The sequence below is a fragment of the Pipistrellus kuhlii genome, unplaced genomic scaffold (assembly GCF_014108245.1).
Source record: "Pipistrellus kuhlii isolate mPipKuh1 unplaced genomic scaffold, mPipKuh1.p scaffold_m20_p_3, whole genome shotgun sequence".
Taxonomy (NCBI): domain Eukaryota; kingdom Metazoa; phylum Chordata; class Mammalia; order Chiroptera; family Vespertilionidae; genus Pipistrellus; species Pipistrellus kuhlii.
This window is the reverse complement of record NW_023425529.1, coordinates 32355577-32499755: the sequence shown is the minus strand read 5'-3', so window position 1 is coordinate 32499755 and position 144179 is coordinate 32355577. Positions and strand designations below refer to the sequence as shown.

At 41.6% G+C, this 144179-nt stretch overlaps 2 protein-coding genes, 1 long non-coding RNA gene and 2 pseudogenes across 9 annotated transcripts; 3 read left to right on the top strand and 2 right to left on the bottom strand.

The window, feature by feature from the left end:
- Window positions 1–43998: 43998 nt before the first annotated feature.
- On the top strand, window positions 43999–44583 carry LOC118728732 (annotated as a pseudogene).
- Window positions 44584–74886: 30303 nt separating this feature from the next.
- Window positions 74887–126358, top strand: AMN1 (antagonist of mitotic exit network 1 homolog). 5 transcript variants are annotated; one of them, XM_045587891.1, is made up of 7 exons: window positions 74887–74925; window positions 82794–82926; window positions 95726–95870; window positions 97379–97596; window positions 97906–97962; window positions 102479–102590; window positions 125941–126358. In XM_045587891.1, exons 1-7 carry the CDS (start codon window positions 74903–74905, stop codon window positions 126012–126014), a joined length of 762 nt encoding a protein of 253 aa, XP_045443847.1. In that variant the 5' UTR covers window positions 74887–74902; the 3' UTR covers window positions 126015–126358. The 5 variants fall into 5 exon arrangements, with proteins under 5 accessions (XP_045443847.1, XP_036312598.1, XP_036312596.1 ...); XM_036456703.2 differs by lacking the exon at window positions 74887–74925 and adding an exon at window positions 79803–79940; XM_036456704.2 differs by lacking the exon at window positions 74887–74925 and adding an exon at window positions 79808–79960.
- Window positions 126359–128381: 2023 nt separating this feature from the next.
- On the bottom strand, window positions 128382–137984 carry ETFBKMT (electron transfer flavoprotein subunit beta lysine methyltransferase). Of its 3 annotated transcripts, XM_036456707.2 has the most exons (5): window positions 135553–135572; window positions 134710–134776; window positions 133100–133524; window positions 130612–130742; window positions 128382–129218 (listed from the first exon to the last, which is right to left on the bottom strand). In XM_036456707.2, the coding sequence occupies exons 3-5, from the start codon at window positions 133414–133416 to the stop codon at window positions 128875–128877; spliced, it is 792 nt and encodes a 263-aa protein (XP_036312600.1). In that variant the 5' UTR covers window positions 133417–133524; window positions 134710–134776; window positions 135553–135572; the 3' UTR covers window positions 128382–128874. The 3 variants fall into 3 exon arrangements, with proteins under 3 accessions (XP_036312600.1, XP_045443845.1, XP_045443846.1); XM_045587889.1 differs by lacking the exons at window positions 134710–134776; window positions 135553–135572 and adding an exon at window positions 137723–137984; XM_045587890.1 differs by lacking the exons at window positions 134710–134776; window positions 135553–135572 and adding an exon at window positions 136890–136939.
- Window positions 135242–135926, top strand: LOC123653170. The gene is made up of 2 exons (XR_006742815.1): window positions 135242–135619; window positions 135834–135926. It is a non-coding gene; the product is annotated as an uncharacterized LOC123653170 (long non-coding RNA).
- LOC118729284 lies at window positions 136113–136534 on the bottom strand (annotated as a pseudogene).
- Window positions 137985–144179: the final 6195 nt, after the last annotated feature.

Genomic DNA, 144179 nt, shown 5'->3' with positions numbered 1-144179 from the left:
GATTGCTGACCACTGGTTTAGGAAATTAATTGCAGCAGCTTCCTCTTTCTCCTCCTTTGCATTTTCAGAATCACAAGTCGTCAAAAGTGTTGGAGTTTAAAGAATGCACTAGGTTTGCAGAGGGAAGAAGAGAGGGAAAGGAGGGACAAGAGTGAGAAGAATGACATTTTGCCTGAAGAGGGTATTGATAGGAAAGACCTTCCCTCTACCCGTCTAGGTACAATAGTTGTGCCCATGACATAAACTGACAACCGGCAGATGAATAAGAGAAAAGGTATACACATCTATCACTTTCTAATATTAGGAGCATGGGGGCATCACAGGAAGAAAAAGCAGTACTCCCAAAAGCAGTGAAATGTGAGAATTTACCATCATCTCAAGAGAGGAGTGGGAGGGAGATTTAGGCCCTTCATATGAGAGTAAATGACTTTTTTTAGAGTTTAAAGTGGAAGAGTTTATCAGTGAAGCAGAGAAAAGACTACTCCACTCCACAGACAGAACAGCCGAGAGTAAATGATTCTGGGGGGAAAAATGAATGAGCCCTCAGAAAAACAGATGGAGAGATGATGGTTTGCAACAAGGTGTACCAAGATGCGGGTGTGTTCTGGACTTCCCGTCTCCTCCCCATTTGCATGTTTGAAACAAGATTACGGCTACATCCACATTCCAGCCAGAAGGAAACAGTAAAATGGGCACACATGGTCTATTAAGGGAAGGACATTGCATTTATTGATTTCAGAGAGGAAGGGAGAGGGTGAGAGAGAGAGACAGAAACATCAATGATGAGAGAGAATCATTGGTCGGCTGCCTCCTTCACACCCCCCCCTGGGGATGGAGTCTGCCCCTGGGGCATGTGCCCTTGACTGGAATTGAATCTGGGGCTCTTCAGTCCATAGGCCAATGCTCTATCCACTGAGCCAGACGAGCTAGAGTGACATTGCACTTTTAATGTCTGCTCACATTCACTTGGGGAGAACCTACTCATATAGCCATAGCTAACGACAATAGAGGGAGAAACAGTCTGGCCGCTAGGAGCCTGCTGTAGCCTTCTCCCCTGGGAGATGGATTTTAAATATATACAGTAGTTGACAACTTCTCCACAGGAAGCTTTCACTCTTTTTCTATTATTGGAAAGAGTTCATATGGCTGCAGATCTCTCCTCCTTAAAGGTTAATACAACTCACATGCAAAATCTTAAGGGTCTAGTATTGTTTTCCATGGGAAATACTTTTTTTATTTAGTTTTAAAAATATACATGTATTTTAATGATTTTTTATAGAGAGGAAGGGAGAGGGATAGAGTGTTACAAACATCAATCAGCCGCCTCCTGCAAACCCCTCCTACTGGGATTGTGCCCACAACCAAAGTACATGCTCTTGACCGGAATCGAACCTGAGACCTTTCAGTTCGCAGGCCGATGCTCTATCCACTGAGCCAAACCAGTTTTGTCCATGGGAGGTATTTTATTTATTTATTTATTTATTTATTTATTTATTTATTTTAAATATATTTTTAAATTAAATTATTATTTTTGTACGTTTATCATTGCGCCCCCTCCCACCCCCTGTACATACCCTCCATGGGAGGTATTTTAAATGTATGATTGAAGCACTTCACTGTGATAGAACTATTTAAGCTTTTCATTATTTCTTGAGTAAGTTTTGGTAGATTACATTTTTTTTCTTAAAAATTTGGCAGTTTTGCCAAAACCGGTTTGGCTCAGTGGATAGAACGTCGGCCTGTAGACTGAAGGGTCCCGGGTTCGATTCCGGTCAAGGGCATGTACCTTGGTTGCTGGCACATCCCCAGTAGGGGGTGTGCAAGAGGCAGCTGATCAATGATTCTTTCTCATCGATGTTTCTAACTCTCTATCCCTCTCTCTTCCTCTCTGTAAAAAAATCAATAAAATATATTTTAAAAAATTGGCAGCTTGATTTAAATTTTAAATTCATTAACATAAAGTTCTTTGTATAATTACTATTTAATTATAATTTAAATATTTGCCAAATCTGCTATTATATTCCCCCATTTTTTATTCTACTGTTAATTATTTGTGGCTTTCTTCTTTTTGTTTTCATTATTTTCACCAGAAGTTTATCAGTCTTCTCAAATAAACATCTTTTAGTTTTGTACACACTCTTAATTATGTCTTTGTTTTCTAGTTTATTATTTTTTGCTCTTATCTCATTTTCTTTCCTCTACTTTTTTTACTTATTCTCTTTTTTAATTTCATGAACTTACAAATTTCCAGCTTTTCTTATTTCCTACTATAAATGTTTAAAACTAAATTTTTTTTTTCTTTTCTACATGCTGCTTTACATGCATTCTAAAAGTTTTGATATTTAGTATTTTCATTATCACTCAGTTTAAGATTTCTTAACATTTATTATAATTTCCATAACTAACCTGGTCTCCCAGGTTAGTTAATGGTACACTTTTATGTTACAAATAAATTTTAAGTTACCTTTTCTGGTTGTTGTTTGTTTCGTTAATCCTCACCTGAGGATATTTTTTCCATTGATTTTTAGAGAAAGTGGAAGGGAGGAGTAAGGAGAAAGAGAAAGAGAGAGAGAAAGAGAGAGAGAGAGAAGAGAAACATTGATGTGCTTGGCTGGTGTGACTCAGCGGTTGAGTGCCCACCTATGAAACAGGAGGTCACAGTTTTATTTCTGGGTCAGATTTGATACCCAGAAAGCTGCCCATAACTCTCTCTCATCATTGATGTTTCTATCTCTCTCCCTTTTCCTTCCTCTTGTGAGGCCAAGAAAAACCCCCCTCAGCTTCTTATGAGAAAAACAGAAACCAGGGTCAGAGTTAGTTGGGCAAATATCCTGTTTGTGCAACCCTGACCTTTTAAAAATTAAAATAAGAAACTAAGTGATTAATGCCCCAGCAACACCCTAACCACAAGAATGTAACAATAGCTTTAATCTGTTAAAGCTTAACCTGTTAACGTATGGAAAATTCTTTGGCCACCTGCGTGTGGTTTTTGCCTTTAAAAGCTGTACCCTTCCCCTCGCTCGGGGCTCCAGCTAGCACTCACCCTTGGTGACTGCGGGCTGTGAGACCGAGCGCTCGAATAAAGCCTCTTGCGTTTGCATCAATTTGGTCTCCTGGCTCTCTCTCTCGGGGTCGCCACCGGTCAGGACCAGAGACCAGGGGGGGTCTTTGGCCCAACACTCTCTGAAATCAATAGCAATATATTTTTTAAAAAAAAGAGAAACATCAATGTGAGGGAGACGCATCAATTGGTTGCCTCTCCTGGGGGCTGGGGATTGAACCTGCAGCTCAAGTACATGCCCTTGTCGCCTCTCCTCTCACCCCGGCCGGGGTCTGAGCTGGCCCCGCCTGTCTGCCCGGTGAAGAGAGCAGGTGATGCTGCAGGAGAGTCGAGTGCATCTTCATTGGCCCCTGGTTGCAGACCTTAATGTGCATTGTAAGTTTTAAGTTGTATTCCGTGTTCACATGCATGAGTGTTTAGGTTTCAGTTACTTAGGGGTGTGTTTTTTTCCTGTTCTGTTGGATTCTTTTACTAATCTAATTAAATTAAGGGAAGGAACTTTAAAAAAAATTTTTACTCGAGGATATATTTTTATTGATTATTTTATTTATTTATTTATTATATTTTTTATTGATTTTTTACAGAGAGGAAGAGAGAGGGATAGAGAGTTAGAAACATCGATGAGAGAGAATCATCGACAAGTTGCCTCTTGCACACCCCCTACTTGGGATGTGCCCGCAACCAGCATACATGCTCTTGACCGGAATCGAACCTGGGGCCCTCCAGTCCGCAAGCCAACGCTCTATCCACTGAGCCAAACCAGTGGATAAAGTTTTGGCTTTTATTGATTATTTTAGAGAGAGAGTGAGACATCTGCTGAAACTGGTTTGGCTCAGTTGGATGGAGCGTCGGCCTGAGGACTGAAAGGTCCGGGGTTCGATTCCGGTCAAAGGTACGTACCTTGGTTGCGGGCACATCCCCAGTGGGGGTTGTGCAGGAGGCAGCTGATGGATGCTTCTCTCTCATCGGTGTTTCTAACTCTGTCCCTCTCCCTTTCTCTCTGTAAAAAAAAATAAAAAAAAAATAAAAAAAAAATATATATGTATGTATGTATGTATGTATGTATGTAACATTCTTTGGTTGCCTTGCATTCCCCAAACCGGGAATGGAACCCAAGTACATGCCCTTGACTGGGAATCAAACCCGCAACCCTTTGGTTCATGGCAGGCACTCCAACTGATGGGGAAAAGAAGATATTTTTGGGGGGCTGGCAATCTGAATCTGTGTCAGTAACTTAATGTATATTTTTGATAGCCTATAATAAGTCACTGTCTCTCTCTCCACAATTTGGTCTAGCAAGACCGTTTTCCTAATTACTCCCAATGTACAAAGGGGCCATCAACAAAGACTGTAACAGCTTAGCTACAGGAGAGGTCACTGACACCAACCTACCCAGGCATTTAGATATACTCTAACTTCCCCTTCTAACTGGCTCAGGAAGCCCACCACAAAGCCTGGTAGTTAGAAACAGAAAACAAAGAAACCGAAAGGTATAAAAGGAAAGCTCCCTCTATACTCACTCACTCAGTATTCGGAGAACTGACCCCTGAGTCACTATACTAGTACCTGTGAAACATCTGAAAATAAATGGGTTTATCCTGAATATCCAAATACCCCTGTGTATTTTTCAGTCACCTAGTAATTTCTGTAACACAACCACTGAGCAACACTGGCTAGGGCTTTAAGTTACCTTTTCACTTAACTGGATTCAAGTCAGAGACCATGGCCAGTAGAGTATTCTGAATAGTAGGCATTGTTACCCCTTTTTTTCTTATTCTAGCCCCTGTTCCTTGAACAAAACCTGTCCTTAACTCTTTCTTCCTCTTGAAAGAGGTTCCTATTTTCCTCTTACACCCAGCCACTACCCCAACTGACATGCAGCATTTGTCTGAATTTAGAGTGAGTGGAGCATAGATTCAAACTGAAACTCATGCATATAGCTAATATTTAGCTCCCTATATAGTATATTGCTCCTAGCACTAGTAGACAGCATTTACTACAGCCTACCACGTGCCAAGCACAATACTAAGAATCTTATATATATTCCTAGAGGCCTGGTGCATGAATTCATGCACAGGTAGGGTCCCTCGGCCTGGCTGGCAATCAGGGATCAGAGCTGTCTCATCCAGTCCTGATTGGGACTAATGGGGCCCAGTCCACCAGGGAGGGACCAAGGAAGGACTGCAGGGCATGTCTGGCCCTCTCACCCAGTCCCCAGCAGCAGGACCCCAGCAGCAAGCAAACCTGGTCGGAGTGTCTGCCCCTGGTGATCAGTGCACATCATAGCAACTGGTCAAGTGGTTAAATGAATGGTCAACTGGTCAGACACTTAGCATATTAAGCTTTTATTACATATGATCTTATTTAATCGTCTCAACAAGACCATTATTATTTTTTTTTTCAATTTTTATTTTTAAAATATATTTTATTGATTTTGTATAGAGAGGAAGGGAGAGAGACAGAGAGCTAGAAACACTGATGAGAGAGAGTCATCGATCAATTGCCTCCTGCACATCCCCCACTGGGGATATGCCCGCAACCAAGATACATGCCCTTGACCGGAATTGAACCCAGGACCCTTCAGTCCCCAAGCTGATGCTCTATCCATTGAGCCAAACTGGTCTCGGCAACAAGACCATTATTCACCCCCATTTTGCAGAGAAGGAAATTGAGGGACCAAATATTGAAGTAGCTTTTCCTAAGACCCCATCTGCAAGTGGTAGCACCAAGAGAAGAAGCCAGTGTTTGTCAGCCCCACAGCCTATGCTGTGTGAGCACTCACATGAGGTTTATTGAACAAAGAATTTTCCCTTTTGGTAATCAACGGCCTAAATGCCATTTATTGCCACTGGGTCACACATTCACTTAATACTCTATTATCATTTTACATAAAACGTTTAGCACTTGTTGAAAACAGGCATTTGAAATTATCTTCCTTTTGAACTATTTCAAGTCATCACTGAAGCAACATTATAAAAATGATAAAACTGCTGCTACCTATCTTTTAATATCAGATGTTTTGAGGTTACATGTTTTTCTGATACCCAACAGACACCCTCTAACCACATCCTCTGCTTACGGGTCCCTGGTAAAGCTCAGTGAATGTTCTAAATTAATTAAGATGATTTTCAATCTTTACACAACAGTTACTTTTTGTTGTTTCTTCTTTCACATAACTTTTCTTTTTCCTCGTGGAAGATGGCATTTTCCACAATCAATTACATGTATATTTAAGTTTTTTATAGCAAAGTTATGTACATGACTGTAAAAAAATGAAAAATAAGAAATGCTGAATACATATTATGGAGTATATTTTATTACTCATCTAAGAATATTTTTATTTTTATTGCCAAAACCGGTTTGGCTCAGTGGTAGAGTGTCTGTCTGCGGACTGAAAGGTCCCGGGTTCAATTCCGCACAAGGGCATGTACCTTGGTTGCGGGCACATCCCGGGTAGGGGTTGTGCAAGAGGCAGCTGGTTGATGTTTCTCTCTCATCAACGTTTCTAGCTCTCTATCTCTCTCCCTTCCTCTCTGTAAAAAATCAATAAAATATATTTTAAAAAAAGAGAAAATAATATTTTTATTGATTTCAGAGAGAGAGTAACATCAATGATTAGAGAGAATCATTGATTGGCCGCCTCTTGCAAGTCCCCCACTGGGGATCAAGCCCACAATCTGGGCATGTGCCCTGGCTGGAAATTGAACCCTGACTTCTTGGTTCATGGGTCAATGCTAAACCACTTAGCCACACCAGCCAGGGTTTATTACTCATTTTTAAAAGTTTGTGAGTTTTATTTATTTATTTTTTTATTTTGGTGTTCCCTTCTTGAATTTAATGACAGCGAGAAATATTTTAAATTATCTTTTGATTTTATTATCTACTACGGCTACCATAAAATAACAGAAAAGCTTACACTTATGTGTAAGTTAAAACGATAGAGCTAGCCCTGTGCTGGTGTGGCTCAGTTGGTTGGGGTTTGTCCCCTGCATGGAAATATTGCCGGTTCAGGGCTTCCGGGGTTGTGGGCTCCACCCTCAATACCAGGGGCATGCAGGAGGCAGCCAATCGGTGTTTCCCACTCCTCGCATCTCTCCGCTCTTTCTTCTCCCTTCCTCTGGCTCTAACAAATAAGTAAAAATAATAGGGCTAAAATGTTAATCATCTACATTTCTTATTGTGGTAATATAAGGAGGCCAACAGGTGAAAAGTGACTGCTTTCCTTCCACTCTCGGGGAAATGCAGTTAGAAGCTTCCGAGATGTAAAGGAAAAGGGCTAGAGCTGGATTTCCAAATGTGGAAGGACAGTACTTCTCTTTCTTTCCCTTCCTTCCTTCCTTCCTTCCTTCCTTCCTTCCTTCCTTCCTTCCTTCCTTCCTTCCATTCCTTCTTTCTTCTTTTGTGTGTGTGTGTGTGTGTGTGTGTGTGTGTGTGTGTGAGAGAGAGAGAGAGAGAGAGAGAGAGAGAGAGAGAGAGAGAGAGAGAGAGGAGAGAGGCTACAGCATTGGCACAGGATCAAGCATCAAGCCTCGGACTGACTGTGGCAAAGCCACACACATGTCCCAGCTTGGAGGGCAAAGCCCTCCCAGCACAATTACAGCCAGATGGCGATGGTTGTAAGCTTGACCCTGCAGTTCTAGGTAGCTAAGGGATGTGCGCTGCAGGGGGTGCAGCAAGTGCTGCCAAAACAAGGCTTGACAGAGTTCAGAGAATGGCAACAACAGGAAACAACAGGAAAGAAGCAGATTTGAAATTCACAAGAACATCGTAAACATCTTGCCCTTGTTTTGCTTTGTATGATCTGACTATGAACTAAAGCTTAGGCTTGCAGGCTGTGTGACTGTTTCCTCATCCTGATGCCAACTGTATTCTCTTGTCTTTTTCTTTAATCCCTCGCCGCCCCTACTCTCAGGTTCACCCCTGGCCGTGCTGGATGCCGTTCAATATACACATATATGTATATGTGACATAAAATTTACCATGGTAAGCATTTTTAAGCATAAGATTCGGTGGCACTTACTTCCCTCATAGTGTTGTACAACTGATACTGGACACAACGAGCACAGCGTATGAGCGTTTATTTCAGTAATGCCAGCAGTATGGGGAGAGCAGTGGGTCAAGCTGGAAATTCTGCTCTCACTCCCCTCTACACAGGAGGGAGAAGATAAGTGTAGCAGCTGCGAGGGAGAAGATAAGTGTAGCCAGGAAAGGGGAGGGGAGTCCCGCCTTTAGGAGCTCCAAGTTCAGAAATAAGGTGGCTCATCCTGTGTGATGTTACAAACAGCTCAGCCTGTTCCTGGGACCAAAGAATAGTCGGCATTCCTGAGGCAAACTCCCGGAGGAGGTCAGCATGGGGCACAGCAACCAAATCAGAGTGTGTCCTGCCCTTGGTCTATTCTCAAAATGTATTTCTTTCCTGAGTAATTGACTATGGAGGCATCTTATCTTTTTACAGCCTCGTTTCCTCCTCCAGTTTCCCAGGGTCTGTCAGAAAACCTCTTATCTATAGTTAGTAAAGTGAATAGTTATTCAACAATGGTGGCTCTACTCTTATTACATGCCCTTTCCCTCTATCACAACTATCGCCACTGTCCATTTGTAGAACGTACTCATCATTCCACATTGAAACTCTTTACCTATTAAACAATAGCCCCTCATACACTCCTCATTTATCTTCTGATAATCTCTATTATATTTTCTTTTTTTAAAAAATATTTTATTGATTTTTTACAGAGAGGAAGGGAGAGAGATAGAGAGCTAGAAATGTCGATGAGAGAGAAACATTGACCAGCTGCCTCTTGCACATCCCCAACCGGGGATGTGCCCGCAACCAATGTACATGCCCTTGACCAGAATCGAATCTGGGACCTTTCAGTCCGCAGACCAACGCTCTACCACTGAGCCAAACAGGTTTTGGCCTCTATTATATTTTCTATTATACTTTCTGTCTCTATGAATTTCCCCATTCACTACATATAAGTGGTTTTAAGTTTTATCCATGTTATAGCATGTGTCAGAATTTCATTCCTTTTAGAGGTGCAATAATATTCCATTGGGTATATATAATATTTTATTTAACCATTCATCTATTGATAGATATTTGGGTTGTTTCTATCTAATATGGATAATGCTTCTATGAACATTGGTGTACAAGTTTCTATTTGAGTCCCTGCTTTCAATCCTCTTGAGTGTATTCCTAGGAGTAGAATTGCTGGGTCATGTGAGCATGCTATGTTTAGCTTTTTGAGGAGCCTCCAACTGTTTCCATACACTGCATCATGTTACATTCCCACCAGCAATGCACCAGGGTTTCGATTTCTCCCCATCCTTATTTTCTGTTTTGTTCTCTATGGTAAAACTGTCCTAGAGGGTATGATGTGCTATCTCATTGTGATAGCACATCACAATGATAATCGTCTACATTTGAACTCTTTTTAAAAAATATATATATATTTTATTGATTTTTTACAGAGAGGAACGGAGAGAGATAGAGAGCTAGAAACGTTGATGAGAGAGAAACATCGATCAGCTGCCTCTTGCACACCCCCTACTAGGGATGTGCCCACAACCAATGTGCATGCCCTTGATCAGAATCGAACCTGGGACCTTTCAGTCCGCAGACCAACGCTCTACCACTGAGCTAAACCGTCTTCGGCTACATTTGAACTCTTGAGAGGTAAGGGATTTGAAATTAGGATTTAGCCTGGCCGGTGTTGCTCAGTGGTTGGGCATCAACCTATGAACCAGGAGGTCAGGGTTAGATTTCCTGGTCAGGGCACATGCCTAAGTTTTGGGCCCGATCCCCAGTGTGGGGTGTGCAGGAGGTAGCTGATCAGTGATTCTCTTTCATCATTGATGAAAGCTTCTAATTTTGAGTAAAGCCCACAGTTAGAAGTTTTTTAGCAACTGTGCAAGTTTCTGAGGTATAGGGCAAGCATCCCTGTCACTTGTGCAGGCGACAGCAGTGCCAGTGGTGTTGGAAGTGTCTGTAGGAGCCAGAGATGCTGAATTCAACCTCCAGGAAGCCTCCATGGGAGTCCTAGCAGAGACTCTCGTAGTTTTGGAAGAAGGCTATACCCTCTTCTTCTGATAACTATGCTCCATTTGAAAAGTAACTCCTTACTTGCTACTGTGACCTAGTAGAAACTGAGCCCCTGATTGTAGAACACCAAGTATTTAGTACATTCAATCTGCCAATCTGAACTAAGTGTTATGATGATCAAACTAGAACATTACATTGTACAACAGCATTCTATTATTGACTGGCAATCCTATATAATAAAAGGGTAGTGTGCTCCTGTGGGGAGCGGGCCTACGCCATCAGTTGGACATCCCCCGAGGGCTCCTGGACTGTGAGAAGGGCACAGGCCAGGCTGAGGATTCCTCCCCCACCTTTCCTCAAATACACGAATCTCATGCACCAGGCCCCTAGTCTTACATAAACCACTGGGTCACCTAGCTGGTGTGGCTCAGTGGTTGAGCATTGACCAATGAACCAGACAGTTATGGTTCAATTCCCAGTCAAAGCACATGCCCGGGTTGTGGGCTCCATATTCAGTCAGGGGAGTGTAGGAGGCAATCAATCAATAATTTTCTGTCACCATTGATGTGTCTATCTCTCTCTCCCTCTATGAAATTAATAAAAATATATCAAAAAGTAAAACACTGGCCGAAACCGGTTTGGCTTAGTGGTAGAGCGTCGGTCTGCGGACTGAAGGGTCCCAGGTTCGATTCCGGTCAAGGGCATGTGCATTGGTTGCGGGCACATTCCTGGTAGGGGGTGTGCAAGAGGCAGCTGGTCGATGTTTCTCTCTCATCGACGTTTCTAGCTCTCTATCTCTCTCCCTTCCTCTCTGTAAAAAAAATCAATAAAATATATTTAAAAAAAAAAAAGTAAAACACTGGGTCCATGTAGGTTTAAGAGTCACAATTAAATTGCCCACATGAGTCAGAACTTCTTAGTAAAGGCATGTACTACTTTGCTGACTTCTCTTCATCTTACAAGGCTTTACATGGAGTTTTCTATGCCCAGAGTAGAAAAAAAATGCTATCCTGACACGGAGGGAAAAATGAAGGCCGCTGCTGGATAGGCCCACTTGGGGATAATTCTGAGAATGGTTGAGGGATACCCTCCCAAGGGCAGTAATCTGGAAGATATATTTGGTTGTGTACTTCATATAAAAAAAGAGATAACTTGAGATATGTATCTAAACTGACTCATGGATTTGTGGCTAATGGCTCATTAGTTATGCAGAGACTTGATAAGAAGATAATTAGAAGATTGAGAACAGAGGATAGGGGGAGAGCCAGTAGGATGGACTTCTCAGAATGGGTATAGAATGTGACAATAACACTGTTTCATGTAAGTGCCCACCAGAGGGCATCTACTCTGAGGGAAAGAGGTCAGATAGACAGATGGCCAAAGTGGGTTAAGACTCTGTTGTCATTGAAATAGGGGTTACTGTATTTTGTATATGAGAAAGACATGACTTTTGATTGTCTAGAAGGCATAGTATTATGGACTGAATAGTGTTCCATTAAAATCAAATGTTGAAGCCCTAACCCTCATAACTTTAGAATGCATATAATAAAAGCCTAATATGCAAATTGCTTGCTTGACCTGGAGTTTGACTGCTCACTATGACATGTTCTGATCACCAGGAGTGGCCCAGAAATGTGTGAGTGTTGATGACACAGTGCTGGTAGTGGGCTGCAGTGGAGGCACTGCTGACCCTAATGGGCCCAGACAAGAGCGGGACTTGTGGGGGGATGGTGGAGCCGGTGAGCGGGTGGTACCAGGCCAAGGTGGGTGCAAACAGGGGCCCCATTGCCCTGCAGATGGCGACGGGTTGGGGGGGGGGGGGAGAGGGGAGGTCGCTGCCTGGCTCCCAGGTGCTGAGGGAGCCAGGTGGTGGGCCCGGCCATGATCGATTGCCCTGCTGATAGTGATCAGTGGCTGCAGCAGGGGGGCAATCATTTTAGGTTGAATTGTGCCTTCCCAAAATTTCATTTGTTGAAGTCCTAATCCTCACTACCTCAGAAAGTTACCTCATTTAAAAATAGGGTCTTAATAGAGGTAATCAAGGCAAAATAAGATGATTAGTGTGGGCTCTAATAACATTTGTCTGATGTTCTTATGAAAAGGGAACATGGCCCTACCTGGTTTGGCTCAGTGGATAGAGCATCAGCCTGCAGACTCAAGGGCCCCAGGTTCGATTCCAGTCAAGGGCAGGTACCTTGGTTGCGGGTACATACCCAGTGGGAAGTGTGCAGGAAGCAGCTGATCAATGTATCTCTCTCATTGATGTTTCTAACTCTATCTTCCCTTCCTCTCTGTAAAGAATCAATAAAATATATTTTAAAAAAAAGAAAAAGAAAAGAAAAGGGAACAACACATGGGAGAACACCCTGTTAACATGAAGGCAGAAATCAGGGTTATATTTCTACAGGTCGAGGGATACCAAAGACTGCCAAAGAACAACCAAAAGCTTAGGTGAGAGGCATGGAAGAGATTGTTTCTCACAGTCATCAGAAGGAACCAACCCTGCCAATATCTTAAACTTGGACTTCTAGCCTCCAGAAATGTGAGGCAAGAAATTCTGTTGTTTGTGGCACCCAGTCTGTGGTTCTCTGTTACAACAGCGTGAACAAGCTAAGACATTTATGTTGGATCTAACTCTTCATTGTGGGACTAGAAAGAATGAAGGATGGTAGAGGGGGCTCAGAGAATTGTCATAATCTTGGGAGGCTACGGCATAAGGTACAGTCATTAAAAGAATTTTATGTGGGGAAGACTGTGTTTTTCTCCCCCCCCTCCCCCCCAAAACAGCCCTTGGTTAGGAAAAAAGGTTTGCGGGTAGGGGTAAGTGGTTATTTAGGATTTCGAAGTTCTTGACCTTATTTGTGTCTGCCAAAATGAGTCTTATCCTATCTCAGGGTCTACCTCTTACTCACACGTACTTTGACTTTCACAAAGGAGATCCTGAAAGGACTGGGTGTCAGTTTTGTTAGAACTCTGCTATCATCAAATTTAACCCCGGTGCTTGATGTCTCGCTCTATTGGCTCTGCAACGTCAAAGTGGCCGTGGAGGCTGTCTGATTTCACTAAGTTTCTGAATCACGCATGCAATTTATCCTTTGGGATACCAGAAATCACCAACTGGCCCCCAAATCTTTACCATTTATACTTCTGCACATGGGCCACGAAGTTTCAATCGCACTGTACATGCGTGCCTGCATGTGGTATTTTGTGGAAGAGCCACATTCAAGGGGGCAAAGAGCCGCAGTTTGCCAACCACTGTTCTAGGCTCCTACTTACATTGGAGTGATCATGAAGCCACTGTATGCGGTGGATTACCAGTGCTCACTGTCCTCCAAGAAGGGGGTTAGCCACTGCTCCTCAAATGTTAGCAACTTAATCCCAGAATTTCATCTTGAAGAAGCTTCCTGAGACGACCAGGATAGTCTGGTACCAGTTACTATCTCAATCCACATCTAGTTGGAAACATTGCACATTTAAATAGAGACATTAAAAACTTTAAGAAAATTATAGATCAATTGACCTTCCACAAGGGTGGTAAGACAATTCAGTGGGGGAATGAATAGTAGGGGGGCAATTAGATAGGCATGCAAAAAAAAGAAAAAAAAGAAAAAGATGTTGGACCCCCTACTTGGTCCTTCCTCCTCTGAACATTCCATTATCTTTACATAAAAATGGACTCAACAGGGGAAGTTGGGAGGGACTGGGGTAAAAAGAGATTAACCAAAGGACTTGTATGCATGAATATAAGCATAACTAATGAACACAGACTGTAAGGGGGATGAGGGCTTGTGCTGGGGGGTAGGAGAGGGTGGGGAAAAGTTAATGGGGGTGGGGGGAAGGAGATATATGTAATACTTTCAACAATGAAGAATTTTAAAAAATCAATAGAAAAATATCCTCAGGTGAGAATTAAAAAAACAAACAAAAATAAAATAAAATAAGAATATATGGATTCAAAATGGATCAAAGGCCTAACTTCTAAGAAGTAAACTTAAGTGTAAATCTTCAGAACCTTGAGGTAGGCAATGATTTTTTTAGATATGAAAAATACTTAGACTTGCCCTGACCGGGTTGGTTAGAGCACCAGCCTACAGATCAAAGGGTCTCAGGTTCGATTCCCAGCTAAAGGTACGAGTGGGAGGCAACCAATTGATGTGACTTGTGGACGAAAGGGGCCACGTGCTAACCTGACAAACTCAGGGAAGACCTACATGGCAGTCTTGCAAACTCAGAGACCTAAAGTAATCACAAAGGATGGTCTGAAAATTAAATATTTAACTATAAACAAGTTATAGTCCTAGGCCAATATTTTCCCTGACAAAGATCAACTTAGATATTTACTGTGCCCATTTATCATTTTGCCTCTAAGATAACATGTCTGTGAGATGTCTGGGTGACTTGTGCCTTCCCTTTTTTTCCGGACCCCTCATGGCACAACAAATGGCATCAGGACATTCCCTCATTGTTACTGTTATCAAGTTAATCCGTCAACTGTTAATTATGTTAAACCATCCAGTATCCATCTATGTAAAAGAAGCATAAGTCTATCACTTCACTTTTTATCCTATCCCAGAGTACCCCTCCACCTGCCCCCGTTTTGCTTTATCCCACCTCCTTAATCGATCACCAATGAATTTCATGTAACTCACCTATGTCCCTTTCCTTTGATTGCAATGTATACGTAAATACAGATCTATGTCGACAGTTTGGCTCAAATAAACTCACAAAAATTCTTTATAGGTTTCAATGATTTTTACGTTAATAGTCTTTCTCATAGTAATGTTTCTCTACCCACTCTCCCTCCCTTCTACTCTCTAAAAACCAATGGAAAAGATATCCTCTGGTGAGGATTAAAAAACAAACAACTTTTAGACTTACCACAAAGTTGCAAAAATAGTAGAGTTCCCATATATCTTTTACCCGGCTTCCTCTAATGTTAACATTCTACATACTATAACATAATGATCAAATCCTGGGAATTAACACCGATACAATACTATAATCTACTCTAAACCCATATTCCAATATCATCCACTTTCTTTTCTTTTCCAATTCAGGATCCCACATTTTATTTAGCTGTCTTCTTCTCCCCACCCCCCGCCACCCCTTCTTCCTTCTCCTCCTTTTCCCCTCCTCCTCTTTCTCCTCTCCCTCCTTCTCCACCCCTCCTACTTCTCCTACTTTGCTATTACTTTTTTCTTTTAATATGCCATTAGATATCTTGCTTGTATATTTTCCAAGTGCTTTTCCAGCCACATCTCCCAATTTTTCCAAAAGGTTTCATCAGTCTTTCCAATTCTATAAAAGATGCTGGATTACAGTTCTGCCCAATTTCTTTTTTAAAAAAACAATATAATCCTAATGACTTTAATGGTCATACATTCTTATCCAATAAAGAAAAACATTTACAAATATCAGAAATCCATTTTAGAAACATTCGCATTAATTTCATACCAAATCAGCATTTTGTGGGTTTTTATAAAAGGCAATTGTTTGAACTCATGACTTGTGGACACATTTCTGCTGAGGGAAGGGAGGGAGGGAAGGAGGGTACATGCTGCTCCACAGAGCTCATTTCACAAAGGGGTACCTCAAAACCAAACATGCAATGCAATTTTAAAACTTTTACTGCAACTCTGGGGAGGGAAGGTATGTACGGGGGCGGGGGGGATGGTAAAATATGTATACATATAATAATTAAAAATAAATAAATAAATAAGTAAATAAATAAATAAATAAAAAGTAGAAAATTCAACACAGTGGAAAAAAGAAAAAAAAGAAACAACTTTGATTGCAGTATCACAAGGAGGTAAATAGTAATTAGACATCTATCAATTTTCCCCTAAAACAACCCCCCCAAAGAGTAAACAGGCAAATAACTCTGCCTAGACTTACATAGCTTCTCAAATCACCTTAGAAGGGTCTCACATTCAATGATCAAGAGGTTTTAAAATAGCAGTAATTACTTTGATTTTAAGAAACGTTTCCCCTCTCCTCCTCCCCCACACCAAGTACTCAACTTGAAAGAGTGAGCTTTCTGGGCATTAATTTTATTACTGATTTGAAGCAGCAACAATAACCATCAGTGATTTGGCATTTCTGTTTATAGTTGTTCCAATTTTTTTTTTTTCTTCAGTTGCATAAAGCCATTATCCAGTGTTGCTTTGAAATAGAGACTGAAGATTCTAGGTAGCAAAGATTTTTCCTGAATAAGTCAAATAAATAAATAAATAAATAAATAAATAAATAAATAAATAAAACAGGGTATTACTCTAAATGTCTGGATCTAGTACACTAAAGAGAGCAAAACCTAGGAAGTCACCTACTGTTCTATACAAGAGATAAAGACCTGCAACAGCGGATTTGTGGTTGTATAATTTACATGCTGTGAGGATGTGCAGCCTATGCCAACTGCAGGCGGCATGCACTGTATTTCTCCCTGCCTTATATCCTAGATCCCTCCCTCCCCACCAACAACCTACTACCTTATACCAAGTATTGTGGACACGAGCCTCTCATCCCAGACAATCCGGTGAACAAAGTTAGTGTAACGTCTTAGGTGGGCTCTGATCGGTTTCTCAGTTTAAGCCGTGGGCTGTCAATGAATTCACAGGGAAGAGTAACTGAGCCAAACATTTATTCACTTGGCAGGGGAGAAAAGGTGCCGCGAGGGCTAACCATCCTAACTCTGCGAGGGACTGAGGTTTTTTGTTTGTTGTTTGTTTTTAATATTTTTTAAAAAAAATACATTTTATTGATTTTTTCACAGAGAGGAAGAGAGAGGGATAGAGAGAGTTAGAAACATCTGCCTCTTGCACACTTCCCACCGGGAATATGCCTGCAACCAAGGTACATGCCCTTGACCGGAATCGAACCTAGGACCTTTCAGTCCACAGGCCGATGCTCCATCCACTGAGCCAAACTGGTTTTGGCTGTTTTTAATATTTTTAAAATTGATTTCAGAAAGGAAGGGAGGGGGAGAAATAGAAACATCAATGATCAGAGAATCTTTGATTGGCTGCCTCCTGCACGCCCCCTACTGGGGGATCATAGGTCCATGCTCAACCACTGAGCCATACGGGGGCCACTTTGGACTTATTTTTACTTGACATTAATATCTTATAGCATAAACAAGTAGGTGGAATGGAAGGGGTTTTATGATAGTGTTATTATTCAATTATTTGAACTCTTTTTGAGGTACCTGCCGAAAATTACATAGTTATTAATCATCAAATGCTGTTTTTTTTAATGCAATTTTGACTGTCAACTTCTTTGAATCCTCCTTTAATTTTGTTGAAAGCAAAGAATTTGGAAACATCTAGCTTGCGAAGAATGTGTTACTCCACCATTTGAGGCATTTGGCTCCTTGATGGCTGTTTTCAAGTGTGTCCTTCCCCTGCCCAGGAGCCGTCCTGTCCCTCTAGCAATGCCCCATCGCATGTCCTGTCAGTGGGAGGAGAGTGGACTTAAAGGGGAGCTGGAAAGGTAAGACCTGTAAAGCATCTGAGAACCAGCACCATGCCTAGACTACAGCCATGTTCTCCGGCAGATCTAGTTTAAGAAAAAGTCTATACAGCCCTGGCTGGTGTGGCTCAGTTGGTTGGGGTTGTCCATGCATGGAAAGGCTGCCGGTTCGATTCCTGGTCAGGGCCCGTGCCCAAGTGCAGGCTCTATCCCTGGTAGGGGGCGTGCAGGAGGCAGCCTATCGATTTTTTTGCTGTTACATTAATGTTTCTCCTTTCCTCTTTCTCTAAAAATCAATAAACTTTTCTTTTAAGTCTACTGAGAGAGAGAGAAAGAGAGAGAGAGAGACAGAGAGAGAGAGAGAGACAGAGAGAGACAGAGAGAGACAGAGGGGGGGAGGGAGGGAGAGGGAGAGAGAGAAGAAAAAGCACATACAGAATTTGAGGATCTGGAAGTTCATTTTCTTCAAACTAGTTGTCTCCTTTCTCTATCTTCACCAAAGCAGCCATTTGCTCTTGCCTCCTGCTAGTGTTCACAGAACCCCCTGCTCCAGATGGACCAGCAACATGAATCATGAAAAGGTGGGCAGATTTCACGCTCAGCTCAGGAATGGAGACAGGAGTCCGCCTGACCTTACAGAAAGAAGGTGAGGCATACCGGAGTCACAGCAAATGACAAAAAAGAAGAACACACACACACACACACACACACAAAAAAAAAACCTCCCTCAGTTTTCTTTTTTAAAAATAGCTCTGATATTACTGGAGTGGAAGAAATAAACCTAATTAAAAGTGAAGGAGGCCGAAACCAGTTTGGCTCAGTGGATAGAGTGTTGGCCTGGGAACTGAAGGGTCCCAGGTTCGATTCCAGTCAAGGGCATGTGCCTTGGTTGTGGGTACATACCCAGTGGGGGGGTGCAAGAGGCAGCTGGTCAATGATTCTCTCTCATTGACATTTATAATTCTCTATCCCTCTCTCTTCCTCCCTGTAAAAATAAATAAAATCAATAAAAAATAAAATCAATAAAATATATATTTAAAAAAAAAAAAAAAGTGAAGGGGGCCAGCTGATGTGGCTCAGCTTTTGAGGGTCAACCTATGAACCAGGAGGTCACAGTGGCTTCCCAGTTAAGGCACATGCCTGGGTTTCAGGCTCAATTCCCAGTAGGGCATGTGTAGGAGGCAGCTAATCATTGATGTTTCTATCCCTCTCTTCCTCTCTGAAACTAATAAAAATATATTCAAATAATAAGAAAATAAAATTCTTTAAAAAAGTGAAGGGGGAGCTGAAACCAGTTTGGCTCAGTGGATAGAGCGTCTGCCTGCGGGCTGAAGGGTCCCAGGTTTGATTCCGGTCAAGGGCATGTGCCTTGGTTGTGGGCATATTCCCAGTGGGGGGTGTGCAGGAGGCAGCTGATCGATGTTTCTATCCCTCTCTCTTCCTCTCTGTAAAAAATCAATAAAATATATTTAAAAAATAAAAATAAAAGTAAAAAGTGAAGGGGGAATCCCAGGACCTAGGCTTTCCTCTAGGAAAAGCCAAAGGAGTCTCAGAAATGCTCCCTGGAAGATGGAGGCAGCTGGGCACTGAGTACTACATGGTCTAGGATGTTAGGGAAACGATCTTTCCCACAGCAAGTGTTGAATAGCAAAGAAGCAAAACTAGAAGATACTGACAGGGAAGATAATCAGGGTCTTGTGGAAATGCGCAAAGACTACCCAAAGGAGAACAAGTAAAGGCGATGCTATTTATTCTGAACTCACCGTAGCAGAGTCAGCCACATCACTTGTGTTTTGGAAGAGCGGGGAAGCTTTAATAGTGGAAAAAAGGGATGTGTTTTGGGTGTGCTGTGATTGGAGGACGTTGGCGTGGAGAAGATTTGGTTGGGCTAACTGATAGGGAGGGGGGGCACATAATAGAAACAGAATCATAGCTGCTTTATAACTATTGACATAGAAAAGAGATTTTTCTTACAGACCCTGGGCAACTGGAGGAGGTGTTGCAAAAAGAACAGGGCCTAAAGATAAGGCAGCCTTGAAGCCCAGATGAGCCTGTCACTCAAAAGAAACAAAATGTATCTTCTGGCTGGCCTGGCTCAGTGGTTGAGCACTGACACATGAACCAAGATGTCCCAGGTTCGATTCCTGCTCACACTGCCCAGGTTTTGGGCTTGATGCCCCCCATGTGGGACTTGATCCCCAGTGGGGAGGAAGAGGGTCATGTGATCGATGTGTCCCTCTCATCCATGTTTTTATCTCTTTATCCCTCTTCCCTCCCCTCCCTCTAAAATCAATAAAAGTAGAGAAGATAATTTTACATTTTAAGCCCAGATCAAGGATAGAATCTATATGAAGGCAGACAGTGTTCCAGGGCTAATCTTTACAGTGACAAAAATAGAAGGCAGACCCTAGGAACTCACTAGTTTTTAGGATTTTTTCCCATCCTCTAACCCTATATAAGTGCTGGTTTAAGATGAAATGTCAGAATGGTCTTTTCAGGGTACTATACCTGTTGCTCTCTCAGATCACTGACCATCCTATATAATAAAGAGGTGATATGCAAATTGACCATCACTCCAACACACAAGATGTCCAGCAGGGGAGAGCAGTTGGGAGGGACCAGGCCTGCAGGGGAGGGAAGTTGGGGGTGACCAGGTTGAAAGGGAGGGCAGTTAGGGGCAATCGGGCCAGCAGGGGAGCAGTTGGCATCAATCAGGCTGGCAGGGAGTGGTTAGGGGATGATTAGGCTGATAGACAGAGGTGGTTAGGGGCAATCAGGCAGGCAGGCAAACGAGCAGTTGGGAGCCAGCAGTCCTGGATTGTGAGAGGGGTCTCAGATTGGAGAGGGGGCAGGCTGGGCTTAGGGACACCCCCTCGCCCCCATGCACAAATTTTATGCACCGGGCATCTAGTCTGAATAATAAAAAGTAGCACAAAGATTCAACTGCTTCTCTAGTTATTTGACTCTGATAGTTAAAGGTAGTGGGACCCTTTTGTGTCTGGTTTATAGCTAGAAGGGAAATATCCTATGTGGCTAGTGAGGGATACATATTTGTCCATTTCTACTTGGTCTTAAGTTGGAGATATGGGCAAAAATAAGGAAAGCTATCAGATATTAATCAAGTCCTAGACATTTGGAGGCAATTGTTACAGTGTTATTTGGCTTCCTGGAATGTTTGCTAGAGATAGCAATCTGACTTCCTACAAATATAATTCCAACAAACATGACCTCCTGGCTGGTTGCTGTAGAATGTGGGTCAGAGTTCTATTTTCATGTGTAGTCTGGCTATTTTCAGCTTGTATACTTAATCTCTCAGTCTAGATACTCTAGTCATTAAAAAAATTATATATATATATATATATATATATATATATATATATATATATATATATATATATATAATTGATTTTCTACAGAGAGGAAGGGAGAGAGATAGAGAGTTAGAAACATTGATCAGCTGCCTCCTGCACACTCCTTACTGGGGATGTGCCCGCAACCAAGGTACATGCCCTTGACCGGAATTGAATCTGGGACCCCTGAGTCCGCAGGCCAATGTTCTATCTGCTGAGTCAAACAGATTTCAGTTCTAGCTATTTTTTATGTGACATCAAAGGATGACAGTAAAGTTTTTTCTGGTTCTTGAAGCACACATGGAGTTGATGTAACAATCCAGCTCTCTGGTTCCAAAGTTGTAGAGAACAGAGAACATCGTCTATAAATACTTATATAATAGGAATCTTTTCCGTATTAATAATGCTGTTTATTTATCATTTCCCCATCAATTAACTTTAAATTTTGTATTTACTCACAGGATCTCTGTTTAAATACAAAGTATAAATATGGCTTGAAGGATTATTTTGTTATTATTGTTTTTATTTGGGGAAAGAGTTTTTTGTTTTTGCCTTTTTTGTTTGTTAACGTAGTAAATGTGAGTTTGTGCAAGTGGTATGTGTGTATACGCAGTGAAGAATAAATTAGAAAATATTCCCCTTGATTGTTCTCTTTTCCCCTCCCAGAAGCAAAATTTATATTTGTTGTGTTTTTGAAGCATAGTAATCCCTCCTTTGGAAAACTGCTGTTTGAAACTGCTGTTTGAACTACTCTGTTATTCTTAGACAGTCTCTTATTGTGCAGGTCAACTCTGTTTTTTTAAACTGTAAAATAACTTTGTTTTTTGCTTGAATAGAAAAGATAAACTTAATTGTCTGACCTTGCAAGCTAGCTTTCTATCTGATACACTAATATTGATGCCAGGTGTCTGTATAGATATGATACTCAAGGTTACAGGTGTCTGTATAAATATGATATATACTCAAGGTTATAAAGATGACTCTTAACTAATTGGCTCATTAGTCTTGTCTGGGTCACTGATGCGCAGTACAACATCTTTGCCTAACTACGCAGAGGATTATTGAAAAGTGTCTTGCCCTAGCCAGTTTGGCTTTGTATATAGAGCATCAGCCTGCAGACTCAAGGGTTCCGGATTCGATTCTGTCAGGGGCACATGCCCTGGTTGTAGGCTCGGCCCCCAGTAGGGGGTGTACAGGAGGCAATCGATCAATGGTTCTCATCAATGATATTTCTATCTCTCTTCCTCTCCCTTCCCTTCTGAAATCAATAAAAATATATATTAAAAAAAGAAAAGAAAAGTTAGTGTCCTGTGTTTTAAATATGAAGACATTCAAGAATTGTGTTTGTTTCTTTTTTTGCAACTTAATTTTGTTTTCCCTCCCCAAATTCTTTACTGTTGAAAGTTTTACATATGTTTCCTTTCCCCCCCATTGACCTCTCCCCACCCACTCTTCCCCCCAGTACATGCCCCCCTCCCCCATGAGTCCATTAGTCATGCTCATATGCATAGATACAAGTCCTTTGGTTGATTTCTTATCCACTCTCCCCTGCATTCCCTCTGAGATTCAGAAGTTGGTTTTAATTTGCTATATTAATTTTAGTATTTAAAAAAACATTTTTCTTTATTACCTAAAACAGAAACTCTTTTTTAAATATGATTTTTGTTGATATTTTAGAGAGTGGGGAAAGGAGAGAGAAAGAAAGAAAGAAATCCATGTGAGAGAGAAACTTCGATTGGTTGTCTCCCACATGCACCTGATGGAATGGAACCTGAAATCTGGGTATGTGTCCTGACTGAAAATCAAATCTGTGACCTTTTGGTGCAAGGGAGGACAATCAACCAACTGATTGATTGATTGAGTCATACCCACCAGGACTCAAATAGAAACTCTTTTTTTTTTTTTCCTATGAATTTGTCCAATCTAGATATTTTATGTAAGTGGAATTATATAATATTTATCTTTTTGTGCCTGGTTTATTTCAATTAACATAATGTTTTCAAGGTTATCCATGTTGTAGCATGTGTCAGACTTCATTTCTTTTATGACTGATATATATATATATATCTCACATTTTGTTTCTCCATTTATCTGTTTTTCCATTTAGACTGTTTCCACATTTTGTCTCATGTGAATAATTCTGCAATGAGTATTGGCTTGCAAATATCTGGTTTCAGTTCCTTTGGTTTTATGCTTATTTAAAAAAAAAAAAAAAACTTAAAAAAAAATTTATTTCAGACCGGAAGGGAGAGGGAGAGAGAGATGAAAACATCAATGATGAGAAAAAATTATTGATTAGCTGCCTACTGCAACCCAGCACGTGGTATTGACCAGAATCAAAGCCAGGACCTTTCAGTTCGCAGGCTGACAACTATTCACTAAGCCAAACCAGCCATGGGTGGGTTTATGCTTATTAATGAAATTGTTGAGTCACGGTATAATTATATGTTTAGCTTTTTGAGGAACTGCCAAAATATATTGTTTTCACTGTACTATTTTATATGCCCATTAGCAACGTATAGCAAATTCTCCACATTTACACTAACACTTATTTTCCATTAAAAAAACATTATAGCCCTCCTAGTAAGTGTGAAGTGATGAATGTAATTTTAAAAAATATGTCTTTTAAAATTGATTTTTAGAGAGAGAGGAAGGGAGAGAGAAACCAAGTATATAAGGGCTGTGCTTAGGGATTGGAGATGGAAGTAATAAGATCCCAAGGACAAGCTGTGTAGAGAGGCAGGGGAAGGGGGGAAAAATCGATGATTCTCAAGTGGTTGGAAATCAGCCATGTGCAGGCATATCTAAGTGCTGGGCAGTCAATAGTTTTTAAAATATGCCCTATAGGTAGAACTGGATACATTTCATAGTGTGGACTATGTTGGATCTCCTCCTCTTCATATTCTACAATATGGTGTCCAGGATAACATGGAACATGGAATCTTGTTTTCTTCTGGGTGCTCATACAACTTCTAGGCTCATTATTGGGGCATCCTAAACCTGTTGTCACGTTTCCAGTGAATGGCTCCAAGTTGGTGAACTCTCTTCATTAATATGTAAAGGGGTTGCTTATGCTTCCCAGTTCACCTTCAGTTAACAAGATGATTTTAACATGCTTGGGGGTAGTTTTTAAGGACAGCACTTACAGTGAGAGGCGAATGGTGTGTCTCTTTCTCTAGCACACTGGTGGCTATGTACTTTGCAGTTAGCTTATCTAAAATACCTTGTAGAGACTAAGAAGAACCTATGATTTCAAGAAAAAGAGGCTTTAAGATTGGAATCACATTTCCTCCTCACAGAAACAGATTTTTGATAATTTTCACTTGAGAAAAGAATCAGGGCCTGCTAGTTAGGAATTTACTTGTTAAAAGAAAGTTAAATGCTTTACATCACATGTGTCAAACACAAGGCCCGCGGGCCAAATCCGTCCCGCCAGGCCTTGCAATGTGGCCCGCACCGCGCTGTCATCACTGCACTCCGCTGCGTTTCCATCACAATGACAGTTTATGACTGTTCAGTAAACCATTCGGCCCGCGATTTAGGCTGGATTTTAGATTTTGGCCCCTTCTCTGATTGAGTTCGACACCCCTACTTTACATCATTTGGGTCATAAAGGGTGCAGGAAATAAAAAGACAGGTGTTAGGTAGGACCCCAAATTAATCAATTAACATAAATATATATATATTTGAATATATTTTTATTGATTTCAGAAAGAAAGGGAGAGGGAGAAAGAGACAAACATCAACAATGAGAGAGAATCACTGATCAGCTGACTCCTGCATGCTCCCAGTGGGGATGGAGCCCACAACCCAGGCATGTGCCCTGACTGGGAATCCAACTGTTACTTCTTGGTTCATAGGTCAATGCTCAAGCTGTGAGCTACACCAGCTGGGCTTCAATATTTTCAAATGAATTTTAACATTTAAAAAAATGTATTTTATTGATTTTTTACAGAGAGGAAGGGAGAGGGAGAGTTAGAAACATCGATCAGCTGCCTCCTGCACACCCCCTACTGGGGATGGGCCTGCAACCAAGGTACATGCCCTTGACTGGAATTGAACCTGGGACCCTTGAGTCTGTAGGCCAACACTCTATCCACTGAGCCAAACCAGTCAGGGCAAATTTTAACATTTAAAAAAAATTTGATTTTAGAGAGAAAAAGACACACACACACACACACACACACACACACACACACGAGAGAGAAAAACATTGACTGGTTGCCTGCGGCACACACTCTGACCAAATCTAACCTGAAACCTGGTATGTGCCCAGCTAGGAATTGAAACTGCCACCTTTTGGGGCAAGAACAACACTCCAACCAACCGAGCCACACCAGCCAGGGCTGAATTTTAACATTTTTAAACACTTTTAACACTGATTTAGCTATAAAAAGTATATTATGTCTGTGAATTGTAAAAACCACTGTGAAATTTAAAAAATATTATAGGCATTTTCACTTACATTTATAAAGCAGTAAGACCAAGTTCTAAAGCTCTCCAAGCTTTCTTTATGCCAGGGATAATTTGAACTTTTCTCTTTAAACATCTGGAACATAAGAGAATGTTTATTCCAAAGCACTGGCTCAGGAAAACACTTCTTCCTATGCACGATTACCTTCCTTGTTCTTACTGGTAGACAGCCACATTTGTGGACAAATATAAACCCTTACGTTTTGCTCAGTATTACGAACCTTTACCTGACTATAAATGTATTGTTTAACTTGTATGTTGCTAAAATACTTTCAAGCTCACTTCAATGAACTTCCCACACAGTGTTAAACTGTATTTATTGGGATTTTTGTTGTTGTTGTTGTTGTTGTTGTTGTTGCAAATGACAGAAATCCAAGTCAAACTAGTTTAATTACAAGGGCAACGTATTGGTTTAGTACAAGCATGTCAACCTCAAAGGCTAACATGGGCCAAATAAACAAGGCTTAAGTTTATGTGGGCCACAAAAAAACAAAAGCTTCAATCTTCATAGAAACGTTGGTTTATTTCGATAGAGACATGCTGTATACAAAGGACTGAAATAAATTAGTAATTGTTAACATAAAATAATAGAACATTTTAATAAAAATTAATACTTTTTCTTGAACATTAACTTACCGGACACTGAATATCTGCATAAATTAATAAGTGTAATGCAAATAAACTTATTTTTCTTGTCCAAAAGCTAAATATTTCCTGTTGAGAACACCAAATGTTGTGGAGCGAACGTGAGTGAATGACCACTAGAGTCTGGACCAAATTAAAGTTTAGGGAGCCTTGAGGGAGAATCCAAGATGGCTGCTCGGGTAGGCACCTAGCTGCAGCCGCATGCAACAATTTCAATAAGATACAACTAAAATATAAAATGGACATTACCCAGAACTACAGGAAAGTCGACTGACTAAAAATTCTACAACGAGAAGCAAGGAGAAAACCAGAAGGAGGTGCGGAGGAGCTGGAAAAGCCCAAGGTACGGAGACGCGGTGCCCACGGAGAGGACAGAGCCGGAGAGGAGGGAGGCCGAGTGCCTGGCGGGCGTTCCCTAGCGGGAAGGAGATAAACACTCCAACTGTGCTGGATCTCCAACTGCTCTGAACCCCAGTTCTAAGCCAGACCCCGGGGACCCAGGCTCATCCACAGGGAGCTGGGCTGTAAGGCGGAACCCGGGGAGCGGCGAAAGGAGGTCCCAGAGGTGCGCACACTGCGCGCAGAGAAGGGACGGTCAGCTGTGCCACGGGATTGCCCTGACGGGAAGGAGACTGGGGTTCCAGACTGCTCTGAACGCCACCTCCAACTCCACTTCCAACTGAACTGAACCCCAGCTTCGGGCCCATTGCGGGAGAGCCTACACTGTTTGGTAGCAGGCGAAAATCAAGGGCACCTTTCTCTCAGAGGCGCTTGCAACAAGTACTGAAGGACCCTGAGTCTCAGGAGTCGCATAGGGCGGGGCTGACAGAAGCCAAAGCTGTAGGCTCCACCCTGAAACCCGCCCCATCAGGAAAGCTGCCTGCGAAAATGCCTAAACCAAATAGATCACAAACGAAAGAAATGGAGGACAAAAAGCGACTGGATATAGAGTTCAAAACCACACTTATAAGGTTTTTCAAGAGTTTCCTAGAAAAGGCCGATAAAATAAATGAGACCTATGAGGACATGAAAAGGGATCAACAAGAAATAAAGAATACATTGTCTGAAATATAAAATATTATACAGAGTCCTAAAAACAGAATAGAAGATCGCAAGAATCAAGTCAAAGATTTGGAACATAAAGAGCCAGAAGACACTCCTCTGCAGAAGCTAGAAGGCAAGAGAATCCAGAAAATTGAAGATAATGTAAGAAACCTCTGGGACAACTTCAAACGATCCAACATCAGAATCATGGGGGTCCCAGAAGATGAGAGAGAGCAAGATATCGAAAACATACTGAAAGAAATAGTGACAGAAAACTTCCCCCATCTACAAGTCCATGAAGCACACAGAACTCCAAATAAGAGGAATCCAAAGAGGACCACACCAAGACAAATCATAATTAAGATTCCAAGAGCAAAGAACAAAGAGAGAATATTAAAAGCAGCAAGAGCTAAGCAGGTGGTTACCTATAAAGGAGCACCTATAGGACTGTCAGCTGATTTCTCAACAGAAACCATGCAGGCCAGACGGGAATGGCAAGAAATATTCAAGGTGATGAATGGCAAGAACCTACAGCCAAAAATACTCTACCCAGCAAAGCTATCACTCAGAATCGAAGGTCAGATAAAGAGCTTCACTAATAAAAAAAAGCTAAAGGAGTTCATCACCACCAAACCAGAATTATATGAATTGCTGAAGGGGGTTCTCTCAGAAGAGAAAGTAAATAAAGATAAAAATTATGAACAACAAATATGTAACTATCAACAAGTGAATCTAAAAACCAAGGGAATTAAAAAAAAATCTGATGAACAATATTAACTGTTGAATATAATAGAATCAGAGGTACGGAAGGGGAGTGAACTAATGATTCTTGGGGAAAAGGGGAGAGGGGAATGTGGGAAGAGACTGAACATAAACTGTGCACCTATGGATGAGGACAATGGGGAGTGGGGAAAGGGCAGAGGGTGGGGTGGGAAGTGGGGGGAAAGGAACACTTGTAATAATATGAACAATAAAAATTTATTTAAAAATTTATTTAAAAATTTATTTTAAAAATTTATTTAAAAATTTATTAAAAAAAAACAATTAAAGAAAAGAAAATATTGATAATAATAAAGTTTAGGAAGCCTTTATTAGCAGGCCAGCGACTGCTTTGTCTTTCTCCACGCAGAAAATCCAGAGATCAGCCCCGACCCTTTGTGTCCAACCATATTTAAACACATTCACTACCTTCTGTTTTTGCAGAGCAAGCAATTTAAAACAAAGCAGTTTTTATTTTTATTTATTTATTTATTTTAAAAGATTTATTTTATTATTATTTTTTAAAGTTTCTTTTTCTTTTTTTCTTTTTTTTAAAATATATTTTTATTGACTTTGTACAGAGAGGAAGGGAGAGAGATAGAGAGTTAGAAACATCAATGAGAAACATCAAACATCGATCAGCTGCCTCTTGCACACCCCCTACTGGGGATATGCCCGCAACCAAGGTACATGCCCTTGACCGGAATCGAACCCGGGACCTTTCAGTCCCCAAGCTGACGCTCTATCCATTGAGCCAAACCGGTTTCGGCACAAAGCAGTTTTTAAGTAATGTCAGCATGTTATTTACTGGGTCCTGGCACCTGGTGGAGTAAGTAACTGCATCCTGTTCTCAAGAAAGCTGACAGTAATCTATCCTGTAAGGCTTACTGGCATCCTGTTTTGTAGGCTATTTTGTGAGGTGCAGCCAGGTTTCAAGGCCAAGTCAACTAGGAGGAAGCATGCTCAAAAATTTCCATTTTCTAACACAAACAAGTCAGCCCAAGACTTGGGCAATCGGCTGCTAAAATATTCTCTACTAGTATTAGTGGAGAGAAATGGTGTGCCTGCTGTGTAAGGTGTGTAAGGGAAATGAATGCAACACACTTATAGTCTTAATTAATCAGTCCTTAGTGAACATTGCAGTACATTATTAATAATAATGTATAACAGGATATTGTAAAAATTAAGTTACAAAATTTTTATTAAGATGTTTCTTACATATAGCTGGGCTATAAAAATATTCAGGTCACGAGTTTGACATGCTTAGTTTAGTACACTGGAAATTCCATTGGTAGATCTAGTTTCAGATACGTCATAACCCAAGAACTCAACAAGCATTACTATTTGCAATTGCTCTTGCAAACATCCTTCCTATTTCTTTTTCTTTCCATGCCTCCGTTCTGCTTTTCTCTATCAATAAGCGATGTTCTCTCTCACTACTGATGGGCTTCTTCATGGGGACAGATCTATCATCTAAATCATCCCAACTGTAGGAAAACAATGTCCATGCTAGCTCTGGTAGACATGTCAGATAGATATGTATGCTATACAAAAGTATTTGTTGATGTTTCTATATAATATTGACTAGAAATTTTGTTTTGTTCAAGAATTATCCTTAGAAAAGTAACTATGAGGAAACAACAATCAGAAACTAGATTCTCTTCATAGTGAGTTGTAGTAATGCCATTTCTGAAATGAAAGAAATATGTATCCAACAAATGTTGATTGAATATCTGCTGTGTTCTCTGAGGACATGTTTGTGAAAAAGTTATTTTAGAGAAAGAGAAAGGGAGAGGGAGAGAGAAAGAAACATTAATTGGCTGGCTCCTATATGCACCCCTACCAGGTATCAAACCTGCAACCTGGGTATGTGCCCTGACCAGAATCGAACCCACTACCTTTTGATGCATGGAATGACGCTCCAACCAACTGAGCCATACCAGCCAGGGCAAGAAATTATATTGTTTTTAAGTCACAAGTTGATATTTTGTCAGTACAAATTTACCATTATACTTTTATTTTATTTTGATATCTTACACTTTACTCTTATTTTTGTTCTAAAGGAAACAGATATTATTGCCCAGCAATTAAAAGTACTTAAACATGTATTTTCTACATAATTTATTGAGTTGGTCAATATTAATTTTCATCATTTGCTTCAATTCACGTCGTACAGATTGAGTCTTTGTTTACCTTCCAAAACAATGGATGCCACACCCCTGAGGCAATGGAGAGTTTATAAACACTACAGCTAAGAACTTAAACGTTCATCTGCAGCTACCTACGTGCTAGTGAAGCATAGTAATGATCCATCCTTTGGGAACACTGCTGTTTGAACTGCTGTTTTCAAGTTCTCTGCTATTTCTTTCTTTCTTTCTTAATATATTTTTATTGATTTTTTACAGAGAAGAAAGGAGAGGAACAGAGAGCTAGAAACATCGATGAGAGAGAGACATCAATCAGCTGCCTCCTGCACACCTTCTACTGGGGATGTGCCTGCAAACACGGTACATGCCCTCAACTGGAATCAAACCTGGGACCTTTCAGTCCGCAGGCTGACGCTCTATCCTAGGGGTGTCGAACTCAATCAGAGAAGGGGCCAAAATCTAAAATCCAGCCTAAATCGCGGGCCGAATGGTTTACTAAACAGTCATAAACTGTCATTGTGATGGAAACGCAGCGGAGTGCAGTGATGACAGCGCGGTGCGGGCCACATTGCAAGGCCTGGCGGGACGGATTTGGCCCGAGGGCCTTGTGTTTGACACATGTGCTCTATCCACTGAGCCAAACCAGTCTCGGCAAGTTCTCTGCTATTTCTTGCTAGTCCCTTGTTCTATAACTCAACTCTGTTATTTTTAGATGGTCTCTTATTCTGTAAAAATAACTGCTTTTTAGCTTAAATGATAGAAAAGATAAATTTAACTGTCTGACTTTACAAGCTAGCCATCTAAAGGGGCTTATACACTGATACCGATAATATTTTCATGCCATGTGTTTGTTAGATATGATATGTACTCAAGGTTACAAGTTGCCTCTATAGTAAGGTGACCAGAGGTCCCTCTTTTGGTGGGACAGTTCTGATTTTTAACAATTTGTTCCACGGCATTTTTAAAAAGTCCCGATTTTTGGAAAGATTCTTTTAAATCTTTTGGACTTTTTTGAAATGCCACGGGACGTGGGACAAATTGTTAAAAATCAGAACTGTCCCACCAAAAGCGGGACCTCTGGTCACCTTACTCTATAGATATGACAGGTGTTTGTTAGATATGATATATACTCAAGGTTACAAGCTGTCTGCTAAAATTATTTACACAAAGATCTAGAAGGATATAAAAAGGGAATACTCCTTCCTTTGTTTGTTCAGAATTTGACAGAAATATTCTGCTCTGAACCTGCGTGAAATAAAGATAATTCCTAACTAATTGGCTCATTAAGGTATCTCATATCTAGCTCACTGATTTACAATACAACACCAGAAAAGCCTGGCATCTGGCCCATCAATGCTGCCAGGTTGCATGATCTGCATAGATCAGGAACCAAGTGGGGAATAAAGCTCTTAAACTTTACTTGTACTGTATTCTCTTATATATTTTATCCTAGTGTGAGTGCGAGTGCACATGTGTATTGTTATGTGTAATCTTTAAAAGTCAATGTCACGAAGAACAAGTAAACAAAGATGGTGGGGTGGATGTTCTAGATTAAGTGACTAAAAAAGACCAAACAACACATGAACCTTGATTGGATTATGGTTAGGAGAAAAACAAAACAAAACAGCAATAAAAGGCTTTGGGGACACTTGAGAAAATTTGAATATGGACTAGATCAGCAATTTACAGACAGGATGGCCACAAGAATTTTTAAAACATGCAATACTTGACTATTTCATTAGGGGCACTGCTCTCTTTTCCCTCAGACAGAAGAAGGAGGAGGAGGAGGAAGTGGAAGAAGAGGAGGAGGAAGTGAAAAAGGAGAAGGAGATGCAAGAAGAGGAGGAAGAAGGAAGGAATGAAGGAAGGAAGGAAGGAAGGAAGAAAGAAAGGAAGGAAGGAAAAGAGGAAGAGAGGAAAAAAAGAGAAAAACAGTCAACTTGCCCTGACTTAGTGGATAGAGCTTCTGTCTGTGGATTTAAGATCCCAGGTTCAATTCCTCTCAAGGGCATGTACTTTGGTTGTGGGCATTTCCCCAGTAGAGGATGTTCAGGAGGCAGCTGATTGATGTTTTCCTCTTATTGATGTTTCTAACTCTCTATACCTCTCCCTTCCTCTCTATAAAAAAAATCAATTAAAATATATTTTTAAAAATAAAAGAAAGAAAAACAGCCAACACAACAACTATCTAGTATGAATGCCTTGTCTTGAATTATAAATATATGTATAATATAATAGAGTTGCATCTTATTTGCCACGTTGTATAATAAGATTGTGTCTGATTGGTTAATTCTTGGTTCCAAAAAATCCTTAAATACAAGTAGAGGCTCCTGATTTTTAATTTATTTTTATTCACAATTTAAAAAAATATATATATTTTATTGATATTTTACAGAGAGGAAGAGAGAGGGATAGAGAAGTTAGAAACATCGATGAGAGAGAATCATTGATCAGCTGCCTCTTGCACCCCCCCTCCCACTGGGGGATGTGCACGCAACCAAGGTACATGCCCCTGACTGGAATCGAACCTGGGACCCTTGAGTCCGCAGGCCGATGCTCTATTCACTGAGCCAAACCGGCTTCAGCTTATTCACAATTTTTTAATTGCAATTAACTTTTGTATCTTTAAAGTCTATTTGTCTTTTAAAAAATTAATACTTCTTTTTAAAAAAATATATATTTTATTGCTTTTTTACGGAGAGGAAGGGAGAAGGATAGAAAGTTAGAAACATCGATGAGAGAGAATCATCGATCAGCTGCCTCCTACACCCCCCCACTGGAGATGTGCCCGCAACCAATGTACATGCCCTTGACCGGAATTGAACCTGGGACCTTTCAGTCCACAGGCCAACGCTCTATCCACTGAGCCAAATCAGTTTCGGCAAAATTAATACTTCTTACTCATAATATAATACAATCCACCTCACCTCCACGTAAAGCAAACCCAGGGAAGGAGAAATTTAGGGGGCAGTTGAAATAGGTTCTCTAGGTTTGAAGCATCCATCTTGTATGAAAATTGCTGTTTGAAATTTTAACCCTGCTATGCTATTTGGCTTCTGTGGATTTAATCTTCCCCAGACAAGGTTATCAGTGCTGGCCCCAGGCCAGGCCTCTGGTTGAGGTCTCAAGGCCCCACCCAGTACATAGGGGCTCTTTAAGAACTTGCAAAAGGAGTCCAGAAACACTCCATATTTGGGAGACAAAGAAGGTAAAATCATATAAATAGGGAGAATTCTTGCATGTTGGGCCCCAGAATTTGAGATACAGAATCTGGACCCTCGCGTAATAAATGTAACTCCATCTCTCTAAGTATTGCTTTGTTCTTCTTCGGTTTTCTGTAACAGGTTCATGACAAAGGCTTCTCAGCCCACCATCTTAAACAGATACAACAAAATGACAGCACCTCAAGTTCACCTGAATGAATCATCCCAAATTCCAACCCTAGGCAAGTGATGCAAATAATTGCCATGGAAGTAACAAAAGCTTAGTCATTGGCTTCCATTACTTTCCATGGTAGCTAACAGACTCTTCAAACTGTCTTACCTGGGAAAGTCAAATGTAAGCAACACAAGAACAACATTTTTATCCAGCCAAGAGTAATTTAAAATGAAACCAGAAATAATTTACCTGGGTCACAGAAATGAATTTGTATTTTTCCTTAAGTGCCTAGTGTTAGTTCTGACCAAATAATTGAATCAATACCCCCTTGCCCCTGGGAAGTTATCTTTAGACCACACAACTTTACAACCAACACTCCCTTTTGCTTAGACCACATTCCACTAGCTAAGATCATTATCTTTCCCCTCAGGACCTTTCCCAGAGAATTATCTGCTCAGAAAATGCTTGCCCAGAGTCTTTTAAAATCTCTGCCTTTCCCTGGTGCTGGCGCATTTTGGAGCTCAGCCCATTTGGTTTTCCAGACGACCTAATAAATGTATAATTCTTTATCCCTTTTGGCCTTGTGCGTTCCCCCTTCAGTGACCCTAGCACCCAGTACCTGCATAGCAAGTTCTAATAATGGGCTTCTAAAGGCATGCAGTTTTTCACACATCTACTTCAAAGAATTTTTCCTACTCAAACAGCACAATTAAGGATAAAATACTTTTGAGGCATAGGAAGAGCACAGGAACAAGTATGTATATACTGAGACCTTATGTACAACCAAGATGGTACACTTCATATATAGGAAGCAGTGAAAGCTGTTCAAGTGCTGCTTACAAAGGGTAGTCTAATTATTACACACACAACTCAACTGCACTGCTAATTGTGGTGTCTTTATTGTCTTTTTCCTTGCTCAGCCCTATTTAGACAAAAAAACCAACAGGACTGAAATTGACAACCCATTATGAAAATGATAAAGCTTTTTAATAATAGGTAGTTAAATTATAGTATACAATTATAGTATACAAATATATTTATAGTATACAATCCAACAGCTAGGGGTAAAGGGTCTCCAATAAGTCTTCCTGGGGTAAGGGAGAGAAAAGACAACATGGGCGGGGCGGGGGGGGGGGTGTCAGGGAACTTGGGAATTTGAAAGACAAAGGGGACATGATGACATCAAAGTGCAGGCTGAATAACATTTCTGAGAATATTGATAAGAGCAACAGTAGCACCTGCACAGTGGGACTATGAGGAAGGAGAGAGACTGCCTGTAGGAAAACCGGAAGCAAATCTTCACATTAAAATGAGAAAAGTTTAGAACTTAACTATGTGTAGTATGAAAGTGTGTTCAATGTAGATATCAGGTGGTTAAAAACTGGTAAAAGTTAATGATTCTAAAAGAAAACAAAACCAGAATTGATCTTTTTTCTTTTTCTTTTAAAAAATATATTTTATTGATTTTTTATAGAGAGAAAGGGAGATAGTGAGTTAGAAACATCCATGAGAGAGAAACATTGATCAGCTGCCTCCTGCACACACCCTACTGGCGATGTGCCAGCAACCAAGGTATATGCCCTTGACCAGAATTGAACCTGGGACCCCTCAGTCTGCAGGCCAACACTCTATCAGAGCCAAATCAGCAGGATTGACCTTTTTTCTACCTATCCCAGACCTCATTCACTCTATGCACTGTAAAGAGTGAGGTGTTTTATCATAATCAAATGCTGCATCAAAATAGATGATTTCCCCCCACATGATTTTCCACTATAAAAGACATCTATGTTTTTATGGACAAGCTTCAGAAAGATGTCTTTGGTTAATGGGACCATGGAGGAAGCACAGGGCTGCAGGGCAGCAGAAAATATATTTCCATAGATTAGGGAAGCTGAAAAGCTGCAACAGGTACATTTCTATAGAATTAGGGAGCTGGGAACAGCAAAACATCTATATTTACAAAATAAAGGGAAGGAAGCCCTTCATCCAGAAGGAAAAGAAAGCCCAGGGGGAATAGGAAAACAAGAGGGAAGGAGGTGGAAAACCTTACACGTCCCATGTGAAGTTCAACCTTTGAGCCCAGGAGTTACTATAGTAACCAGTCCAAGGGAATAGTGACCAATCAGAGGGGATATCAAGCCACAAAGAAAAGGAACTCAGTGGGACTCTTCCCTCTCCCCACGTGGGAGTCTGTACTTGTTCTTCAATAAATCTCCACCTTTGCTATACTACCCTCTGTTCGTGGATTCATTCTTCAATTCTGGTGGACAAAGAATCCGGGTGCCAGTCCAAAAATTCCATTTCACAGTTATCAAAATTTGAAATAAAAATGCTGCCATGAAAGGGAACATATGTAATATTTTCAATAATAAAGATTAATAATAATAATGAAATGATGACACAAAAGTAAAAAAAAAGAAAGTGCTGCCTGGGCTCAGACCGTGGCCTGATTATCTTCCTGCAGAACTCCTCTGGCTCACGCAGATACAGACGCACAGGGACCTTTTCCCTTCTGGCCCCTCAATCCAAATCATAGGGCCTGGGTGACACCTGACTTTTTAAAAAGTCACTTTGGGTAAAAAAAGGTAGGTTATTACTATTATTATTATTATTATTATATATTTTTTAAAATATATTTTATTGATTTTTCACAGAGAGGAAGAGAGAGATAGAGAGTTAGAAACATCGATGAGAGAGAATCATCGATCAGCTGCCTCCTGCACACCCACTATTGGGGATGTGCCCGCAACCAAGGTACATGCCCTTGACCGGAATCGAACCCGGGACCTTTCAGTCCGCAGGCCGACGCTCTATCCACTGAGCCAAACTGGTCCCGGCATATTATTATTATTTTTTGATAAATCAATAAAAATTATACCTATTTTTTTTTGTCATGTTTTTGCCACTTACCTTTTTTGGGGTGCCTATTTTTTGTCAATATATCAGCAAAATATATTTTTGTGTTTGCCACAGAATTTTAGTAAATAGTTTGTGTGTCATGAGATGAAAAAGTCTGAAACTTGCTGGACTAGATATTAGGAGGCATAGGGTGGGGATAACAGATTGTGTTTATGAGTAGACTCTTCTAAAAGATACCTGTAATTGCTGAGATATTTAGAGGTGAAGTGTCATGATATCTGGGACTTACTCTCTAATGGTTAGATTTTTTTTTAAAAGCATACACACACACACACACACACACAAATACATAAATGGAATAATTTACTTTTTAAGAGGAAATGGCTGGTTCCAAGGGTGGGGCAGGTGAAGTATGGTAGCAATCACCTCAGGTAGAAATTGCTGTTTGGGTTCTGTACTTACTTGCTTACTAAAACAATAAAAAGTTATTTTGATTTTCTGAACTTATGTATGCTATGCCAAAAGTCCACTGATTATGGTTTGAATATTCCATTGATTGTGATTTCACTGGTCACTGAAGCACATTCTTCTGGGACCCAAGACAGATCAATTATTCTAAGTCATCTCAGTAGCACAGATAACTGAGTTTCGGTTGACTTAGTGGTCCCGGAATCAGAACAGACCTTAAATTGCCTCAGTAGGTACAGGTAATGCCTTCCGGTTGACTCAGTGATCCCAGAAGCTGGACAGCACAATTATTCTAAGTTTCTGTTGATTCAGTGATTCATAGATACTTTAGATAACTAACTTGCTCACCAAACAGGTTCCTCATTCCAGACCCAATGATGTAGATGTAATCGATACCTTTGTGATATTCTGCCAGCATAAGCCAGATGTGGCAAGCGGTTCGAGGCTGCGAGATTTGGAGCTTTAGCCCCTCCTTTTCCGCCGGCCTTTAACAAACGACTCCATAATTCCACCTTTTTTTGAGGTGTCCTTTGTGAGATTTGGGGTACATCACAACACAGGGAGATGTCAAATAAAAACAAAGCTAGACTTAGGGAGAGACTTAATCAGAAATAATGACTATGGCAATAGGGAGACACTCTGATCTCAGGAATCTGGAAGCATTTAAATTTCAAACAGAAAAAAAGCTTATCTTTAAAGGAAGGGAAACAGATGAGCAGAATCTGATAAAGGGGAAGCTGGATAAACAAAAGAAAGGATCAGTGGGAAGAGACAGGAAAAGGGTCTGGTTCTTGTCAACCAATTCCCAGGAAAAGCTGATAAGGGAATATTTCACTTTCTTGTATATGTGACTGCCGAGGCTTAGGGCCAAGCAGAGTTCAGGGAGCAGTAGGAATAAAAGAAACCTGACTAAAGTTTGATCAAGACAAACCAAAGGGGGGAAAAATGGGTAATTGGGAACACATGGTCAGAAAATGTAAGATGAGCTTAGAATGTCTTGATATGACCTTAAAATAGATTCCACAGTTGTTGTTGTTTAAAAAAAAAAATTTTTTTTTAATTGATTTCAGAGAAGGGAGAGGGAGATAGAAACAACAATGATAAGAAAGAATTGAAATATGGTAGCACTCATACTTGGGTAAAAACTGCTGTTTGAATTTTAACCTTGCTATCTGACTTCGACCTTCGATTACTTGCTTGAACAATAGGGTAGTTGCAGGAGATTGACTCCCACTGACTCAGTAGATAACCTTTAGTTCTGCTTTTGTATTATGGGCAAGATAGGGCCACATTCCAATGTCAAGCAGGGTGTGACTGGGAACCAACCCTGCAGCTGTCCCCAGTCTTTAGAATTTAGTCCTGAGGGGCCAATCAGGGTTAGCTGAGGCAGTGACATCACCGACCTGAGTAAAACCCCTGGTTTGGGCGAAATTCGCTCTCTTTCGCCATGCTGCCGGCATGAGTGGGATAGCCCATGCTAGCATGGAGATGGCTCTTTTGTTTATTGCATCAGACTCGGCTCTCTGGTGGTCCTTGGGGATCATGACTGGAATCCCCAGCCAGGACCATGAGGGACCCCCATTCCGGAGAGCCTGACTGGCCGCGGTAGGTGTGTATTTGTCTGTGTTTTTGTGTGAGCGCTCTGGAGGGACTGACCCTCCATCGGGGCTCTTACCTGGGTGTTTACCGGCTGCTGCGTCAGCCATGGTTTGAGTCCAGATTCAAATCTGTAATAAATTCTAGCATGCTTAATCAAATTGGCTCCAGTGGTCCATCTCTTGGGGACTCGCTTCGTAACAAGAATCATCAATTGATCAGCCGCCTCCTGCATGCCCCCCATTGGGGATCAACCCTGCAACCTGGGCATGTGCCCTGAATGGGAATCAAACTGTGACCTCTTGGTTCACAGATCAACACTCAACCACTGATCAATGCCAGCCAGTGTAGATTCCCTAGTTTTAAATGACGACTTCATCACTTGCAAAGTTTGTGAAAATGACACAAGCCCTGGCCAATTTTTTCTCAGTGGTTAGAGTGTCAGCCTGGGGACCATGGAGGTCCCAGGTTTGATTGCAGGTCAAGGGCACGTACCTCAGTTGCAAGTTTCTCAGACCTGGTAGGGGTACATATGGAAAGCAATCAGTTGATGTGTCTTTCTCACACCTCTCCCCATTTCCACTCTCTCTAGAAATTGAAAGATCAGACAGAGGCCAAAAACCAGGACTACAGGCTTTATTAGAGGAGAGGGACCTGCTGGGCTGTCTCACAAGGGGAGAGCAGCAACCGGAACAGAGGTGAACACACCTTTTGAGGGGAGGAGTGGGAAGGGATGGGACTTAGTGTTGTGAAGTGGAGACCACCCGCACGCGGACGCCCACCCAACTCGAGTAATTCCGGAACAAACTCCTCAGCGGTCCAATTTGAGGAAGCAAAAGAATTTTATTTCAGATTCGAATCTGGGCTGCTGCTGCCAGGAAGGAGCAGGCAACAACAGCAGCAAGCAGTTACAAATCCAGCTTTTTATGCACATTTCAAACAAGGGGGTGGAGGTCCACGGGGCTGAAGCTGATTAGTTTCTATATTGCTTAACCTGTGGTTGCATGCATCGGCCAGATGGCCTAATCTCTTGGTTCGTTCTGTTATTTTAGCCTTGACTAATCTAGACTGTTGATTTGGCCTTCAGCCTTGACTAACCCAGACTGTTGATTTGGCCTTCAGGTCCAGGAGGGGGAGGGAGTAGTAACTTTCTACCGTCCAGGCAAGGTCAGTAATTTTCCACTCCTCAGCAGGCGCTGATTGGTGGTTCAATGTATAGTCCATATAAGGTGCCTGGTTAGGTGTTTCCTAGTCTGGGGCCCCAAATTTGACTAGGAAAAGATTCAAAGCTTCTAGAGACTTGTCTCTACCTGTATCCTGATTGTATTCTCTTGATTAGCTTCAGGCTATGGACTACAGGGTGGGGCAAGAGGTTTTTAAACAGGGTGGGACAATTGCTTTTGCCTGCAGGCTGATTGTTAGTCTCTTAATGGGCCTCAGAAACTTCGTAGGGAGGGGTGAGGGGGTTTTATAATAGGGTGGGGCAACTGCCTCCTCCCCAGGCAAAAACCACGTGGATAGCAAAGTTCTGTTTGAAAAAGACTTCCACAGCTCAAGGCAATGACTTAGCACAGGAAACCAGGGTGGCTGTCTTCCAGAGCCCTTAATTCTGGCTTCTGCTTATACAGTTCCAGACCATTCTGCCCTCCCTCTGCCAGAGCCCAAGGTGAGTGGCTGCATACAAAATTTTGGTCCTTAAGAGGGTGCCTCCATTTCTAGTCTTCTCTCCATGGTAGATAGCCATCCTATTGTTTTTCACAGCCAAATGTTCTCTGGGCACTTTTCTGAGTTCTGGTGCTCTGGGCTAGAAGCCCAGTTTGGAACTTAGTCCCCAGAGTTCTAAGTAGGAACTCTGCATGCGCCCACTTCCTCCCCCCCCCCCCCCGCCCCCCAAAATATTCCTCCAGAACTTCAGTTGCTGTCTCTGTGAGCCTGGCCAGCCCTTTTGCACATCTGCCCTTCCTAACAGTCTCTATGCAGTCTCTACTTTCCAACCTTAGTTATCAGGATTCTCTCCAGCTAGTCTTCAGTTCATTATTCAGGATATTTTTTCTCTGTTTTAGTTGTACTTCCAGTTTGGTCCTGGGAGCCTGTCAGTGAAGCCATTTACTCAGCTGCCATTTTGGAATCTCAAGCCTCTGTTTTCACAAAAAGTTTTCAATATGATAATAGCAAGTGTTGGTAAGGATGTGGAATAAGGAGAACAAATTGCTTTAAAGAAACCAATATCTGAGTCTCAGCTTCCATTGTACTCTCATGAAACTGACCTGCCTGAGAATATGTCTATGATCGGCTAATATTCTGTTCACTCTTCTCCCAATATACAAAACAAGGCATACCTCTCACCCATCCCAAAATGTGTATGGTGTGTGAACTGTGGGGGTAGAGGGCTGTAAAAATGTTCTCTGAAACACAGCATAAAGAAACTATTGAGCCCTATTTTATTTAGATACCCAAATGAGCAACTTATACCTTGACTAATGAGCTATTTATCTGTTACTGCATAGAAAATTATCCCCCAAATTAGAAGTTCAACACAATAAAGACATGCTACCCATGGTCCTCACTCATGGTGGAATTGGACTTTATCACTAGATTGAACCATCAAGACATGTGCAGAGAATCTTGGCCTTAGAAAGGTAAAGGCAGAAGTTTCCAGAAGGGATTTTGTTCCTCTGGTCACATAATCAAGTCATGTGATCTAATTGGTTAGGCTATCAAAAACCATCAGCAAAGAAACTAACTTTGGGGTTAATCAGGGGAGATTCAGATTTTAAACAGCACATCATTATCTTCCACTGCCCTTATATGGGCCAAGAGTCAAAAGCCAAGCATTAGGCCTCTCCAAAGTTACATAATAACCTGTGGTCCCAACCAATGTCCTTTCCTTTAAGATCCCTTGGCACAAATTCAGCAAACCAAGAGGTTTTACACGCATTAGGAAAACATCTAAACACATATGACCCAGCCTAGTTGGAGATCACTTGCTCATATAATAAGCACTTATGAGTGCTCTTACTGCCTATTATATAGTATTTGTTGAGAGAAAGAGGAAGAAGAAAAGGGAAGCAACATAAAAAGCAATCCTGTGAGCCCATTTCCCTTTCTGCTTCTATTATTTTTCTCTACTAAGCATTTTTACTTCCTCAACTACATTGTAGTTCCACTCTCAGCTGTTTGAACTTCCCTTTCATAAAAGGGTCAGCATGACCTTGATATCTGACCCAAAGTTAGCTTTCTAGTATCTTTAGTCTCTGTTTCCCCCTTATGGCACTGATTGTATGCTCATTTTTCTTATTCCTGAATGCCTCAGTACTGAGCTCCTATCTCAGTTTATCCCAAGATAGAAGTTAACCTTCTTGCTCTATGAGATGAATAGACTTGATATGTTATCCTGAATTAAAAATAAACACCTCAGCCGAAACCGGTTTGGCTCAGTGGTAGAGCCTCGGTCTTCGGACTGAAAGGTCCCAGGTTCGATTCCGGTCAAGGGCATGTACATTGGTTGTGGGCACATTCCCGGTGGGGTGTGTGCAGGAGGCAGCTGGTCAATGTTTCTCTCTCATTGACGTTTCTAGCTCTCTATCTCCCTGGCATCTGGCTGGTCCTGTGACACATTTAAGGTAATAAGACGAAGCTAAAAGTTTCTGAGGATAGTGCCCCTTTCTGAATAAAAAGGCAACATTTACTTTGCCCTGTTCCCCTTCACTTCACATCCTTCTTTCAACCAGGAGTACCATATATATAGGAACAGGAGCGTGTAGGTGCAGCAGCCGCCGCCTGGTGGCCATGAGACAGGAAGCAGGAAGACAGAGTCCTGTGTACTGGAGCCGGGAAAGTCAACACAGGCCCTGAATTAAAATAGTGTCTTTGTGTACCCAGGCCTCAGAGTGTGGTATTAGTAATAATCCTTTTACAAGCTGACATTCACGTATATGGTAATTGACAAATGATGAATGTACTTTCACAAAATCGATCATATTTCATTTTTTCAATTCCTCCACTGCATGTGATAAGCATTGTTTCTCTTTGGGGGGTGGGGGAGTGGGAGGAGATAATCTCCCACGATATCAAGAGCACATAATTCATTAGTGGTTATTTTGAGTTAGTTTGCTTTCCTTCTAGCAACTAGCTAAGAGTCACTATCCTAAATGCGTCTTTTAAATGTGAAGATGTGGGACAAAAGTAATATATAATACCATGGAGTATTTGTGGGAGAGGCCCCTACTCCAAAATTAAAGTGACAGGGGACAATGCCACAAGGGCACCACAGGTCAAAGAAAAGATGCAGTACATGGAAGGGAAGAGTACAGCCAGGATGTCCACACATCACCAAAGACAAATTTTACCCATTCTGAAAGTGGGAAAACCACTGGTCCCTGTAGTTCCGTGTTCCTGCAGAGCCCCAGGCTCCTGCGGCATGGGCATTGATCGGCTGGGAAAATGAGGAAGCTTCCTTGAATGCCTTCCAGGAGCACCTGCTCTGATGGAGCCATTTACTAGCAATAAAACTTCTCTATCTCACCTGGAATCATTGCCTGAGATTCCAGGACAGAGGGCTGCTCCCCTCCTCCCCAGGCAGAGCCCAGAGCATTGAGAGGACTAGCTCCCTCTGGTTTACACGTCAAAAGGGGAGAAAGGCCTGGTTCTAATCCAAAGAGGATCTTCTAGAGACTACTGACATCATTTAGATGAAAAAATACCAGTAATTTAGCTTCCAAAAGGGAAGACTCCAAGCTTCCTTGCCTTCTGCCCCCTAAGGAAGACTAGGGTACTTTATGGGCAAAGACTTCTTCCTCCTTCGGGGAAAGAGGTATGGTTATCCCTCCCTATATAAACTTCAGGGCCACACGTTAGGGTCCCTCTCCTACGGTGCGTCCCCCTTGCATGTAGGCTTGCCCTCCTGATGGCAATGCCCTCCTGATGTCTCCGCTGTGAGTAATGAAAGCTCTGACCACTCATGCAGACCTGATGTTTTTGCAATCTACCTACCTACTTACCTACCTATCTCGGTGCAAGTAGGGTAACATTTCAGACCCACCATAGTTTCTGACTTTGAGAAGGCAAACCCCTATTTTGTAAAAACTGCTGTTTGGAATTCTCTGCTGTTTTTTTAGGTAGCCTTTTATTCTAAAAAGTAAATAAATAAATAAATAAATAAATAAATAAATAAATAAATAACTTTGCTTTCTAGCCTGCTTTAGCCTGCTTGAATAATGAGGATGATAAACTTAGCTGTCTGACCTTGTAGGTCAAAACTAGGCATGCCCATAATTTTTAGAACTGTGTTTGTTTTCAAAGACAGCAGCGACACCACTAATTGCACAGAGGGCTGGCTCCTTGATAAAAAGGGAAGTTCTGCTTGTAGCTTTGCTTAGAATTTGAATTCATTTTCTCCAAGCCCACCATGGTGAATAAAGTGTAACTTCAAACTCTCCTGCATTGTTTGGTTGTTCCTGTTCTCTGTAACAACTCGACATAATCTTCCTTTAAGAAATTAGCAAATTACTCTTTTTATGATTCAACTAACTTTGATTTCTAATATTTATACAATATCATGTATGTATTTTCCTGCCCCCCAAAATAGAATATAAACATGAGGAAACATTGAGAAAAATCCAAATTGACGAAAATTCTAGAGACGCAGAGAGAGAAACATTGACATGAGAGAGACACATCGATTGGTTGCCTCCTGCACCCCCCTGGCCTGGGATGGAGTTTGCAACCAAGAGGGGAACGCTGTGGAGTGAGATAGGAAGGCTGAGAGACAAAGGCGACTTCCTGACTGAAGATCAAACCCTTCAGCTGCTGCTGGGTGTCTGCAGAGGCCTTGAAGCCAGTCATGCCCAGGGCTATGCCCACAGGGACCTGAGGCCCACCAATACCCTGCTTGGAGATGAGGGGCAGCGGGTGTTAATGGGCTTGTGTCCCATAAATCAGGCACGCATCCACGTGGAGGGCTCCCGCCAGCCTCGGGCCCTGCTGCCCCTAGGCTGAGTGCTGTGTGCCGTGATGTTTGGAGAAGGCCTTGTGGGATGGTGTTCCAGAAGGTGACAGCGTGGCCCTGGCCGTACAAGAACCAACTCATCATCACAAAGCCCTGGGCTCTCTTCAGCATGGCGGCAGCTGCTGGCCTCGGTGATGACTGACTGTGCAGCCCTGGCAGCGCCCTCACATCCCTTTCCTCCTCAGTCAGTTGGAGGCACTGCACCCCCCAGCTCCAGGCCAGCACACTGCCCAAATCTGAACAAACCAGTGGCCACACCTCTGTGCCTTGGAAAGAGGCCCTTGTCCCTAACTGGACCCTCCGTCCTCTCTCTCCATGCCTGCTCTCTCATAGCTGGGTGCAGGGGTGGGGAGACTCAGCTCAGTCTTCTCTGCTCTCTTACCCACAGAACCACCAGACAGGAAGCCTGAGTTAGGGTGGGTGGGGGCTGGGAAAAGGGAAACAGAATCTGGTAAAGGATCTGAGCAGGACTGCCAAGCTTACGGCATGGTCTGCTTCCAAATCTGGGAGCAGGAGAATCCTATATAATAAAAGGTTAATATGCAAATTGTCCTCTCTACCAGAGGTTCAACCGAGAGTTTGACCATGGGGTGGGGCTGGCTGGCCAACAGCCTATGGTCCAGCCGCCTCAACCTCGTGAAACCCAAAATACAACAAATGAGAATAGAAAGTGATTAAAAACTCTTTGGTTAAAAACAACAACAACAACAAAAAACTTTCTTTAAGGCATATTTTGACATTTTTAACTTTGTACAAGGGTTTGCACACATGTTCTTCTAAAATGAATCTAAGAGTAAAGGTCTGAGATAAATAATGGAAATGACCAAAAAATTTACAAGTTATTACTACAATAAGTAGCATCCACCAGCAGAATATTTTATTGTGCATGAATCTCATGCTTATCACACATGGTTAAAAGGGGAGTACCACTCTCTTGGACAACCCGAAGCAGAACTTCAGTTCTACCTGGTTCTAACCTCAAAATTAGTTTTCCATTCACACTTCTTTCATATGATCCCATTTGGCAGTTACATCCACTGGCAGGAAGAAGTTCTCCTCGTTCTGTGATCAGGGTGTTCATTTGTCTTCACTGAGCATGATTTTTGCTTTGAACACAATTTTGATTTATACATTCTCAGATTGCTCTTCATGCATGCATGGGTTTTTTAAATGCATCATTATTTTCCCTCTGCCAGAATAATTACCTTCTCACTATTTGAGTAGTATTTGTTCATTCTTTTATGCTAATGCCCACACTGCTTTGTCCAGAACAACCTTGTTGCTGGACAACTGGGATATATTAGCAAATAGCTCATCTATCATTCTGCTAATCACTTTAAAAGGTATGTTTAAAGAACAAGAACTAGTAAAAATGTCCAGACAAAATAGCTTCTCAGAAGAAGCAGAGTCCATCCTCCTGCCCAAAGCTAATCCTTACCATATCATTTATCTATTTCTGCCGATAGCCTCAGCCTCAAAAGGCTTTGCTTCTTTTTGTTTTTAATTTCACACTCACTTTATTGACTGCTGAAGTTCAGTCTCCGATGCTTCTTCCAGCCTTCTGATACTGCCTTTCTGAGGCTTTTCTACAGTAGACATCATCTGGGCTCTGGAAAACATGCCCAACGAGGTCGTGGAGAGGAGTACGGAGAAACGGGGACTGACGGGAGCTGCCTCAGCCCCTGGACTGAAGCGCCGGGTGGCAGCGAGGCTGTCCTACCTGCCCTTGCAGAGCCCAGCGGTCGAGTTCACCACGCTATCGTGGCCGGGCCTCTGCTCCAGGCGGGCAAGGTCTTCAGGAGCCTAGGGCTTTGCTTCTTTATCTCGTACGAAGATATTAACCACACTGCAAAGGTATTAATTACTTCAGCCTAATACACAATCTGCACATAATTTTCATTCTTACTTTTTTAAACTGTATATTTTTATTGATTTTAGAGAAGGAAGGAGAGGGAGAGAGAGATGGAAACATCAATGATGAGAGAGAATCATTGATCAGCTGCCTTGTATGTGCCCTCTACTGAGGACTGAGTCTGCAACCCAGGCATGTGCCCTGATACTCTATTCGCTGAACCAAACCAGCTAGGGCTGCTCATAATTTTAAAAAATCTGCATCAGCCGAACCTGGTTTGGCTCAGTGGTAGAGTGTTGGTCTGCGGACTGAAAGGTCCCAGGTTCAATTCCGGTCAAGGGGTTGTACATTGGTTGCGGGCACATGTAGGGGGTGTGCAAGAGGCAGCTGGTTGATGTTTCTCTCTCATCGACGTTTCTAGCTCTCTATTCCTCTCCCTTCCTCTCTATAAAAAAATCAATAAAATATATATATTTAAAAATCGGCATCATAGTCTGGCCAGTGTGGCTCAGTGATTGAGTGACAACCTATGAACTAGGTCACGGTTAGATTCCCGGTCAGGGCACATGCCTGGGTTTTGGGCTCCATCCCCAGTGTGCAGAAGGCAGTTGATCTATTTCCCTCTCATTGATGTTTCTATCTCTCTCCCTCCTTCCTTTCTCTCTAAAAAATCAATAAAAACATTTTTAAAAAATCAGCATTATAGCTATGAAGATATCTTATGTCCATGGTTTTAGTAAAATTAGCACCTTGGGAATCAAGAAAGTAGAAATTTAGATTGTTTTATTACTCATCCTATTGATAGGGTTCAGAATACCCAAATATGGCGCCTTGGCATATCAAATATTTTAAGCTGAAGGAATGTGAAAGAACAGCAGAAACAAGAAGGTCACTCTGACCCTGTCCTTCTTGAAACCGGTCATAGAACCCTCACGTCAGAGGTGCCCTTTCTATACCAGGAGGCAGGCAACATCTTTATCTCCAAAGACAAGGGGCACCAAGAGAAATCCAAACAAACAGCTCTTGCTGAGCATCCCCGGATTACAATGACCTCGTATTCCTCAGCCTATCGTTTCTCTAACACTATCCACTCTTCATTAGCATCAAACACTCTGGTTTAACTGCTTCTTTGGGTCTCATGTCATGTAAGACTTATCTATACTAATAAAAGGATAATGTGCTAGTTAGACCGGGAGACCTTCTGGACGACCTTCTGGACAAAGGCGTGGTGGCAGGGCCAGGAGGGGAGGGCAGTTGGGGGTGATCAGGCCAGTAGGGGGGCCTTTTTGGGGGTGATTAGTGGGTGGGGGGCAGTTGAGGGTAAGCAGGCCAGCAGGCAAAATGGTTAAGGGTGATAAAGCAGGCAGGCAGGTGAGCGGTTAGGAGCCAGTAGTCCTGGATTGCGAGAAGGATGTCCGAGAGGTCCCAGATTGGAGAGGATGCAGGCTGGGCTGAAGGACACCCTCCCCTCCCCCGGGCATGAATTTCGTGCACGGGTATGAAATAAATCTGTATGCTTTCTCCTACTAATCTGTCTCTGTGAGTTGCATTTTCAGACCCAGTCAGGGACCTTAAGAGGGCTGAGGAAACTTTTTCCTTCCCTACACTGCATAGTTGCTTGAGACTTAGCAGTTTAAACAATAAACATTTATTATCTCATGTCACTTCAGGTGGTGTGGGATCAGGGAGCAACTTAGCTGAGTGTGTCTGGCTCAGAGTAGCTCATGCGGTTACAGCCAAAATGCCAGCAGGGCTGCCTGAAGGCTCCTGAGCTGGAGGATCTACTTCCAGGCTCACTCACCTGGTTGTCAGCAAGAAGCCTCAGTTTCCCACCAAGTGTGCTTTTCCACAGGGTTGCTTACAAAATGGCGGGTGGCTTTCCCCAGAGTGAATGATAGGGGGGTGAGGGGTGAGGAGGATGGTGGGTTGGGGAAGCAGGGAGGAGGAAGCCAGCAAACCCCAAGATAAAAGCCATGGTGTCTTTGATATCCTCATCTCAAAAGCAACCACTCTGCCACATTCAACCAGACACACAGACCGTCCCAGGGACAACCTGGGAGGGGATGACGTAAGTGTGTGTGTTATAGAAGTCCAGAGAAAGAACAAGTAACGCTTAGAGAAATGGAGTTACACAGCTTTATCACACCTGCGGACTCAAAATATGGAGGGGACTTCCGGACCTTTTGGGGGCTTTGTGGGGATGGGGGTCATGAGACCATATCTAAGGGCCTGGTCTGATGCCAGCACTGACAGCCCTGTCTGGAGTATGTGTATTCTTTTACAATTTATGGCCTCTGTAACATGTGAGCAAACAGGCAACAAATCTTGCTAGCCCGGACTGCAGGACAAGGGGCAATAGGTTATATTTTCCCATCTGGGTTATATTGTTCCGCTTGAAGAAAGTTCCCTTAGAGCCGTGGTCAGCAAACTGCATCTCGCCAGCCACATGCGGCTCTTTGGCCCCTTGAGTATGTCTCTTCCACAAAATACCATGGCCTGGGCCAGTATACTTTGAAGAAGTGGCGTTAGAAGAAGTTTAAGTTTAAAAAATTTGGCTCTCAAAAGAAATTTCAATCGTTGTACTGTTGATATTTGGCTCTGTTGATTAATGCGTTTGCTGACCACTGCCTTAGAGGGAACCAGATATTATTCCAGTCAAGGGCACATACCTGGGTTTTGGGCTTGATCCCAGTAGGGACATGCAGGAGGCAGCCAATCAATGATTCTCTCTCATCATTGATGTTTCTATCCTTTTCTTCCTCTCCCTTCCTCTCTGAAATCAATAAAAATATATTTAAAAGAAAGGGAAAAAAGTGTCAAAGCCTCACCAATTTCTCAATTGATATATGTGTTGGCTCAATTTGAGGGGGATTATTTACTTCTGAGAACTTCTAATTGGGAGAGGAAACTCAAAAAAAAAAAAAAAAAGTATTCTTAAAAAACCCCACCAAAAACCTTATCTCCAAAGAGTTTTATCCCTTCTCCCACTTGCATCAAGCAGCCTTTTGCTCCTACACTTTGACTACTTCCTCTTTACTAGCTCTTTCCTAACTTGGTTTAACTCAGACGCTTCACTTTTATACCTTCTTGGGGACAAAGAAAAAAGACAACTCCTCCTACACTATGGGCTCTGCCCGAGTCCCCCCCTCCGTCTCCAGGGCCACTCTCCTGCAGAAGGCTACTCAGGCCTCCACGCCCCACTTCTCCTTTCTTTGGTCCACGACAGCTTGACCTGCACCCCAACGTCCCCAGTGTAACTGTGACCTCCAGGTCACCATGACATTGGCAAGAGCTTTGTGGTTGAAACTTCCAATGTGTTTTCAGCCCTCAATCTCTACAGCACTCCATGCACCTCTTTTCCCCTGGCCGGGGTGATACCATTCATTCCTGCCTTTTGTCTTAACTCTTTATGACTGTTTCTCAGCCTCCTTTGCCAAAATTCTTCCTTTACCTCTCTATAAATATTGGTATTCTTTACAATTCAACCCTCGCCTGTCTTTTGTTATTCTAAGCATTGTCACTTTATAATTCCTTCTATGTTAGTGGCATTAGCTACCATCTGTATGCTGCTAACTGATAAACCTAAATTCCCAAATTATTCCTCTTTCTTGACTTCCACACTAGAACCAACTCCTTGCCTAAGAGCGTGAAAGCACCCTAGCTGGTTTGGCTCAGTGGATAGGGCGTCAGCTTGCAGACTGAATGGTCCCTGGTTTAATTCCGATCAAAGGCACATGCCTGGGTAGTGGGCTTGATCCCCAGTAGGGGGGCATGCAGGAGACAGCCAATCAAAGATTTTCTCTCATCATTGATGTTTCTATCTTTCTCTCTATTCCTCTCTGAAATCAATAAAAATATATTTAAAAGAGGAAGAAAAAAAGAGTGTAAAAGCTCTACCAGTTTCTCAATTGATAGATATATTGGCTCAATTTGAGGGGATCACTTACTTTTGAGAACTTATTGGAAGAGGAAACTTAAAAAAAAAAGTATTCTAAAAATTTTAAAACACTTTATCTCCAAAGAGTTTTATCCATTTGGTACAACACTTAGTGCAAAGGCATGATGGAATATGGACACAGCAAAAGTTTCCCTCCCTCTCCAGATGAAGCCACCAATATGTCCACCAAATCATTATTTATCACTAGGGGCCCAGTGCACGAATTCTTTCATCCACCTTGAAAGGAACTTGGGGCCATGAAACTGTGGTAGGCACAGGGGTGAATCGCAGCCCATTCTCTGCGCCCCCGTCTGGCCTCTCCTACCACGACCCCTGGTCACCTGTCTGCCAGCAGCCCCGCTCCCATGGCCACCACTCCCACGTGCTGATGGTGCAAGTTCCGACCTTACCTGCTGAAGGGGGTCGGTGCCCAAAGCGGGTGTGAGCGGCAGCTGCTGCCCTGATTGCCCCTCAGGAGCAGGGGGAGGTGGAAAAGCCCTTGTGATTGGGACCAGCACCAGGCACCAGAAACAGGTGCGAGTGGGGCCAGTGTTGGCAGCAGGTGCAAGCACTGAGCAGGACTGCAGTGCATGGGAGCAAAGAATTTTCAGAGAATGGCCCCCATGACAACGAACAGTGCCCTGCCTTGGTCTGGCACTCCCGCTCACCTGCTCCACCATCCTGCAGTGGCCAACACCCACCATGGTCTGCGCACGCCCCCTGGTGGTCAGCACACATCACGGCGACTGATTGTTCGGTTGTCCTGATTGTTCTGCTGTTGAATCTATTTCACATGTGTCAAACACAAGGCCCGAAGGCCAAATCCGTCCCGCCAGGCCTTGCAATGTGGCCCGCACCGCGCTGTCATCACTGCACTCTGCTGCGTTTCCATCACAATGACAGTTTATGACTGTTCAGTAAACCATTCGGCCTGCGATTTAGGCTGGATTTTAGATTTTGGCCCCTTCTCTGATTGAGTTCGACACCCCTAGTCTATTTGCATATTAGCCTTTTATTATATAGGATTTTTGTTTAACATAAATAAGAACATGAGGCTCCCCCTAAAATTGGTTTATGCAGAGAATGATAATGCAGCTGCTTCATAATCAACTCCTAAATGCCACTTTCAGACACTTCGTGATGGCTGTCCTAAGACCTGCCACATTCTGTCCTTCTAGACAAAAATGCTCTACTAAGAGCAACGTCTCCCTGAAACATTCAGGTTTCAGACCCAAACCTCTTCATTCATCAGTTGATCAGTATTGGACATTTTTCCACTTTGGGGCTATTTTGGACATTGCTGTTATGAACACTTGTGTACAAGATTGTATGTGGTTATACATTTTTATTTTTCTAAGATATATACCTAGGAGAAGAATTGCTTGGCCAGCTCATTCATATAATAACTCTAAGCTTAACTTTTTAAGAAATTGTCAAATTGTTTTCCATAGCCACTGATCTATTTTTTATTCCCTTCAGCAATGTATGAGGAACCCTATTTTTCCACATTCTTGCCAATACTTGTTATTGATTTTTTAAATATATATATATTTATTTTTGATTTCTTACAGAAAGGAAGGGAGAGAGATAGAGAGCTAGAAACGTCAATGAGAGAGAAACATCGACCAACTGCCTCTTGCACACCCCCTGCCAGGGATGTGCCTGCAACCGATATACATGCCCTTGACTGGAATTGAACCTGGGACCCTTCAGTCTGCAGACCGACGCTCTACCACTGAGCCAAATCGGTTTCAGCTTGTTATTGATTTTTTACAGAGAGGAAGGGAGAGGGATAGAAAGCTAGAAACATCGATGAGAGAGAAACATCAATCAGCTGCCTCCTACACTACTCCTCCTCCGCCCATTGGGGACGAGCCTGCAACTAAGGTATATGCCCTTAACTGGAATTGAACCCGGGACCCTTCAGTCCTCAGGCCGACGACGCTCTATCAACTGAGCCAAAAAGAGTATAATAGTTGTCCTGACTGGTTGGTTGAGTGTTGTCCCATGCACCAAAAGGTTGCTGGTTTGATTCCTGGTTAGGATACATGCCTGGGTTTTGGGCTGGATCCCAGAGTAGGGAGCATGCAGGATGCAGCCAATCAATGTTTCTCACATAGATGTTTCTCTCTGACATTGGTTTTTTTTTTTGTTTGTTTGTTTGTTTTCGTCTCTCTCTCTCCTTTCTTCTCTCTCTAAAAATCACTACTAAAACAAAAACAAAAAAATAATTATTTTTGTCAACATTGTGCGTATAGAGTGGTATCTTATTGTAGTTTTGATTTGCATTTCCCTAGTGATTAGTGGTGTTAGGCATCTTTTATGAACTCACTAGTTAGTCATTTATATACCTTCTGAGGAGAAATGTATAATCAAATTCTTTGTCCATTTTCTTTTCAATTGGGTTGTAGTTTATTTTTAAGCTGTTAGAATTCTTTATGTATTCTAGATACAAATCCCTTATCAGATGTATGACTTGCAAATGCTTTATCCCTTTTGCAAGAAGTTATTTCACTTACTGGGGGGGGGGGGGGGGGGTCCTTCAAAACACAGAAGTATTTAATTATAATGAAGTCCAATTTATCTATTGTTTTGTTGATTGTGCTTTTGGTGTCATATATAAGAAATCATTGCCTAATCCAAGGTCACAAAAAGTTAAATCTATGTTTTCTTACAAGAGTTTTATAATTTTAGTTCTTAGATTTAGGTCTGAACTCTTTAAAAAAATGTTTTTATTTAAGTTAAAGAAAGAGGGAGAGGGAGTGGGGAGGGAAAGAGGGAAAGATCATTGTGAGAGAGATACATTGATTGGCTGCCTCCCATACGCACCCCAACCAGGGATTGAACCTGCAACCTGTGTATCTGCCCTGACCGGGAATCGAACCCACAACCTTTTGATCTATGGAACAATGCTCCAACCAACTGAGCCACCCAGTCAAGACCACAGATAATTTTTTGATTTGTTTAATTTATTTCAATGGTGTTTTGGTTTTTACAGTATGAATCATCTACTACTTTTTTTCAAATTTATTTTTAAGTATTTTACAATATTATTTTTATGCAATTATAAATTAATTTCTTAATTTTATCTTTTGATTGTTATTGTTAGTGTATAATGAACTATTTTTATATACTGATCCTATATCTCTGCAACATTGTTGAACTCATTTATTAGCCCAAATAGGTTTTTGTGTGAAATCTTTAGGATTTTCTACATATAAAATTATGTCATCTACAAATAAAAATAGTATTATTTCTTCCTTTCTAATCATGATTTTTAAATTTTCTTTTCTTGCCTAATTTCTTTGGCTAGAGAATCTTCAGTACACTGTTAATTGGAATGCTTTCAATATTTTCCTATTGAACATAATTTGGTTGGAGGTTAAATAGATTTGTGTAATATATTCTTTTTAAAATATATATATATATATTATTGATTTTTTTACAGAGAGGAAGAGAGAGGGATAGAGAGTTAGAAACATCGATGAGAGAGAATCATCAATCAGCTGCTTCTTGCACAACCCCTACTGGGGATGTGCCGGCAACCAAGGTACATGCCCTTGTCCAGAATCAAACCTGAGACCTTTCAGTCCACAGGAGAATGCTCTATTCACTGAGCCAAACTGGTTTCCTGCTGTGTAATACATTCTTATTCTCTTATGAACATTTTTTAAAATTCAAAAATAGATGTTAAAAGTTTTCATCAACTTTTTTCAAAGTCCATAGAGTTGATCTTCCTTAGATCTATTCATAAAATAGATGTCCTAATATTTAATCCTTCTTATATACTGTATATGAAATAAACTTCATTTTGTCATGCTATTTTTAAAAACATTACAGGATTCTTTTTCCTAGTATTTTATTTAGTATTGTTTTGTCAATATTTATAAGTGAGATTAGAGAGCCTTTGTCAGATTTATTGTCAACATCATTATTGCGTCAGATAAAGAATTTGGAAGGTTTCTTTCTTTAAGTATTGAAATAGCTTAAATAATTTTGAAATTATCTATTCTTTAAAGCTGCACATAAGCAGCTATGGAAAGTACCTAATGTAAAAAATAAGGAAGTACCTGATACTCTTTTTGTGGGACAGTTCTCTGTATTTTCTTTTATGGTAAGTGATTTGTTTATACTTTCTGTTTTCTTTGAGATCAGTTTTAGTAAGCTATAGTTTCCTTTTAAAAGTCCATTTTAAATGGAAGCCTCATGCAAACAAATAAAACTGTTTTTTTTCTTCTTCTTAATTAACTTAGATAAACATTTATCTATTTACTAGAGGTCCAGTGCACAACATTCGTGCACTGGAGAGGGGTGTCCCTCAGGCTGGCCTGCACCCTCTTGCAGTCTGGGACCCTCTGGGGCTGTCCACCTGCTGGCTTAGGGAGCGGGCCTAAGCCAGCAGACAGACATCTCCTGAGGGGTCCTTAGTACTGCCACAGAGGTGGGAGAGACTCCCTCTAGCTGAGTGGTGCTCCCCCTGTAGAAGCATTGAGCATCTGCCCCCTGTGGTCAGTGTGCGTCATAGTGTCTGGTTGGTCCACCTTTCAATTGATTTGTATATTAGGGCTTTATAATTTAGGATTTCCTAGGCAATTAGCTCTTGGGTTATTTAATTCTACCATTTTTTTTTCTAATTAAGTATTGTAGTTTCTATTTTTATATCTTTTTTTGTATTAAGTATATTTTTATTGATTTCAGAGAGGAAAAGAGAGAGAGATAGAAACATAAATGATGAGAATCGTTGATCAGCTACCACCTGCACACCACCTACTGGGGATCAAGCACCTGGGCATGTGCCTGACTGGGAATCGAACCATGACGCTCAACCACCGAGTCAGGTGGTTAAAAAGATAAAGGCCAAGCTCCCTTTATCTTTTTAACCACTTGTCTCTGCTTTCTTATTTAGTTTGCTGATTTTTATTTAACTTCATTTAGGTGGTTACTTCATTTGTTTTCACTCTTCCTTATTAGTTAGTATTGTGAAAGTTTTCCAGCTGGTTTGTGATTTACTCACCTCTGGATAAGACCTACTTTGGAATATTTGTGGAGCAAGTTTCTAGACTATGTTTGTGTCACTATGACCTGGATTATAAGTAATTTACATCTGATTAAAAACCAAAATAATTTAAACAAGCACTAATAACCAGCTGGTCAAACTTAGTGCATGATGTAACTTTGATGTGGCAAAGGACATATAGGCGCTGAACAAAATGTTTTACAGACTTTTTGTACAGTAACTTGTTTGTTCCGACTCAGACCTAGACTGCACTCCATGTGCCTAACACCAGCTAAAATAGCCTGCCTTGACCTTACTGTTGTTGCAGTATTTGACACAGTTCATTAAATTCTAGACGTCCTCCAGCAATTTTAGTATATCCTTCCTCTTTGTATAGCACCTGTCCCATGGTCTCTGTGTGTAAAAGTTACGCTTGCTCTTTTCTTCTCAGAATGTTTTCAGTTTAGGTCTTGAGTGTCTCCTTATTGCAATTGTCTCCCTTAATAAAGTCTTGCCTTATTACTTATCCAGAATTGCATTTTGCTTGACACCATGCGTTTGAAAGATACATTGATTCCTAAAATGCCATTGATTTTAGATTATCATTTTGCTGCTAGCAATTTTTGCTTACTAAATATTATATTTATAAATTTAGCTATTTTTTAAGTCTCCTAGTACAATCACTAGTAATCCAGGTCAATAAATCTGCTACTGTGGCATATGACATAAGTATTTAAAATATAATGTTTCCTCTAAACACTGTCACATGGGATATGTAATGTTTTTTTGTTTCCCTGTTATACTTTTATTTTATTACATTGCTACTAGAGAAAGTTGTCTGAACTATTTATTATATATATTTTTAATGTATTGAGGCTTCCTTTTTTTTTTTTGAGGTTTCTTTTTTAATTGGGAATATAAAAAGGAGATATATCTGTTTTCAGAATCACAGAGTTTGATATGCACCAATTAGCTCCATCTTATTAATTATATTAATTCCATTGTATTGTTTTTCTTTTTTTCTTTTTTTTTTGAGGGGACATGCTTAGTCATGGACTAAGGGTGACTTAAACCACCCTGCCACTAATGTGTTTCTGTCTATTTCATATATATGTGTGTTTATATATGTTATACATATATATATATGTATATATATATGTTACTATATATAATGTGTTTCTCTTTACTATATATAATGTGTTTCTCTTTACTATATATAAAATATATAATATATATAAAATTCCAGAGAGGAAAGGATAAGGAGAGAGAGAGAAACATCAATGGTAAGAGAGAATCATTGATCAGCTGTCTCCTGCACACCCCCTACTGGGGATGGAGCCTGCAACCTGGGCATGTGCCCTGACCAGGAATCAAACCGTGGCCTCCTGGTTTATAGGTCGACACTCAACTACTGAGATACTCTGGGGATCGAGCCTGCAACCCAAGGTACTTGGCTCCTGACCAAAATCAAACCAGGTATCTTTCAGTCCTTGGGCCAATGCTTTATCCTGAGTCCAACCAGCTAGGGCAGATCTTCTCATTTCCATATATTTTAACCTTTTTTTCCTTCCATATTTTCCATTTCCTTGTTTCTCTTTACTGCTGGATCAGTTTTTCAGATAGATCTCTGGTGCTCACTTGAATTATCTAATCTACTTAATACCTTCACTGAGATTTTCTAGGTTTCTGTGTTTTCTTTTTGTTTTTTGTTTTTGCCAACAACAATGATATGTTTTACCAGAGGCCTGGTGCATGAAATTCATGTAAGGGTCCCTAGGCCTGTCCAGTGGCCAAAGCTGATCTGTAAGGTGACTGGCAGGGAGATTGGGGGTCCCCCAGCTGTCATCTGCCTTGTCTGGCCTGGTGCCGCCCACTCACCGGCCCCACCCCCTGCCACTGCTAGTTGCCTCCCTCTGCGGGGCAACCAGTGGGGGTGATCAGCCACTCCCTCTCCCCTCCTCACTGGCATCTGCTTTGGCTGGCCTGGCTCCTGTGGGCAGGGGAAGCTCCTGTGTTGAACATCTGCTCCCTGGTGGTCAGTGCACATCATAGTGACCAGTTGTTTGATTTGCATATTAGGCTTTTATTATATAGGATTTCTGATTTCCTTGGAACTGTTTCCATAATGTTTCTGTTCATTCATTTCCAAAGTGTTTCTAGTTGAACATTCACTTCATGCTTTATTTAAACACTAGAGGCCTGGTGCATGACATTCATGCACTGTGGGGGGAGGAGTGTCCTTCAGCCCAGCCTGTGCCCTCTTGCAGTCGGACATCCCCCTTGGGGTCCTTAGAGCTGCCACGGAGGTGGGAGAAGCTCATGCCACTGCTGCTGAGCTCACTAGCTGTGAGTCCGGCTTCTGGCTGAGCGGCGTTCCCCCGGTGGGAGTGCACTGACCACTAGGGGGCAACTCTTGCATTGAGTGTCTGCCCCCTGGTGGTTCGGTGCACGTCATAGTGACCAGTCTATCTGCCATTTGGTCAATTTGCATATTAGGGTTTTATTATATAGGATTTCACACATAGCTGTTTTAACTTACATATATGTATTTATAATTCCAATACTTGAAATTGTTGGGGAATCTAAATCTGTTGTTTCTTGTTTCTGCTGACTCTCACTCATGGTTATCTTCTCGTGTGTTTGGTAATCCTTCTGAGTTCATTGCTTAACCATAATCTGTGGGAATCCACTGAACCAAATTTGGAGAGCTTTCTTCCATATAAGGTCTGTTTCTATTTTTACCAGTAACCAAGATCATTTCCTCCTTGGTATTTTTAGTTTAGGGTATCCCATGTTCAGCTACACAAGTTTTTCTACCAACAACAATTGTGTTGCTATAGGAATACTTTCTCAGGCCAACACTGTATTTCCTGGCTTCCTGCCCATCTCAGTAGCTTCCTGTTAACTCTGGCTTTCTACTGTTTTTTCAAGCCATCAGTAATTTGGCTTATGACCAAAACTTTGTGTGTGAGTTTGACCTTGACTTCTCCCCAGTCAATGGAGATAGGACATTGTGGAGATGTTCACAATGCAAACTCTCTGTGCTCCCTGACTGTCACAGGTGCAGACTGTTTTCTGCAAATACAACTTGCTCCTGTTGCTGCACTCTCTCTGCTTCTTGGAACCTTATGTAGTTCAAGGAAACTCCTGCAACCAGCCTGTGAATCTCATTCCTATCTTTGAAACAAAAGACTTAGGCTCTCCACAGATTAAGTTATGTACTTAACCTTGAAGCTGTATGTTTTGCTATTTAGCCCTATCCCTAACCCAAATTCAATCCCAAATTCAATCTAATGAGATCTTCCTAAAATATGAATTCTTAACATCCTCCCCTATTCAACCCTTAGTCTCCTTTTGTAATTCAGAGATTTGTCTCATAGCTTTTTCTTCTCATTCTGCTTATTAGTTTTGGATGGCTACCTCCTCTCTCCTCCCCCCCCCCCCAAAAAAAAAGGAAAAAATGCTAACTTTACACTACTGTCTTCAAATCTTAAATCTCACTACATTCATGCATTTTTACTGTGTTTGGCCCTGGCTGATGTGGCTCAGTTGGTTGAGCATCTTCTCATGCATTGAAAGGTTGCTGGTTCAATTCCCTGTCAGGGCACATTGAGTAGGTTGTTGGCTCAGTCCTCAGTAGGGGATGTGCAGAAGGCAGCCAATTGATGTTTCAGTCTCACATTGATATTTCTCTCTCTCTAAAAAATATCTATTAAAATATTAAAAAACAAAGCAAAAACAAAAATGGTGTTTGGCAGTTTGTCTCCCCTAATATTCAACTACCAGGTGCAACTCATCTTGGTTTAAAATATTTTCATAAAACTTTAATTTCTATGTGGTTTCCACTATATGGTCTTATATCTCCAATGTTTAAAAAAATGTTATCAAGGACTTTGAAAGTGTTTTACTAAAGCAAAAGCATAATGATGAAATGGTAATATAAATATTAAAGTTCAGAATGTCAAATGTAAAAAATGAATAGGACTTCTATTTTTAGGTATGTGAAGAGGCAAATGTGATAATTTCATAGAAACAAGTGAAAAAGAAAAATATGAATAGAATAGAATCTAAATAGAATTCTTAAAATTAGCAATCCAGCTATATTTTCTCATGATATTATTTTCTAAGAAACTCTGTCATGTTTTGACATGAAGTAAAATATGTTTTTACTCAACTTCTAACAAAACACTGTGACCTCTGGCAACTCAATTTCATTTTTCATTAACAAATTAAACAACATGGTACAAAATTAAATAATTCTCTTTGCTAAAGTCAGAAAGAGGCCAAAACTTCAAATATTTTATTCACAGTTGTACTCCTTATATGATAAAATAGGTAGTTCTCACAATTGTCAAAAAGTTTGCAACATTCAGCTGCAAAGCTATTGAAAATATGCTCAGAGAGAAAGTAAAACAAGGTATTGGCAAAATTCCATTGTCAGCTTATTTGTCATGTGTAATGGGAAAGAGGAATTCTTGTCCTATGCTAGCAAATAGTCTGTTTAGAGTTGGATGAAGCCACTAATCACTAATGTGCAGAACATGAATCAGTTCTTGGCATACATGTGGTATATGGAAGGGAAGTACTAGAGGAGTTTTTTCTGCTCCTTCTCTATAATAAAAGGCTAATATGCAAATTGACCCAACAGTGGAATGACTGGTCGCTATGATGTGCACTGACCACCAGGGGCAGATGCTCAGCGCAGGAGCTGGCCCCTCGTGGTCAGTGTGCTCCCACAGGGGGAGTGCTGCTCAGCCAGAAGTCGGGGTCACAGCTGGTGAGCACAGCAGCAGTGGTGGGAGCCTATCCCACCTCCGAGGCACTTCCAAGCTCACTCATGTTATTGGCAGAATTCAGTTTCCTGTGGTAGGACTGAGGGCCTCCCATTGCTCTTTGGTGTGTGTGTGTGTGTGTGTGTGTGTGTGTGTGTGTGTGTCTGTTTTCCTGCCTATCAGCCAGAGGCTGTCTTTGGCTCTTAGAAGTTGTCCACATTTCTTGTTGTGTGGAGTCCCCTACACAACATTTGCTTCCTCAAAACCAGTGAGGGGGTAGGGATAGAGAAACTGAGACTCTAAGAAGATGGATACTACATGCTTATCCTATCTAATAAAGAAGAAATATGCTAATTGACCATTAAACCTTCACAAAGATGGCAGTGCCCATTGCCAATAAGGAAGGTATTGCCAATTGACTGCCATGCCCTCAAAGATGATGGCACCCACAGCCACAAGATGGAGGTGCCTAGACCCCTCACTAGGGGTGTCGAACTCAATCAGAGAAGGGGCCAAAATCTAAAATCCAGCCTAAATCGCGGGCCGAATGGTTTACTGAACAGTCATAAACTGTCATTGTGATGGAAACGCAGCGGAGTGCAGTGATGACAGCGCGGTGCGGGCCACATTGCAAGGCCTGGCGGGACGGATTTGGCCCACGGGCCTTGTGTTTGACACATGTGCCTCAGACCCATCGGGGTGGCAGGTGTGCGGCATGACTGGGCCTGCCTCCAGAATTCCCTAGTCCCCTCAGCCCTCCAGCTGCCCAGGGCCAGCCTGAGGCGCAGGCAAGCCTCAGATGGCAGCTGCCCAGCCACCCAGAGCCAGCCGAGGTTTGTGCTGCTAGCAGTGGCAGCAGCAGAGGTGTGATGGGGGCACTGCCTTCCCCTAATCACCAGGTTACCTCCTACCCTGAGGGCTCCTGGACTGTGAGAGGGGGCACGCCAGGCTGAGGAATCCCCCCTCCAGTGCATGAATTTTCATACACCAGGCCTCTAGCGCAACAAAAGCACATAATCATGCCCATGTAATCACATACATCCTTTTGTCTTTGCTATATTTTTTTCAGTAAGAAGCAACTCACAGGTCCTTCTTACTCCTGAAGGGACAAGACCACATAAAGAAGTGAACACCAGGGGCCACCTTATGAGTTCATCTACCATAATATCTTCTAATGCAGGAATGTTAATGTTTGATTGTGTCCTAGACTTTCATGGAGGTGTCTCATAATACCTGGCATATGCACCATGATAACTTTCTAAAATCTTAAAATTTTAAAATTCTGAGACATATCTGTCCTTGTGTTTATTTGTTTGTCTTTTTGTTAATCCTCACTAGAGGATTTTTTTTCCATTGATTTTTTTTTTTTTTTTCCTAGAGAGCAAAAGTGAAAGAGACAGAGAGAGAAACATTGATGTGAGAGACTCATTGATTGGTTGCCTCCCACACATGCTCTGACCAGGCAGGGGACTGAGCCTGCAACCAAGGTACTTGCCCTTGACTGGAATCAAACCCATGACCCTTTAGTCAGAGAGCTAATCATTGAACAACCATCTAGGGCACATGTGTCAAACACAAGGCCCGCGGGCCAAATCCGTCCCGCCAGGCCTTGCAATGTGGCCCGCACCGCGCTGTCATCACTGCACTCCGCTACGTTTCCATCACAATGACAGTTTATGACTGTTCAGTAAACCATTTGGCCCTCGATTTAGGCTGGATTTTAGATTTTGGCCCCTTCTCTGATTGAGTTCGACACCCCTAGGTTAGACAAATGACCGGAACAGCTGAGCAATTAACAGCCGGTTAATAAATCACAAGACTCTATCCTCCCTAACTGGAATGCCTAATTGCAGATGGTTTAAATCACCAGAGACAGGGAGGTAGATAATGAAAGCTCCTTAGATCCAGACCAATCCAAAATAGAGGCAAAACTGGCCAGAGAATAACCCCACAGCGCATTATACCATCATTACAACTGACACCACACACAGAAGGGCCTCACGCCAGGGGGATGACCGCCATGGCACTTTTGAATGGGCCATTTTAGGAACAAGACCCTCTCCCAGCTAGAAGGTGGGGTGAGGATTTGGTACCACAAAACTCAGCAACAACTCCCCCTTCCCCCCCTTCACCACTGTGGAAACACTTAAAATCCCAAGAATTTACTGACCACGTGTGCAACTCACTGGTGACTTGGCCCATGTGCACTCAGAAACTTTTGCTTTTTTCACAGCAGCGCCTGCACCCCGGTGTCCTTTTCTCTACCCGAATAAAACATGCTTTTTCTCATTAGGACTAACCCTTGAAATTTTCCTGGAAAAGTCAAGAAACTGGGGATCACCTGACATGAGAAAGGTCCCGGACCAAACTGTGCCCAGGCAGGCTGGTAACAGTACTATATTATATCCTCATTTTACAAGTGAAGACATGGACTTACCGAGAAGTGATTCAGTCTACGGAAAACTCACCTCCACGTGTTTCTCCTCTACACTCAACACTTCACTACTATATTGGGCCGTGCCAGCACAGCCAAGGGTTCCCCGAGCCTGAGGGGGGAGTTGACAAAGGATGGAGAATTGATAAAGAGAAAAAGCTGGGTCCCGGTGGACCTTTTGTGCCTGGCTGAGGCCACAGAACAGATGCAGACTGCGAAGCTGAGGCTTTATTGATAATCAGGGACAAACAAGGCTGTCCAATGTTGTTGTAACTTTCACTTGTTGTGGCAGCACTTGCTGCCCCTCCCACAGCCACTAGCTACCCAGGGAAGATCTAGGGAGCAGTTACAAGATCCAGCTTAATTATGCTTACAGGACTGTGCCCTCCACGCTGGGACTTGTTTGCGACTTTGCCAGCAGGTCAGTCCGAGGCTTACCCTATAACCGCTTCCTACACTATACCATTTCACTCTGACACCAGTTGTCTGGGTCTTCCACACATCAAGCAGTTCATTGATACCAGCTGAGTGTCCTACAGTTTAAATCACATGTGTCAAACACAAGGCCCGCGGGCCAAATCCGTCCCGCCAGGCCTTGCAATGTGGCCCGCACCGCGCTGTCATCACTGCACTCTGCTGCGTTTCCATCACAATGACAGTTTATGACTGTTCAGTAAACCATTCGGCCCGCGATTTAGGCTGGATTTTAGATTTTGGCCCCTTCTCTGATTGAGTTCGACACCCCTAGTTTAAATTCTGACACTATCTACCTGGGGATATAGTGTCAGAGCCACCAGGAGATAGCACGTCAGTCTCAGAAGTCCCCTCTCCACTCTGTCTCCACTTCAGATGCCAATCACAAGTCCAGGTTGGCACCTGCCTTCTGACCTATGTCTATAAATTGGCGGTTCCCATGACCCCTCTCCCCCTTGGGTTAAATTAGTTAGTGTGGCTCACAGGACTCAGAAAAAACGTTTTACTTATTAAATGACCAGTTTAGTATAAAAGAATATAATCCAGGAGCAGCCAGATGGAAGTAATGCATAGGGCAACTTTTGTGGGAAGGGACATGTAGAGATTTGGGGAGAATGGTGTCTAGGAACACCATTCTCCCCAAATTTCTAGGTGTTCACCAGTCTAGAATTTCACCAAGCCCTGATCTTTGAGATTTTTGGAGGCTCCCCTACATAGGCTGGATCGATGAAATCACTGGCCATTGGTGATAGACCTACCACCCATCTGCCTCCCCTCTCCTCCCCAGAAGGGAGGGGTGAGACTGAACGTTCCAACCCTCTAACTAGGTGCTTGGATTCTCCAGCAACCAGCCCCCATTCTTAGGAGTTTTCCAGCAGTCACCTCATTAACATCAACTCAGGTGTAGCTGAAAGGGGCTCGATAGGAATAAATAACAAGACAGTCCTTTAACCTTCCTGGCTCTGGAGCTATTTCAGGAACCAAGGACAAAAGGCCACAAATACTGTAACAAGAGACATTCCCATTGCTCTTAGGAAATTCCAAAGGTTTTAGGAGCTCTATGCCAGAAACAAGATGAAGACCAGATAACATCACCCTCATTTTAGGCAGAAATAAGGGGTTGACTTTCAGGCCAGCGCCCGCGCCCTTGGCCACATGCAGGCTCCATGGTTCTGAGGCCTAGCAGTCTGTCATGCAGACATTTCAAATGCTTTTGTAACCAGACAACCAGGGGGTCTGGACTGCCTGTCACTACTTGAGCCAATTAAGCAGAGACAGGGTTGAGTCGTATCTGAGCGTTCATTCCAGTCCTGCCAGCAGCATGGGAGAGCAGCAGGTCATCCATCAAGATCTGCTCTGCAACCCACCACAAAACAGCTGCTTATATTAAAGGACAGAGATGACGTGGGGAAGTAGGAATCACAGGCATGGGAGAGTGGGCTGGGGATAATCGTCACAGGTTACACGTCATGCAGGCCCGGGGGGGGGGGAGGGGGGGGATGTCACGGAGATGGCATGTTCCCCGGGCCCAGATTACAGGTGATAGGGGCTGGGTTTGTAAAGAGCAGGTGCCTCCTGGATTAGATTGTTTCGGCCAGGAGGTTGTAAATCTTTCCACCATGATAGGCAGTTCTCAAGACAGGAGGATGGACCGCATTCCGATGTTAGCTCCCATGTCCCAGGGCGTACAACTCTCAGCCAGGTTAGAATGTACTTTCTCGAATCAGAATAAAACCATCATGGTTCACAGAGCATGGTTAATATTTCTTATTGTTAGAATTAGCTTCCAATATTCTATTTTTTTGCTCCTAACACCATCACTGGCAGCAGCCCAGGACTGAAGGCTACAGAGCCCCAGACAAAGAGGTCCCGTAGATGTGAGGAGGCAAATGCCTATTTTGTAAAAACTGCTGTTTGGAATTCTCTGCTGTTTTTCTTAGATGGCCTCTTATTCTAAAAACTAATAATAATAACAATAACTTTGCTTTCTAGCCTGCTTTAGCCTGCTTGAATAATGAGGACGGTAAACTTAGCTGTCTGACCTTGAAGGCCATAGACTAGATATGCCCATAAATTTAGCTGTCTGACCTTGTAGGTCAAGTCAAGGTATGCCCATAACTTTTAGAACTGTGTTTGTTTTCAAAGACAGCAGCGAGATAATCACTAATTGCACAGAAGGCTGGCTCCTTAATAAAAAGGAAAGTTCTGCTTCTAGCTTTGCTTAGAATTTGAATTCATTTTCTCTAAGCCCACTGGGGTGAATAAAGTGTATCTCCAAACTTTCCTGCATTGTTTGATTGTTCCAGTTCTCTGTAACAGATGTAGCTACTGCTTGCCACCAGCAGAGTGTCTTTTCCCGGAGGGCACCTTCCACCTGCTGAGGATGCTGGGTTGGGGCTAAAGAGAGGTGGAGCCTTTGAGGGAAGCCACCACCAGGCTCAGCTCTGTTCAGAACATGCTGTGCGTCACTCCCCACAGCCCCTCCATTCTTAACACTGCAGCCTGTGAACGAAAAGGGGCCACATGTTAAACCTGACATGCTCAGGGAAGCTCTGCAAGGTGGCCTTATAAACTCAGAGACCCAAAGGAACCAGACAGATGCTTTAAAATTAAAACTTTTAACTAAAAGCAGGTCGTGGCGGGTAGTGAGTCCTAAGGCAGCATTTTTCCCTAACAAAAGTCAATCTTCACCGAGACCGGTTTGGCTCAGTGGATAGAGCGTCGGCTTGAGGACTGAAGGGTCCTGGGTTCGATTCCGATCGAGGGCATGTACCTTGGTTGCGGGCATATCCCCAGTAGGGGGTGTGCAAGAGGCAGCTGATTGATGACACTCTCTCATCGATGTTTCTAACTCTCTATCTCTCTCCCTTCTTCTCTGTACAAAATCAATAAAATATATATTTTTTAAAAAGTCAATCTTCACTTTAATTGAGCCTGTCTATTGTCTTTTTGCATCTATGATAACATACCTTTGGAATGTCCAAGTAATTTCCTTTCTCTGGGCCCCTCAAAGAGCTGTCACAGCTCTGCAGAGACCACAAATCCCCTCTTGTTACTGTTATCATGTTAATTGTTGACTGTTAACTATACTGTATTCACCTGTGTAAAAGACATTTTGCTTTTTATACAATCCCAGAGGTTTCTCTTCCCCTCCCCCCCTTACCTCTCCAACCCACTTTACAAACTTACCATTTCTCTCTCCTTAAAAAAAAAAAAAAAAAAAATCTCACTGAGAACATGTTTCTATTGACTTTTTAGAGAGAGAGAGGGAGGATGTGAAAGAGAGAGAGAAATATCAATGTGAGAAAGAAACATCAGTTGGTTGCCTTCTGTACTCGTCGACTGGGGATCAAACCCATAATTTAGGTATGTACCATGACCAAGAATCAAACCAACAACCTTTTGGTGTACAGGATGATGCTACAATGAACTGAGCCACTGGGCCAGTGCTAAGTCTTCTCTCTCTCTCTCCATCTCTCTCTCTCTCTTTATTAATTTCAGAAAGAAGAAGGGAGAGGGAGAGAGAGATAAAAACATCAGTGATGAGAGAGAATCATTGACTGACTAGCTGTCTCCTGCACGCTCACTACTGAGATTGAGCCTGGGCATGTGCCCTGATGGGAATTGAACCATGACCCCTTTGGTTCATGGGTTGATGCTCAACCACTGAGCTACACCATCCTGGCTATGTCTTCTCTTTCGATTGTAATGTATAAAATAAGGTTCAAAACTGCCATCCTCTGGAGCATTTCCTCAATCTGTTGAGTTTTTGCTTCCTGGCAAATGTCGTCAGTTTGACTCAAATAAACACAAAAATTACTATCTGCAGGTTTTAATGTTTCTTATATTGACAAGCCCAAGTAGTAACAATCTCCTTTTTAAACTTTCAATGTTTTCCATTTCATTTTGAATAACATTCAAATTCAGTCCTTTGACAATTAAGGTTTGATCTGGCTTTTCTGATCCTATCTTCCACTCTTCTAGCCTTCATTCAGCCATATGAACTTCCTTCAGTTTTTCAAACTTCAACAAGCACATTTAAAATAATATGTTTCTGTTGATTTCAGAGAGGAATGGAGAGTGAGAGATAGATAGAAGCATCTATATGAGAGTCATTGACCAGCTGCCTCCTGCAGGCCCCACACTGGAGATCAAGCCCACAACTGGGGCGTGTGCCCCGTGAATGGGAATTGAACTGTGACCTTCTGGTTCATAAGACAGTGCTCAGTCACTGAGCCACACTCACTGGGCTACCAAGCACATTTTTTGCTTCAGAATCTTTCTCTTCCTTTTGTCCTCAGGTCTCTGCATATCTGTTAAATCCTTCATATGTGTTAAATTAATTAAGGAGGCCTTGCCCTAGCTGGTGTGGCTCAGTGGATAGAGGTTTAGCCTGTGGACTGAAGGGTCCCAGGTTTGATTCCAGGCAAGGGCACATGCCTGAGTTTCAGGCTTGATCCCCAGTAGGGGACGTGCAGGAGGCAGCCAATCAATGGTTCTCTCTCATCATTGATGTTTCTATCTCTCTTTCCTTCTCCCTTCCTCTCTGAAATCAATAATGATATATTAAGAAAAGAAAAGAAAAGAAAAGAAAAGAAAAGAAAAGAAAAGACTGAGATGGCTCTAATGTGTGGCTGCCAAAATCTAAGCCTGTAGGGCAAGCACTCACAAACCACCAATTAAGCTTCAAGGTATAGCCAATCAAATAATTTCCTTTCTTTGCTTCCACAGGTTCCCTATACTTCTCTTCTCCTCCCCCAATGTCCTGTCCGCAGAATGCTCCTACTTCTGGTTTGGCACTAGTGAGAAGGCTAAAAGGGCTAATTCCAATTTAACCCTGATATTTGGAGGCTAGGGATCTGAATCCATGCCAGCAAGCTAGCTCAGTGTACATTCTTGATAACCTATAATTAAGTCCCTACGTCCTTCCCAGATACTGGTCTTGCAAAACCTGTTACTGTGAACAGTGCACTGCCCGGGAGGGACGGTTGTTAATGCTGGCACCAGGCCAGACCATCAGATATGACCCCCAACACCTGGGGGCCTTCTTGCAAGGCCTGTGAAAAGGACAGGAAGCATAATCCATATTTGCGGGACAAAGACCCCAGGAAGACATAAAGGAAAGCTTCATGCATGTTTCTTCACTAAGATTTGGAAAGTTATTCTCTGAGTCTGCCAGTGTATTAAACAGTGTCCCTCCTTTTCTTTAAAGCGTCACTTGGTTTTTCTTTGGTCTTCTGCAACACCAGATCCCACACAAGCAAAAGTATGGGTACATCTCGGAGACGTTGCAGGTTCAATTCCAGACTATTTCAGTCCGCAGACCGACGCTCTACCACTGAGCCAAACTGGTTTCGGCTAATTCCAGACTACTTCAGTGAAGCAAGTACCACAATAGAAACAAGTTGTTATTGAAAGGTTCGGGGTTGGGCCGGGATAACAAAGAATGAACTCAAGGCTCAGTGTAATCAAAGTAATATTTATTTCAGGCAACTGTGTGCAGGCGGTCTGACTTGAGAAAGAGGCAGCGATGCATGGGGAAGGGAGCAGGCTTTTTATGTGCTCAGAGAGAGCTGCCGACGGGGCTTCAGCTTCACTCAGGTTATCAGGACTGTGCTCCCCATCGTAGTTTTATTTATCTATTTTTAAATATATTGATTTTTTACAGAGAGGAAGGGAGAGGGGGAGAGAGAGTTAGAAACATGGATGAGAGCCGGGACCGGTTTGGCTCAATGGATAGAGGGTTGGCTTGGGGACTGAAGGGCCCTGGGTTCGATTCCGGTCAAGGGCATGTACCTTGGTTGCGGGCATATCCCCAGAAGGGGGTGTGCAAGAGGCAGCTGATCGATGACTCTCTCTCATCGATGTTTCTAACTCTCTATCCTTCTCCCTTCCTCTCTGTACAAAAATCAATAAAATATATTAAAAAAAAAAGAAAAAGAAAAAAGAAACATGGATTAGAGAGAAACATTGATCAGCTACCTCCTGCTCACCCCCTACTGGGGGATGTGCCCGAAACCTAGGTACATGCCTTTGACCTGAATGGAACCTGAGACCTTGCATGTTTCTTCACTCAAATTTGGTCCACAGGCTGACTCTCCATCCACTGAGCCAAACAGGTTAGGTTATCCTAGTTTTATGACCTTGCCCTTTGTCCTTCTGCTGGCGCCAGACGTGCTTTCTCAGGGTGCTGTGCAGGGGTGATGGTCTTCAGGAATTTCTGTAAAATGACCATTCAAGGGGAGCATGGTTGTGCAAGCTTAGGCTAACAGAATGAGCTTTCCCTTTGACATTTGTTAGGTTTTGTAAGGCTCAAGCCTGAACCTCAACACCTGTAAAACACGATAAAGCAAAGCACAATAAAACTGTCACACCTGTAACCCAGCTTCATCGACCCCCTCCTGCCTCTCTTCCCAAGCCTGTCTTATTTATAGTCTTCCTCTCTACAAAGCTTTGTTTGTATTACCTGTCTTCTATCTCTCATGTTAAATGTAAACTCCAAGAGAATATGTTATTATTTGGCCTCAGGGTACTATTAATATTACTAATTTTCAAAATGTTTGTGATTTAATTACTTTGTCTAAAAATCAGCGGTCTGTTTATGAATTGGAAATTTGCCCCTCTTGTCCTTTTCTATTCTGGGCTCTAACTGCATACAAGGGGACCCTTGACCTCTAACTTCTGGTTTGGGTTGAAACTCTGAGAGGCACCCGTAGGAGAGCAAAAGGAAGAGGGAGAAGGGGTGAGTGAGCACATTTGCTCCCCAGCTTTCTCCTGACTGGGTTGCCACAGACTATCTATGTCCTTTCACTGACCCCAAAGCCAAAGCTCCTTTAAGTGGATACTCTCTCCAGGGTTTGGTAGCGACTCTCTCTCTCCCCTTTTAGGCCCAGGAGAAGTAAGGGCTTTTTGCTATTGCTAGTCCCAGGTTATTGAACCACCCCCAACCCTGCTTTCCCTTCATTCTACCCACTCCTTCGTAAACACTCCTTTCTCCTTGTTTATCCTGTTTGAACTTGCCCAGTTTTCTCTTGCTGGGAACCTGACTCAGACATCGTATGCCTCAAACTCCTGGAAATTTGAAAGATGAAGGTCTATGGTGAGGGGAACCAAAGTGTTGCCACCCTGAGGCTGCCTTTTGGGGACATTGATTTTAAGCGGGTTATTCAGAAACACCTTCAGAAAGAACCTTTGATCCTCCCACTTCTTGCCTAAGAAATGCAGATGGAAAGACCTACTCCAGGTAGGGAAATCACCTGAGCTTGAATAGCCTAATTTGCTTGGAGTACAGTGAATAGGAGGGCATCAGGCAGGGACTTGTTAGCTAGTTACCCCATGTGTTCCATTGTTTCTGGGTTACCTAGCAAGAATATGCCTTCCATGTGTGTTCTGTTCTTCCTCAGCTACTTGTAATGGCCCATTTTCACTTGTGAAATCTAATACCTTGTTCCTACTCCCCCCCACCCCCACCTTTCTCCTTTTTCCAAAAATGTCATTTATACCTTATATGGCCTCAGTGTCTTTAGAATTTTCATGTTTATGTGAATTCCCTATGCACATGTATTAACATTTTATTTTTTCCTGTTCATCTGTCTCTGTTAATTTGATTAGCCCAGCTAGAAGAATTTAGAAAGTGGAAGGAAAAGTATTAATTTTTTTTTAGCCCTCACAATAGCCTAGAATTAAATTAAATCAAAGGTTTAGCCAATGGAAAATTTTAACAATGCACAAAATTCCATTGTAAATGGACCACAGCTGTTTTACTACTCGGCTGTAAAAAAAGAAAGAAATTTTACCCCTTGCAACAGCATGCATGGACCTGGAGAGCATTATGCTAAGTGAAATAAGCCAGTCAGAGAAAGACAAGTACCATATGATTTCACTCACATGAGGCATCTAATGAACAAAATGAACTAATAAGCAAAACAGAGCCAGACTCAGAGAGAACAGGCTGATAGTTGTGGGGGTGAGGCTGGGGAGAGGTGGAAGGATTGAGCACAAAAGAAAAAAAGAGAAAGAACTCATGGACATGGACATCAGTATGGTGATTGCCTGGGGAAGCGGTTGGAGAGGTGGAGAAAGGTATAGTGGGGATACATTTTGATGGATGGCAAACTTGACTTTGGTTGGTGAACACACAATACAATTTACAGAGAACATATTGTAGAATTTTGCACTAGAAACCTGTATAATTTTGTTAACAAGTGTTATCAATATTTAATAAAAAGGAAAAAAAAAACTTAGGGTAAGGTAAGTGGGGCTGCATCAGTTTTAGGACAAAGAATTGGGAGGGGACATGGTTGGAGATAGGGAGAAATGAGCAGGGCTTGAAAAAAATAAATAAGAATAAATAAGTTAAAATAACAATGCATAAGAATTCATGAGCATGGGCACTATTGTTTCCAATTTAGAGTAAAACGTAATATGAGATACAAAAACATTAAATGAAGAGAGCATGTGTTATTTTCACGTTGGCATATGTTAAGGGCACTCCTATTTGGAAATAATCTGTACATAGTAGGTTATTGAGTAGTGGCTCATCTGGCTTACCTTCATGCTGCTTATCTTCAGCCCTCTTTAAAGTAATAATCTAAAGTTCAGGTTTCATTTTTTGTTTGTTTATTTGTTTTTTAATATTTTTTTTATTGATTTCAGAAAGGAAACGAGAGGGAGAGAAAAATAGAATCATCAATGATGAAAGAGAATCATTTGCCAGCTGCCTCCTGCATGCCCCATATTGGGGATCAAGCCCAAAACCATGGCATGTGCCCTGACTGGAATTGAACAGAGACCTTCTGGTTCATAGGTTGACAACCATCGAGCCACCCTGGCCAGGCTCAGGTTTATAATTATATACTGGTCAAGAGATTGGCAAACTGAGGTTTTAGTCTCCTCTTTGCCAGAAGTCTTTTCTGAAAGAAAAGAAACTTTTTCTGAAAGTTTCTAAAGCTGCAAAATTAAGATGTTGGAATAAATTATAGCTAAGATATCCATTAGCTCTAAATCTTTAATATCTATACTTTGTAATTGTGAAGACTATGAAGTTTTTATCTTAAAAATGTGGAGTCAGAAATATACATAGTCATGCTTAAGAATTCAGGTCTCGCTGAAACTAGTTTGGCTCAGTGGATAGAGCGTTGGCCTGTGGACTGAAAGGTCCCGGGTTCGATTCCGGTTAAGGGCATGTACGTTGGTTGTGGGCACATCCCCAGTAGGGGGTGTGCAAGAGGCAGCTGATTGATGACTCTCTCTCGTCGACGTTTCTAACTCTCTATCCCTCTCTCTTCCTCTCTGTAATAAATCAATTAAAAAATATATTAAAAAAAAAAAAGAGCCAAAACCGGTTTGGCTCAATGGATAGAGCGTCGGCTTGGGGACTGAAAGGTCCCGGGTTCGATTCCGGTCAAGGGCATGTACCTTGGTTGCGGGCATATCCCCAGTAGGGGGTGTGCAAGAGGCAATTGATCAATGACTCTAATCGATGTTTCTAACTATATCTCTCTCTCCCTTCCTCTCTGTACAAAATCAATAAAATATGTTAAAAAAAAAAAAAAAAAAGAATTCAAGTCTGCATCCTAATTGCTTGGTTTCAAATCCCAGCTCTAAAACTGATTAGCCACATGGGCTTGGTGATGTGTCTTAATCTCATTGCATCTCCGTTTCCTCAACTGGAAAGTGGGCGATAATGATAAAAATACCTACCAACCAGGGTTGCTTTGAGGATTAAATAAGCATAAGTTAGAACTTTGTAAAATGTTTACTGTGTGCAAGACATTGTTCTAACTACTCAATAAACATCATTGATGTTTTTATCTCTCTCTCTCTCTCCTTCCCTCTCTGAAACCAATGAAATATCCTACCTAATAATAGACAAACATGTAAATTGACCATATCTCTGCTATGCTCACAGCCAATCAGGAGTGAGTATGCAAATTAACCCAAGGGGCAGGACACCTGCTATGAGGGGGTGTGGGGTGGTGGAGGGAGCTACAGGAGTGATGCTGCAGCTAGGAGTGAGGACTTTCAGGCTACTGGGCGGTCGGGAGTGAAGCCAGGGGAAGGAAGGCCTATTCTTGCATGAATATTGTGCATCAGGCCTCTAGTGTATATGTGTGTGAAATAGTGAAAGAGAATCATTGATTGGCTGTCTTCCGATGCCCCCTACTGGGGATCAAGCCCACACGTGCCCTGACCAGGAATTAAACTGTGACCTGATTCATAGGTCAATGCTCAACCAATGAGCAACACCAGTTGTGCTTATTATTCTTGTACTTGAGGCCCAGCGCATAAAATTCATGCACAAGAACAGTCCCTAGGCCTGGTCTGATATCAAGGCCATCTTCCCCAGCTGCCCACAGCTGGACCTGCCCCTAGCCACCACCCATCCCCAGTTATCCATTTGCCATCGGGTGATCGGAGCCTGCTGACTGTGGGGAGGAACCAAGAGATTGGCTGTTCTGCCACTCGCTGGCCCTACCCCCACTGCTGGTTGCCTTCTGTATGTAGGGCGAATATTGGGGTGGGGGCCTTGGCCTGGCACCACCCGTGTCTCCTCTCACCCATCCGCAGTTCCTCATTCACCATCAGGAGATCAGAGCCTGCTAGCTGGGGAAAGGGACAGAGAGGTGGTCAGTATGCCTCATAGTGATTGGTTGAGCAGTAATTCTGGTCGTTCTGCCGTTAGGGTCAATGTGCATGTTACCCTTTTATTATATAGGCCAGTGGTCAGCAAACTCATTAGTCAACAAAGCCAAATATCAACAGTACAACTATTGAAATTTATTTTGAGAGCCAAATTTTTAAAACTTAAACTATATAGGTAGGTACATTGTTATTAACTTAATTAGGGTACTCCTAAGCTGGCCTTTGCTAAAAACTCAAGGGGCCAAAGAGCCGCATGTGGCTCCTGAGCAGTAGTTTGTCGACCACTGATATAGGATAACCTATCCAGAGGAACAAACTATAATAAAGTTGTCTTTATTTGGTGCCAGGGTAGAAAATGGAGAAGGTTCTGAGCTAGAGGAAACTACAGTAAAGGGGGCACAGCAAGCAAAATGAGAAAGGAAAAATGGCATCCTGCCCTTAGCCTCGCCCTTTCCACAAGTCACCTGCCATGTACCAGAAGAGACTTTCATTCTTTATTTTACTTTTATTAATTTCAGAGAAACATCAATGATGAGAGAGAATCATTGATTGGCTGCCTCCTGCATGCCCCCTACTGGAGATCAAGCCACAACCCGGGCATGTGCCCTTGACTGGAATTGAACCTGGGATCCTTCAGACTGCAGGCTGAAGCTCTATCCACTGAGCCAAATCATCTAGGGTGAGACTTTCGCTCTTAATAACCTTGCATTCCAAGATAAACCATGAATAACAGGAAATTCCTAAGAGCCTTGACTAACAGGAAATCCTAAAAGCTTTGTTTCCAAGATAAGCCACAAAAAATAATAACATCCTGTTTTCCTTACCAAAAGACAAGAACATTTTGTTCTTACCCAATCTGAACTGTCAACTGCCATAGCTGGGCTATAAATATCTGTCCTATCATGTGATCTACAGATTCTTCTTATCCTATTTGATGAGCCACTACTTCTGAAAATCTGGTTCCCTTTCACAGCCAGTAAAAGTGTCTCCCTGTATGCATATTATCTCTGAATTTTATTTTGACGGAGAGTTCCTGAGCAGTCAGTATCTGGACCTGACTTTCTTTGTGCACCAAGAGCCATCTTCATGGGTAAGGCCATTTGTGTAATTGCACAGGGCCCTGCCTTTTATTTATTTATTTGTTTGTTTATTTGTTTATTTATTATTAATATGTTTTTATTGCATTTTAGAGAGGGAAGAAGAGAGAAGGATAGAGACAGAAACATAAATGAGAAACACCATCAAGCAGCTACCTCCTAAAGAGCCTCTACTGGGAGTCCAGCCAAATGGGCACTTACAGGTAAGCAGAGGGCCGGGGTCTTCGAAGGGCTTAGTGGTATACAAAAGGTCTTCAAAGGGCTCCCATTCTAGTTTCTGCAACAAGTTTGTTTAAAAAAATATATTTTATTGATTTTTCACAGAGAGGAAGGGAGAGGGATAGAGAGCTAGAAACATCGATGAGAGAGATACATTGACCAGCTGCCTCCTGCACACTTCCTAATGGGGATGTGCCTGCAACCAAGGTACATGCCTTTGACCAAAATCGAACCTGGGACCTTTCAGTCTACAGACCGATGCTCTATCCACTGAGCCAAACTGGTATCGGCTGCAACAAGTTTGTTAATCTTTTCATGGTAATACAGTAGGTCCTTGGCTTACATTGGAGATCCCTTCCTATGGCGCTGCAAAGTAAAGCGATTTTTGCCTTAAGTCGGAACCCACCTATATAAGGACCTACGTCACTCACATGGAGCACATACACAGCAGTAATGAAGTAAAACAGAAAAGGGTCCTGAAGGGTCCTGGGTTCAATTTCAGCCAAGGGCACATGCCTGGGTTGCAGGCTCAATCCCCACTAGGGGGCATACAAGAGGCAGCCCATCAATGATTCTCTCTTCATTGCTGTTTCTTTTTCTTTCTCCCTCTCTGAAATCAATAAAAATATATTTTAAAAAAAGAACAAAAGAAATTTGAAAGGAAGATAACAATTCTTGACCTTTACTTATGGTAAATAAATAATAAAAAAAAAAACACAAAGCACATATGTACATATATTGAAATGATGGAACTTTTTTTTTTTTGATAAGTAAATGGGAGATGGTGACATAACCACGAAACAATGTATGTCGAGTCCGACATAACCTGAGGACTGTCTGTAGGCAGCTCCAAATGGGGAGGATGGGCTGTATTTCCGGGTGAGCTCCCAGATCCCCTGTGCTTTCTCTCATCAGAACACAACAATCACGGTTAACAGAGCATGATGCATATTTCTTACAATGAGCTGCTCCACAATATTCTATTTCTGCTCCTATTATATTGTCTTTGGTTGCGTTTGAGATAAAAGTTGAGTAGTTGTGACTAAGCCAGTATGGCCTACAAACTAAAATATTTACTATCTGGCCCTTTATAGAAAAAGTTTGCCAACCCCTGCTCTACACTTACCTCTCAGCATTCTCCATGTAGCCATCCCTGAAGTCTGTAACCGATCACCTTTTTCTCTTTGACCTGCTCGGCCCACCCCTCCATGGGTGCTGTCATAGAACTAACTCCATCTTGGCATTTAACTGTTACTCTGATTGTCCTTTTACTTGTCTGGTGCAAGTGTTCACTGCTGAATCCTCAGCCACCGGCACAACCCCTGCCCTCCTTCCGTGCTTCATAAACATGTTTTGATAAATGAGCAGCATCCTGAAGAGAGATGGCAAGACTGGGTTCCAACTTTCAAGAGCTTATAAAGGGAGGATAGTAATATAAACAATAAATTAACCTACAAGGAAGACTGAAAAGGCACTAAAAAGTACCATGCACTGTGCAGCATATCCAAGAAGAGATCCTTCCACCAGGGGGAAGAAGTTCCTTCTTTATGAGAAAAGAGTGAAGAAACAAAATGGAGTCACCATGGTCAAGTTGCTAAATTTTAAAATCAAGTAGGCTGAGATCTGACAAGGCAATTCTGTTCTTGCTTTAACTAGCTTGGAAACTTAAATTTTTGAACTTTTCAGTTGTGCCTGGAGATAAATATATATATTGTTAATGACAGAATATCCAATCTAAGAAAAAGTTTATTTGAATCAAATAAGACAATTGCCGGGAAGCAAAATCTGAACAGATTGAGAAAACGCTCCAGAGAATAGCACTTTTGCAGCTTATTTTATACTTTAGACTCAAAGGAAAAGCCATAAGGAAGGTTACTGGAAATTCGTCTGTGGTACATTAGGGAGGCAGGAGAAAGCAAAGTGGGGGAAGTCTCTGAGATTGGATGAGAAGCAAAATGTACACATACTTCTTTTACATTGGTTGGGTACAGGATGGTTAATAATGAACATTCACAGCTCATAGAGATGGTAAAACGGAATTTTTGGACTGGAACCCGGATTCTTTGCCTGTAGGAGTCAAAGAATGAATCCACGGACAGAGGGTAGTAATAGAAAAGGTGGAGATTTATTGAAGAACAAGTACTGATTCCCATGGGAGGAGAGGGAAAGAGCCCCATAGAATGGACCCCCACGTGGGGAGGGGAAAGGTTCCCACCGACTTCCTGTTTCCTTGGTTTATAAAGGCTATAGTTCCTATGTCCCAACATATCCTCTGATTGGTCAATATTCCCTTTCCAATTGGTTACTATAGAGACTCCTGAATCCCTCCTCCCTCAAAGTCCTTCCATTCCTTCTGGGCTTTCTTCCTCCTTCTCTATTTTGTAAATACAGACCTCATTTGGTACTTCCAGTTCCCTTGTCTTATGGAAATGTAACTGTGCCTGGCTTCCTTGTTTTATGGAAATGTACCTTCTCCCAATCTGTAGCCCTATATTTTTTCCATGGACCCCAATTCTAAAAATTCCCTAAGCCTGCCTATATTCCCCTAAAATTCCTGTTTCAATGGTATGCAGGGAATAAGATAACCAGGAGGGGTTCTGTGGTCTCATGCTCTGGTGCCCGGGGTGGTGCCTACAAAGGGGTCTGGAAAAACAAACTACTCTGACATTTCAAAGGTATGTTATCTTGGATGCACAAAGGCAATAGACAGTTCCAAAGGTAAAGACTGACCTTTGTCAAGGAAGCTACAGGCCTATGCTGTGACTACCCACATGACCCTCTTTTCCTTAGGAATTTTTAAGTTCAGAACACCCTGTGCAGTTGGCTACCTTCAGGCTCTGGGTTTGGCAGGCCCGCAGGCCTCCCCTGAGCTTGTCTACGTTCAAACCCTCTGAAAAACTGGGTCACCTGACATCTGGCTGATGACCACCTTGAACTAGTCCAAATGCTGAGAATGCAGCACTGATTTTCCTCAGGAATGTGACTTTTTAAAAACTCTCAGCTTGGGGGGTGGGGAAAGGGCAGAGGGTGGGGTAGGAACCTGGTGGAGGGAGGAAGAAATGAGGAACCTTTGTAATAATATGAACAATAAAGATTGATTTAAAAAAAAAACCCAAAAAACTCTCAGCTTAAGATTGAAATAACTTGGCACAGTGACTGGTGGTTACCAGACTTAGTGTGGTGATCACATCATAAGGTACATAAACGTTCAATCACTATCGTATGCCAACCATACTTTAATTTAAATAGTATTAATAATAAAAAAGACACCTCTTAGTGTGGAACCCGCCGGTGATGTACCACACCTGAATGAGGGGGTGAGGATAAGAAAAGACAGACAAGAACAAGCTGGGAACAGGAGGACGGAGCCTGGGTTGACTGCCATCCCAAGTTTATTTCTTAGCTCGTTTTTATACAGCAAAAGCGGGAAGGTACAAGATACAGGTCAGCAGATATCTGCTGACCTTTAGGCTAAGTATTTACCCATCTCCACATCTTTGTTTCTGTACGTAGGCAGAGAATTGTTTCCTAATCTACACGCAAGCAGCAGGTTAAACAGTGTATGTTATTCTTTACAAAGGTCAGCAGTATTTTTACATTAGCAAACTGCAAAACAAGCTGACAGCACGTTCTCACGAGAGCTATGACTTTTGTCCTACCAGAGCTGTGTCCACCAAGAGACCCCTGCTTCCAGGGCAGCTCCGAGGAAAAAGTCCCCTGTTTTCAGGGCGGCTCCCAACATCTTAGCTTCTCTTCTTCGCAACACTATGGGTAGTGCCTAGTTTTACTCCTGACCAGAATATCCTAAGATCCTTTAATAATTATTTGTCATTTATTTGCTGTCAAAGCCTCAGGATTGTGCTGGGTGTGTTCTGGGCTGCAAACACTGCACAGCTCCTCCGTTGCCTGGAGGCAGGATGCCTTGGGACAGAGGGAGGTAGAGTAGGTCAGCGTTTTTCAACCGCTGTTCCACGGCACACTAGTGTGCCGCGAGATGTTGCCTGGTGTGCCGTAGGTGCAGACAAGACAAGAATTTTATAATTTTTCACTATTTTGTTTACTTAATATTTCATAATAAAGTAATTATAAAATACTTTCTTTGTGTTTATTTGATTCCTATTCAAGAGAATTACTTTATATATAGTCAATATAGGCACAGAGTTAAATTTTTTAACATTTTCTAATGGTGGTGTGCCTCGTGATTTTTTTCATGAAACAAGTGTGCCTTTGCCCAAAAAAGGTTGAAAAACACTGGAGTAGGTCACCCAACAATAGGTCGGTTGGAATTTGGAGGGAGGTGGCGAGTCATGCTCCGGCCAAGCGTGCCCAGGCGTTGCACCTGTGCCCCAAGTTCCTTGGAAATGGCTAAAATAGCTTTTGTGACCTTTGAGTTGTCATTGTAACTGTCCTAACTCCTACACCTGTGGTCTGCATTGCAGTTCGGTCTTTACCGCGGTGAAGTGCTGAAACTGTAGTTGCTGGCCAGCTTAAGAAAGGCTCGTAAATTTTGATCTCTGTCTTTGGTGGTCGTCTCTTGGGGGTCGCCCCATAACAGGTGGGTATTTAGGATCCTTTATATTAACATAAAACCTCTACCTCCGTGATGTAATGCTTACGGAGCTTTTTTGGTGGTTGTTAGCATGTAATGCTCTTATCTGTAAAATAAGTCTCAATGCCAACTTCACAGGATTCATAAACATGGTTAATTATTGGAGGCCCAGAAAGTGCTCACTAAGCCGCAGTCATCCCCGATCCTCTGAAATGCTCAGTTTAACGGTAATGGAGCCCATCTCCAGAGAGCTCTCCAGACTCTGCACCGCTCAATGTGTGTCGAGGCATCAAATGCATCGCAGTGGTAAGCGCAGCAACCGCTCAGCGACGCGCGTTGAGCTGCGCGTGGTACTGCATCCCCGGGGGTAAAACCGCCAGGAGCTGGAGCCCGCGAGGTGGAAGAACTACATCTCCCATGGTGCTTCACGCGATCTTAGGGCTAGTCTCTATTTTATCGCCCCAGCCCCAGCCGCAAAACTCTCCAAGTCTCCGCCCCAAGTGTTCTCCTCGCCTAGTCCGTCCCCGGCTTCGGAAGACGCCATGTGACGTCACGAGGCCCTACGTTTGTGCGGGGAGCCGGAGTTGATGGACGGTCCCTGGCTGGGCTCGGGCGGGCCTGGGACCGCGGAAGAGGCTCTCGAGGGACCGCCGCGATGCTCCACCAGGAGCCGGTCAGTCAGCTCCTGGATCTGTGAGTCCACTCGGTCCCCGCCTCTTCCGCGCCCCGGCCCGGCCCCTGCCCCCGCCCGGCCCCTTCCCACCACCGGACCCACGTAGAGGGGGCCCCCGCTGGTGTGTCTCCGCCGGGTTCCTGACTTGTCTCCTCGTCGGTGGCAGTTGTGCCCAGCGGGCCGCTGCCCGGACGTCCCCAGGCGGGTGTCCGAATTCTCCGTCGGCCTTGACCGAGAACCCTGTGTGTGCCGGGGCCGGGGGCTCTGGAAGAACCACACACCGGCCGGGGCTGCCCTCCGCCCCCCGCCCTCCCGAGGCCGCCCGGTCCCTTGCCGGGGACGCGGGGGGATCCTCGGGGCCGGAGGGCCCGCGCTGCGGTCCCCAGCTGTGTGGCCGGGGGCGTGGCAGGCTCTCTCTGCTCCGAGTTCTCTCTTAAAAAAAAAAAAAAATTTTATTGGTTATGGTATCACATAATTGATCTCATCCCCCCCATTCCCATCCCAAACCCCTCCCCACCTATGCCCCCACCCCCTGTTGTCCATGACCCCTGGTTAGGCCTAAGTGCTGCGCCGAGTTCTGGATCTACAGAATTCTGTAGCAGCGCCTGGCCCATGGGGTTGCAGTGAGCAATACATGTAACGCGGGGAAAGGCCTTAGAAGGATGCGTGGTGTCCGAAGACAGTTCAGAGAGCTTCACTGGAGAGGAGTATTTTATTGCAGAGGCTGGTGGTTGGGAAACCGGACACGGAGGAGTCCTGGTGCCCGGCGCCACCAGAGTCCAATGGGTAGAGACGAGGTTGAATCTTTGTGATGCTTTTTATTACTCAGATGGCCAGCGGTCTGAGAGAGGGGTAGGTGCAATACCCCTAATGACCTCTCTGACCTTTCACTTTAAGCCAGCGCTTATATACGGATAGAAGGTGAAGATGAAGGTGGGGATGAAGGTGGGGGGGGGGGGAATTAAAACTAGCGAGTCCCCAGGGTCTGCTTCCTATCACTGTCGCTGCAAAGATTAACCCCGGAACGCTGTCTGCCTTTAGACACATTCTGTCCTCCATCTGCGCTTAAAATGTATCTTTTCAGTGAGGAGCTCATCTGGGCTTCAAGGCTGCCTTATCTTTAGGCCCTGTTCTTCTTGTAACGGGTCTGGTTTCCCAGGGTCTGTAAGAAAAATGTCTTTTCTGTGTGAATAGCTGTTCTGTTTCTATTAAATGCACCTCTCCTGTCCTTTAGGACGGCTTATGAAGTGAGAGTGATTGGTTAAAAGTGATTATCTTACACGATTTTAGGAAGACCATTTAAGTTGATTATCAAAGGCATTTATAACAAACTAGAGGCCCAATGCATGAAATTCGTGCAAGAGTAGGCCTTTCTTCCCAGTTCCTGGGACCACCCTCCGGGACCCAGGCTTCCCGCTGGCCCTGGCTTCGTCAGGAAGGACATCCGGAATGATGTCCAGTCTAATGAGCATATTACCCTTTTATGATTATAGATAGATAATATATTGGATTTCACTTTGTTCATGAAGTGAACTAGAGTAAGTTTTGCTTGTGTGGTCTAACTGGTTTGCTCTGCTTGAGGGATTTTCAAGCCTGGTATCTATTTTATTTTATTTTTTAAAAATCCCTCCTTTTGGTCATTCAGCAAGCTAAGAGTGTCAACCAGAATAGTGTTACCCTTGCTACCACTGTTGATGTAGGCATTGGGATGGATGGTCATACAGTTATTGTGTTTCTTACAGTTGCCAAGTCATTTAGACATGGCTGGTGAGATCATTGAATTCTTCAAGTTGTCTAATCCTGGTAGATAACATTGGATGTGAGTGGTTGTTGAAAGGCATTTACAACTCTTGAGAGGATGCAGTGCGCTAGGAAGGTTAATATGGTGATTAAGAGGAGAACAATAGCGAAGGATTGAAAAATCCCCTAGAGTAGAGATTCCCCAGTACCAAAATGTAATCCGTTAAAAAAAAAAAAAAAAAATCAGTGAAAAAAGTGTTGCCTATTTGATGAAAGATTGTTACCTGATCTTTAAGACCTTTTAAGTTTTGGGTAACAATTCTTGATTTATTAACATAAAACTCTCTCTCTCTTTTTTTTTTTTTTTTTTTTACCAGTTACAGCACAAGCACCTTATTGTTGGGTGGTTAGGATGTGTAAGGCTATATAGTTATTTCATGTAACCCTGACTAAAGAGTTATAAATTCTTGCTGTAAGTGTCAAGATTTTGCAGAGAATAAGGTCTCCTCTAATGAGGCAGTCCTTTGATGATGTCCTTTCCAGTAAACTCCTTTGGCTGTAATGTGTGCAGCACACTGCCTTCCTTTGGGAGGGAGTCACAGAAAGCTTTTTGGACCAGGTGGAAATAAGGCTTTCCGTACTGCATTAGTGCCTTACTGAATTGAACTGTGTCATCATTGCTCAGGACAGGATAAACATGAGGATGTCGTCTTTTAGGAGGCAGTGTTAAAAATCACAGCAGTTAAAAGTCACTTTTTTAAGATGAAGAAAAACTTGTCCATCACTGAGCACAGACTAAGCTTTGGAATCTTATGAAGCTTAAGCTGTAAATATTAGTATAAGATATACATTCTCTTCAGCAGTGTTGTAATAGCTATGTATGGTGCCAGGGGAATACTGGAAATATTGGAGGGAACACTTTGTAAAGTATATAATTATCTAACCACTTTGCTCTACACTTGAAATCAGTATAATATAATGTTAAATATAAACTGTAATTGAAAAATAAAATGTCCTTTATGAAAGGACTAAAGTGCTAATAGACAGCATTAAATAAATGTTAAGACCCAGTACTGGTACAGTATAATTTACTATATCACATTTGTATTTCAGATGCCTTTGGTGCTTCACGAAGAATATTTCCAGATATATCACAGACATTAAGCCTTTGCCTCCCAACATAAAAGATAGATTGATTAGAATGATGAGCCTGCAGGGACAGATAACAGATTCAAATATAAGTGAGGTAAGAGTATATACAACTATAAAGCAAGCATATTATATTTTACTGTTTGGATATGGTTTCAGATTTCTGGAGCAATGGTATATAGTAGGATTAATAATACTTTTAAGATATAATAAAGCATCAGGTTCTTTTTTTTCCTCCAGAAAACCAGAATGTTCATGTGTAATAGTTCTAAAAAATCTCTCCTACCATTTTTAAATTACTTCCCTTTATAGTACCAGTACCTTGATCTCCATGTTTTTTAAAAGTTTTAAACTTTTTGATCAATTATACCATAATAAAGCTGGAAAGAGTAAAACATTAAATGCAGGATAAATAAGTGGTCAAAAAAAGAAAAGAAAAGAAAAAAAAAAAGATCCACACTAAGAAATACGTTTCATCGTGACTCTAGTACACAAACCACACTTACTGTGAGAGTACAGCAGACCCTCCAATAACATCATTTTGTTATAATGTTGATGAGATTCCATAGGAACTTCACTCTTATTTATATCAATTAGCCTATAAAATTGATTTCAGTGAATGTCACTTGGCCTAAAGTCACAGGACCTATCAATACTGTGTGCATTATACTTGAATATTCTCTATCTTATTCTGTTATCTCTTATTTCCTTTAAAAATGTTGACCACAGCCTACTAAATTAAATTTGTCCATTCATGGATAACAACCAGCAGTTAAAAATCACTCTTCTAAACTTCTCATTTCTCTTCTGGATACCTCACTACTACTAATTTATACTCACTCCTGTCCCTACAACTAAGCTAAAATTGGCTATTCTTTAAGGTAGTAAATATAGTAAGGGTCTACAACCTGAATTAAAATTCTAGCATTGCCACCCTTTCTGGTGTTGAGCCTCAGGGGTGTGTGTGTGTGTGTGTGTGTGTGTGTGTGTGTGTCTGTTTGGGTGGGGGAAGGGGTTCTTTTTAAGAGAACTTTACTTTGCCCAGCCGGCATGGCTCGGTGGTTGAGCATCAGCCTATGAACCAGGTTGTGAGCTTGATCCCCGGTGTGGGGCATGCAGAAGGCAGCCAATCAATGATTCTCTCTCATCACTGATGTTTCTATCACTTTATCCCTCACTCTTCCTCTCTGAAATCAATAAAAATATATTTAAACAAAAAAGAGAACTTTATTATTACTTTAATTAGGGAAGAAAAGAGAAAGAGGAATTAATAATTTTTTTAAAAAGAGAAAGAGGAAAGAAGGCAGATAAGAATCAAAACAGGAAAGATACTGAAAAAAAAAAAGTTCCCCTCCCCTACCTTCCTTCCTCAGGACAGTTTTCTGAAGTCCCTTATGTGTTTGTGTGTGTGTGTGTGTGTGTGTGTGTGTGTGTGTGTGTGGTGGGGGTAGGGAGCGGTAAGTGAGAGTTTCTGGGGTTGTAACCATCATCGCTGTGTACAGAGACTAGAACTACAGTAGTTCCCCCCTATCTGTGGGGGATACATTCCAAAATTCCCAATGGATGCCTGAAACTGTGGCTAGTACTGAACCTTATATATATATATACACCATGTTTTGCCATATATGTATATACTTTTTCACATAAAGGGAGCACTTTATGGCTTCTCTTTGGCATATCTGATTGGCCAGCTACACTGTTCTTGGGTTTGGGGGCATTATTAGGTAAAATGGGTTACTTGAACACAAGCACTGCAACACCATGGCAGTCATTTTCATAACTGAGGTGGCTACCAAGTAACTAACGGGCAGGTAGTTGTACAGTGTGGATCCGCTCGGCAAAGGGATGAGTCACATCCCAGGCAGGATGGAGTGGGACAGCAGGGTTTCATCATGCTATTAGGACAGCGCACAACTTAAAACTTATGAATTCTTTATTTCTGGAATTTTCTATTTAATATTTTTGGACCATGGAAGACCACGGGTACCTGCAACTATGGCAATTGAAACCGCAGACAATGGGGCACTACTGTACAAATTGATGTCTTTACCACACATTCTACCCCCAGCCTGTGATCAAAAGGAAGCAAACTCTGATGTTTGCACTCCAGCATACGACTGGAACTTCACATTGTAACTGTGCTTCAGTGTGTCTTAGTATTCCTTCTGCATCAACCTGATGTACTTTAAGATATATATATATATATATATATATAATTGATTTTTTTTACAGAGAGGAAGAGAGGGATAGAGAGTTAGAAACATCGATGAGAGAGAAACATCGATAAGCTGCCTCCTGCACACCCCCTACGAGGGATGTGCCCACAACCAAGGTAATGCCCTTGACCAGAATTGAACACTGAGCCAAACTGGTTTTGGCCTGATGTACTTTCATTGCTTTATTTTCTTTGTGTTCGCTTGCATTTGAACAAAGACATTTTCATATTGTATTCTACTTGACTCTATGGAGGTAGAATGACATCAAGTTCTTATCGTTGATGGTTCTACGGGATATATAAATTATATGTGGCTCTCAGATGAAACATTATGACTCTGCAGAAAACTGGTGAGATTCCTCTCTTCTCCACCATCCCCATTTTGTTCTATCCCTTTCATCTATATTTCACTGACTTACATTTTTATGGCAGTCTATATTTATTCAGTTAAACTTAATTTCACCTGAATAAAAATGGGCTAAGCCAAGGGGATGAATGAGAGAGAAAAGCAAAAGTAAGATTTTTCTTGCTGCTCTCCACTATTCCCCATTCTTGTAAGAGTCCTTCCTGCTCATGAAACTAGCTCTAACTTTTGTTGTAAAGTTGCACACATCTTTGGATAGCTCTTTTTGAAATAGTTTCTGAATCTTTTTATAGTCCCTGGAGGGAGAAGGTCTTTGTTAACATGGCACTGTGAAAGAAAAAAACAGCAAAATGGGGTTGACATTGTCGAGAGCAATCTAAAATGGAGCCAGAGGCTTCCGGGAAGCTGAACTAACACAACTCCTCCATATCTAGTTGAACTTTTGAAGTAGGCTAAACCACAAATGGCCACATTCTGCTATAATTTCTGGAACTGAACTCCCTATTAAGAAATAAATTTTTCATTTAAGGAAAGACACCAGCAATTAATTATGCATAGCACAGTAATAGCTCGCTTGCCAATACCAGTCACAGCTCTTTCAAAACAATTTGTGTAATCCCTCTGAAGTCCCCCTTTTTCAGTGTTTATAAATTCTCTCTCTTTCCCCCTTGGAACACAATTGGGTTTCTACCCAAATCTTTGTGTCTAGAATTGCAATTTCTAAGGACTCCAAATAAAGTTTCTGTTTGCTTTGCGGTTCTTGGTCAAAATTAATTGACATTACATGGTGTCAAAAAGTGGGATTCAGAGTGACTGACCTCTCCTTTCCGTGCCTGCATGGATTTGAGTAAGGTACCAAAAAGAGCCACTGCACTCTGCCGTCGTCCCAGTGGTTCCGGATCATTGTGGCAAGTCCTCCTGGATCAGAATCTCGCTCCTTGGTGGAGGTTCAGGCTCTGTTTGGGCCTCCTCTCTTATGGTTTTTTTCTCCCTCTCTCTATGGGACATAAAGTGCCTATCTAGTGAGGGTTTATTTTTGAAAAAATGGGAAGTTCAACTGCTGAATATCTACCTTCTGGAACTTGTGCTGAAGCTGTGTATGAAATTACAGGCCCTCCGCATCTTGCAAAGTTCTGTCTTGCTGGACCATAATTACCTGGGATAAAAGTTGGGGCACTTTTAAATCCCTAATTTAGTCTATCTGCATGGTAAATTGGGAAAGGCTCCAAAACTAAGCACCCTTATAGGACAGCAGTTTTCAACCAGTGCGCCACAAGAATTTTTAAAACATGCAATACCTGACTAGTCAGGAGCCCTTACACTTTTTCCTTGGATTATCAAATAAAAAGATGACAGCGGCCGAAACCGGTTTGGCTCAATGGATAGAGCGTCAGCCTGGGGACTGAAGGGTCCCGGGTTCGATTCCGGTCAAGGGCATGTACCTTGGTTGCGGTCATATCCCCAGTAGGGGGTGTGCAGTAGGCAGCTGATCGATGACTCTCTCTAATCGATGTTTCTAACTATCTCTCTCTCTTCCTCTCTGTACAAAATCAATAAAATATATTAAAAAAAAAAAAAAGATGACAACAGCCAATACAACAATAGCTGTTGGGTATGAATGAATCAAAATTACACCTATTATTTTAGTCAGATTGGCAAAAAGTATATATTTTGGTGTGCTGCAGAATTTTAGTAATTAGTTAATATGTCTTCTGAGATGAAAAAAGGTTGAAAATCGGCCACGACCGGTTTGGCTCAATGGATAGATCATCGGCTTGGGGACTGAAGGGACCCGGGTTTGATTCCGGTCAAGGGCATGTACCTTGGTTGTGGGCATATCCCCAGTAGGGGGTGTGCAAGAGGCAGCTGATCGATGACTCTCTCTCATCGATGTTTCTGACTCTCTCTCCCTTCCTCTCTGTACAAAATCAATAAAATATATATTAAAAAAAGAAAAAAGATTGAAAATCACTATTATAGGAAGTATATGTAATTGGCATTTTGAGACCTCCAAATATACAAGTGATTCAAAAATTGCTTCTCTTCAAAACACAAACTCTAAATCATCAATGCAAATTCTGAGTTAACTTAGAGAAACTTAAATGTCCTTCTGATGTCTTATCTACACTGTCTTCTCCTCTGCTGCCTGCCTTACCTTCCTTTTCCTCTTTATCCTTCACTTACTGATCTCCCTTTTCATAATGATGAAGCTGAGTCTCCAGTAGATGCGCCCCCTGCTCCTACCACCCCACTTAAAGTTCAGCCATTGGATGGGTTGGCCCAGGATGACAGACCCTTATTTCTGAGAGATAGAGCGCTAGAAACGTCAATGAGAAACATCGACCAGCTGCCTCTTACACATCCCCTACCGGGGATGTGCCCGCAACCAACGTACATGCCCCAGACCAGAATCGAACCTGGGACTTTCAGTCTGCAGGCCGACGCTCTACCACTGAGCCAAACCGGTTTCGGCTGGACCTTATTTCTTATATCCCATGGACTAAAGCTGAGCTCCATACCATTACTAAAATGTTTTCTTATCCCAAAGAAAGCCCCATTGGGTTTGCTAGAGAATTTCTGCTTACTATCCAAACATAGGAGCCAGGGTTCTGTGACTTATGGCAGCTATCCACATGCTAGGAGAAGGACATGCTAGAGAAAGGATAAACAAGGTGAATGAAAAGACCCTATGAACGACTTCTCCCATCTAGGATAAGAGGCCATGCATGAAGTCTCAAAGCTGGCTAAACAACTTCATGAAAAGATACCGATGCTTTTCCTCGAGTTGCTGATTGAAAGAAAAATTTTAAATGTGTTAAAAAACACGAAGAAATTGTTTTTCATTTCTATGATAGATTTGAAAACGTTTAACTCAATACTCCAGCATAGATGAAGTCAGTGAAGATACCTCATTGCTTTTATAGTCATCTTTTGTTTTTGTTTTTTAATTTTTATTTTGGAGAGGGAGAGAGAGATAGAAACATTGATGATGAGAGAGAATCATTAATTTGCTGCCTCCTGCGCACTACACACAGGACTGAGCCCGCATCCCAAGCATGTGCTCTGACCAGGAATCGAACCCATGACTTCTGGGTTCATAGGTTGATGCTCAACCACTGAGCCATGCCGACCAGGCAAAAGTGGTTTTTAATTATTGCAAAAAGCCTAGTTATTGGAAAAAAGATTGGAGCGCAAAAGGCCTGTAACCCATAGAATTTGTGAATCCTCCTCAGGAATTCAATCAAAGTTTTCTTAGCAGTAGTGCTGTGCTAATGATCAAAAAAGGGTTTCCCCCATGCTCTTAACTGATTCCTTAGGAAAAATTGATCTATTGGGAATGAATAAACTAGGGCCGTGTTGGATATGGGAGTCACCTTATCAGTTTTTAACCCTACTAGCCTCCATTCTCTTTCTTGGAATACTGAAACCATACAAATGGTGGAAGTTTCCAGATGATCTATGATTGTCTCCCAATTCCTTCCAATTCCTTTTCAAGTTGGACCTTTTCAGGGAACTCGTCAGTTTCTTTTAGTTTCTTCTGCCCTTATTCATCTCCTAGGACAAGATTTTCTTGAAGCTCATAAAGCCCATATTCTTTCAAAAGGGGGAGATATTCTTACATCTTAAGCTTCTAACTAATGACTTTCAAGAGGACTTATCTATGAACTCATCCATAACTATGCCAGTTTTTTCAGTCACCTTAATTGACTCCAACCCTCTTTTAGATTCCATTCCAAATGAACTTTGATCAAGAAATGTCACTGACATCAGTTGTATTGGTCAATTTTAAAATGGACTAACAGGATAATAAAAACTCAAAATGACACCCTGGCCAAGTCACTCAGTTGATGTCCCAATATGCCAAGGTTGGGGTTTGATCTCCAGTCAGGACACATACAAGAATTAATCAACAAGCCCTAGCTGGTTTGGCTCAGTGGATTACAGTGTCCGCCTGCGAACTGAAGGGTCCCAGGTTCAGATTCAGTCAAGGGCACATGCCCAGGTTGTGGGCTCCATCCCCAGTGTGGGATGTGCAGGAGTCAGCTGATCAATGATTCTCTCTCATCATTGATATTTCTATCTCTCCTTGTCCCTTCCTCTCTGAAATCAGTATAAATACATTTTAAAAGACACACAAAATAATCACTGTTTAAAAAAAAAAAAAGTATCAACCAATGAATAAAGGGAACAATAAATTGGTATTTCTCTCTAAAAAAAAAAAATAAAATAAAATTTAAAAACCTCAAAATGACAAAACTTATAGAGACTTTTAATAATCCTTGGCATAAAGCTCTCCCTTGATATTGCTCAACTTAAGGTCTACTCCCTTCGGCAAACAGTCTGTCTTATTTTGAAATTATTATTGGCAGACCCATCAAATTAGGTCAATGAATGTATGCACCAGTCAAAAGAAGACCTGCTCTATAGTAGAAACTTATTAAGGGCTCTTAAGAATAACAACTCAGAGCAAAATTTTCAAAGTGTGCTCCCAGGAGAAGATCTACAACATCATTATCTCCAAACTCAGGGATTATGTCTATTGGAAATGCCAACTCCATAAAGATGCCCTTCACATCCAATTGAAAGGAGCATATCAGGTTAGTAATGTAGCACAATTTTCACTAATTCTTGTGCTGCTGAACTTAAGAGTATTGATGCATGGAACCAGGTTTCTCATTTAAAAAGGACATCCACACCTGAGTGGTCCTCTCAGCCTATTGGAGATCTTAAGCTGAAAATTCTTTAATCCAAAACCACAATTAGAATTTTCATTCTGGATTGAAAAGGATGTAGATAGCTCTCCCAAGACCCTGGATCAGGTCTTGAAAGCTTACAAAATCTAACTGGACATATGGATTATTTAACCTTCCTGTAACCAAATCTACCTGTAAGGAATACCCATAAATGCAATCTGGACTTGTAACTTGTCTAACTATTTTGAAAATATAAATGGTTCAGGCAGAATACTGGTTTGTCCCTTTAAAAATGTATACCTTCAGTCTTTTGCATGATTCAGATGACCATAAGTTCACACCTTGATGAGGCTTAAGTGACTACAGTGTTACTTCTTACAATGTCTCTATAATATGGGGAACTTCAGGAAATAACACCATTCAAACCCAAAAATCATATATCTTCTCACTCTTGGGGTCAAGATAAAAAAGGTATTTGGTGGAAAATAACTAGGAACAACCAAATCCATGAGGATCTTTCAATTCTGACACAAATATGTAGAAACCTTAGTTGCTCTTTTAATTATTCTTATGTATGATGATCTTAATGTCTTCTGCATTAATGACTATTAATGATTATCCAACATACAAAGGATGTGCAGTCCCTGTTTCAGAAATAGAACTTAATTCTCCCCTCGGATCTGGGTTGAAGGGTCTAATTGCATGCTCTCACTTGAGGGCACTGGATGTTTCTTATGTGGGACCCAATATATGTCACCTTGCCAACCCAGTGGTGAAGTGGATATGATACTGTTATGTTAGTACCTGATGCTGTCACCAGGAAGATGCTGTCTTCATTTTTCTGCCATTATCTCTAATCTAGGTTTTTTTGTCTATAAACTTTGACCAAAACAAACCAAATAGAACTGGGATTTGGGGTCTTCTCTCCCCTGAAACCCCAAAATAGATAATTGAGGCTTTGGGCATTCCTGTGCTAGAACTTCCCCCCCTTAGTTTGGAGTAGCTGAGTTAAAGGCCTATCAGAAACTTTTATATTTTTGTAACACAATGTAGAATACTACTCTAATTGCCCTTGAAAAACAACAAGAAATGATTGACAGTCTGGCAGAGGTAGTACTACAAAATCAGGGCTCTAGATGTCTTAGCCACCCCACAAGGTGGTACTTTTGGGAGAAGAATGTTGTTTCTGTGTCAGCTTGAGGTTCTGAAAAAAATATGTAAAATCCTCAAATAGGCAGAACATTAACCCTATAAACTGAGATTAGACAGACTTATCTAACTGGCCTGCAGGAATAGGAGCCTGGATTTGTTCTATATTTCAGGCCTTGACCATATTATTATTTTTTGTGTGTGTGATTATACTGTTTACTACCTTAATTATGTATCTTTTTGGGTGTCTTGAACAATGACTAACAGCCACTACCAGAATAATAGTAGCCCAATGCCCAGAGATGTTACAACGAATAAATCCTGACAAGACCACCTCTACAAAGAACTTTTAATTTGAAGAATATGTGACTTAGCTCAATTTCCAGTTAGCCTCCTTGTTGCTCAGATGTGGCCATAAACTCCTATTGTACACTCAGGAAACTACTTTTCTTCCTACATGGGACATGACATACCAGGAATGAGCCTTCCTGGTAGATGGGATCCATGTTGCTTTTTTAATGATGGACCATGGATGTTTCCTAATGGTTGATCATTGATACTTGGTAAGGAAAAATCTTGATCTAAAGGGGTAACTGTGGAAGAAAAACAGCAAAATTGAGTTGATATTGTCAAGAGAGCTATCTAAAGGTATCCAGGAAGCTGAACTAACACCTACTCCCTCAAATCTCCCCCCCCCCCCACACACGTGAAAAGGAACTTTTGAACTGGGCTAAACCACAAATGGAACTGGCTCTGCATCACTGAACTCTCTATTAAGAAATAAAATTTTCACCTAGCAGTAGACAGGCAGTAATCATGAATACGGTAGATGGCATAGTGTAAGTCTGCTTAACAGCAACCAATCACAGCTCTTTTAAAACAACTGTGTCACCCCTTTGGCAGTGCCATTTTTTCTGTCTTCATAAATTCTCTCTTTTCCCCTCAGAACACAGTTGAATTTTTACCCAAATTTGTAGTATCAGAATTGCAATTTCTATAGACCACAAATAAAACTTTTTTGCTTTGCAGTTCTTGGGCAAATCACTAAAGTTAGAAACCAAGAAGAAAAAGATCTATGTATTTGATTGCGTCAGAATATGATCTTTGTGACAAAAAGATAAAAAAGGCACATAACTAGGAAAAATATTTGCAATGTATGAAATTCTATTATTTTTAACATAAAGGATCCCCACAAACCAATAAGAAAAATAAAAACAAATACTAAAATAGAAGAATTATAAAGATTCAAAGGAAAGAAATATAAGTCACTAAAAGCAAGTAAAGGGATATTTAAACTCATTTAGAAATAAAAGTCACAGTTTGTCTTTCAGTTTGGCAGAAACTTAAAACAGTAATATCCAGTGTTGGCAATAGTGTCGGGAACTGTCACTTTTATCTTCTGCTGATGAGAGTGGAAATGATAAAAGCCTTTTAGGAGGACAGTTTAGCACTATCAAAAGTCCTAAAATTTTGCTTACCATTGACGCAACAATTTTACTTCTGGTATGTTTTTAATCTGAGATATAATTAATATATAATGTGTAAATTTAAAGTGTGAAACACATGCTGATTTGATACACTTATTTACTGCAAAATGAGTTCCACAATAGGGTTAGTTAGTATCTCCATCATCTCATATAATTAACATTTACTTCTGGTATTTCTCTCAAGGAAATAATAATCAGGAAAGCATACAAGTATGCTCATCATAACCCAAAAAGTCAACAGTTTTATATAGCACTAGAGGCCTGGTGCACGAAATTTGTGCATGGGAAGGGGGTCCCCTCAGCTCGGCTTGCATTCATTCCAATCTGGGACCCCTCAAGACCTCTGGCTCCTAACCACTCACCTGCCTGCTGGCCTGATCTCCCTAACTGCTCTTCCCTGCCTGCCTGATCTCTAACCTCTTCTGCCTTGACCCCACCAATATGGCTTTGTCTGGAAGGACATCTGGAAGGTCATCTGTAAGATGTTCAATCTAATTAGCATATTACCCTTTTATTAGGATAGATGCCACCTTGTCCTAAAAACCTGTCCCCAGGTTTTCCTATAGTGGGAGGGAAAGCCTGAAGTAGCATCCTGGGTTCTGACCAGGGCTTATATGCTTTTGCTTTATCTCAGCAAATGTGATTTCTAGAAGAAGACTCTTGGATGTACCTTGAACATTTCTATTGAATTTACCAAGTCATCCTCCCAAAATGTTGAACCACTTTAAACTCCCACTGGCAACCATGCCTGTGCCCTCTGTCCCACTTTGATGCCAGTATCATTGATTTTGCCCTAGAAGCTTCTCTCCCATCAGTTGGGACTGCTTGGTACTTGAGCCAATCTCATTGTTCAGCTGGGGACTTGATTTCCTGAGATAGAATTATGGAGGAGGAAAAATAGTTTTTCTCTATCTTTCTAAGTTCTTAGTGGAGGCCCTTGTAATGAAAGACAGATCACTAAGAGAAAAACAAAAGTTCATTAACATGTGTATCTTGTATATATGTGGGAGATCCCAGGGGAAAATGAGTGACTTCTCAAGGTGACTTAGAATGCAGATTTAAACACTTTCTTCCTAGGGAAAGGGGATGGGAGATGTAGGCCACTTAGAGGAGAGTAAGTGATTTTTAGGAAAGATGAATGGGGGAGAGGAGATAGTTTATAAAAAAGTTTGGGAATGATGTCAACTTCTACTCTCCTGTCCTGTGACAGGAGTCAGTCTTCTTTACCTGATGACACTTCTCCCATCAAAAGGACCTATGACATTTAAGCTCCTTTTGGGGGTCCGATTTTAAGCAGATCAGGAGACCTCAGTGAAAGCCTCTGCATGCATTTGCTGTTTTTCAAGCATTTGCAGCTCAAGATCATCAGTATAACAACACAGCACATGGTGGGGTGGCATGTTCTCTGACCTTCAGAATAAACCCAACAGAAGCTTGTTTCCTCTCTTAGATGATTTGCCACAGTAGCATTATTCCCCGGAGATGGTATTCTGACCAGATATTCCTGGGAGTGGTCATAACATACCCTGTGCTTGTAGAAAGGTGTGGGACATGTCACTAAATAAACCAAGATCAGTTTTCTTATCTTGTGGAAAGGAAGATAAAGTTATGATAGTTTAATCTCCCTTTTCACAGGTTTCTTGTGGGTTTGTGACTCCAGTCCAGCCCCCAGAAGCCCCAGCGTCACCTGGTCATTATGGGCATCATCATCTTTGTTGGGCTAATTTGCATACTCACTCTTGATTGGCTGGTAGCATAATGGAGTGACCATCATTTTTTGCAAGTTTTTCTTTTATTAGTGTAGATATATAAACAAAGTAACTTTACTGCTTCCTAAATCAGCCTAAATGTTCAACTTAGTGTTTTGCCATATAAGATGAATTTAATGAGCTATGAAATAGTATGCAACCATAATTATTTTTGTAAAAAGTGCTCATAAGTATATATGATCTGATCTCATTTTTCCTCAAAGACTTTTTTTTTTTTTACTCAAAAAACATGAAAACTACGCTTATGTTTTTCTTTGGGTATTGGTACTTTGGGTAACTTTAGTTGAAGTGGTTAGAAACGTGGCCTTTGGAATTAGGAAGAACTGGTTTCCAAATCTAGCTCTGCTCCTTTTTTGGTTGTGTAGTTTGTGTTGCTGTTTAAACTCTGGATGCCTCAATTCCTTCATTAATAAAAGGGCAATGACCAGTCTCTCAAGGGTGTGTGTATTTGTGCGTGTGTGTATATGTGCATGTGTGAGAGAGAGAACTAGAGGCAGACTATTAAGTAATAATGTATACAGCACACTTAGTACCCTTCCTGGTAATAGTCCAATAAATAGAAATACTTATTCTTATCATTTGTATAATTTTTCTAAATTGTCTGAATGTTTCACAATAATAACATATTACTTTTATATTCAGAAAAGTAAAGCAATTTCTATTTTGGAAAAAAGTAAAGGAAAATATTTCTGGAGAGAGAACTCAGAATACTTTGAAGTGAATCTGCTATTTGTTGCCCTCACGTGAATATTCAGTAATTCTGGGTATGTTTGTACTAGGTCCCAAAAATAAGAATGAAGGAGGTAAATATTCCAGGTAAGCAGTGTTAGTTCCCTATAAGTGTTTGGTATGTGAGAGACGCATAGCTAGAATGTCTAATAACCGGCCGGAACTACTGGAAAAGAATAAGCATCTCCACCAGTGGATTCTGCTTCTCAGGTCTAGTGTGACTTTGTACCCACCCCTGTATTCTCAGCAGTACTTTTTGTTCCTATGAAGACATTAGCAGCACTAGAAGGTGTACCTCCAATGGGAAATAGGCTTGTGGTTTTTTTTTCTCCTGCTTTATGTATCTATCTTCACACAGACATGGTCTATATTCCTTGCTGTATTTTCCATACTCCAGTTGTCTGTTATGACCCCAAAAGCACTGAATATGGAATAGACGTTTATATTTGTAGAAAAAAATTGTTTTTTAAAATCATGCATTTGTTCCAGATTTTACATCCTGAAGTCAAGACTCTAGATCTACAGAGCTGTGATGTTTCAGATACTGCTCTGCTGCACCTGAGTAACTGCAGAAAACTAAAGAAATTAAATTTAAATTCCTCAAAAGAAAACAGAGTTTCTATATCTTCAGAAGGTATGTTTATTAACATTGAATGAATTGGCAAATTAATATTAACCATCTGGTATAATTTAGGAACAAAAAAAGGGGGAAATATGTCAAAAGAAAGTATGAAGATGTCAAAGAAATAGAAACTTATGTTTATCAACAAAAATATTCAAACTAAGATAAAGAATCCAAATTAGAATTCTTGCTTATAAACAGTGCTGAAAGATAAGAAACACACTGGGCAAGTCACTATTTGAGAAATTTTAAAATAAACATGGGTGGATACTTCTATATTTTAAATATTTTGCCTGATACAGTGGAAGAAGAAATGACCAGTTCATACTTTGTTAAGGCTTTTTGGATGCAATATTACAACAGAAAATTAAATTATCATCAGTTTAAACTTACCAGACAACTCTCCTATCAGTCTGTACAATGCATAGCTTTTAACTATAGCCAGACAACTGCATGTTTCAGTGTCATTATTACATGAATTAGTGGATTTTTCAGAGAGATGAATTAATAGATTTTTATAATTTTTTTTTCAAAATAAGATTTTTTTTTTTTTTTTTTTTTACCTTTTTCTTTCCTATAAGAAAGCGGGACTTATTTGGCTAAGTTTCTGGAAAATTTTGTGGGTTGATTATTTTGCTGACTATATTTTATAATCATCTCAGTTAGAAAGTTAGGATTATCACAATATTGCAAAGAAGCATAAGTTTTTAAATGTTTATGCAAATAATGACTCATTACAAAGAACTTTTATTCTGTACAAAGATGAATAAAAGAAAAGTTCTTTAAGATATGAAAATAATAAAAATGACCTATACATACATTTACCATCTTCTATTTTGTGTATTTTGCCCATAAAGTTATCTTTTCACAGTGGACTGAAGAGCCCAGGATCCTGAAGTACTCTTTTATTTATGCAGCATATTATCATGTGCCAGTCTCCAGTGTGCACTCGCATCAGTTTAATTAGTAAGATTGGTCCAGGCTAGCAGAGCAGGAGTGGGGTGATAGAAAAGGGCAGAGTCAAGAAGGAGAGAGGGAATGCATAGACAGGTGTGATTCCTAAGGATAAGCATGGAAACGTTACTTAAGACATTTGGGCAATTTAACTTTGATTTTTCTTCAGAGGCCACAAGAAAATTGACTTTACTAGTTTAAAACTTTTGTTTTAATAAAAAGAATTGTACTATTTAATTACTTAATATGGTTCTGAATGGCTTGGATATATTCTAAAAGCAAATCTGCTCTCTACTCATAAATAATAAAAGCTGACTATTAATAACAGATATTCTGAAGAATATACTACAGACTGTATAGAGAATTCCTGAAACAGTACAAAGACTTTTAAATAATGGCAGCATCACTGATAAATAAGTATATCCTCACAGATGAACTATTTTGAAAGGGATGTCATACAAGTAGATGTATCATATCAGTACTAGTGATCAGTTAAGTGAAAATCAGTCATATTTCTCATCTATATACATTTATAGCTCATTGATACATAATTGTGTTTTCCCCAGGAATAAAAGCAGTGGCTTCATCTTGTACATACCTGCATGAAGCTTCTTTTAAAAGATGCTGCAGTCTCACTGATGAAGGAATCCTTGCTCTTGCACGCAATTGCCGGTTGCTAAAGGTCATTGATTTAGGTGGCTGCTTAGGTATTACTGATGTGTCCTTACATGCATTAGGAGAAAACTGCTTTTTTCTGCAGTCTGTCGATTTTTCAGCTACGAAGGTAAATGAAATATAGACTTGAAATATTGAGGTTGCATGTGTTTTCCCAATGTATTTTCAGTGACTCATTAGAAGAACATAATTACTTTTATTGAAATTGTTGACTACTTCATGCTTTGGTGGTTAAATAATTGCAGTATAATTTGGCACATTCTGCTCAGTTATTTTAAGTAAGGGGGGAGGGTATATGTAGCTAAAACACATATTTGCTAAATGGGAGGCAATAAAGTTATATCTAAATGATTAACAATTTTTAGAAAATTTTACTTTGTCCCAATTATGTGCTGTGTTGTTTTTTCCCTTTGCTTAGGTATCTGACAATGGTGTGGTTGCACTTGTTAGTGGACCTTGTGCCGAGAAACTAGAGGTAACATAAAAATATCAATAAAGATGATGCTAACAAACTTCTTATATCTTCAGAAATTATTCTTTAAACCTAGCAGACAACCATTTTCAATTAGGTATTTTCATGAATTTTGGGGGTCTCTAACTCTTTCTTCTCAGAGTAAAGAAAAATTGGTGAAGTAGGAGATAAAGTATTGGGTCTAGTAATAATTAATGTCGTTTTCTAATACTTTTTAAAATCGAATTTATTTAAACAATACAACAAAATTTAATCAACAATATAGTTGCCGTTGTTTTCTACTACTTGTGCCCAACGCTCAGGAAGCATTTTAATCCCTCTGTTGTAAAATTCTTGTGATTTTGATGCAAAAAATTCGGTCAATGCATTTTTGAGGTATTCTTCATTATTAAATTTTTTTCCAAGAAGAAAGTTTTGCAAAGAATGAAACAAATGGTAATCGGAAGGGCAATATCAGGAGAATATGCAGGTTGAGGGAGAACTTCCCATTCCAACTGGCGCAGTTTTTCAGCAGTGATTCTTGCAGTATGCGGTTGTGCGTTATCGTGGTGAAGAATTACGCCCTTCTGATTAATCAGCGCGGGTTCTTTTTCTCTTAAAGCTTGGGCTAACCTTTCCAATTGGGCACTATACACTGCACTTGTAATGGTTTGGTTAGATGGTAAAAGTTCATAATGAAGAATTCCTTTAAAATTCCACCAAACACACAACATTACTTTTTTCGCATGCAAGTCAGGTTTTGGCGTGGGCTGCAGAGCCTCATTTTTGTCCAACCATTGAGGCCGCCTTTTCAAATTAACATACAGCACCCATTTTTCATCTCCGGTAACAATTTGCTCTAAAAACGGCAAACGGTTTTGACGAGAGAGGAGCAAACTGCAAATTGTGACTCTTTGATTACGGTTGTTGTCGGTCAACTCATGAGGAACCCATTTTCCAAACTTTTGGACTTTGCCAAGTGCACGCAATTGATTGGAAATTGTTTTTTGTGAACAATTTAAAGTTGTCTCAAGCTCTTGTTGGGTAATTTGAGGATTTTGCACCAAAAGAGCTTGAAGAGCTTCTTGATCAAAATTGGACACACGGCCTCGACCACTCTTGTCATCTAACGAAAAATTTCCCTCGCGAAATTTCTCAAACCAACGCTGGCATTTTCTGGCGCTAACTGCATCTTGACCAAGAGCACTACAGATGTTTTTTGCAGCCTCACTTGCTTTTCTTCCTAATTGGAACTCGTAAAGCATGCAGTGCCGAATATGCTCTTCATCCGCCATCTTCTTAGCCCTAGTTTTGCAACAAAAACCAAACCAAACACAAACTTTTTCAAGCAAAACTTGTTAATTGCACTTCACACGTTCTGTAGATACCACGTGTTTGAAGGTTATGTCAATACAAGTCAACGCCAAGCAAGATTTTAAATGTTTAAAAACGACATTAATTATTACTAGACCCGATATATTTAAAAATAAAAACCTATTGCTCTGGCCAGTGTGGTTCATTTGGTTAGGCGTTGTCCCATGCACTAAAAGGTTGCTGGTTCGATTCCCAGAAGTTTTAGCTTCTAACATTTTTAAGGATAGTCTTATTTTAGATGAAGACTGAAAACTTATCAATATAAACTAATAGTCTTTAGAATTTTCATATCTGACTGATATTTCTACCAGGACTACTTATTCTCTTGCCTTTATATTTTTCTGGATCTTTGAAGGGATCCATAAAGGACACCACTATGGCACAAAATTATTTTTAGCTGAAGATTTTTGAGAACCAACCAATGCAAAAAAAGAAAAAAGCTTTGAACTACCATCCTTCTCCCATCTGCCTGAAAGCAGAGTTTCTAAGAAGGATTCACTTGCCATCAAACTCCCTTCAAGGAAGGCTTCCCATACTGCAGAGGTCACTCCTATCACTGGAATTCCAGACACGCTCTGGAGCCCTTCTGGAGCCCCTCCCTGGCTGTTCCTCCTTGGCTGGCCAACTTCCAGTGTTCCTCCCCAGCCCCAATCGTGCATCAGTGGGGTCCCTTGGCCTGGCCTGCACCTTGTCACAATCTGGGACCCCTTGGCATATATCAGAGAGCCAGCTTTGGGCCGAACTGGCAGGCCAGGCAGAGGGACCCTGCTGATGCATGAATTTATGCACTGGGACTCTAGTAAAAAATAAAAATAAAAATATATATATACATATATATATATATATATATACACACACACACACACACACACACACACACACACACACATGTATACATATATACATATATACATATACATATATACATATATACATATATATATTTTTTTTATTGACTTTTTTTTTACAGAGAGGAAGAGAGAGGGATAGAGAGTTAGAAACATCAATGAGAGAGACATCGATCAGCTGCCTCTTGCACACCTCCTACTGGGGATGTGCCTGCAACCAACGTACATGCCCTTGACCGGAATCGAACCTGGTACCTTTCAGTCCGCAGGCTCTATCCACTGAGTCAAACCAGTTTCGGCTAAAAATATATTTTTTAAAAAGATTAGGACATTTGCTTCACCCTGTAGTCAGCCTCCTGCCATCGCTCTTCCCCCAAGCAACCACTGATTTACTTTGTCATTATACTTTTAACTTTTCTAGAATTTTTTATAAATGTAATCAAGAAATATATAGTCTTTTGGGTTTCTTACTCTCTTCTTTTACTTCTTTCACTTAGCATAATGATCTTGAGATTCACCCATGTTGTTGATTGCATTAATATTTCATTCCTTTTATTTATTTTTTGCTAACTAGTATTCTGTGTATGGATATGACACAATTTGTTTTTACATTGACCATTTGGTGGACATTTGGGTTGTTTCAATTTGCACTATTATAAATACTGCTATAGACATTTGCATACAAGTCTTTTTTTTTTAAATAAATCTTTATTTTTCAGATTATTACAGTTGTTCCTCTTTTTATCCCATAGCTTCCCTCCACCCAGCTCCCACCCCACCCTCTGCCCTTACCCACCCCATCCTCACCCATATGTGTACGATTTTGTCCAGTCTCTTCCCACACCCCCCACACCTCTTTCTTCCTGAGAATTGTCAGTCCACTCCCTTTCTCTGCCCCTGATTCTATTATATTCACCAGTTTATTCTGTTCAACAGATTTTTTATTCCCTTGATTTTTAGATTCACTTGTTGATAGATATGTATTTGTGTTCATAATTTTTATCTTTACCTTTTTCTTCTTCTTCCTCTTCTTATAGAATACCTTTTTCATATCCCTAGGGTCTTACTAAATTTATCAGCCTTTTCTAGAAAATTCTTGAAAAACCTTATAACTGTAGTTTTGAGCTCTATATCTTCTATTTCTTTCATTTGTGACCTGTTTCTTTGTCTCCACATTTTGGCTGCTTCCCTGTGTTGATAGATTGACTTTGAGTGCTAGGTGTCTTATAGGGCCCAGTGGCTAAGTGTGCTTTTCTTTGTTTTTGCATATGAATGGCCTGGTCCTTTGAAAAGACACATGCTCTACCAGGGGTCTTCAAACTACGGCCCGCGGGCCACATGTGGCCCACAGAGGACTCTGATCCGGCCCGCCAGGTTTTTTGGGCAGTGAGCGCAGCCGAGGTGTTACAGTAGGAATTAGTAGTTCATATAGTCCGGCCCTCCAGTTCTCTGAGGGACCGTGATCTGGCCCCCACTTTAAAAAGTTTGAGGACCCCTGCATCCACTGAGCCAAACCGGTCTTGGCACCATACTGTTTCCCAAAGAGTCTGAACTAACATTATGTTTGAGATGTGAGTCTGTTAATACTAGTAAATATTTTTATCTTATTCTGTTATATTAATGAGCCACCATTTATTTAGCCAGTCACCACTTCTTTACTGTTGTAAATAATATTACAATGGGGCATATTTATAAATTGTTTCCTTGTACACATGTACAAGAGTTTCTCTCTATAAAATATAGACATCAGCAGGTGGAATTGTTGTGTTCTAGGTTATACTCATCTTTAGCTTTGCTAGATATTGCCAAATCCTACCTAATAAAAAAGAAACATGCAAATTGACTGCACCTTCGCTATGCCCAGAAGCCCCGCCCACCAGCCAATCAGAGTGAGGATGCAAATTAACCCAACCAATATCCAGGCCAGAGCGAAGTCTGAAGACAGTGTAGAAAGAAGCCAGGAGCTGCAGAAGGGAGCAAAGTTGCGGAGAAGCAAGCAAGTGGAACGGGGAGAAGGGAGAAGCCAGTGGGGCAAGCAGAAGGGGAGAAAGCAGGAGGGACAGCGACCACAGCAGGAAGCCCTATTGCAGGATTCTTCCTGCAACGGGCCACTAATAGCTTTATAAAATGGTTGGGCATTTAACTTATATAGCTGCTATACCTTACAAGTTACTGCAGACTTATATTAGTTCTTTCTATAAGACTTTTTCTTACAAGTAGACATTTGGTTCTTTTTGTATCAGAGTATGTCCCAAGCTTTTTCATACTGTTATTATAAACCTGTTTTTTTCTTTTGATTACCCTTAATTTTTAAATAGGAGATTCATATGGGACATTGTGTGAATCTGACTGATGAGTCTGTAGAAGCTGTCCTTACTCGCTGTCCTCAGATACATATATTACTGTTCCATGGATGCCCCCTGATAACAGGTTAGTATGATAGACTGCTTAGGCTCAAATCCTGCTTTCATCTTTTAATAACTGTGTGACCTGGAGTAACTTATTTTACCCATTCCATTATTCTGTGTCCTCATGGTATAATGACAGTACCTACCGTATTTTTCGGACCATAAGACGCACTTTTTTCCCCCCAGAAGTGGGGGGGAAAAGTCCCTGCGTCTTATGGTCCAAATATAGCCTACACATATACTTTTAAAAAAAAGTTTTTTTACTTGCCCGGCTCTGTGTGGTCTCTGTGTGCTTGCCCGGCTCTAAAATGGTTCTAAATGCTGCTGTTTACAGGGTTGATTACATGTGTTTATGACTGTGATGTTGGGTTTTAATGCACACAAAATATTTTAGGACACTATTTGTTTCAGAATCCTTTTTTCTTCATTTCCCTTCTCTAAAAACTGGTGCGTCTTATGGTCCGGTGCGTCTTATGGTCCGGAAAAATACGGTACCTCAAAAACTTGGTCACGATGAGTATCTGACAATACTTTACATGATGCCTGATATAAGGGTTCAGTAAATGTTAGTCGTGGTGGTGGTGGTGGTGGTAAGTGTTAATGTTAATTGTGATGAGGATGAGAATGGTGGTAGTGGCCATGATACTAAACAATGCTTTACAATATCACATTTATCAAATATGCTAAATGACCTGTTAGCTATACTCTCATCAGGCTGTAGCCATTGAAGTTCAGAATAATTTGTAATGTGATACTTCACTGAAGAAGAACAAAGTAGTCATAACCCATTTGGCCAGTATAAGAGCCATGATACCACCATGCTTCTGAAAATGCAGCACCTCACCTCTTTTGTATTATCCAGACCATGCTACCCTTCCCTCTGGCCATCACCAAACTGTTGTCTGTGTCTATGCATTATACATATATGTTATTTGGCTAATCTTTTCACCTTTCATTCATCCAATCTTGCCCCCTCTGACAGCTGTCAGTCTGTTTCATGTATCCTTGCCCCTGTTTCTATTTTGTTCGTCAGTTTATTTTGTTCATTAGATTCCACATAGGAGTGAGATCATGAGATACTTGTCTTTCTTTGACTGATTTATTTCACTTAGCAAAATACTCTCCAGGTCCCTCTATACTATATCAAATGGTAAGAGATCCTTCTTCTTTTATAGCTGCATCGTACTCCATTGTGTAAATGTACCACAGCTTTTTATTCACTCATCTACTGATGGGGCACCTGGGTTGTTTACAGATCTTGACTATTGTAAATAACGCTGCTGTGAACATCAAGATACATATATTCTTTCAAATTGGTGTTTTGGGATTCTTAGGACATATTCCTAGAAATGGGATCACTGGGTTAAAGGCAGTTCTATTTTTAATTTTTTGAGGAAAGTCCATACTGTTTTCTGCAGTGGCTGCACTAGGGTTCCCTTTTCTCCACATCCTCACCATCACTATTGTTTATTGAGTTATAGATGGTTGCCATTCTGGTAAGTGTAATATTTCATTATGGCATTAATATGCTTGTTTCTGATGATTGTGACATTGAGCATTTTTTCATTTGTCTACTGGTCATCTGTCCTTTTTGGAGGTGTTTATTTAGGTCCTTTGCCCATTTTTTAATTTGGTTGTTTGTCTTCATGGTGTTGAGTATATAAGTTCTTTATATAATTTGGAAATTAATCCCTTATTAGATGTATTGGTAAAATCACTCTCTCATACAGTGTGTTCCCTTTTCCTTTTTTTTTTTTTTTTTAAATCTTTATTGTTCATATTATTACAAATGTTCCTCATTTTTTCCTCTCCATTGCTCCCCTCCACCAGATTCCCACCCCACCCTCTGCCCTTTCCCCACCCCCCATTGTTCTCATCCATAGATGCACAGTTTTTGTTCAGGCTCTTCCCACACCCCCTTTTCCCCAAGAATCGTTAGTCCACTCCCCTTCCATTCCTTCTGATTCTATTATATTACCAGTTAACATTGTTCATCAGGTTTTTTAATTCCCTTGGCTTTTAGTTTCACTTGTTGATAGTTACGTATTTGTTGATCATAATTTTTATCTATATCTTCTTCCTCTTCCTAAAGAACCCCTTTCAGCAATTCATATAATTCTGGTTTGGCGGTGATGAACTCCTTTAGCTTTTTTTATTTGTGAAGCTCTTTATCCAACCTTCGATTCTGAGTGATAGCTTTGCTGGGCAGATTATTTTTGGCTGTAGGTTCTTGCTACTCATCACCTTGAATATTTCTTGCCATTCCCGTCTGGCCTGCATGGTTTGTGTTGAGAAATCAGCTGACAATCGTATGGGTGCTCCTTTATAGGTAACTACCTGCTTTGCTCTTGCTGCTTTTAATATTCTCTCTTTGTCTTTTGCTCTTGGGATTTTAATTATGATGTGTCTTTGTGTGGTCCTCTTTGGATTCCTTTTGTTTGGGGTTCTGTGCACTTCCTGACTTGTAAGTCTAATTCTTTCACGAGGTATGGGAAGTTTTCAGTCACTATTTCTTCCATTATTCTTTCAGTATCTTGCTCTCTCTTTTCTTCTAGGACCCCCATAATTCTGATGTTAGTTCGCTTGAAGTTGTCCCAGAGATTTCTTACACTATCTTCAACTTTCTGGATTCTCTTATCTTCTTGCTTCTGTGGAGGAGTGTCTTCTGGCTCTTTGTGTTCCAAATCTTTTATTTGATTCTTGCAATCTTCCATTCTGTTTTTAGGACTCTGTGTAATATTTTTTATTTCAGACAATGTATTCTTTATTTCTAGTTGATCCCTTTTCATATCTTTATAAGTCTCGTTTATTTTATCAGCCTTTTCTAGAAAATTCTTGAAAAACCTTATAAGCGTGGTTCTGAACTCTATATCCAGTCGCTTTTTGTCCTCCATTTCTTTTGTTTGTGATCTGTTTCCTTGTCTCGGCATTTTCACAGCTTCCCTGAGTTGGTAGGGTGGCTTTGTGCTAAGGTGTCCTATATGGTTCAGTGAGTCAGCCTCCCAGTTACCTGAGGTGGACAGTCTTGGTGTAGCCCTTTGTGGGCTGTGTGTGCAGTCTTGTTGTTAAGCCTTGCTTGTTGTTGATATCACTGGGAAGCGTTGATCTCCAAGCCAATTGGCTATGAGGATCAGAAGTGTCTCAGCTAGGAGGGTTTCTGTATTCCGCTTGGATGGGGCGGAGTCTCGAGGTGGCACAGCCGAGCTTTGGTGAATCCCGTAAGATCGGTTGCAGGCGTGCCCGCACCTCTTTGGTATAGGCGCAGACAAGCTTTGGATTCCTGCCTGTTCCTTCCTAGGAGAGTCCTATTCGTGGTGTACGAGAAAACTAGCCACTGGAAGAGCTTCTGTGCTCTGCTTGGATGGGGTGGAGTCTCGGGGTGGTGCAGACAAGCTTTTGTCAGCCCCTCCCTCCCTTTTTCATTTTGTTGATAATTTCTTTTGCTGTGCAAAAGCTTTTTAGTTTGATGTAATCTCATTTATTTACTTTTTCCTTTGCTCTAGGAAGCATATTGGCAAAAATATTGCTATGAGAGATGTGTAAGATTTTACTGCCTATTTTTCTGCTAGGGTTTTTATAGTTTCTTATTTTTAAATCTTTAATTCATTTTGAGTTTATTCTGAGTATGGTATGAGTTGGTGGACTAATTTCATTTTTTTGCATATACCTGTCCGATTTTGCCAGTACCATTTATTGAAGAGACTGTCTTTACCCCATTGTATGCTCTTGCCTCCTTTGTAAAACATTAATTGACCATATAGGCATTCGTTGATTTCTGGGCTCCTTGTTCTGTTCCATTGATCTATATACCTGTTCTTATGCCAGTACCAGGCTGCTTTAATTACAATGGCCTTGTAGTATAGCTTGATATCTAGTATTGTGATACTTCCAACTATATTCTTTTTAAGTAAAAATATATAAATATAAATTCTTAGAATATTTGTTCTAGATATGTGAAATATACCATTGATATTTTAATAGGAATTGAATTGAACTATTGATTGCTTTGGGTAGTAGGGATGGTAACGGATTCCAACATTTACCTCCTTAATTACTGTTATATCAATGAGCTGAAGAGGGCCTTTATATATTGGCTCCACATTGTTTACTTCTTATAGCTGGCTGCTACTTTTAGCTCAAAAGGCCTCTGTCACCAAACTCAAATTTTTACTCATCCAATTATTTTAAATATTACCTAAATAAGCAGATTTAAATTTATTCACCTAGAGTTGCCTGCTTTGTATACCCTGAAAAACTGTATTCAACATTTACTACTTATAGATAAGATAAAACTCAGGGCTTCAAGCCACTCTTTTTTTGTTGTTAATCCTCACCTAAGGATATTTTTTACATTTGATTTTTAAAATATATATATATATATTTAATTGATTTCAGAGAGGATGGGAGAGGGAGAGAGAGAAAAAACATCAATGATGAGAGAAAAATCATTGATCTGCTGCCCCCTACATATCCCACAATGGGGATTGAGACCTCAACCCCGGCATGCGCCCTTGACTGGAATCAAACCAATCAAACCTGGGACCTTTCAATCTGCAGGTCAATGTTCTACCTCCTGAGCCAAACCGGCTAAGTCTTCCATTGATTTTTTAGGAAGAATGAGAGAGAGAAAGAAAAAGATCGATGTGAAAGAGTCACAGATTGTTTGCCTCCTGCATGCTCCCCAACTAGGGGCATGGCCTTGACCAGAAATAGAACCTGGGACACTTCTATGGATGGGCTGGTACTCTCACCACTGAGCACATCATCCATGGCCCTAAGCCACTCTTGATCTTGGGGCTCTCTAACTCCAAGACTCCTTATCTGCTGCTCAGTGACATGATGACACATAAACCCTCTCCTCAGGCCTATGGGAATTCCCTTACCCTACTCTCCTACTCCCCTTTTGAGTAGTGTCCCCCCACATACATATATGCACACACCCCTTTGAAGGGTCTCCTGTTGTGAGAGACTTCTCTTGCATGCAAATCTATTAGTGTGGCTCAAATAAAGCTTATAGTGGCCTACTGCCACCTTGTGGTCACGTATTTTTCCTTGCTTTATCCCCAAATTCCTTGAATTCACTAACTACAGATGACATGGCATGGTGTTCTAGAAGGCTGACTTATTTCTTGTCCCATAATCGCTGTTCAACTTACCGAGGTTCAGAAGAAACGGCAGGTTCCGGTTTAATCTCGTCCTCCTATTAGTTTCTCTTTTGCTGGCTTCTCTGAACAGCGTTCTTCACGGAGTCCCCCGTGCTCTGGTCCACGTTGGGCGCCACTTGCCCTGGCCTGCGGGTAAGTCAACGTGGACCCTAGAGGGGGAGTGAGAATGAGGGGACAAGAGACACAAGAGATGGAGACAAGGCAGGCCTTCTGATCGTCTCATTTATTGCAGGGTAAAAGGGGGGAGATATAGTCAGGGAGAATGAGGGAGTTCCTCCAAGGACATCAGCGGGTAGCTAAGCAACTAAACTGCAGATGTCAGGAATAGGTTATCTCAACAGATAGCATCCTGTGGTGCAGCTGTGTCCCAACCGTAGGATGTTCGATAAGCAGAGCTTGAGCAATAACTGTCATGATTGTGGAAACAATGTATCTTAGGCCATCCAGGTGCATATCTGGGAGTACAGTTTCCCACAGGTCCCCCTTTTTAATTTTATATTGACCAGGGAACGTTCCTTGAGGGGACTGTGCCTGTCTTAGGTTGGGAGATCGCATATACCCGGCCTCTACGTATCTTACCCGTCATGGGCTAACTGGGCAGCTTTTGGCCCAGTGCCTGCCTTAGGTTGTACGGAGGTCTTATTGTGTTTTTCGGGTATAGTCTCTAGTTGCCCGTCATTGACTAACCAGCCCAGCTCACCAAGGATACGGGAGAAGAGTTTTACTTTCAGACAGCATCTGAGTAAGTCTCCACGTACACGTTCCTGTCGGCCATTTCAAGTTTGTGGTAATGGACCTGTATGGGTTTCCTTTTGATGGCTTCTATTTGCTGTTTAAGAAATGCCATGAATTTGTTGAATAAAAAGGGGCCTAGTGATAGTAGGATCAGTAAACCAAGCAGGGGTCCTAACAAGGAAAGGAGGTTGGGGAGGAATCCATTCAGCCCACTCCAAAGGGGGTTCTCGAATAGCTCCCTTCGCCTCTTTACTAGGACGATTCCGGATTTGTTGGCGTAGAAGCAGCAGCGTTCCTCCTCTGCAGTTGCAAGGGTTCCCAAACAGCTTCAAGAGTAGCTCTTGCTTGCTTATCGGGGGTTCCAGTCCACCATCGGCCACAGGTATCAGGATGGACAGTATTCCTTGTATTAGGATCTAGGTAGTTATTTCCATGACCTGTGGATGAAGAGAGTCTTCTTCCCTGGAGTCTGTTAAGTTGTCATCATTCTCAATGTTCTGATCTGCCGTACTTGTTTTACTAAGCATTCAGGGAGCCATCTGGCCGGTTTCATTTCTTTGGAGTAGATGCATACGGATCCTCGGCCCCAAATAAGCAACGGGTCTGGCCTGTGCCATGAGTTGTTTAGGGGATCCTTCCACATTACGGAAGCGAATTGTGTCTTAGTTTCTGTCTGCCAAAATCGGGTAGCTGCCGATGACCCATTAGCATCCAAGTTTAAAAAATTAAGAATAAAAAGTGCATGTGAGATTAGATTTCTGGGGGACCCCTTGATGGGGTACCATTCCCCCTTTTTTATTTTATCTATAGTAATCTTGAGGGTGAGGTTAGCTCTCTCTACAATACCTTGACCTTGAGGGTTATATGGGATGCCCGTTATGTGGGTAATGTTCATTTGTTTGCAGAATTTTGAGAAACCGGAGTTGGTGTAACCAGGACCATTATCAGTTTGATTTGTTGGGGGCAGCCGAGAACTGAAAAGGCAGTCAAGAGGTGAGCTATTATATGTTTTGTAGCCTCTCCGGTTGTAGAGTTGCGAAGATAAACCCACTATAAGTGTCAATGCTGACATGTATATATTTGAGATTTCTAAATTCAGGGAAGTGTGTGACATCCATTTGCCACAATGCATTAGGGATTAAGCTGTGTGGGTTTACCCCCAGGTGAGGGGTAGGTAGATGTAGAGCCAAATAGGGCAGGTTTTAACAATTTGTCTAGCTTGTTCTCTGGTAATATTAAACATAAGCCGAAGAGTGCGGGCGTTAAGATGATGTAATTGATGGGCTTCTTGTGCTCAGGTTATTTGGGAGGGGCTATCCATCGTTAGTGAGTAGGCTGATGCGGAGGGACAGGTGGCCAGGTCTGCTAACTGATTACCTGCTGTCAGCGGCCCAGGTAGGTTAGAATGGGCATGAAGGTGTCCGATAAAAAAGGACTCAGACCTTTTTTTGATCAAATCTTGTAATTGGCTAAATAGTTTACCAGCCTGAGAGCTATGTTTTATTTGTCCGCACATTTCTAATTGGGGAATGGCCTGGGTGATATAAGCACTGTGTATAGATTAAAGGCCTGCGTGGGGAAGGCTGAAAAAACTGCTAGCACAGCGTGCAGCTCGGTTATCTGGGCGGAAGAGCTACTGGTCTGAAATTGGATAGTGTTAGAGTCCCAAACATAGGCAGCTATGCCTGTAGAGGAACCATCCGTGAAAATAGACAAGGCCTCGGGTAGAGGTTTTGTGGAAGTGATTTTTGGAAAGATAAAATCATGTCTATTGGCAAAATCAATGAGCTTGTCTGGAGGATAGTGGTTATCTAGGGAGCCCGTGTAGGAGGCAAGAGCGATTGGCCAGAACTCGGTAGCTTGTATTAGCCAGTCTATTTGTTCTTTGGAATAAGGTTGAATGATAATGTTAGGTTCCTTTCCAAAGTAACACTTGCCATGATCTCTACCCATCATGATCAGGTTGGAGACTGCTCTATAGTAAGGGTTTAAGACCCGTTTAGGGGATGCTGGGAGATGAACCCACATAAGAGGCGCTGTCTGCCAGAAAACTGCAGTGGGGGAGAGGGTGGTCCTGCATATGATGTATTGTAGCAGAGAATCATAGTCCATAAAGGAGATGGTCTGATTTTGGATAGCCTGTTCTACTGTGGCAATGGCTTTACGCCCTTCATCAATAAGTTCCCTCAGTGAGGTGGGACAGCTGTCTCCTTGGAGGATATCATATAAAGGCTTAAGTTCATGTTTAGAAAGCTTTAAATAAGGCATAAGCCAATTTATATCTCCTAATAGTTTTTGGAAATCATTTAAAGTTTTTAAACCATCTAGTCTGTCTAGTCTAAGGGTTAGTTTCTGAGAGGAAATAGTGGACCCTCTCATTTGGAAGCCAAGGTAAGTATAAGGGTCTTCTAGTTGGACTTTATCAGGAGCAATTTGTAAGCCATGAGATTTTAGTGCCTGCTGGAGATCAGCATAGCACCTTAGAACTTCTTCTCCAATTTTTCCCGCTACTAAGATGTCATCCATATAATGAATGATATATAAGTTAGGCCAACGGTCTCGAATAGATTGAATGGCCGAGGCTACAAAAGACTGGCATAGTGTAGGGCTATTTGCCATGCCCTGAGGGAGAACTTGCCACTGGAACCTCTGCATTGGGGCATTGGCATTAAAATTAATGGAGGGGAGACTAAATGCGAAGCGTTTTTGGTCATCAGGGTGTAAGGGGATGATGAAAAACAATCTTTTAAGTCTATTATAATTTTGTAGTACCCAAGGGGAAGGCCTGGTTGTAAGGCTCCCATTAAGACCATGGTTTTATTAACTGCTCTAAGATCCTGGAGAAGTCTCCATTTTCCTGACTTCTTTTTAATGACAAAAATGGGAGTATTCCAAGGGGAATTGCTGGGGATAATGTGACCAGCTTGAAGCTGTTCGTGCACCAGCTGCTGGGCTGCTAACAATTTTTCATGGGACAGGGGCCATTGATCGACCCATACTGGATCATCTGAAAGCCAGGTGATCTTGTCAGCATGGCCTGCAGGAGTGTCAATGGCCCCTATGGAAAATGGCCGAGTCCTGCCCGAGGGGGTCTCGGAACTGGCTCAATGGGGTGAGTAATACCTGTGGAATTTTTTCCTAATCCCTTCCCGGGTATACATCCTTGTTTAAACATTTGAAAAGTGATAATTTCATTAGGGCTACAAATGATCATCCCTACCTGAGCTAGTAAATCTCTTCCCCACAAATTGATGGGGAGCCCAGTGATAACATAGGGCTGGAAAGTACCTTCGTTACCTTCCTGGTCCTTCCAAGTCAGAACTTTGGAACTTCTTTTGGGGTTTCTACTTTGTCCTATACCTTTGAGGTGAGTAAGAGTATCTTCTACTGGCCATGCTTGGGGCCAATCTTCCCCTTTTATGATAGTTACACCCGTGTCAACTAGGCCAGAAAACTCTTTCCCGTCTAACCATAAAGTCATTAGGGGCTTTTGAGTGGAAAGTACTTCATACCAATAGACATCAGATGAACCAAATCCCTGAAGACCTCGGGCATCAGTGAGTGCTTTGCTAGTAGCAGAGATAAGAGGAAGGAGTAATAGCTGAGCGAATCTCTGACCTGAGGGTATAGTATTATTATTTTTAGGGGAGGAGACCATTACTTTGATTTCTCCAGTATAGTCATTATCAATTACTCCGATGTATACTAGAAGCCCGCTCACAGTGCTACTACTTCTACCAACTATGAGTCCAAAGGTTTCTTTAGGTAAGGGCCCAAATACCCCCGTCGGAAGCGCCTGTACCCCCATCTCTGGAGTTAAGACTGTATGGGTGGTGGAACTGAGGTCCAATCTGGCACTTCCTGCTGTTGCCCGGATTGTTGGTCGCTGGAACGAAGCTGACTGCCCCATAAATTTGTTTGTGTTTGGGGGCCTGGGGCTGGCCCCCATTCCCGTTTCCCTGGTTCTGACTTTGTGGCATAAGGAGGGGTTGGCCCTGTACCGGATCCAGCCGGTATTACAGGTCCTGAAGGTATGGCTAGGAGGCTGAGAAAAAGAAAAGACAGGAACAGCGGGGCTTCAGGAGGACTGCAAAGCCTAATAGCACTGCAGCAAGTTTATTAAGGGCGCAATCTCTTTTATACACTAAAGCTGGGTGTTCCTCCAAATGACTTTCTCCAAGGAAATGATGCTACATGCCAGTTCCTTAAGACCTACGCAGGAAGATATCTGGCCGGAAAAGTTCATCCAGCTGTGCTCTGCTATGTTAATTCAAGGACATGTTTGCAGATTCCAATTTTGCACGCACAGCAGAACGAAGGACACTGTTGCTTGCCACGTCCCCAAGTGACCTGACTTCTGGGGGAAAGCAGGCAGGGCTACCTACCCTTGCTCCATCCCCCAATTCTCAGGTCGGTAGGGCACTTGGCTCCCAACAGCCCTGGGCATCCTTTTTTGATCTACATTCATTAGCCCAATGTTTTCCCCTCTTACATCTACGGCAGAGCCCTGGGACAGGTGACTTAGAGGTTGCTGTTTTACCTGCTTTGCAATCCTTTGCAAAATGACCAGTTTCCCCACGGCTGAAACACTTATTTCTGTTCTGGTGAGATAATAACTGTCTGACGGTGTAACCTTGCATGGCAGCAGCCATAGCAAGACTTTGCTGATAGGCAGCTCCTATATCTGAGCAAAGGCGGATGTAGCCAGATAAATTGGTTTTCTTTTTATAAGGGCGAATGGCTGCTTGACATGCCGCATTAGCGTTCTCAAAAGCAAGTTGTTTAACGAAATCAGTCCCCGCCTCAGCACTACTGAAAATTCTACCTGCATCTGTAATGAGGCGATGGACAAAGTCAGCAAATGGCTCGTCAGGCCCTTGCTTGATACCAGTGAGTGAGGCGCTTACGTCCCCTTTAGAGGGTATTTTTCTCCAAGCCTTAGTAGCTGCCGCCTGGATTTGAGCAAAGAGGCCTGCATCAAACTGCATTTGTTGGTCACTGGTAGCATAATCCCCCTCTCCAACTAACATATCATATCTCCAGTTATTTCCAACCTGCACATTGCGTCTAGCAGTGTCGCGGCAATTTGCTACATACTCTGATTTCCATAATAAGTAGTCACCGCCTGATAGGGTGGCGCGGGCCAAGGACCGCCAATCTCCAGAGGTGAGCCAATTTTCTGCTACTGATTCTACAATAGCCATGGTATAGGGTGCAGTACCACCATACTGGGCTACAGCTGTCTTGATTTCTTTTATAACTTTAAAGTCAAACCATTATGGTGTCTCCAGACCTGCCCTTGAGCATCAGTGGTCTCTGTAACTGGGAAAGCCTCTAGATCCTCATGCTCCATAGAAACCTCAGGTTTAGGTTGAATCTTAGGGGTTGCCCCTCTAACGGGGGGCCTTGGTCTAGGCTTGGGCTCTATAGTGTTAATTTCCTCAGCTTTGCCTGTCTTTAATTCTTCGAGTTACTGGATTAGTTCTTGATGTTCTTTTTCTAATTTTATTTGCTCTTTTAAAAATTGAATTTTGTCCCGGAGTTGTTTTTGAGGGTCTATGGCAGGACACGCCAAGGCAGGCGCACTAGGTGCAGGGATTTAGGGAGGAGAGCACTGGGCCAGGCGTGGTATTTGGCTGCCTCCTCCTCAAGATCAGCCCAGTCATTGTCTCCTAAGTCATCCTAGACCGGGAGGACTTGTTTAAGGGGGGAATAAAGTTTCCTTTCCTTAGGTCGAGCCCCCAGAAATCTCTTATCTCTAGAGGGAGACGGGGGCCTGAGGGTATGACTAGGGGGTTTTTCTGGCTGCTCCGAGACAGAGGCGCCCTGTTCTTGAGGTTTTACTTGTGAGTCTTTTTCTTTTTGGAGTGAGGACTGTCGTCCTCGCTATCAAATGACATTAAATCCTCCTCCTCCTTGGGTTTAGAATTTTTAAATTTTGGGGAAATTTTACCCTTTCTTCCCTCCTGTCTCAGTACTTCTTTCCCTGCCTCAATCGCCCCTGCCACAACTGGGTCTTTTTGTTTTTGAGATAAAATTTCATCTATGATGTTTCTCTCTCATCGACATTTCTAGCTCTCTATCTCTCTCCCTTCCTCTCTGTAAAAAAATCAATAAAATATATATTTAAAAAAAAATTCATCTATGAGATTCCAGTAAGAGAAAGCAGTGATTGGAACCTTCTCCGGACCCAAAGTCTGATAATAGTCTTTAAGGGCGTCCCCTACCCGTTTCCATCTTTTGTCATCAATAGTACCTTCTTGCGGAAACCATGGACAAACATCCTTAATATAATCAAAATATCTTAATAATTGTTTTACAGAAAACTTTACCCCTCGTGCCTTTAAAGCCTTTTTGAGTCCTTCTATGAACATTTCATGCTGACTTATTTCTTGTCCCATAATCGCTGTTCAACTTACCGAGGTTCAGAAGAAACGGCAGGTTCCCGTTTAATCTCGTCCTCCTATTAGTTTCTCTTTTGCCGGCTTCTCTGAACAGCGTTCTTCACGGAGTCCCCTGTGCTCTGACCCACGTTGGGCGCCACTTGCCCCGGTCCGAGGGTAAGTCAACAAGTCAACGTGGACCCTAGAGGGGGAGTGAGAATGAGGGGACAAGAGACACAAGAGATGGAGACAAGACAGGCCTTCTGATCGTCTCATTTATTGCAGGGTAAAAGGGGGGAGATATAGTCAGGGAGAATGAGGGAGTTCCTCCAAGGACATCAGCGGGTAGCTAAGCAACTAAACTGCAGATGTCAGGAATAGGTTATCTCAACAGATAGCATCCTGTGGTGCAGCTGTGTCCCAACCGTAGGATGTTCAATAAGCAGAGCTTGAGCAATAACTGTCATGATTGTGGAAACAATGTATCTTAGGCCATCCAGGTGCATATCTGGGAGTACAGTTTCCCACATAGCATAAAACAGAAAATGTTTATATCTCAAAAAAAGTTTGCAAAATGCAACACGCCACTATAATAAATATTAATTTATCAATATTTATAGCTAAGAAAATATAGCTAAGAAACTTTTTTTACCTAAGTATGTCTTAAAATTCTCTTAGCACAAAATACTATGTATATTATTTTTCTGATTGCTGACTTCATAGAATAGAAAAATGAAATACTTAAATGGTATCTGCCCATTTTTTAAATCAATCTTAATTGTTCATATTATTACAAAAGTTCCTCATTTTTCCCCCCTCCTCCAGATTCCCACCCCACCCTCTGCCCTTTCCCCACCCCCCATTGTCCTCATCCATAGGTGCACAGTTTATGTTCAGTCTCTTCCTGCATCTACCACTCCCCTTTTCCCCGAGAATTGTCAGTCCACTCCCCTCCCATATGTCTGATTCTATTATAATCAACAGTTAATATTGTTCATCAGGTTTTTTAATTTTCTTGTTTGTTTGTTTTTTAATTAATAAACTTTTATATTTTTAAGAATAAATTTTAAAATCTAATAATTTTAAACCTTGGTTTTCTGCCCTGGGAACTGAGAAGCAAACTTGTTTACTTGGGCTATCAAAACTTGTCCTTGGGCTATCAAAAGGCGTGTAGCCATTCAAATGTAAATGAACACATTGTTTAAAGATTGCTGCTGGCTGGAATTGGATTACCTGTTCTGGGTGGGAAGGGCATGTCCTCCCCTTTCTCCATTAAAATTAAGGTGTTAGCTTTAAAACCTCTTTTTGGCAAGAGACCTTAAACTTTCAGAACTTTAAATTTTTCAGGTAGCAAATCAATTAGCATTTTCTCAAATCAATAATACCTCCACATTCCCAAGGATACACTTCAGACAAAAGACATCCAAATAGATCAGCCAACCTCATCCAGACCCCACACAAGGCACTCACAGATCAACACCCCAGCGCTACAACAACTCAACACATCCAGATCTAAGCCTTCATCACTTGATTCAGCAGACCCTCAAGTTCCTCCAAAAGTTTGCATCCATGTCTGAGAAGCAGCCCTGGGGCAATGGGCAGGCGAGGAGCGAGCTGTTCCGGGCCCAGCAGCTCCAGGCCTGGCCTCTGCTCCCCCGGGCCTGGCTGCTGCTGCTCTGGGCCTGGTTGCTCCTGACCCGGCTGTTCTGGGCTCGGCTGCTCCGGGCCCAGCTGCTCCAGGCCTGGCAGCTCCAGGCCTGGCTGCTTCGGGCCTGTCTGCTGCTGCTCCAGGCTCGGCTGCCACCGCTCCACACCCAGCTGCTCCAGGCCTGGCCGCTGCTGCTCCAAGCCCGGCTGCTCCGGGCCTGGCTGCTGCTGCTCCGGGCCTGGCTGCTCCCGACCTGGCTGCTCCGGTTCCGGCTGCTCCGGGCCTGGCTGCTGCTGCTCGGGTCCGGCTGCTCCAGGCCCGGCTGCCACCGCTCCACACCCAGCTGCTCCAGGCCTGGCCGCTGCTGCTCCAAGCCCGGCTGCTCCGGGCCTGGCTGCTGCTGCTCCGGGCCTGGCTGCTCCGGGCCCGGCTGCTGCGGCTCCTGGCCCAGCTGCTGCCACTCCAGGGCTGCCTGCTGCTGCTCCAGGCCCGGCAGCTCCGGGTCTGGCTGCCCATTGTTTTTAATAATAGTGCCAAGACTAAAACTAAGATCTCAATATGTAGTGAAATGAACCCCTCTCCCATATCCTGCCATTTCTCCAGACATTGAATAATTTATCTTTATGGACCTTATGTGTAACTAGTCAAGTCATACAATTAGGAAATCTGATAAAAATGCAACAGTTTGCCGAAACCAGTTTGGCTCAGTGGTAGAGCGTCGGTCTGTGGACTGAAAGGTCCCAGGTTCAATTCTGGTCAAGGGCATGTACCTGGGTTGCGGGCACATCCCCAGTACCTGGGGGTGTGCAAGAGGAAGCTGGTCGATGTTTCTCTCTCATCGATGTTTCTAGCTCTCTATCTCTCTCCCTTCCTCTCTGTAAAAAAAAAAAAATTAATAAAAAATATATTTTAAAAAATGCAACAGTTTATACACAATGATTTAAAAAATATATTTTATTGATTGTTTACAGAGTGGAAGGAAGAGGAATAAAGAGTTAGAAATATCGATGAGATAGAAATATTGATCAGCTGCCTCCTGCTCATCCCCTATTGGGGATGTGCCTGCAACCAAGGTATATGCCCTTGACCGGAATTGAACCTGGGACACTTCAGTCTGCAGGCCAACTCTCTATCCACTGAGCCAAACCGGCTAAGGTCACAATGATTTTTATTGATAAAGTTTCTGAAAGAGAAAAAGCTGAAGTTTTTCAACATCCCAGATCATCTGTCCTTTTCCTCCTTTCCCATCACCACTGCTACATGTAAATTTTTGCTACCATCATTGAATAAAAATAGATAAGGGAACAGAGCCTTGGCTAGATGGCTCAGCTGGTTGGAGTGTCGTTCAGTACATTCAGGCAAATATTATCATCTTACATTTAATCTTTAATTTTTTTCTCTAAAGAAGATAAATACTTTTTTCCCCCCTGAATAACATGTCTGCCCCCTTTTTTAAGTTTTATTCCCAAGTATTTTATTTTCTCTGATAATATTTTTATCATGTTTCCTCTTATATATTCATGTGATTGCTCACATGATATTTAAGACAATACAATTTATATTTTATAAAAAGAGTATATATATATATATATATATATATATATATATACACATACATGTTTGTACAGTTCTAATATTAAGTTATCCTCTTAGCACCTTGCTCCCCATATTGGCAGTGCACACTGTAGTTAGCCATCAGATTACCTGAATTAACAGGCTTATCTTCTCTATTATATTTGTAAATATTTATAAAATTTCCTAACCTTTCTGTCAGACTATAAGAGAACTCCATGTTATAAATTAGATCTTGAAACTGTTAGAAGCACTCTGATTTTATTTCTGCTGAAGAGACAAAAAACTAAGCTGCTATTTTAAAATATTGTAAATCTGGAAAATAATTTTTAAACTTATTAAGTTTTAATTTAATTATATCTGCAATGATTATCACCAAGTGCAACTCATATACTTTTGTTAATCTCCTACACTGTACATGCATTTCAGTTTCTCTTAACTATTTAAACATATTTCACAATATTCATAGGCACTTAGGTTTAGATTTTAGAAGGGCAATAAATCAGTTAGACAATACCAATGTCTTTATGTTTAGATTGAAATAGAGAAAATCCAACAGGAAATCTGATTTAAATTGGAATTGTAGTGATATCTGAGAATTTGTTTCAGCATGGTTATTTTACAAGCAAGTTCCATAGATTTCTTAAAGAAAACATTGTCAAGATTTACCATAGGGAGCCAAAACAAAAGTATTTTAAGACCCAAGTAGTTTGCTTCCGTTTCTCTGTTACCTCAGCCTTATTTATTCATTCATTATTAATCCAACACAATAGAACTTCTTTATGAAGCCTTAGAACTCTAATCATTGTTTGTAAAAATGTGCCCAGCCTCACTTTTTCCACTGCAATTTCTAAAAAATGTCTAAATTACATTTTCCTTGATCATTTGAAAAAGTTAGTTTATTAATTTATATTTCCCTTGGTTTCTTTGTCTTGGTGCTTCAAAAGCCCTTGCCATGAATCTCTTTCAAAAAGTAGTCTCCAGCCCAGCCAGTGTGGTTCAGTGGTTGAACATCAACCTATGAACAAGGAGGTTACGGTTGGATTCCTGGTCAGGGCACATGCCCGGGCTGCGGACTCAATCCCCAGTGGGGGTGTCTGAAGCAGCTGATCAATGATTCTCTCTCATCATTGATGTTTCTATCTCTCTTTCATGTTCCTCTCTTCTCTGAATTCAATAAAAAGTATTCCTTTTTTCAAAAAGTGGTCTCCATCTATGTTAGTCATAGATTTTTAGAGGGATGGTAAAAGGTTCCTTATAAGTCATGTAAACAATTCTCTTGTTTTAAAGATAAGGGAACAGAGCCCTGGCTGAGTGGCTCAGTTGGTTGGAGTGTCCAATATACCAAAAAGGTTGCGACTTCCATTCCTCATTAGGGCACATACATAGGTTTTAGGGTAAATCACCAATCACGGTGCATACCAATTGATGTTTCTCACATCAATGTTTATATCTCTATCCCTATAAAAACATATCCGTGGGTGAGGATTTAAAAAAATTTAAAAAAAAATGGAACTGGCAGTCAAAACCTAAGTCACCTGACCCACAATCTCTTTCCCCAACAGAGCAGTTTCCTAAACCCTACAGTAATCTTCCTATAATATAATAAACTAACAGCCATTGAGTATTCCTACTAGTCAAACTCAAAGTCCTAAATACTCTATTTTTTTCATGGAGAAAAGCTATCTGAGGAGAGTGAGTAATGTTATACTGCCATCTAGCATCAAAAATTTTTAATTACAGCCGAAACCGGTTTGGCTCAGTGGTAGAGTGTCAGCCTGCGGACTGAAGGGTCCCAGGTTCAATTCCGGTCAAGAGCATGGTTGATGTTTCTCCCTCATTGATGTTTCTGGCTTTCTGTCTCTCTCCCTTCCTCTCTGTAAAAACTCAATAAAATATATTTAAAAAAATTTTTTTTAATTACATAAAATTACATCATATGCTTACTATTGGAGAGACAGTATCTTTCTATTAATGTTCAATAATAAATTCCTACAGAATAGTGACATGGAGTCAAAAGGCAAATATTTACATACAGTATTTGATAATATATTCATAACTAACAAAAATGCCAAAATACATAATCCTAGAAACACTAGCTAAAATGAAATTCTTTTCCAAGTTTATTCTTTTTCAAAATTGTATTGGTTTTTTGGGTCCATTGAATTCACATATAAATATTAGGATCATCTTGTCATTTTTTAAAAAATATATTTGAACTGGTGATAAAGTAATCATTTTATTCATATATCAGTGTAATATTTAATTTTCAAAGAAAGCAATAACATTTCCACTCAGCAGAGGTTACTTAACACAAGATTTGCAACACTGGATGAGAAAGTTGTTCACTGAGTATGGTTTGAGGAAGAAAAAAGAAGATCTCTAAATAAATAGTTTCTTAAGGCATTTTACATAGGAATACTAGTTTATCAAAACCCCAAATGGGTGCATTTCCTGTGTTTTTATTTTTATTTATTTAGTTTTTTAAAAATATTTTTTTATTTAATATATTTTATTCATTTTTTACAGAGAGGAAGGAAGAGAGATAGAGAGCTAGAAACATCGATGAGAGAGAAACATCGACCAGCTGCCTCTTGCACACCCCCTACCAGGGATATGTGCGCAACCAATGTACATGCCCTTGACCGGAATCGAACCCAGGACCTTTCAGTCGGCAGACCAATGCTCTACCAGAGCCAAACCGGTTTCAGCTAAAAATAAATCTTTATTGTTCATATTATTACAAATGTTCATTTCCGCCCCCCCTCCATTGCTCCCCTCTACCAGGTTTCCACCCCACCCTCTGCCCTTTCCCCACCTCCCATTGTCCTCATCCATAGGTACACAGTTTATGTTCAGTCTCTTCCCGCACCCCCCTCTCTCCTTTTCCCCGGGAATCATCATTTCACTCCCCTTCCATACCTCTGATTCTATTATATTCACCAGTTAATAATATTCATCAGATTTTTTAAATTCCCTTTGTTTTTAGATTTACTTGTTGATAGTTACGTATTTGTTGTTCATAGTTTTTACCTTTATTTACTTTCTCTTCCGAAAGAACCCCCTTCAGCAATTCATATAATTTTGGTTTGGCAGTGATGAACTCCTTTAGTTGTTTTTTTGTTTTTTTGTTTTTATAAGTGAAGCTCTTTATCCGGCCTTTGATTCTGAGTGATAGCTTTGCTGGGTAGATTATTTTTGGCTGTAGGTTCTTGCTACTCATTACCTTGAATATTTCTTGCCATCCCGTCTGGCCTGCATGGTTTGTGTTGAGAAATCAGCTGACAATCGTATGGGTGCTCCTTTATAGGTAACTATCTGCTTTGCTCTTGCTGCTTTTAATATTCTATCTCTGTCTTTTGCTCTTGGAATTTTAACTATGATGTGTCTTGGTGTGGTCTTCTTTGCATTCCTTTTGTTTGGGGTTCTGTGTGCTTCCTGGACTTGTAAGTCTAATTCTTTCACCAGGTGGGGGAAGTTTTCTGTCACTATTTCTTTCAGTATGTTTTTGATATCTTGCTCTCTCTCTCATCTTCTGGGACCCCCATAATTCTGATGTTGGTTCGCTTGAAGTTGTCCCAGAGGTTTTTTACATTATCTTCAACTTTCTGGATTCTCTTGTCTTCTTGCTTCTGCGGAGGAGTGTCTTCTGGTTCTTTATGTTCCAAATCTTTGACTTGATTCTTGCGATCTTCCATTCTGTTTTTAGGACTCTGTATAATATTTTTTATTTCAGACAATGTATTCTTTATTTCTTGTTGATTCCTTATTAGTCCTTGTTGATCCCTTTTCATCTCCTCATAGGTCTTATCGACCTTTTCTAGGAAATTCTTGAAAAACCTTATAAGTGTGGTTCTGAACTCTATATCCAGTCTCTTCTTGTCCTCCATTTCTTTTGTTTGTGATCTGTTTTCTTGTCTCGTCATTTTCACAGCTTCCCTGAGTTGGTAGGGTGGCTTTGTGTGCTAAGGTGTCCTATATGGTTCAGTGAGTCAGCCTCCCAGTTACCTGAGGTGGACAGTCTTGGTGTAGCCCTTTGTGGGCTGTGTGTGCAGTCTTGTTGTTAAGCCTTGCTTGTTGATATCACTGGGAAGCGTTGATCTTCAAGCCAATTGGCTATGAGGATCAGTAGTGTCTCAGCTAGGAAGGTTTCTGTATTCCGCTTGGATGGGGCGGAGTCTTGGGGTGGCACAGACAAGCTTTGTTGAATCCCGCACAATTGGTTGCAGACAAGCTTTAGATTCCTGTCTGCCCCTCCCTAGGAGAGTCCTATTGGCAGCGAATGAGGAAGCTAGACACTGGAAGGGCTTCTGTGCTCTGCTTGGATGGGGCGGAGTCTTGGGTGGTGCAGACAAGCTTTATTCAGCCCCTCCCTATGAGGGTCTGGTTTCTGAGTCCTGCAGTAATGGCTTCACACACCTCAGAGAGATCTCTGCCCACTGCCTGACAGTCTGGCCTCTCCCTGTCTGGGGCCATCTATCAGAGCAATAGGGTGGTTCTGTTTTCCTCCCGAACAAGAAAGCCAGCCACGCATTAGCTGTCCGCCCTCTCATCGCGCAGGGAGGGAGTAAGCCAGCAGCGAACTCGGCCCGCCCTCTCTGCACTCCGCAAGCAAGCCAGCAGCGAACTCTGCAGCCGCCTTTTCGCACGCATAGTTCTCCGCACCTTCACAGTTCCTGAGGTTCAGCGCACCTTCTTTCTCCTTCCCAGATGGTAGAGCCTCCTCCCAGCCAGCCGTCCGGTGCTTCAGGGTGATGTTTCCCCTGCTTTTCAGTTCTAAATTCAAATTTGTTGTGGTAGGCTGCATTCGGGTGTCTACCCTATGCCGCTATCTTGGTTTTTCCCCTTGTCAATTTTTTTTAAGAGAGGATTTTGGTGAGATTGCACTGAAACTGTAGACTTGGGGGGGATTGCCATCTTAATATTAAGCCTTTTGATACATGAACATGGATGTCTTTCCATTTATTTAAATCTAATTTTTTTCAACAATGTTTTCTAATTTTCAGAGTATAACTTTTGCTCTTTTCAAATTTATTTCTAAATAGTTTTTCTGTTTTGATAATATAAATGGAATTATTTTCATTACATTCTTGATCGTTCATTTGTGGTGTGTAGAAACACATTTGAATTTTATATATTGACCTACCCTGCAACCTTGCTGACCTCATTTATTACTTCTAATCGTTTAGAGATTCCTTAGGACATTTTATATCCAATATAACATAATCTAAAAATATAGTTTTACTTCTTCCTTTCCAACAAAATGCCTTTAGTTCCTTTTTTCTTCCCTAATCCCCATGGCTGGAACCTCAGTCCAATGTTGAATAGAAGCAGCAAGGGCAGACATTCTTATCTTGTTCCTCTTTTCAGGGGAAAGACATTGAGTGTTTCACCATAAAATATGATATTAGCTGTGGGTTTTCCATAAGGGCCCTTTATTACGTTGAGGAAGTTCCCTTCTATTCCTAGATTGTTGAATGGTTTTATCATGAGTATTGGATTTTTCAAATGCTTTTTCTGTGTCTATTGAGATGATTATGTGAGTTTTGTCCCTATTCTATAGATATGATATATGTCATAGGTAGAATAATGCCACTACCCAGAGATATCCATGCCCAGAACCTATATGTATATTATATTAAAATGGAATTTAAAAGTTATTTATTAGGCCAAAACCGGTTTGGCTCAGTGGATAGAGCGTCGGCTTGTAGACTGAAAGGTCCCGGGTTCGATTCCGGTCAGGAGCATGTACCTTGGTTGCGGGCACATCCCCAGTGGAGGGTGTGCAAGAGGCGGCTGATCGATGTCTCTCTCATCGATGTTTCTAACTCTCTATCTCTCTCCTTTCCTCTCTGTAAAAAATCAATAAAAATATTTTTTTAAATAAATAAATAAATAAATAAATAAATAAATAAAAGTTGTTTATCAGGCCCGGCTGGTATGGCTCAGTGGTTGAGCATTGACCTATGAACCAGGAGATAATGGTTCAATTGTCAGTCAAGACATATGCCTCAGTTGCAGGCTCGATTCCCAGTGTGGGATGTACAGGAGACAGCTGATCAATAATTCTCTCTCATTATTGATCTCCTTCCTTCTCTCTCTCCCTTCTCTCTTTCTCCCTTCCTCTCTAAAAGTCAATAAAAATATATTTTTTTAAATTGTTTATCAGTTGACCTTAAAATAGAGAAATTATCCCTTACTATCCAGTTGGGCCCAATATAATCATAAGTCATTACAAGTACAGGAGGGAGGCAAAAATAGGGAATCATCGAGATGAGAGCTGTCCGATGCTGTTCACTTTAAATATGGGAGAAGGCAAGGAATGTGGTGGCCTCTGCAAGCAGAAAAGTCAAGGAGGTGGGTTTGTCCCTAGAGCCTCCAAAAAGAAATGCTGACCTGCCAAAACCTGATCTTAGCCCAGTGAGACCCATTTTGGAATTCTGATCTCTAAAACTGCAATAATAAATGTGTGGTGTTTTAAGCCATTAAGGTTGAGGTAACTTATTATAATAGCAATAGGAAATTAATGCAATGTATTATATGAATTAATTTTCAGATATCAAATCAGTCTTGTATAGCTGAGATCAGTGTCAATAAATGATGGCATATAATCTTTTTTATATGTTGTTAGATTTGGTTTGTTCGTATTTTGTTGAGGACTTTTGAGTACACATTTATAAAAGGGTTGTGTGTGTGTGAGTGATATCTTTGTCTGCCTTTGGTGTCAAGGTAATACTGGCCTCATAGAATGAGATGGGAAGTAATATTTCCTCTTCTATTAGTATAGCCACTCTATCTTTATTATAGTTGTGTGCATGATATATCTGTCCATCCTTTTACTGTCAACCAATTAGAAACCTATCTTTAATCTAAATTTCCTATATAATAAATGTCAAGTTATCCTGTTCTAGTGACTGTTCCGTCCCTAACCTTTCACCTGTTGGCTTTCTTTAATCTTGTTCACTCCTTTGTAAATAGTTGCTTCATTAAACCCTGTTCAAACACCCCGTTTTAGTGCAGCATCTATTTCCTGCCAAGAGATTAAGAAAGACTATACACAGGTTAATGGTAAAATTACACAATTATTCTTTGGTTGATGAAATTACAAGAGAAAACAATATATGCCTGATTTTTAAAAGTATTTCTATGATATGTGCACTGCAGCTAATAATTGTGAGGGTTACTATTAATTAAATGTATTGTTAATTGTAGATTATCCTTATATATCATCTTATTTAATCCTTTACAGAAGACCTGAAAAAAACCAAGCCACACTTAGAGAAAGAGGGTTACATTTTATTAAGTGCAGGGCCAGAGAAAAATGTGTCTTTCAAAATCTGGGCCCCCTTACATGGAGGAAACCTTTCTTATTTATACTTTTCCTAGCTCTTTTGTCTCCCAAATTTGGAATGAGACTCCCGGGCCTTCTGGGAAAGAAGGCCTACATACTGGGAAGGGACCATGAGACCATATCTCAGAGCCTGGCCTGGTGTCAGCACTGACAACTCTGTCTGGGGCATAGTCCACGGCCTCTCTGGAATGGGAGTAATCTTATATTCCTTATTATTTAAGCAAGCAAGTATTTATAGAAGCCAAAATAGCAGGGTTAAAATTTCTTTTTCATTTTTTAAAAATTAAGGTATTATATGTGTACATATCTTACCATTGCCCCCCTCCCACTCCCATACATGCTCTCACCCCCCAGAGTTTTGCGTCCATGCAGGGTTAAAATTTCAAACAGTTTTTATATAAGATGGATGCTTCATTATAAGATACAATAATTATCATCATCTTCAGTTTTTACATAAAGACACATGAAATATCTCTGATTACTGTGAATTAATGTATTGTCAATGTTTTCTTTTGTAGATCATTCACGAGAAGTCTTGGAGCAATTAGTAGGCCCAAACAAATTAAAGCAAGTAACATGGACTGCTTATTGATGCTTATCCAAGATATACTCTTCATACTGTCAGGAAAGGATGGTCTTGGAGAATGGCTTTCCAACATATTATATGGTTTGTGAATTAACAGACCCTAATGGCTTTAATAGTGCTATTATTCTGTGTTTGTTATAAGTCATTGTCTTAGAATTTTAATCCTAGCATGCCCCTCTGATAGATTTGGGGGTAGGGGGAAAGAGCAGTGTGTTTGTTTCTTAAATAACAAAGATTTTAAATTACCTGTTTTCCCTGGAGATTTCCTTTTCCTACCTAAATATTTGAGCTGTTGTAAAAAAAATGTACCAATGTGGGATAGATTTTAAGTAAAGGTATTTCTAAAAGTATAACTACCTTTCTAGCTATTTTCTGGCTTCTGCCTTCCTGAAGTATTTAAATGCCCATTGGACAAAATAACCAGACAAGATGGAGACAAGCAATCTACTAGATACAGAGTTCAAGATACTGGTTATAAGGATGCTCAGTGAACGGAGGGGAAGAATAGATGAACTTATAACTTCAACAAAGAGATAGGAAACATAAAAATTGAGCTAGAAACATAAAAAAGAACCAGGCTATATTTTATACTTGACATGTGACATATACAGTAGTTGTGTTTACCACAGTTTTTAATTAGAGAATATGAAATACAGTACATATAATTAGTACAAAACTAGAAGACCCAAAAGTAAAAACTAGGTCTTCTTCCCACCCTAGTCTACCAGCTATCTCGTACCCTCTCAGAAGGCAACCATTTTTACCAGTTTCTTATTTATCTTTCCAGGGATAACCTAAATATATACTGCAAGCAAATGTATTTTATACACATACATACATATGTAAGTATTGTCAAACAAACTCAAAAAGAGTCTGGAGGCTTTGCTAGAGAAAAAAAAAAAAAAAAAAAGACAGATATTTATTCAAGGGTCCTAGAGTTTGCACACTGGAAACACAGCTAGGCAGACCCCGAATTATATTCTGAAGAAAAAAAGTTAAGAGTTCTTATAGTAAAAGTCACATTCCTGAGAATAGAGCCCTGTGTTTTTAGCTCTAGGTTTGGTCCAGGATGGTTATTAGCCAGATGTCAGGGGTCTGGATGCTGGATGCCAGGGTGTCTGGAGGATGGGCACCAGGAGGTCTGACCATATCCTGCGTCCTTAGGGGGTTATCCAAAGGTAAGTAAATGCCCAGGCATTGATAGAGGATGGGAAAATTAAAAAGTTTATGTTCCTAGGCTAGTTAAGACAAGAAAAATAATTGTTTCCTTATGCCTCACCTTCATACTTTAAAGCGACTCCATTTTGTATTTTCCCTTTCTTCATTGTTTTCTTTTTTTTATCACTTAAAAATTCTCCCCCCAAATTTTATTTTATTTATTGGATATTTTTCCATTGATTTAAAAAATACATATATATTTTATTGATTTTTCACAGAGAGGAAGAGAGAGAGAGAGAGGAAGAGAGAGAGAGAGGAAGAGAGAGAGAGAGGAAGAGAGAGAGAGAGAGCTAGAAACATTGATGAGAAACATCGACCAGTTGCCTCCTGAACATACCCTACCAGGGATGTGCTTGCAACCAAGGTGCATGCCCTTGACCGGAATTGAACCTGGGACCCTTCAGTCAGCAGGCTGATGCTCTATCCACTGAGCCAAACCAGTTTCGGCTGATTTTTTTTTTTTTTTTTTTTTTTTTTTTTAAGAGAGAGTGGAAGGGACAGGAAGAGACATAGAGAGAAAAGCATTGCATCGATTGGTTGCCTTTGAATAAGATTGAACCCAGGACCAGTGCTCTAACCACTGAGCAAAACTGGCAAGATCCTATCTTCATTCTTTTTCTCAATATATACATACATCTTTTTTGCATAGTGGTATTCTTTTTAAAAATTTATTTTTTATTGTTTTTTTACAGAGAAGAAGGGAGAGGGATCGAGAGTTAAAAACATTGATGAGAAAGAAACATCGATCAGCTGCCTCCTGCACACCTAGTACTGGGGATATGCCTGCAACCAAGGAACATGCCCTTGACCAGAATCAAACCTGGCACCCTTCAGTCCACAGGCTGATGCTCTATCCACTGAGCCAAACCAGTTAGGGGTACATAGTGGTATTCTATATACATTCTCCTTCACATTGTTCCGCTCTTATATCATAGTGTTTTTTGTTTTTTTTAATATATAATATTCTTTTTAAAATAGAATATTATAAAAACCTGGGATGTGTAGTGGTGGCAAAATCAATTTCTAACTAACCTTAGTAAACCATAAAAAGTCATATGGTGTCTGTACAGACTATATTGGAAATTCTAAAATCTTTATTTTTATCCTTAGTTGTCCATTAATACCCTATTATGCACTAAATACTATAGTCTTCTGTATTTTATATTTTTGTTTAATTCAACACATCACATAGTTGTTCTCAACTACAGAAACCAACTCAGCTACGATATCTAATTCTCTCCACAATTTACTACCACTGGGCACTGCCTTCTATAATTATAATCCTACTAGAGGCCCAGCGTGCAAAGTCACATGAGACCTAGACCCAGTGCACCGTAGGACCCAGCATCAAGTCCCGCCAGCACCATGGTACCCATCAATGCACCTCCTGGTGACTGCTCTTTGATAGTTAAGGCATTATGACCTCTGGGTTTTTATTATGTAGATAGTAGTAAAATTAGAAAAAAAATTACAGATAAAGATGTATATATTTGGCATAATAAAGAACTAGATACATGACAAAAGTCTAAATCTTCATATTTTGAAAACAAGATTTGTCATTTCACAGGAACTGCATTCTTCAAACTGGAGACTCTTCTAGGGTTGAACCCAAACATAGGTCTATCCATACTTGGAAGCATTTGACAGTTCAAGGCTGGAAATCCCACACTGCGCTTGTTGTCAGTCCATTGTTTTCCTGCCTAGTAGGTTCTGGAAGAGAATATTCTACCACTTTGTGCAGCTGATGCTGAATGCTGTGTCCTCTGAACTGAGGCCTGCCAGGGTCACCAATCAGTACTTGAGTTTTGTGAGTCCAAAAGCAATCCTTCAGCCATTGATGAAGACTATCTGCAAGGTCTTCATCATAAAACATATCTCCAAGCACAACAAGGTCCCACTTATCTTGTTCCAAATCCAAAATATTTTTGGTTAAAATGGGAAAAGGTTTCAGTTGGTTCAATTCACAATTCAGTGTGATAGCCATTCCTGCAACTTTAGAAAAGAACATGATGAATTGGTAATATACTAGACTGTTTGAATTCCCTATTGATTAATTTATAGTATCTCTTAATGTTTTCTCCCTTTAAAAAATTATTTTAAAATATACAATATTTTTATAGAAAGAGAAGAAAAGAAAAAGAGAAACACTGATGTGAGAGTGAAACATCGATTGGCTGCCTCCTGCACCAGTTGGTTGAGCCTGCAACCCGGGCATGTGCCCTGACCAAGAATCAAACTGGCAACCTTTTGGTACACAGGCTGACCCAACCAACTGAGCCACACTGGCCAGGGCAAAGTTGTGTGTGTTTTAACTGATTTAGAGAGGAAGGGGGGGTGGGAGGGAGAGGGAGAGGGAGAGGGAGAGGGAGAGGGAGAGGGAGAGGGAGAGAGAGAGAGAGAGAGAGAGAGAGAGAGAGAGAGAGAGAGAGGAGAGGAGAGAGGAGAGCGAGAAAGAGAGCGAGAGAGAGAGGGAGAGGAGTAGAGAGGAGACAGAGAGAAGAATCCTCTAGAGGTGAGCTTAGGAAAGTCACGAGTGCGAGGCCAAGGGAGAGCATGAGAACAAAAAGGAAGAACTATCAGTTGCTTCCTGCATGCACCCTGACCAGGGATCAAAGCTGCAACCTGGGCTGAAACCGGTTTGGCTCAGTGGATGGAGCGTCAGCCTGCGGACTGAGGGGTTCCGGGTTTGATTCCGGTCAAGGGCATATGCATTGGTTGCGGGCATGTCCCCGGTGGGGGGTGTGCAGGAGGCATCTGGTCGATGTTTCTCTCTCATCGACGTTTCTAGCTCTCTATCCCTTTCCCTTCCTCTCTGTGGAAAATCATTAAACTATATTAAAAAAAAAAAAAAAAAAAAAAAGCTGCAACCTGGGTATGTGCCCTGACTGGGAATCACATAGGCCACCCTTCAGTACACAGGATGAAACTCCAACCTACGAGCTATACCGGCCAGGTTTCCTTTTTTTGTTGAAAGATGTTTTTAGGTAAGAAAGCCTAAGGTTTATGCCAATGTAAGCTATTTATTGTGATTTTCAAATATATAAATGGATATCCTGAATGCAAAACAAACAAAAATACACCTGGAAATGTTGGAGTTTAAGGAACATTTGTTGATCTCAATAACACGAAGTCTGGTTTGTTACAGGAGAGAGGGAAACAAGCCTTGGGCTTGAGCAAGATGGCAAGTTAAAACTGAGCCCCCTGTATAAAATAAGGATCTTCAAGGATGAAATCCTCAGTGAAAAGGAAGACTAGAAGAAAATCAGATAAAATTAAAACTTATCTGTGTAGTATAGGCTATCATATTGAGGCGTCAGAGATATTTATCCTGGAAGGGGAAAAAAACAGGATGAGCTTTACAGACTTTTAAATAGGAAATCCTTACTAGGGTCTATGTCGTTGGCCAAGATCCTTGATGCCCCACTCATCTTAGCAGCGATAGCCGTAGCTCCACATCCACTCCCAAGATCTAACACAGATTTTCCTCTGACAACATCAGGATTATCCAAAAGATACCTAAGTTAGAAAAAAAATGGGGAAAGCATGGGAGAAATTCAGTAGAGCTGTTCAAAAAGAAAATCTCCTTGGGTTCAATGAACAAAGAAATAATAGAACCTAGCAGAAGCATTTGGTCTGATCTTGGCAAGTTTGGCCTGACCAGAGTGAGACAAAATGTCCATCTTAAGAACTGGCAAAGGTGGCAGAGAGAGGACCTAGTCATTTGATTACTCTTCAGCGTGTGTGAAGAACAGTACCACAGTTACTAATCAGGTGCTTCAAGTCAGCTGTTGAAAAGCTTTGAACACTTACTGTGATCCAGAACTAAGAATCCAGACTGACAAAATATTACTATAATCAGGACTCAGTACATTAGAGCCAAAACCCACCATCTCCTTTTGATTATTCATCAGCGTGGTTTTACCTACAGTTTGAATTGTCTTATAATGACCATCCAAGTCCAGTTCAACCAAAGAATTTGGACCAGGGCTAAGTGGTTACCAAACTACTGAAGATGAGTGGGAAACACTGAAATAATGAATTTCAGTGGACACTTGATCTTAGCATGAGAATAATGAAGAAGAGCAGCGACTATGGCAAAGTAGAGGTGTGCATGTCATGTCTTAAAGGGACAGCTGCTACCCATCTTCAGGTAATTGTTGCCACACAGAAATCCCATGTTCTCAGAGATGATTCCTGTTTTTCAAACCAATGCATATTTTCAATGAAATCTCTCAGGTTTTAAATGTTAGCAACCTATTTTTAAAAAGAAGTGTGTTGAGAAGCCAGAGCTGGTGTATTGAATTAAAAACATGCAGAGTATGGGCCGGTGAAGGAAGAGACCCAGGCCATCCACATCAGAGCAGCAGGTGGCTAGCTCCCTCTGTGTGGCAGCTTCCACTTTGGGAAGGTGAAAACATGGGTCATTTTGATTGAAGGTGGTTTCAATACACCCACAAAGGAAATAGAATCACAAGATTGCCTACTTCCAGATCCCAGAAGCAAGGAGGTACAATGAGCTGAGGGGAGGGCAGTCTTCTGTTCCAGGTCACAAGCTGGAGGTAGAGAGGGTGACACACAGGTGAATTGGGCAGAGGTCACTAACTTTTCGAAGACTTAACACTTAAGTGGTTATTCTAAAAGGTCACCTGGGAAAAGCAAGTTGGGAACTTATAGCAGACATCCTAAACTCAGATCCTTATAAACATGTCCAGATTCAGTGTAAGGGTTATGTGAAATGCCCAGGCAGCCACTCCCTTCTTATCACAATAAATAAAACTGAAACAAAATACATCTGTGGGTCACCAGTTTGCATTCTCTTGATTCACACAGTCTCTTAAGGATTTGACTGTACATTTGGAGTTGATAAACAATAGCTTTAATAGAAGACAGTCACTTGGAATGCCAGTACTTTTCAAATATGATGTGAGCAGTAAATCTTGGGAATTTGGCAACACAACCATCAGAAAATGGAAATCGTTTGATACTACCTGGAAAGCTTTCCATCCTCAGTCTTCTCCCCAAAGCTCTATGTTTGCATTTTGCTTTTCATTCAAGACTACATATAGCATTAACTCTGTTCGGCCATACCATTCATGTGAAAGAGAAGTCCTTACCCTTTTTGTTTTCCAGCTCTGTAACCTCGAGATATAAACAGATGAAAACATTTACCAACCCAAGAGCAAAGGCTGGATGGAAAGCTGGAAGTTCTAGTCTGTTTCAGCGGCTGTGTTTTAATAAAAAGCGTAGTGTGAATGTGAGCAAATGTCCTAAGGAGCTCTGCAGTGTGAGAGGTGGAAGGAGGGGCCTTACAATGTAGATTCGGGTCGTGAGTTCACCTGAGATGTCAATAAACCCCCAGCGAAGGAGGAGTCCTTGAGCAGCCCATTCACTCAGGTATCTTCCTGAGGACACTGTGAAGAGGCAGTGATGGAGGGTGTGAGGCCTCAGGAGCAACACTGACAGGCTAGTCTGGGAGAGCTGAACTGGGGCCTTACGTTCAAAAGTCTGGGACCCCTGCACTGGCCATACATCATGAACCATGAGCCTGAGAACAGTGTAAGGTCTGGATATTTATAGCTACCTCTGGTCTTGATGGCTGACCCAAGGACTTCTCTTGGGAAAAGAACTGTATTTGGGGAAATACCTTGATAAGCTTGGAGTAGAGAGTAAAACGATGTAACAAAGCAACCAAAAAAAAAAAAAAAAAAAACAGCTTAAGCTGCTAGAAATTAAGAGAATGTGGGTTTTTCTGTGTGTGTGGTAGGAAGGGAGGAGGGGGGAGGGGGAGAGCGGGGTAAATTCAGAGTTGAAATGGCTGAAAAGAGAAAGGACTGTTGCAAACTTAAAGGTTCCCGTTTCAGTTGGGTCACTACCTAGACAGGGCTTGGCCTCCTGGCCAGTAGATGGCCCAGTAAGGATCGCTGTGGGGCCACAGGTCAGCTCTTTCCCACCAAAACTTGCATCTGGGGGTTAAAAGCCGCAACCGGATTTCAGGGGTGAGACTGCCACTGCTGGTGACTTCAGTGTTCTCCTCCAAGAAGGCCTTCACCTCAGGGTCCAGAAAGCTCCCATTCCCTCTCCAGGCACAGCGGCCCCAGGGACACAAGGAAAGACCGCTGCTTCTCACGGCCTTCCGAAAGACACCGCCGTGGTTCAGTGCCAACGTCCTCCCAGCTGGGCTCACAGCCATCAGTCCTCCGAACCACAGGTTCCTCACCGCCGCTTATGAGAGCTGCTCCTCAGGGGCAAAGTATAGGATCTGGCTGCCAACTTGATGCCAACTGGAATCTCTAGATTTCTAAAAACAGAAATAATACTGAAAATTCCAAGGCTCACCGACATTTTCATATCCTATCACATAGTAAGAAAATATTACCAGTGTAGGCTCTGTAAGCTCTGTAGCAGATGATCCACAAGTACAAGTTGACTTTATTTTATCTTTTCAATGTATTGATTTTTAGAGAAAGAGGAAGGGAGAGAGAGCAAGAAAGAAACAATGATTTGTTCCACTTATTTATGCATTTGTTGGTTGATTCTTACATGCTCTGACCAGGGCTGGAACCTGCAGCCTTGGCATATGGGGCAACACTCTAACCCACTGGGCAGTACAAGCTCATTTTAGATGAAAGCACTGGTACATTAATTTAGGAAAATTCAATCTTTTAAAAGCATGCCTTTTTACAATGGAATCCTTTGTACAAGCATTTCATTTTGAGAGAAATCTTCAGGAACAATGCCTGTTACATAAAATAAGCTATACCTTAAAGTTCTTTCATATATAACCTAGCCAGTTTAGCTCAGTGGACAGAGCACTGGACTGTGGACCAAAGGGTCCTGGGTTCTATTCCGGTCAAGGGCATGTACCTTGGTTGCAGACTCCTCCCTGGCCTATGCCCTGGTTTGGGCTCATGCAAGAGACAACCAATCCATGTGTTTCTCACATCAAAATTTCTCTGTCCTTCCCTCTTTCTTCCACTCTCTCTAAAAATCAATGGAAAAATATCCTTGAGTGAGGATTTAAAAATAAATACAGTATAATTTAAAAAACAAACAAAAAAACCCTAGCTGCTTTGGCTTAATGGATATATCCGAGTATCAGCCTGTGGACTGAAGTCCTTGGTTCAATTCAGGTCAAGGGCACATGCCTGGGATACAGGCTTAATCCCCAGTAGGGAGAGTATGCAGAAGGCAGTCAATCAATGATTCTCATCATTGATGTCTCTCTCTCTTCCTTCAGCTCCGAAATCAATAAAAAATATATATTTTTAAAATAATGAAGTTCTTTCATACATTTAGTCACCTTTAAGCAGGCACTGTGCTTGGCAACTCTGAACAAAATAAAAGTCTAAGTAGCTTACATTCTAGGTGGGATAAGCCTAATGAACAGGCAAACACAGTCTTGCCTTTATGAAGTCCAGCCAAGAGTTATGGAGGCTAATGAAGCATAATTTTCTATAGGCAGAGGTGTACAAATTATACTGACCACACTCTACTTCAGTAATGATTGTCATAGCATAAAACATCTATGTAAACAGATTCAGGTCTTTTTCCTTAAAAAACAACACAAAAATAAAAACATTAAGGATTTCATTATAATAAAAGAACATCAACTCCCAAATTTGTATACATATGTGATGATTCATTGTTACCAAGCCTGGGTTGAAAAGACTTGTTCCAAAGAAAACCACCTTGAAAAGAAAAAGTAGGAATGAGAAAGGGCAGTTCTATTTTTTTCAACTTATTTCATTTAAAAAAAAATTATTTTTTGAGCTCATGAGTAAATTCCAAAATAGCAATACAGAAAATTTTAATATTTCTTTCTACTCAACACTCTACCTTTGTTTTGCTTCCTATAAATATACTAGATTAAAAAAACAATACTCTTACCCCTAAGTTCAATGCTAAGTACTTTCAATTATATATTTTGAGCACATAATAATGCAGAGACAATTTTCTTAAACATGTTATTTCCAGTCAGAGCTTAACAATTACTTTAGCTTCACATTATTCTGTCACAAATGATAACCAAATGGCCTAAGTAGCTAAAATCATAAAGCTATTTTAAGCCAAGTCAATGGTATGTATAAAGTTAATATAAAATAATTATACTGGTTCACATTTGTTTTGCACCTACTAGAAATGTGCCAAAACACTAAGATTTAAGAAAGAATGAGATCCTTGGGCAAAGGGGGAAGAGGAGTCATATAATAAAAAATTATTAGAAAAACACCATAGGTAAAAAGAAATAAGCCTACAATTTAACCAAATCAAGAAGGAAAGGGGAGTACATGGTTAGGGTTGATGTCATTCATGAAAATACATTTACCATTCCACCACAAACTTGTTCACTGCAAGAGCTCAGCATCAGGCTCTCCCATTAACTTTAAATATATGTATATATATATATTTTAATTGATTTTTTACAGAGAGGAAGGGAGAGGGATAGAGAGTTAAAAAAAAAATCATGAGAGAGAAACATCAATCAGCTGCCTCCTGCACACCTCCTACTGGGGATGTGCCCGCAACCACGGTACTTGCCCTTGACCGGAATCGAACCTGGCACCTTTCAGTTCACAGGCTAACGCTCTATCCACTGAGCCAAACCAGTTTTGGCCCATTAACTTTCTTTACATGGAACAGAAACCCACATTTATGACAACAGAACACTACACTGCTATTTAATCTGATAACAAACAATAGGAAAATGAAAAGGTTAGGGCTGGACTAACTTTTGGCTATCTCAATACCCCTGAAAAATAGGGGCAAAATGAGTCATTAAGAAACAGTAAAGAGCACTGTATTATGTAATGTGACTTATAAAACATTTAAAATTCCCTGTCAATGGAAAAAGCCATATTTGAAAATGAGGAATATATTGATCCTGAATTTTTACCAAAATGGTATCCCAAGCCACGCGTACGTTGGAACAAATTACAAACTCACACTCACTTGTATCACCTCAGTTTAATAATCCAATAAATGACAAAAAAGACAATAAAATCAGCACCATATAGCACACCAGCTTTGTTTTGCTCCCTCTGGATAAAATCTTCAGATTTTCCATAGTTCTACCTAGGAATCCAGTTGTAGAGTCAAATTGTGAATCCATTTCGGCTAATTTATTTTGTGTTTTCACTTCCTGGCCTATCTCTTACAGCTGTTACAGCTGTTAATGGTAAGATCTCTTACAGCCGTTACTGTGAGTCTCAGACTTTCAGTGTGTTTATTTTCTTCTCCACGGGCACTGTATCCACTATGAGCACAGCCAGAGCTCCATAGCTGCCGGAAGGTACACCTGCGCCACTCATCCTGGCAGAAGAGAGAGGGGAAAGGCACGCGGAGGGGAGGCAGGAAGGGGCCAAGGGTCACCGGACCTCGTCTTTGGGGACCAGGGCCCGGCGAATCACCAACTTCTTCCCACGACAGAAAGAGCAGTTTTAAACACGAATTATACACGTGGCTGTTTGGGACCTCTGCTCTGTTCAGCAAAAAAAATTTTTTTAAATGGTCTTATATTCACCCAAGTCAGAGATTTTCAACTGGTGAACCTCAAGAATTGTTTAAGCATGCAATACCTGACCTCTGTTCCTTAGTGTCAAATTTTAAAAATGACAACAGCCAACACAAAAATAGCAGTCTGGTGTGAATGAATCAAAATGATACCTATTTTGTCGAAACCGGTTTGGCTCGGTGGATGGGCTGTCGGCCTGCGGACCGAGGGGTCCCAGTTAGGGGCATGTGCCTTGGTTGTGGGTGCATCCCCGGTGGGGGGCGGTGTGGGAGGCAGCTGATAGATGTTTCTGTCTATCCCTCTCCCTTCCTCTGTAAAAACAAAAAATATATTTAAAAAAAATTATACCTTTTTTGGTCAGATTGGCAAAATATACACTTTTTGTTGTGCCTAAAACTTTTTGCAATTAGCTTCTATGTGCCAGGAGATGAAAAAGGTCACCGACTTAAGTATTTAGATCAGGGCTGCAGCTCAAATGCCTCCCAGGGGCCTGGCTGGCGCTGAGCGAGGGGTGCAGGCGGAGCGTGGGGTCACGGAGGGACTGGGGCCGAGGGGCGGTGGCTGCCCCGTACGGGCCCACAGAGGGCAGCCAAGAGCTCCCGGGCAGCGAGCCCTGCCGGGTCTTCTCGTTTCCCACAATAACCCCGATATGGATGCACAGGCTCCCCCCCTGGTGAATTAGGTTACAGACCACTCGGCAGGACAAAATACCTCTCGGGGCTCCAGCCTGTGAACTGGGGTACCCTCCCGAGGGGGGGTTAGCACTGAGGATACCTGGGACGGCGTTGCGCCCCGAGGCCCCACTGGACTCCTGCTGTCGGGAAGGACCGTGTTCGCCCTGACCGGCTCCAGCCCGGGCTCGGAGCGAGCACGGGAGGCGGTGTGGGCTCGGACCCTGCCCGTCGCCCCCAGCACCGCCGTTAGGATCGTGCTCAGTGGACCGCTTCCAGCGGGGTGCAGACGGACCGGGGGACGGCGCGCTCACCGGGAGGGTTCCCAGTGTCTGTGACCACGTGTGTCCCCCGAGGACAGCACCTTCCCTCCCGCCGCACCGGCTCTGCGGACCCGCCCCGGGACCCAGCAGGGGGCCCGGCTCGTCTTCTCCCGCACTTTTCCCCGGCGGCGCGCGGGCCTCGCGGTGACGCTGACCCCGGCGGCGGCGGCGGCGGCGGCGGCAGTGACCCCGGCAGCGGCGGCGCTGACCCGGGCGGCGGCGGCGCCGGTGACCCCGGCGATGGCCCCGCCCTCCTCCCCAGCAGCGCTTCCGCTCACCGGCCCCCGCGCTTTCTTAAAGGGGCCGGAGGCGCGAACCCGGAGGGCGCCCTGACCTCGCGCTGGGAGGAAGGGAACGCCAGGTTCTGATTTCTGAAGTATTCGTTCTGAGCCATTTAGGATGCTCTGTGCCCATTCTAGGCGCCGCACAGAGTGGCTTGCAAAATAGAGCATGCGCCCTTGATGATGCTTGCGTGTTTTCCGGCGTATCAGACGACGTTTGAACCGAAAAAAAGCCTGCTCAGATTGGCCAGAGTCAGAGAGGCGGTCTATTAAAAAAAGAACTGGTGTTAATTGTAAAATTAGGGGGTCGTCTTATATGCCGGAAAATACGGTACATTGAACTGTGATGAAACCATAATGTAAGGTGACCAGATCTTAGCATTGGTAAAGCGGGACAGTGAGGGGGGTGGTGGAGCGGGTTCTTGATGAAAAATTTGGTCTATATGGAGCACCAAAAATTTTCATAGAACTCAAAAATCATATTGTAAAACATACTTTTTAAATTTCAACATAAGTACAATTTACAAATATAATAAATAAATAAAAATTATGTATAGTCATAAGTGTCACTTTCAAGGCAGGCGCTAGACTTTTTGCCGCCATTATATTATAAAATATAAATAATACAAGTACTATCTGCTAAATTCAAGAAAATTTATGTACTTATGAAATAAATAAATTACTTACCTAAATTATCTGAATAGCTGATTTGTAATGACATCACTTGTTTAACTAGCTTACTAGCACGCAGTACGATGTGTATGGTCTGAGAGACAGTTACAAAATGTTTTTGTCGATGTCAATCCCCAAAACATGCCATTGTTCATTAAGCCCAAACAATGGTGGTCGAACTCTAACAACTGATCAACAATGCGAACTTTGAAAAGCAGTTCTTGATAATCAGTTCTCAACAATTATTTGTTGTTATTAAAGTTTAAATTATAAAATTAGCAAAAATAATATAAACCTCATATCCTGGCTAAATAGCCACATGGCCGCCAAAAACCGTATATTCCCTTCCCTTTCTCCCGCTGTTCCCTAGCTTGTAGGGCATTCTTTCCGAAAATCGGGACTTTTTTAAAATGCCGCGGAATGGGACACTGGACAAATTGTTAAAAATCGGGACTGTCCCGCCAAAAGCCGGACGTCTGCTCACCTTACCATAAAGGTAATGTTAATGAACGCACGATCTAAATCCGTGTGCAATGTTAATCAGTCAGGTTCTGGATGTCCATTTCCCAGCTGGGCTCAGGTAACCCACTGGCCCCTGAATTCAGCACATTCCAAAATTAACTCACCATCTCACCTGATAATAAGTAAAACTTGCTTCGTGCCTGCCAAAGGGGGGAAAAATTGTCCCAAACCAAGAACGAGGCAAACCATGTTTCTGTTTCTTACTTGGTGGTTTCAGAAATGAAGTGGCAACCACCTGTCGTTTGGGTTCTCTGCTTCTGCCTCTAGATGGGTTCTCTGCTTCCCCTGTGAACAGAATGGAACTACTATGCCTACTGCCAGTCCCAGGTGCATCCTGATCCTCTGCTTCTTGGATGGCATACTAGGGATAGGCTACACACGCAGTATCTCAGGGCATTCTGCTCTCCATTTCCTCTGTAATTACCAGTATGGTGTTTCATGACTGTGAGTAAAACTGTTTATGACTGTTCATTAATTTAGTAGCTGCTTCTTTAAAAAAATTGCTGCTGATGTAAATCTTTGTTTTCTCATCTATAAACCCTCATTTCCATATATTCACCAACTAGAGGCCCAGGGCATGAAATTCATGCGCTGGTAGGATCCCTAGCAGCTGCCGCTACCTGCTGGGTACTCCCTCCCTGCCTCCTGCCCCCCCTCCCCTGCCCCTGCCAGCTCCCAGGTGCTGAGGGAGCCAGGCAGTGGCCCCACCCTTGCCACTGCCGCTTTTGGTCACCCTGCGATCAGATCTGCAGGTCAATCAGCCCCTGGGTGAGTGGCAACCAGTGGCTCGCACCCACATTGGCCTGGTGCCACCCACCCACCTGCTCCACCTCTCATCGGGCCCATAGGAGCCAGCAGTGCCTCCACTGTTGCCAGCAGTAAGTGCCCAGTCGCCAGTGCCTGCTATGGTCTGCACTGCCCCTGGCGGTCAGCACACGTCATAGCAAGCAGTCAAACTCCCCACAGAACTCCTGGTCGAGGGGACAATTTGCATATTAGGCTTTTATTATATAGGATTCTCTTGCAAGCAATAAACCGTAATACATATTCAAGATCAATCTGCCTAAGAATTGTTTTTAACCAGCTTGTGTTCTAAGCCAGTAAATGGCAGGAACACAGAGTTATTGCTCAAGAAACCAGAGAAAGGAGACAGGTCTAACCTTTCAACAAAAGAGTATTTCCAATAAAAGTTTTGGTGCTCATCACTAAAGATGAATTTAATAATGTGAAGACATCTTATCTAAAACTTGGAACTAAAGATTTCTAGATATCCTTCCCCCTTCCTTCTAGGTTTTTCATTGATTCACTGTCAATCTCCCCTTCTCCCACCACTCCCCCTACCCCGTGCCATTGTCTTATTTCCTCCTTGTGAGAGCTTGCCTGAATTCCTGTATCCACTCTCCCTCTTCAATCCTGCCTTCCTAACACATGCTTTTAAATATATATGTATTTGCTTTATTGATTTTTTTTTTACAGAGAGGAATGGAGAGGGAGAGGAATAGAGAGTTAGAAACATCAATGAGAGAGAAACATTGATTCAGCTGCCTCCTACACACTCCCCATTTAGGATGTGCCTGAAACCAAGGTACATGCCCTTGATCGGAATCAAACCCAGGACCCTTCAGTCCACAGGCCGACGCTCTATCCGCTGAGCCAAGCTGGCCAGGGCTCTAACACATGCTTTATACTGAAGCTCAAATGTTGTGTGTGTGTTTCTGAATTTACATTTTTACAGTTCAAAAATGGCCTTACATTCCTATAGTCCCAAATAAGCCGTGAAAAAGATACCTGGGATTCTGTTGTTTGGTGTTGGTGTATAGCTATCTTTTAACTGAAATAAAATTTTAATTGCTTTTATCAAAACTGACCTAAATGCAACAAAGCAGACTTATTATTTGATAATTTGAGCTATCTTCTGACTTTGTGATTATGGGGGTCCAAGAGGAATCACCCCAAGATGTCCCTCTGTGGTATGCCTATTGTTTTGAGCTAAGGGCAACTTAGCCACAGGCTTAAGAGAAATAACTACTTCTTCTTCCTTCTTCTTCTTCTTCTTCTTCTTCTTCTTCTTCTTCTTCTTCTTCTTCTTCTTTTCCTTCTTCTTCTTCTTCTTCTTCTTCTTCTTCTTCTTCTTCTTCTTCTTCTTCTTTTCCTTCTTCTTCTTCTTCTTCTTCTTCTTCTTCTTCTTCTTCTTCTTCTTCTTTAAAATATATTTTTATTGGTTTCAGAGAGGAAAGGAGAGGGAGAGAGAGATAGAAACATCAATAACGAGAATCACTGATTGGCTGCTTCCTGCATGCCCCCCACTGGGGATCAAGCCCACAACCCAGGCATGTGCCCTTAACTGGAATCAAACCCAGGACCCTTCAGTCCGAAGGCTGATACTCTATCCACTGAGCCAAACCAGTTAGGTAGGGCAAGAGAAACTTCTTAATTGCCGAGCTGCAATTTGCTGACCACTGGCCTAGAAGAATTTGAATTGTGGGCCTTGCCCATAAGAGATTATCAGAGGTAAATTCCTTTTACTGATCTATAGGGCAGGCAAACTATTTACCAAAAGCCTGCTCTTCTCATCCTCCTGCGATGACCTTCTGAAGCCCCCAAGGCTCCTTACCTCATCCCTAGTTCAGGATGTCATGTATTCACCTTTCCTTCCTATGACTGAACCTGCCCTGCATGTGGGGTCTCTGATTCTCTTATGAATGCGGGGTTCCTATTCTTTTTTTGTTTGTTTGTTAATCCTCACCAGAGGATATTTTCCCATTGATTTCTAGAGAGTGGTGCGGTGGGCGCTTCTCCTTTTCCCACGTCCCGCACGGAAAGGAAGAAGGACAGCTTCCTGAACAGAGGAGCTGGGGATTAAGAAATAAAAGAAAGAAAGAGACAAGAGGAAGAAATAGCTTCATCAAGCTGGGCGCTAGGTGGGCGCCATCTTCTCTGATGGAAAGGCAGCGAGCAGCTCAGCCACGCAGCAGGTTTATTTTATAGGGTCAAAGAAACTTATTTGCATTCTTAACTAGGCCCTAGCATTACTGGATTTACATATCTAGACCCACCCATGCTGACACCTGGACAAAGGTAAGTCAGAAACTGAATAACACACACGGCCCTCGGGCTCAGCTGACAATTTAAAGCACATGTGTCAAACACAAGGCCCGCGGGCCAAATCCGTCCCGCCAGGCCTTGCAATGTGGCCCGCACCGCGCTGTCATCACTGCACTCCGCTGCGTTTCCATCACAATGACAGTTTATGACTGTTCAGTAAACCATTCGGCCCGCGATTTAGGCTGGATTTTAGATTTTGGCCCCTTCTCTGATTGAGTTCGACACCCCTAATTTAAAGGATGTCCATGTGCCTTCTCAGGAGGCCCTCTACAAGTGGAAGGAAGGGGGGGATGTGGATGTGAGAGAGACACATTGATTGGTTGCCTCAAGCACACACTCTAACCGGGGCCGGGGATCCAGCCTGCAGCTGAGAAACATGCCCTTAATCAGAATCAAACCCAGGACCCTTCAGTTCTCAGGCCAATACTCTATCCACTGAGCAAACTGGCTAGGGCCATTCTTATGTGTGTATTAAATTTGGTTATTTTCTTTTGCTAAACGGTCTCACATCGATTTGATGATTAAGCCAGCTGGAGGAACCTCAAGGGTAGAGCCATGGTCAGCAAACTGCGGCTCGCGAGCCACATGCGGCTCTTTGGCCTCTTGAGTGTGGCTCTTCCACAAAATACCATGGCCTAGGCGAGCCTATTTTGAAGAAATGGCGTTAGAAGAAATTATATGTTTTAAAAATTTGGCTCTCAAAAGAAATTTCAATCGTTGTACTGTTGATATTTGGCTCTGTTGACTAATGAGTTTGCTGACCAGTGGTGTGGAGGAAAGCTTGTTCCCTTCCCCAAATGATTTTTGCCTTTAAACATCAGCCTATATTTTTGTTCAGAGAGCCAGTTCTCTGATAACTGATCTCTCTTGCAAGTGAAAGTAAAAAGAAGTTTATTTCATACTCAACTTTTTCTTTAAAGGTTTTTTTTGGAGGAGGGAATAAGTTATTCAATTATACTTATTAGCCATATGACCTCAAGTACATTATTAAACCTTCCTACTTTGGCATAAGAATTATTTTGAACTGAAGACATTTGAGTTCCTAAAATCACTCATCTGCCTAAAACAGGGCCTCCTGGAAGAATTCACTTGTCGTAACTCTTCTGTCCAGGAGCAACTCTTATCTTGTTGACTTGAAAAGTAGGTACCACACTCAACCAGACTATCTCCCATCTATTCTCCTAGGGAAGAACTTATTGTTTTCTCCATTTATCTGTCCAAAAAGTCATTCCCATAAATGCCTTTTCTCCTCTTCCCTATTGCCTACTAAATTAAGTATATAAGCCAAATTCTGACTACCCCTTTGAATTACTCATCACTAAATTCTTCTGTAAGTATGTGTTGCATGTGAAAATTCTGGTTTTCCCCTCATAAATCTGTCTTCTGTCAGTTTCACCCACATGTCCCAGACACTGAACATAGAGGGTAGAGAAAACTTTTTCCTGCCCCTAAACTAAAAATCAATTTTCTTGTTCGTAAAATAGTGATGATGATAATGTATTGGAGAATTTAATGAGACCAAAGTAGACTGCCCAGCACAATTCCTGGCATACAGTACAAGCTTGATAAGTGCACTATTACTGTGGTTATCATGATTAGAATTATGGAGACAGTGTTGGTTGAGGAGCAAGACTGGAGGCTAAAGATCGGGTTTTCAACTAAGACCATCAGATTTGAGTTTCGGAAAAATATTTTAAGCTGCAGGTAGCAGATAGTTTAGAGAGAGGCAGGACTGAAGACAGGGAGACCATCAGTTCAAGGATATTGTGGTAATCCAAGCAAGGAACAATGAGGATCAGAACTGTTAACCGGGAAACCCCTGGGTGGGCTCCGGCTGCCCATTGCAGTGTCCACTAATGGAGGCAGGG

Bases quoted from the DNA above. Each gene is read 5' to 3' on its own strand.
- AMN1 (XM_036456703.2), top strand. From the start codon at position 79,855: ATGGACGGTCCCTGGCTGGGCTCGGGCGGGCCTGGGACCGCGGAAGAG. The intron at 79,941-82,793 runs GTCAGTCAGCTC...TTTGTATTTCAG, and splicing joins CGATGCTCCACCAGGAGCCG to ATGCCTTTGGTGCTTCACGA. The intron at 95,871-97,378 runs GTATGTTTATTA...TGTTTTCCCCAG, and splicing joins AGTTTCTATATCTTCAGAAG to GAATAAAAGCAGTGGCTTCA.
- ETFBKMT (XM_045587889.1), bottom strand. From the start codon at position 133,416: ATGGCTGTGAGCCCAGCTGGGAGGACGTTGGCACTGAACCACGGCGGT. The intron at 130,743-133,099 runs GTAGTGACCCAA...TTTCTAACTTAG, and splicing joins GGAGGCCAAGCCCTGTCTAG to GTATCTTTTGGATAATCCTG. The intron at 129,219-130,611 runs GTAAGGATTTCC...TCTTTTCTAAAG, and splicing joins GGCCAACGACATAGACCCTA to TTGCAGGAATGGCTATCACA.